Genomic DNA, 144,179 nt, shown 5'->3' on the forward strand with positions numbered 1-144,179 from the left:
TCGTGGCCAAATAACAGAGTTCATTGTTGCTAAGGGGCAAAGAGGACAGAAGTAGGAGGTGGTGTGGACAGGAACAAGAACAGGAAGACTGTTCAGTCCATGCAGAGAACTAAGAGTTTTCCATAGGCAGCGAGGAGCTTGTTGAATGCTCTTTCAGCAGACAGAGGTATGCCCCGGTTGCCTTTGATGTGAGCTGAAGACAGGAGGCACGTTGTGAAGGCAGGAAGCAAGGACGTCTGTTAGCAGAGGCGGCTGGTGCTGCAAGCTGTCCACCAGTAGCCATTCTCTTGTCTTACATAGGGACGGAATTTCTACCTGGACATCAGGCTGCCCAGCGTGAAGACTACATTTCCCAGCCATTTCCTTGCAGTGAGGTGAGGCCCTGTGACTAATCCTGCCCAATGGTATGTGAGTTTAAATTACACATGAGACTTCTGCATTCCGCCTTAAAGGAAAGAACCGTGCCCTCCCATTTCCCATCTCTCCCTTCCTCCTTCCTGGAATGCGGGCGTGATGGTGAGCCATCTTGGACCATGCAGATAAGATCAGCACCTATAGGTGCTGGAGCAACACGATAGAAGAAATCTGAGCCCCTGAGCAGGGGAAGGGGGCCCCAGACCAGCCTGGGTGATCATGTGACTGAGAAAAATGCTTCTGCTTTATGTGTTGTGCCACTGCTACTGTGGGTCTCTGTTACATGCCGTCAAACCTCTGTCATGACAAATGCACGAGGAGCTGCAGCCCAGACTGAAGGAGATGGTCTGAGATGGGGGCAGAGGGAAGGGACCAGAGCCAACAGACTTGAGAGGAGTCTTTGGACTGAGTCACGGGAAGCAGGAGAGGAGGAAAGGAGCTGCCATTCGCGCCCTCTGTGTGCTTTTGCTCCCAGACGAGGTGGAGAGTGAGATCACTGAAAAAGGAGAATATGGGAGACGTTCAATGACTTTCAAACACTTTCAGTTCATCTGTTCATTCATTCAAAGCCTTTTCACTGAACACAAGAATTTGTATAAGGAACAAAGGATTTGTAAAAAGGTATTCCTTCGCAACAGAGTCAGGTTTATATTTGTTGTTGTTGTTGTTGTTTTTTAAATGGGCATCTCAACAGTAAAGGAGTGACATACAGAACTCTCCAGACAATGCATCGATGAGTTGGACCCTACATTGCTACAGCTGTTAACAGGCAATCATCTACCACCACATCACCAAATCGTCTGGACAAAAAAAACAAATATGTTACTGAGGACCGTGAGAAAGAAGGTACCTACTAAAAAGGGCTCCTGGTGGCCTGCTGGACTCCTGCTGGCTACAGGGGATTTCTCACTAAAACTACACTTCAGGGAGGAGCCTGCACTGAACTACCTGTCTCTGCACAGAACTCCCTGTGTTTCCGCCAAGTGAGCCAGCCCTTGTAAAGGAGTTACTGGAATCCTATTTTCACCAATAGGACTGAGGCTTTCCCCGTCCAATCGGAGCGGTGCAGCTATGTCAGCCATCATCATTTTCGCTGGTATGTCAAAGCAGCTCCATTCTGACAAATCAGAAAGTCCCTTTTGGATCAAAGCGAGAAGCTATGGAGTCCTCTTTTGCATGAGGACAGACCCATCAGGAATCTGGGGTGGAGACGGCTGTCTGTACAAGTCAGCGCCGCTCTGGCTCCTCGAGCGAACTTGTCCTTTTCGCAGAAGACTGAAGACTGCATTTCCCCGGCTAAGCTGAGACACTGGAGACGTCTCCCCCGAAGACGCATCCAGAGGAAGAGCAGAGCAGACCGGCACAGGACAGAGCACATCTATCTGGAGAGGCCCCTGGCCAGGATCCTCCCGGCTGCCTCGAAGCCAGCTGTTTTCAGAGCCCTGCTGTGTCAGAGCTGAGCTGTTTTGCACCGAACAAAGTTTTCTTCTTTAGTGCTGCTCAAATGGGGGATTCCTGTTGGCCCTGAGTTGGTGCCAATGACCGTCAGCTGACAGTGTGTACACCCCGCACATCGTAAAACACAGCCCTGTTTAAATAGTCTCTGCATGATTTCACTGCAGACTTCTTTTTGGGCGATTTGGCCTCCCACACAGGCAGTTTAAAGAATCACCCTACATGAGATTCTAGACTTCCTGAGAATAGCTCTGCCCATGTTGGTTAAAAATTCACAGTGTATCTATAAATTGGGTGAGTCGCTTAACATTCCTGTCAACATCCATAGATGTTAGGCTGCCCCCAACAAATTCTAAAATACGTTCCTTAAACATAAAATACACTGGGCAGAAGATAAATAAGACTATTTACTTTAAGTGTCTTAACGGATCACAGGGGTCGTGTCCATTCCAGCTGGCCTGTGTCCCCCGAGTTTCCCTCAAAGTTCTCTGCTGTAGGTCAGAGGAAGACATTTTCAGCTAAGGAAAATGAAGGAAGGCATTGGCCTAATTCACTGGCATTCAGTGCAGCTCACCAGGTTATTTTTTGAACACCTACTATGTGCCAGATCCTGTCCTAGGCTTTTGGGGGTGCAGAAGTAAGTAAGCTACAGTGTTGCTCTGATACAGATGCAGCAAAGAAGCAAGAGGCCTGGAAAGGGAGGGGAAGTCCTCGAGGCCGGGCTCCAAGCACCCTTGCTAAGTATGCCCACGTTTGCACTGGACTTTGGAAAGGAGGACAGGCTGGACCTGCTGAGGAGGCCCGTTGGACATTCCAGGCAGAGGGCACCGGCTTCTGCCGGCGTCGGGAGAAGAGTACAGAGCCAGTGGAGTGGGTTCTGGGCTGCGCAAGAGAAATGTGGAAGGGCTAAATGGTGTCTTCCAAATTCACAGGTGGAAGTCCTAACCCCTAACCCCACTCCCCCCCCCAGAACCTCAGAATGTGCCGGTATTTGGAGACAGGGTCTTTAAAGAGGTAATTAAGTTCTGTGAGGTCGTTAGGGTGGGCTCTACTCCAATATGACCGGTGTCCTCAAGGGGACTGCGACACAGACATGCACAGAGGAAGGACAAGTGGAGACCCAGAGAGGAGAAGACAACCATCTCCAAGCCAAGGAGAGAGTCCTTAGAAGATGGACCCCTACTGACACCTTCATCTTGGACTTCCAGCCTCCAGAATCGTGAGGAAACATTTCAGTGGGCGCTCCCCGTGCCCACGTTAGCCCTGCCAAAACCACATTGTCGTGTCCGTAGCGAAGGAGACCGAGGCTCACAGAGGATAAGTAACTTGCCCAAAGCCACACATCTACAAGCAGCAGAAAGAAGAACAGAACAGTGGCGTCACGCTGCACATATTCTTATCGGTTTATTTCTCCTTAGTGACATTTTCCTGGACACTCCTCATCCCACTGGAAATCTGACCACGTTGACTGAGGTTTCCCACCTATGCCGGGAAAGTCTACGTTAAGGCAAAACCTGTCTGAGAACTAATAGTGGAGAAAGTTAAAACCAACCATAGCATATTAGAACCGACCAACCAAGAAAGCCAAACGCCAGAACATGTTCCATGGATCCTGGGAAGGCGACCCTGGCCCACCACGTGAATCCTCCGGGGAGAACTGTCTCATCTCCGCAGACCCCAGCAACGACGGGGAGCTGAGCCAGGGGGCCGACCCCTCCCCGTCCCCGAGGCCCACAGAACACAGGGATGACGGAGTTAGCGCTCGCCTCACTGTCCATCTAAACGGGGGAAAGAGTTTGGTGTGGGTCATAGCAACACTCAGGGAACAGTGGCCATGATTTCTAAAATCTGGAAGATAAAAACTGAGTTCTAGTCTCGTTTTTAATGTAGAGACTATCCAACTCATCCTTTACAATTATTTTTCAGAATTATATGGGTGACGTTGGAAGACTGGAAGTCTACACCCAGTGGGGGCCGTTGAGGAGCCAGCATTGTTCAAAGAGAAAGAAAATACTTGTTACCTTTTTAGAAGCTTATTGTCTGGTAGGGGAAACCATTTTTTTTTATCTTCAGAAAAAGAAAAATTAGGAAGAAAAAAAGACAGGAGTATGCTTAAAACAGCCTGCAAGTTATTTTTTAAGCAATTGAATACGCTTTGATGTGAAAACACTTTGTCCATTTTGAAGCACTGTGACAGGGTAAGTTTTTGTCATTGTTCATTGAGCAAAGACTGAGCTGTTTTGTGTGTCAGGCACTGTTCGGAGATTATTCACAATAAATGCATGCAAGTTAGCGAGGCGGAGTTCAAACTGAGTCCGTGGTTGCCTGGGAGACGTAGAAGCAAGGACTGACCCCCAAGGTTGGCAGGGTAGCCCCCCTCACACTATCACAGGCTTTTTGGATACCACCTCGGCTCCGGGACACCATGGAGAGTTTGAAATTCAGGCCTGTGGCTGGAATCCCAAGTCCCCCGTTTATTCGTTATTTGACCTAGTTAAGGAAAGCAAAGGTCATTGGTAATAACACGTTTTGAAGGGTCCCTGGCTGCTTCTCGACAATACGTGTAAAGTGTAAAGTACCTGGCCCACAGGCAGGGCACTATAAATGGAAACTTTTATCATGCTTCAGAGCCCTGTTGGTGTCCTAGAGCTTCTGTAACAAAGTACCACAAACTGGGTAGCTTCAAACAACAGAAATGTATTTCTCACGGCCCTGGAGGCTTGAAAGTGCAAGCGGGGCTGATTCTTCCTGAGCGCTGGGAGAGCAAATGTGGCCCATGACTCTCTCCCGGCCCTTGGTGGTGCCTGGCTTGTAGGAGCGCCGCTCCAGTCTCTGCCTCTGTCTTCAAGTGGCATTCTCCCCCGAGCCTCTGCATCTGCACATGGCCGTCTTCCCTCTGCGTCTGTCCCTTCTTCTTGTAAGGACACCAGTCTTATTGGGCTAAGGGGACACCTTACTCTAATGTGACTTAACCAATTACATCTATAATGACCCTGTTTCCAAATAAGGTCACAGTCTGAGGCCCTGAGAGTTAGTACTTGAACATACATTGTTTGGTGGGAGGGGGCGGGGGTAAAGGGGGTGAGGGTGGACACATTTCAGCCCATAATGGGAACTTAAGGTCAGCTTCTCATCCCATGTGATCACAAGCCAGCCGAGTGACCTCGAATGGGGTACTACTCCCTCTGAGCCTCAGTGTCTTCATTTATACAATGGAGACAGTGCCCACATTATCGAACTGCCCTAAGATTGAGAGAGACTGTAACGGAGTGCTTTGTGACCTGTCGAGCACTGTGTAATTTAAATGACCCATACACCTTTCTCTGGTATATTTCTCTGGATGTCTATTCTAATGCCAGCAGCCAGCTCCCACCGCAGCTAAGAAGCATCGGATGCACCACAGCTCCTAGCTTGCTTTCCACAATCCCAAATAGGACATGTTATTAAGCATTCATTCTCTTAACTCTAAGTGAACTAAATTATGCCTGCAAATGATTGGGCCTAGCAATTGAGTTAGCTCGCCATTTCCACATCGTCCCCAGTGCTAACTTAATGCAATGTGACAGCTCTTTCCTGTAACGCGTTCTCGCAATGTGATTTTTTTATTGAGAGGGAAACGTTCATCTTAACCAGGCTCAGCTCAGTTTCTGCCTGGCTCACCTGTTCCTTGTGTTGGCGTGATGTCGGGGAATGGAGTCTCATTTAATACCCCTCCCTAAAAGAGAAGTAGACAGCCAATCTGCTGGCAGGGGGGTGGTGGGGGGTGTCATATTCTGAATCTTAAGCCAAACATAGATTGTTTCCAGAATTGTTACATTAAATTGTTCGTGGGTAACAGTGAATCTGATAGGAAAAAAGAACAAGCATTGCCTATGCCTGAATTTTCTTACACATCAAAGATACTGAAAGTCAGAGTGACGGTGATTGGCGGTGATATACCACAGCCACGAGATAAGGCCGCTTTGGTCTTTTCTCTGGTCTCAGTGGAGTTCCCAGCACTGACAGGGCAGGTGCACATACGGGTTATCAGCTGAGGTCCACTCTAAACACTCAGACAAGCAACGGGGCCCGCGAGAAGGATGCGGTTGAGTATGAGGAGTGGGAAGACTCAAGCCTCCCTCAAGGCACATCCTGAAGACTCTTTCCTGACCAGGGCCTGCTCCCTGTTATTAATGCAAGAAAAGAGGAAGACACATAGCTGTGCCCGCCACACCCAGCACCCCGAGGGTGGCCAGTGCCACATGCCACCTGACTGGTGACCAGTCCAGGCCAGCCATTCACACTCCAGCCCTGTTCCTTGCGTGCACTCGGTCACCCTCCCAGCCGCGCTGTTGTCGCGAGCTCCAGAGCCCTAGCCTCGTCGCCCCTTCTAGCCCACCCCTGGTCCCCTGGGTTCCACGTGTCAATATGTTTTCCACATTCGGACCTTTGAAGAGGGGTTTTTAAAGGCTCAAATGTTGATGGGACTCACCCAGTTTGGACAGCCCGGTCAAGTTCCCCCTCACCATCCTATTGGCCTCCCACCGAGTGCTGTCAGAACTGAGATTGCTCCCATCAGAGAGTGTCGCCCCCAACTAGCTCATGTCCTTTAAAAATGCTATCCTTTTCCAAACTCTACTCTAAGCTAGGTGGAGCTGATGTTCAAAATATTTAACAACGGGTACGGGGTATGGGCACCAACCAATCAGAACGGATTCCCACAGCAAACAGCCTTCACACAAGGGCTGGTGCGTGCCCACTGACGATGGAGCCCAAAGGGAGGATGAGGGAACCTGGGTCTGTGTTGACCGGTAGCGTTTCTTCCATCGTGAGCCCCGGTGTGCTTCAAGAGTCCCACGACTGCCCCCAGTAAGGCAGCTCGACCGCCCGCATCCGTCCAAGGGGGGGAAGCCTCCTCTATGTGGAAACAAGGTACATCCTGCCTGTATTTCTGTTTCTGTATTTTTTTGTGTGGTTTCAGGGTTGTCAGATTACTTTTGACAGTTAGGTGGTATCTTTCCATAAACAAACATCTCCACGCCTGCCTAGAAACTTCACCAACTGTATTTTTCTGAAACAACTTTCCTACAAAAGGACACACCCTTTCCGCGATGCCATCCTACCGCGAACTATGAAGAAGGTCCGAGGAGACCATCACTCTGAACGGGGGTTTCTTCTACGTGTGAGGGTCAGGGGGGACGACAAATTGTTCTCACAAATTGTCCTCTTTTACCGCCCCCAGTGGGGCGGTGCCTACTGTTCTCTTCCTCTCCAAATAGGACAGACAGATTGGCATCAGAGGGAGAAACCACATCGAACCAAGATTCCCAAGTAGAAATTCTATTTCAGCAAGCAAAGTAAGAAGTCCCATTCAGACACCAGCCATTTCTGGGAAATAATAGCCCACCCCTGGAGGTGTTTGGGAGCCCAAAGTAGTGCCAAAACCAGCGAGCAATTAATCTCAGGGAAAGCTCTTCTTCAACTGTCTCCATTATAGGCTAAATATACCCTAAGTATACTTGAAGTATAGACATGCTATCTATTCCTCGCCCTCCCCGGGGGGGCCAGTGTAAGGCCAGGATCAGCTCAGCGCTGGCACTCGGCGTTGAGAGAGAGCACTGACAACCTTAGCTCATCACAGCCCGCACCTGCGGACCAGTCCAGACTGCATATTTAAAAAAAAAAAATGAATTTCTCTTCCTTCAAAAAGAATCCATACATTTCTTGAACATTTTTTTCACTATTGAGTTGGTATAGCAAAATATGTTTTAATTAGGGCATAAGATTTGATGCAAAACTGCAGTTATAAACCTCCCTGTTTTACCATAAGGTTTTACCCCTTTTGAAGCTTGGGACTGAAATACATACCTACGTATTTAGTCAAAGTTGTCAAATAACCCAAAAGATCATGGGGTATGCCAATGGAGAGAGAATTATCACTGGGACCCTAGGGTGAAATGGCCTTATCAGAGGCCGAGGGCCTTTCTCGTTTGATTTGGCACTTGGCGGGCATCTCTGGCGTGTGATAAGACCAACCCGATGGGATCAGTTAAAGGATGACCCATGTGGGATTGGGTAAAGCCTGACAAGTCTTCCTTCCGCTCCTGCTCAGCTTTGTCCATCTCCACAGCAACGTTCAGCATTCACTGGCACCTGGCTATTTTCAAGCAGCCCAGTTCTCAACCTGAGAAGCTCCCGGCCTTACAAACCAGCATAAATAACCTCTCAGGACACCCAGACTCCCAGCCCAGCTCTCCACTCTCCCTGCTGTAGCTGGGCCTCTCCAAGGCCAGCATGTTACCCAGCCTAGGTCCAAACCAAACCTGACCGGAGGAAGTGAATGGTTGAGCTGCTTCCATTCTTCCCTCTGGTTCCTTCCAACCCCAGAGCCTAACTGAGAGGCTCAGCCTCAGGTTTGCTGCCTGTAGACTGATGGGAATGTAATGCCCACCCATGGGGGCTGGGATACCATCCTGTGCCTGCAAGCACCCTGGCTGCCAGCCCAGACTATGGGCCCCAGGACTGATTGATCCCTGGGCTCCCACATGTTCCCAGGGGCCGAGGTCACAACCTCTTGTGGCCCATTCTAGTAACAGGGCAATCAGGGGTCCTGTACCTTTGTGTATCCAAACCCAAACGACTGTTATGTGACCCCTGGTCATTGAACTGGATTTCTGCTTTGTACCCTGTGGTCCGGCATCTGTTCTGATCCCCCAGTCTGACTCTCCAGATTGGCTGTGCTGTTTTCCGAGCTCGCAACAGACAGCAGCTCTGGCCCTAACCAATGACAACCAAGCCAGGGCTGTGCAACCCAACATGGGCGCCCTCCGCCAGGAAGCCGATCTTTCTCCCAGCACTCCCTTGGAGCAGACCCAGATCTAGAGCAGACCCCCCCTCCATTGCATGCCTTTCCTGACTTTCCCCATCGCGGCAAGATGAGGAGACCTCACCCCTAGGATGAAGAGCCCCCATGTGTTCACATTCCAGTATAATTCTGCTTCAACTTGACCGCCATGTCTAGCAGGCCATGACCTCCTTGAAGGCAGGGCACAAGTTTTTACCATTTCCGTGCAACCTTAGTGCAAATATGGTGCCTAGCGCAGAGAAGAAACAAAACACATGGCAACCAAAAGAATTTTGGATGGATGACCAAGAAAGTGAATGAGCTTTCTTATTAATAATAACCAGCCCACTGGGGCTTCTCAGTATTTCCCAAATGTTCAAGAACTAGATCCAGTTTTATGATGAGAGCTTCTCAGCAAACCTGAGCAGCTCCGGCCTCCTAGCTGAACTTCAGTTGTGGGGACCCGTTGCCAGACTTAGTGCCCTGGAATCTCCCCCCCAACCCCCAGCAATGCTGTGGATGGCAGGCTGTCCAGAGCACCACCCCACCCCAGCTGGCCACCCACTCCACTTTGACCATGTCTCACAGAAAACTAAGTGTTTGGTCACATGAACATATTCTGACATGTAACACAACACCCCTTTAGTGATGGTATAAACTGGTACCAGCTTTAGACTGGCATCGACACGAGTCTCCTTAAATAAAATTCCAACTGCAACGGACTAGTGTCTCAGAAACAACAAAGTTCACAGGCTACGGAAGGGAAGAAGAGCAGGGAGGGGCGTTTTATAGTATATCCAAATGACAAGCGCCCAGCCCCTTTAAAAATCTTAATCGCCGAGCACCAACTGGCATCTCACTGTGACACAGGCAAGTGTTACAGTCCTCTGCGTCGTCTGTCCCAGCACCTCATGAGAGTAAACCGATAAACAATCAAGGGCCTCGGTTCAGGAGCACCCGTTCCGCTGGGGGAAGATTTGGGGGATTACCAGGGCCAAGGTACCGGACCCCACTAGGCGGGACTTTCCAGAACAGTCCTGATTTCAAACGTTTCGTCCTTAAAAAATACTTCAGCAGTTACTTATCCAAAGTGCATCTCCTGCATCAGCTCTCACACATAGGAGTCCGTGTGTCTTCCTTTGAAGGTTAGGAAAGAGCGATGCCCATTGATAAATCCCAGGACAGAGGTCCTCTAACTCGGGCTGGCCTTCTGTAGCTAGAGCTGCACACTCTGTGCAGAGTCCCTCACTAGATAAATCAGAAGGGAGCTTCTCAGGCTTTTCTGAGAATTCTCAGTCTGCTGACCACACGCACGCCCCGGCAGGAGTGGGGAGAAGACTAAAGCACAAGGCACTAAGGAGCACCCACATCGGCTAACGGTGGGCAGAGGACATAGGCCCTGGGACACGTCTCATCCAAGGGGTGAGAAACTAGAAGAGACTCTGAGCATCGGGCGACTGTGCCGCCAACCACTCCAGTGGGGCTGCCTGCTGGGGCGACTGAAAGCCTCTTCCGGATGAATTGAGAACACACTCTTGCAAGTGCGAGGTGCTCGACTACCTCACGAGATGCATCCACAAGTTTCTAAATCGGGTTCCGCAGGCCCCCAGAGCTCACTCGGAGTACCACGTGGGAGGATGAGACTCCTCTGGCTTCCTTCACTGACCACTCAAAGTCCTTGCCCTTGGCATCATTTGAGTTAGCAGAGTCTATCTTTCTTAGTCACGAATTTGATACATTTATCCTGCTGGGTCTGAGGGCTGTACCCTTTATTTTTTGAGGTGCTCCTTTCAGCGCTGCAATTTTCCCTAATGCATGCGGCTGCCTCAGGGCCAGACGAGAGACCATCATCCTTCCAACCATTTTGTTGGCGTTTGCCCTGCTGGTAGGGTTGCGCCTGCATTGACCACCTACAAATTCTTCAGCCCCCCACTCACCACAGAGCTAGCACATCTCTGACCTTAGCATTCAGCAGTTACCACAGGTTTTGAGTAGCTGTCAAAGACATCTATCCCCCCATCCATTGTCTTGTGGCCACAGTGCAATGGATAGATGGCATCTGTCCTCAGGGGGTTTGGGGGGACGGGGAACCAGAAGCTTGCTACATGTCCCCCAAACAACAAATCCAATCTTCTAATGAATGGGAAGCTCACACGGCTCCCTGCATGCCTCTGCCCAGACCATGCCTTTTGACATAAGCTCAGTCACATCCCAGTATTTCCATCATCTCTTGGGTAACCTGGACAGTACCTTACAGAATTCCTAAACACCTTCTTGTGTGAAAATTGGGACCCACAGGTTGGCATCAAGACATCCACAAAAACACTGAAATTGTATGCAATGTTTTTCTTTCTTTTTTTTTTCTTTCTGTAAAAATGACCTGTAATTTTCATGCGCTCTCATAGGGATTAACAACCCAAGCAATATAAAGTATATTCCAGTCAAGTAGGAGTTTACCCTCTGGCTCTCCATAGAAAATGGAAAATAAACCATTTTCCTGTGCCAAAACTGGAAAGCTGCCGGCAGAAACTTTGGCGGCGGAGGGCGGGGGCGGTGGTGGTAACCAAGACCATAACTTCATAGCCGTCCAGGTCTGTCAACCTCCACTCACAGGTACGTAGCCCATCTTTCCCTGGGTACTGCGGAGTCTGACTCAAGTCCCAGCTTACTTCCCACACGATTTTGTAATCCAGCTTGAAGTCCCCGAGCACATCACTGGCAAAGCGACATGGACACCATTGCCAGCGTGGGTGCCTACTTCTACGAGGAAGGCATGATCCAGAATCGTAGTTTCTGGGGGTCTCCCTTTCCCTACTGCATGAATCCAGGAGCCGTCTGCTGTGATCTGCCAGTAAGAGGACACCCAGAGGTTGGGGAGGGGCTGCCTGCCTTGTCCCTGAACATTTAAATGCAACTAAGTGCACCTGTGCATTTCTCCGCAGAGTGCGTGTGCGAGACCATTGCAAGCAAGAGTGCGCCACTACTGGTTCCTCGGGGCCACTCTGCTGGTTGTCCTGCCGAGCTCTGACTGGCTGCACATTTTTCTCTTAGTCCTCTGGTTCTTGATTTCAGTGGGGATCCAACTGCATCACCTTCTCTGGCTCAATGATATGTTCAGCTCTTGCTTTACACGTGGCTTTACTCAGCTCTGGCCCCTGGAAAGAATACTCTAACACTCTGGACGCAGAGAGCTTCTCCTGCACAGTGCAGCTAGAACCCCTCCCTTCCCACCTCCCATCTCCCCAGATCTGCCTGGAAAGCTTGCTGGGAGGGCTGTCATAGGTATAAGTTTTTCAGATGCTTGGACTATGGCGGGGGGAAGAAGGGCATTTCAATCACCCAGCCTGTCAATTCACCCACATTTTGCTATTTGAAGTGTCCCAAAGCAAAGACACTGAATAGTGTATCGAAGCATTGTTGTTCTCCCTTATTAACCCTGATGGAAAGTGGAGCCCTGGGCCCCGCGGGGCAGATGTCCCGATGCTTCCTTGCCATCTTGAATGAAGCAGTAGCCGGGGAAGGTCTTCCTCTTCCCTGCGGGCTGGACCTCACCCTGACAGTTACTTCCTTCCCACGTGGCCTTGCTGGTTCAGGAAGGCTGGGGGCGGGGGCTCGCTGTCAGTCATGTTCTGGCTTGCAGAGCCCCACAGTCCCATGACCACAGCCCATTGTTCACACAGAGCAACAGGGATGCCATCCCTGGCCTGGCCTGGCCTGCGTATCTCTGCAAGCGCCTTACAGCTGGCCTTTTCCTTCTGGGAACCATCCCAGACCAGATCCATCTACACGTGCGTTCCCAGATTAACAATGAATTAGACACAGCAATGAAGTTTTGGGTTGAGTGCCATGTGACCCTCGGTCACAGGGTTTACCCACCCCAGTTACCCTGTTTGGGCCCAGGTATCCTGTTCCCCCAGGGAGGCAGACATCTGAACGGGAGGGCACCGAGGGTCCTGCCATCAGCTCCTCTCAGCGCCCCCAACTCTGTCCCTCCGCTCCTCTTCTGGGGACCACCCTGCCACCACCCGCTGTCCCCTCCTCTCTCTAGCCCCTTTGGCTCAGTGCTCTTCTCCTTTTCTTTGCCCTGTCATCTTCTTCAGCCAAATCCAGCATTGATCCAGAAAGTTTGGGCAGGAACATGGGGTTGATGCTGGGTAAGGGAAAGGAAAATATGAGGGATTGTGCACCCTAACTCTTCATCCCACTGCCGGAAACATGGGCACTCCGGGATTTTATGGAAAGGAGGAGGCAGAGATCTATGTAAAATAAATCAAGTCTGCCGAGCTGATCGCATCCTCACCTTTAGACCATGGCCTTGGCCACCTTGCACTCACCAGGAGAGTTGGGGGCCATCTGTTTTGTTGCTTTGCCAGGGAAGCAGAAAGGGGGAGAGAAGTGACCATCTAGAGCCACAGGACACGAGGTTGCAGCCTGGTCGTGTAAATCTGAGCCACTGAGCTGTGGGTACCCAGATTCAACTTGCGTGGGAGGACCAGCGCTCACCCCAGAGCCCTCCGGGCCGCTCACAGCCCCGGGGGTCCCCAGAGGTGCTGACACATGAGTCCTAAAGGAGTCACCTGAATCAAAACTTACACAGACTGAGTTGATGCAGCCCTTTCCCAGGACCTGGCTTGGGGCTCAGTGCTTCAACACCGTGTGGTGGGGAAGCTGGGCCCCAAAAAGCCAGGAGTCCGCTCCCAGACAGAGCCCCTCCTCAGCCAGACGCCATTAGAAATCCCGGCGGCCTCTGCCAGGCCCCGCTGCTAGACGATTTCTCTACTCCTTGTAAACCTGAACAGCTGCGCCTGCCCCTGTCAAACCCAGCAATCACTAAACACCTCCTGCATGAGAACATTGTGGGGTAGCCTGTGCAGTGTGGCTGCAAAGGGGGAGTTTAATAAAAACTGGGACTTTTAATGGACCATGGGAAGGACTAAACAAGTGGCACAGCAACATCCTTAAAACAGTCGGTCTCATCTGTGAGCAGCTTGCAGCTTCACCCATGGACTTGCTTCTCCGGAAAGGAAATAATATACACTAAGTTCAATGAACTGATTTTGAAAACAAATGGCGCACACAATATTTGCCTCAAAATCAGGTGTGGGGGGAGGTGCGGAAATCTTCCACTTGGCCCTGAATTTGATTTTGAGCCCTTGCTGTTGCCGATGGAATCGAGTCGACAAAGGTTCTGTGCTCGCTCAGAGGCCCTGTTCGTCGATTCTGCACCATGAAAGGACACCCGTGGCCACTCTCAACTTGGGTCTTCCCCCGGGCGACCGTGGCAATCTTCCGGCGAGAATGATCGTTGCCTCTAAAAACTGCACGACTCACTAAACTTCATAAGGGTTTGCATCACTCTGTTTGGGCGGCAAAGTGAGCAGCCCATTTACGCCGAGGGTGGGGAGGGGAAGAAGGACGTGACTGGGAGTGCTCGGTTATGAAGTAGTAAGTAAAGCAAGGCTACTTGAGAGGCGAGCTGCCCCCAGACACAGAGGCAGACAAGGCGGCGAAGAAGAAAAGCGAAGCCAAACCCATTCCGGGGCCCTTCCTCCCCTCCTTCCCTCAGTGAAGAGTTATTGTCAGCCAGGTCTTGCCCAGACAGAGCACACACTCTATGTGAGAAGACATTTCAACCACTAACGACAGACCGCGGGAAGTGAGGGCCCGGGCACAGGGCGGCACGAGGGTGGTACAACCTGAGGCCTGAACAATGTTAAAAAAAAAAAAAGAGCTGTAACTCCAAAAGCGTTGTTTCCAAGTCCATTTTTCTCTTTGTTAGGGACTCGCCCAAGGTCATGTTGAACTGAAGTCTTAAGATCATCAATTCACAAAATTTCCCAAGTAGCACATCCGCCACCCAGCGCCTCTCCCAGGGCAAAGGCAGTGAATCCAGCAGAGAACCCAACACCAGGAGTGTCCAGGCCCCTCCGGTAGGGGCGGAGCTGGGGGCTGGGTGCACACTCCTCCAGCCCCCACGCGCGTTTCACTCCCTCGTGCTCATTCTCAGCATTGGCAGAAGGCAAAACGTTCTGTTTAAAACAGCGGGGACGGCAGTTGCCTCTGCCTTCTGGGGACGTGCGTGATCCAGCTCCCTGCGGGTGGTTTTTCTGTTGAGGTATCCATTTGCTGGGCCTCTTGGGATGTGAGAAGTGAAACCCAAGAGAGATAAATTGTTTCACTTAATAAAGCAACCCAAATTCTGGAGCTGTCTGCAGATGGCCGGGCCCTTGGAAGGGATGGGGAGGTAGTCCAGTTAGGAGCAATGCGGGGCCTGGGGAGGGACGTGGCCTGTGAAAAAGCCCCAGAGCCCGGGAGGGCCCGGGAATTGTGTTTCCTAGTCTACGCGGTGCGAAACGCTACTAACCCCGAACTTCCTATCCCCAACAGGAATGGCCAGGTTTCATTCTGGGGTGACAGGGCAATACAAGAAGAGCCTGAAGAAGCCAGGGAAGATGAAAGAGGGGATTGCAACCTGGAAAATGGAGAAAGGGAAGAACTAGGGAAACCCAAAGCTTTCGGGAAAATCCTTGGATGTATCGGAGAGGGCCCTGGTGTGGGAACTCCAGCCAGGCAGTCTGGTTACTAAGGGTGAGAGCCCGGACCCGGAAAGACAGCAAGACAACAGGGCTCCAGTTACAAAGGAACGAGAGCCGGCGACGACTACTAGTCCGCGTTCCCCCAGCTCGCCTCCCCCCAGACCTTCTCCATCGCCTTCGCGCCCCCTTGTCTGCGTCCACGGAGTCAGTTGCCCTCAAGCTCAGCCCGAGGCCTGCCCCTGTTTACTCTGTTCCTCTAATGCGGAGTCTCTCTCACTGTCGCTGTCACGAGCAATTGTTCTTGCACCTTTTCCTGCCCAGACATTCTCCCTCTCGCTTCTCTGGAACATCCCCACGGAGATCCCGTGCCTAACTCTCTGGCCCACGAGGAGAGTCGCCCTCCCCCTTCCCTTTGTTCCCTCGTACCACTTTCTGAATAACCAATCAGAACCAGAGCAGGGGACCTTGCAAAGCTTCCCTGTGCAATGCCACGTGATTCGAAAGACGTTCATTTCTGGGAAGGCTGTGTCTTCCCCCAAAGTTGCTCACCGGGTGAAAATCCAGAAGGAATGACCCTTTATGAAATGTCTAATGCAACTTTCTTTAATAGCGTCTAGGGCAGCGTTGACCATCCATCCTTGTCATTCTAGGGCTCTGTCCCCTAAATGTTTGACAGGCACGAGGCCACCGAAGGACTGCACAGAATGGCCAAGGCTAAAAAGTCACCGATTCAAGTCAGCTTTTATTACTCATCCGCAGGAAACAGGTACTACTTTTACTTCTGAAGTCTTAGTACAGATTCCGCCCCCTCCCCCAGCAACCTACCACAGCTATTTCTGAATTAGTTCCCTAAGGCTGTCCCTTCTAAATATTCTGCTCCATCTAAGCAGGAGACCCCCCCCGCCCCGCCCCCAGCTCCCACGAGGCTCAGGGCAGAAAAGACAGTCAGGGCGAGCGCCGGGTAAAATCCAGCTCTCCCAGCCCCGTCACCTGGCACGTGACTTTTACTTCCCCAGTCAAAACACACAAGCAGCATAAGGGGATTCAAAATGAACACGTCCTGGCGTCAGGTAAACTGGGACTCTGTCACTTACTAAGCGTGTTTACCTGGGGCCAGTCCATCTATCTTTCTCTGAGTGTCAGTTTCTGCATCTGTAAAGTGGAAATAATTGTTCTGCCTGGCAAAGTCCTTACAAGAAGTGTGTGAGACAATGTTTGTCACGTCCTGAGCTGAGTGGACCCTTGGTGAAGGTGGCTGCCCTTCCCCTCCACCTCTCTCCAGCTGACCAGACTGCTGCCCTGCATCCTCTGACATAAAGGGAGTTTCCTAAGTTTGGAACAGAGAGGGGTTGGGAACCAGCTTTGACTTTCTCGTCTTCAGAATGTCACACTCTACTCCATCCTTGGATACCCACCTAAGGAGATGACCGTAGGCCTCCAAATGCCCAACAGTTAATAACTGAGCTCATCTTCTAGCAATCGGAAGGTGTGGGTGTCAACCCTTCCCTAGCACCACGTTCTGTAGCACTCGGCGTTTCAACGGGCTCAAATGCCGTGGGAGCTCCCTGGCTTCACACCGCATGACGCTTCGTCTTTTTCAGCTGAGCTGGATACCTCTGCCTCCTCCCGGGAGGAGAGCACGTCAACCAAAACACCAGACCCTCTCACCACCGGACAGGAGGTCCCTGGCGGGCACACTGGGAATATAATTTTAGACCTTCGTGAAGCCCTAGGAAATCTAAGAGGTCATGACATTTGGGAGAGTGAAATTATCAACCCATTGGACCATAAGGAAGCCCGGACTGGGTTTTTTCTTAGGCAAACCTGTTACAAGTTAACATCCCCCCCGCTGGGAGGAACCGCTCTGTGCAGAGACCCATGCCCGAGCCAGTTCAATATGTATTTACTGAGCACCTGCTTTGCCTCGGGCCCAGAGGATATAAAAACAAATCAAACTAGTCCCCCGTCCTCAAGGAGTTCCTCGGCTCTTAGGGAACACACACACACATACACGAATAACGAGAACTGAAAGCGGCGTTAAGAAAGGCCTCCCAGAATGTCTGAGTTCCCCCATAAAAGGAGAAAAGGAGTTTTCTAGGGGCAGAATGGTGGACAAGGCAAGTAAGTACAAAAAAGCCCAACGAGTGAAACAACAGCGCACACTTGGAAGACGTGAGAACTTTCTTTCCTATCTCTAAAACCCAGGAGCTGCCAGGGAGACTGGGAAACCAAGCAGGGTCAAGGCCACGAGGCCAGCCCACAGCTGCACCCAGGAGCAGGGACTGGATCCCGTAGTGGATGGTGAATCACAGGGGAACAGAGACCGTTGGAGCTGCCCCTTGCCACTCGAGCAGCGGTGTGAAGAGTGAGCTAAGAGAGGAGCAGGAGCCGCCGTGCTTGCTGTGAGGTTCGGACGTCAGAAAGGGGAAACTGGAGAACAACGCCCCGAGGCATCTTGCTCGGTAACACTGATCCTGCAGTCTTCAGAAAGCAAAGTGAGGGTGGGCGTCTGTTTTGCCAACTACTCTTAACCTGGACAAGTTGCTCGAAGACGTGGGAAGCTGGGTAGACGATGTGTCTTCAGGCTAAAGCTTTGACTGGAGACGACTCCAAATTAATTTGGTTAAACTAACATCTAATAATTCAGATGCTGCCCACATTGTCCGGGTGAATATGTTATCCATCTGCTTGTATTTCAGCTCAACGTGAGTCCGAAGAAATCCACTGAGACAGCTCTTGCCTCAGTAGGTCGACAGGAGGGGGCGGTAGGGAGCGAGACCCAGCCTGGCCTCCCAGGTGTGCCTACAAAAAGTCACCTGTGAGATCAAAAGAATGAACCAGAGAAACAGGAAGCTCTCCATTTCCAAAGACTGCTACCTAATTGCATGTGTGTAGGGAAGAGTAGAGCTAGAGAGTGATTTCAGATGCACAGAATTATACAAATTGTACAAAATTGCACAGAATTGTACAAAAAGAATTGTACAACAAGAGTTGGGAAGTGCTCTCTGCTAAGAACTAGGGTGCAGCGGGGTGCAGGGGGTGCAGGGGGAAGCTTGAAAGAGAGAAGAACCGAGTGCCCGGCCCCCAGGAGAGGCCACCAGGGGAGGCTGGGTATGGAGGTAGGGAGCATTTTAATTGCAGAGGCCAATTTCTTTGCATCCCGCTGCTTTCACTTAAACGTGGAAAATTGATACTGACCAAAAAAAAAAAAAAAAAAATAGAGCGGGGTTTGTGCTTGTCAATACTTGGACAGTTGCAAGACAGAAAAGAATTTCCCTCTCCTTAAACCCAAAGGGCCTCCGGGTTCCTCTCTTCCTCCACCATCCACAGTGAATTTTCTGTACTCTCAACACGGATCCCCTCCCCTGTTTCAGAGGGAGGATAGAGGGCCTATCAATCCATCCAATATCTGACGATACATCCATCTCGTCAAGAGCTATTCCCCCGCTCCGCCTTCAGCAAGCACTGCCATGGGACTCAACTCGAGAAGTGTAGGCCCTTGGTTCCTGGCTCCTGTAATGGAGCTTCTGCTAGCAGGGCCTCCCAATGAATTGCCCCGTGCCCACCTTCCCCAAAGAAGGCAGAAACTCCTTATGTGTGGTCGCGTGTAGGTTTGTGTCTGGCAGGACATATAGGCACACACCATTGTTTCTATACCACCGGCAGCTTACGGGAAAGAGGCCCCCATATCCTCCTGCAGTTCCAGATATTTGGGTCCGTTGCACTGGGCACTACTATGGATACAGACTGAGAACCAGCTGCTACTGGGAACCCCAGGGAATCAGCGGCATGGCCTTCTCTGCTGGGACTTGCCGGTTTAGCGCTACCGGTGGTCCCTGGGTGATGGCACACCCCTGGGAAAAACTCTTCTTCCACAAACTGTTGCCCAAGGCGCTGACCACAATGTAAGAGACATGTCAAATTGTGCATTGCTCAAGTGGACACAAAGCAGTCTTGAGCATAAATGAAAATCAAGGAGAAAGAAAAACAAGGGGTGGGTGGGAGGCAGAGCCTCTGGCCCTCAGTCCCGTATTTCTGGATCGTCTCGACTCTCCCCCTCATCAGCTCACATTACGTCTGTGTTTCGGGTGTTACTTCCTTTCCAGCTCCTCACTGGCACCCTGTGAGTGCGCATTCAGCGTGATTGGAGACGACAGTTCGGGCCAAGAGAGCAAGTCTTTTTGAGGACAGAAGGAAACACACGATCCTAATTCCTCTTGTGGCCAGTCAGGACGGGTTCCAAGGGTTTTAAATCCATTTCCCCCTTTGTGATGTCACAGTGATCTATGAGGCGTTTAGGCAGCCTCTGTGAAGTTAGAGCAGAAGAAATGCATCCTAAAGCCTTTTTCTCAACTTAACGGGAAATCTGACTCGCCCGTGAAAAAGGGTTGTTCTTGGAGTGGGTATGCGCCCATATAGCCAAGTAGGCAAACAAACAGCAAATCAAGTGACTAAAGCACGTGAGGAATAATACCCACTGGGAGGCCCCCATTTGTGCAAGCTTCATGTGCTGGGAACTCTGGAAGGCTGCCCGGCTTGAGCGAGGATGGGCGGGATGATTTACAAGGGGAGGGAGAAAGAAGACTCCTGTTGGAGGAGGAAGCCGGCCAAGGATTTCTGCAGAGTCAGAGAAGCCAGTCCCCTAGATGTGAATGGGTCCAACTGGATGCAAGATTACTGTTGGCAAGCATCATGAAACACGGGGAGGCAGGGTGGAGCTATAGTGTGCACAGCCAGGTACTTTGAAATGTCTCCAATGGGAATCCAGCGGCCACGTTCACATGTTGGGTGGGGGAGGTTCATGGTATCAACTGTGCTCCGGGCAGGTTACCTGGCATATCTTCTGGACAGCTGAGCGGTCCCACACTTTCAGAATCAGCTACGGATCGTTAGCCAAGGCAACTAACGACAACAAGAGAGGGCAGTTCATTTTTGCAAACTGAGATCCTTCTTTTGCCTTCGGCTAGTTTCTCTCCCTACGCCATATTAGCTTATACAATATAGGCTTTGTGTATGAGTCCACTTGCTACTTCTAGGGGCAGATGGAAAGCAGGTCGAGACACCTGTGAATCTTGGGAACAAGAAAAGGTCTGGAGCCGCAAATCATCTTCAGAAATGACTGACGGAGGAAAGAGTGTGCAACTTTATATGCGCCGACACAGCAAGACACACAAAGATACAAGAAACCAAATTGCCATTTGTCATGTGATTTCCCAATGAACGGAAGTGAAATTTATTTAGTGAGCTTCCACGCTCCTGAATGGGACTTTTTTTGTTCTTGTTTGCTATTTTAATTAGACCCATAACTATAGTTACCCTCATTTCGTAGAGGATCTGAACTACATAGGGTTCGGCCATTAAAAATCATAGAGAAAAGGGTATTCATGAGTGTGACAAAATGCAATGCATTGCTCAATGTAAAAGCAGGCAAGAGGAGAGTATGGCAACATTTTTGTAAAAATGATAGAAATATTGCATGCAGGTATATTTATTTATAGATGGATCAGAGAGGGGGAGAGGCTAAATATAAATCTAAGTATCAAGGTACTTTACCATAGAAGTCACTGCAGGTGACTTTTTGTTGCTTTTTTCCCCTCTTAATACTACCCAGCTTTAATATTGAGCATGTATGTTTAAACTATTAAGGAATTTATTTCACTGCGTAGGAATTTGGGATGAGAGAAGGCCCAAGGGTTATCATTTTGATTAAAGGAGATTCCTGAGTCCCTAGCCCTGCTTTTTTGAAGCAATTTGGCCATAGGAAGGTGACAAGAATTCCCTACTTAAACCCTTTACAAGTCCTCCACTACTGCCAAGGAGGGCACTTTTTTGGGGGGGAGGTCTCTTTGAGAGGTTTCTGCAAATGATTAAACTCATCCAGAGAAAGAGGGAAAGCAAGCAATGGACACCCATGAAGTGAACACAGCTATTTTAAAAAGACAAATAATTCAAACTATTTTATCCAAGGCTTTTGTATACTTCCACACGCTCTCACTTAGTCACTCACATATAAGGACACTCTGTTTGGAGCTGCCAAAGTGAAGTGGGTTTCATGTAAATCATGGGTCCCCTGTCTCCTCACTTTCCCAATCATAAGCAGTTCCGGTTCAGGCGTCTCGCCACACTGCTCTGCAGCCCCGAAGCGAAGGGCTTCCTGGTGGGGGGCTGCCCTGTGTTCACCCCAGGTCACCACTAACCAAGGCCCTCGGGAGGAGACCACAGACAGGTCCTGCCAGCAGTCAGAACGTCATGGGCACACTAGTGCTATTTCTCCGGACGGCTTTCGTTCACCATTGTCCAATATGAGTCTGCTAATGTGTGTGATAGGAGTTATTAAAGCAGGCTTCTGTTTCTTTCCCATTCATTATCCTGAAAACCCGTTGGTAATTCCCCAGCAGCGGGCTGCATTGGGCATCTGTAAGTCTTAGGATGGAGACTAGAGTTATACATGTCGTTTTAGCCACATGTTTTTCTTTCCTAGAAAGGAGTGCCAGCCAAGTTCACAAATGACTACAGTAGGGAGGCAGACAGGGCCACTGGGCAGACGGGGAAAATTCCTGTAACGCCAGCACCTCTGACGGGGTTTCTCTTTGGCCGCCTTCGGCAGACTCTCAGTGGCCTCCATGTCTCTCTCTCGATTTAAAAACAGGAACAGCTTCCGGGGGCGTCCAACCCTGGCAGTCATAAATCAGATAGGGTAATGGATAAAAACAATATCTGAACTAATGGGCTTCTCTCTTCTATGCCATCTCAGCTGGGGCTTTTCAAACTTGAACGCATGCATGAACTACCTGGGGAATCTTGGTAAAATGTAGATCTTTAGGTCTGGGCTGGGACCTAGGATTTTCAAATTTCTAACAAGTTCCCACATGATGCTCGTGGCATGGCTAGCCCATAATCCATAGTTGGTCATCAGGGACCTTGCCCATCCCAGACCTTGGCGTCTTGTGGTTCCCATTGGTTGAGATAAATCATTAAATCCAATTTTCCTTGATGGTGATCCAAGATAGAGACAATTTAACCTGGTGGTAAAGGTCTCACTGCTGACCAGGACTTTTGTGACCCTGAATACTTGGCAAAATGTGGGAAGAATAGAGAAAAGCAAGGCACAAGAGAGACAGCAACTGACACACAGGAGGAGGATGTACCCAAGGTTGCTCGGGAAGCTAGAGGGCCAAAAATAAAACACAGCCACCCAGGAGCACAGGACAGTATTTGTCGAAGCCTCTCCCCGCAAAAAAAAAAAAAAAAAAAAACAGGCACCAAAACAATTTCAGAAACAGAACCAGAACAAAACTAAAAGAGCTTTTGATTTTCTTAACTGCTTTCTCTTGTGATCCAAAGTGTTGGGGAAAAGAGGAAGAACTCTCCAGAGGAACATGGGATCATACTGCCAGAGCCTCTGTGCGTCATTTCTGCTCCCCGAGGGCGGCAGCAAACCCGCAGCTAGGCGCCCTCTTGCATTCAACACTAGAGATGCCATCGTGCAAACAAATGAGCCACCCACAGGGCAGATTGATTCAACTGGCTACAGTAACGAGACTCTGTCATTCATAATTCCCCGTGGTTGACGATTACAGGACATACGTGAATTAAGTACGCCTAGGGAGATGTAGGGAGGCTACATCTACTTCCTAATGGAGCACTTACACCTGGATCTCCCTGAGTCTTTCAAGGATTCCCATTCATCCATGAGCGCCATTTGCACAAAATGGATAAGCGTGGCAGGTGTGCTCAGATGTCCCCACACCACAGCGCGTCAGTTTTAGAAGGGGTTGTCAACCCGGACTCTCGGATCCACAGAGGACTCTGAGGCCCACAGTGGCTTGTCCGAGTCCAAGTCCCAGGTAAGGTAGTATCTACTGTCTCAGAACGGGAGAGGTGTTCGTGGGAACATTGCCGAAGTTCCAAACACCCGGGATATATGGATTCCACTTGGCCCAAATTCCAAACTAATTTACAATTTGCATTCCCAATTTGCAAGCTTCAGGGAAAAGAGAAAAAAGGCTAAAGAGGGAAATTTTAGCAAAAACATATACTTCCTCTGCTACTTATAGAAAACCGCAGCGCCCTGAAAGAGGTGCCGAACCTTTGGATCCGGCTACAAATCACAGGCCCACGTTCGGAGGCGAGGAGGAGGGGCGGAGTGCAGACCAAGGGCCCAACAACATGGTAGGTAAGGAGCTGATGTCTGACACCTGCATCAAAGATTGTACTTTCACTGGAAGGGTGTTCTATTATTGTCCCACGCTTCCTTCGCCAGAAGCAAAACCTTGGACCTGCCCACCTAGGCAAGAATCTAAGAATTAAAGTAGAGGAATGGATTCTCGTCTACGCAAGGTCTGTAACTTCCTATAACTGTCAGAGGGATCTTTTAAAAAGTTACTCGGCGTCATAAATGGAAGAGATGAGAGAAAGACTCGGACTGGGAATCCACAAATGCTAGGGAAAGAAAACAGTTTGGATGCCTGCACCTCCACTCTCAGAGATGTCTTGGGGAAGTGGATTTCTCCATCAAGATGCAGAGAAATGTGTTTACAGGACCGGCTTGAAGAAAAACCAACATCGATAAAATCTGCTGGAAAGGTTTGCACCGGGTCCAACAGCGAGCCTTTTCTATGGACTTGGCCGATCCCTAAAACGGCACCGCTTTCGAAATGTTAAATTCCAGTTCTTGGCCACCATTGTCCATTATCCTTCCAATGCTTCCCAGGCCTTATACCTGGCCCTTCAGACTCACTGATTCTATACTCCTTCACCCTCCACCCTCTCCCACCCCTCCCAAACCTCCCACGTTCGCCTTCTTGCTCTGGAAGTGCTAATAGACTTACAGAGAATCCCTTTCCCAACATTGACATTGGCCTAGCCCCTTCTCTTCCAGCCCCGCCGACACCCACAGCCAGCCTTGGGTCGACCCAAACTTTCCATCCCAACTGTGCTCGTACTTGTATGCTGCTGGGAGCTGCTTCAGAAAGACACCAGGCAGGGTCTTCAGACTCTCCTGGAATCTCAGGGTCCCATAGCATAACCACGCTCTCCCACCGCCCACCCAGAGCTAGTCCGCACCTTCACCACTCCTACTTCACCCCTCATCGCATTCCCAACTTCCCGCCCTGGGCAGACGGGCATTCTGGCCTCCCCGCCTTCAACGAGGGACACAGAGCCCTCAAAACAGTCAGGCACAGAGCCCCTATGCCAATGACAATATCCCAGTCTGCATCCACCTTCACTCCATCTCCTTCAGAGTATGAGATCTAATCTCCAGTGCCAGGCATTCTCACCACCGGTGCTCTGCATTTATCCCCGCTCCCCTCTTCCCGGCCCGAGATGCTGTCCTACCCCGGGGCTTTCTCCCTCGCCCGTGTTCTCAACCTCTCTCATCAGGTTGCCTTTGTACAGCTTTAAAATGCACCCCAGTGTGTGCCCCACTTGTGGAGAAAGTAAAGGTCTCCACTGATATACCGCCCACCTTCTCGTGCACCTGCACCCTCTCCCCCGCCAAGCCGGTCTAAGAAACTAACTGCGCTGGCTCCCTTCGCTGCCTCCTTTGGCTCACTCACTGCACCGATCTTCTCTCTCCTCCGCTGCTGAAAAATGCCCTGGCAGCCCTGGCTGGTGTGGCTCAGTGGATCGAGTGCCAGCCTGTGAACCAAAGCGTCCCATTTAGATTCCCAGTCAGGGCACATGCCTGGGTTGTGGGCCAGGTCCCCAGTGAGAGCTGTGCAAGTGGCAAACACACATTGATGTTCCCCACCCTCTCTTTCCCTCTCCTCTCCCCTCTCCATAAAAAATAAATACATAAAATATTTTTTAATGCTCTGGCAAAGGTTCAGTGACCTAAACAGCAAACCCAGGCTCAAGAGACACCTTTCAGACCTTGTGTGAATGCTCTACCAATCCTTTTACGAAAATCCTGGGCTGTCGCCTAGCCCTGGCTCTGGCTTCTGGGACCCCAGTCTTTTGTTCCTCTCCCCCAGCCCTGTTCTGCTAACTTCTGTTGGCTTCACTCTTTTCCTTTGGCAGGACCCAATGTTCTAGTCTTCTCATGCTACATGCTCAGGTAAGAGGCCTCTTACCCACACTCCCGGCCTCATCTCATACATGGAGGACCCAGAGGAAGAAGTCCTTTTCTGACCATCTCCTTGTCCAAGCTTTCTAAAGAATCCATAGGCACCTCACTTTCTGAGTCATTCTCCCTTTCCCACACCTTCCAAGTCACAAAGACAGAAAGAGGCCCACTCAGTCTTGGTGCCTTCCTATAGGAAAGTCTCCTTTAAGGTAAAAAAAGCTGAAGACTCGAGAGAGGAAGAAAGTCTCCACAAAATCAGGAAAGAATGGGATTATTGAGGGCAAAGTAGAGGGCTTAGCTCTGGAAATAACAGCTGTTCTTCCGAGAAAGACAACTTAGTGTGTATTGAGTGCCTATGGGCGCCAGCAAGTACCGAGCCCTTGGCGTACGGAGTAGCTCAGTGTATACGAACAATAACCGTGTGAGATCAGGGGTATCATTCCTGTTCTTCAGAAGAGGAAGTACATGTCAAACAAGGTTAATTCATGTGCTCAAAGCCACAAAGCTACTAAGTGCCCAAGTCAAAACCCAGTCTGAAACCAGCACTCTCCAAAGTTATTGTCTCTATCGTGTGAGAGAAATAAAACAAAGATCTTGGAGACAAAGGAAATGGCCACGTGGGGAGAAGGGAAATTGAAAAGTCCAACAAGCTTCTGAATGTGAATATGAACAGAAAGGAAAAGAAATGCCACAACCTTTAATAAACTCAAAAGCTTGGTGTAAGGTATTTCCTTATTGTCTTCCCATCACCCACCCAATCCCTTTATCCATAAAATCCAATAATCGTCTGGCTCAATAGTATTTCCCTTCTGACTGGTGTTTTTAAAATGTTTATGTTAACTCATTTGCCGTCTTTTCCTTGGCATTGTATTGAATTTTGAGTGGAAGATTAAGGAGGGAATGGAGATTCTTCATACCTCCATCTGATTTTTGACTGTCTTTCCTCTTCCCCCCTCGCCCTCCCTCTCCCACCATCTGTGGGACAATGGCCTTCTGCACACTTTGTGGTGTTTTAGCTCCTGGCAGCCAGCCCGGGCATTCAGCACCCGCAACAGATACTCTCTGGGACACTTGGACACATTTTCTTGAGGCTTAATCCTGGTCAGTCCCTTTCATCCCCAACACTGTCATTTTAAAATAAAAAATTCAACCACTCCTAGAATTTGATTGGGGTCTTCTGGAAGGATGGGGGGAGGGATGGAGTAAGAAATCCATATATTTGTTTCCTGGGATTTTTCTAACAACTATCATTTTCTACCACCAAGAAAGTGATCCATCCCTCTTCCGCTTAGCTTGGGAAACAGACTGTGAAGACCAGCAAGAACCGCACTGGATGGCTGGGGCCTGGCCCAGCCGTGTGTGCGGTGAGCATGTGCACGCATACTGTGGGCTAAGGGCACTGTCTTTCAGGTTGCTTCCCCCCGGGGGAATTAAAAAACAATAGGCCAGCCCTGGCTGGCGTAGCTCAGTGGATTGAGTGCGAGCTGCGAACCAAAGTGTCGCAGGTTTGATTCCCAGTCAGGGCACATGCCTGGGTTGCAGGCCACGGCCCCCAGCAACCGCACATTGATGTTTTTTTCTCTCTCTCTCTTTCTCCCTCCCTTCCCTCTCTAAAAATAAATTTAAAAAATTTTAAATCTTAAAAAAAAGCAATAGGCCAGATACTCTCCTTAAATATTATGGTAAGAAGAGGAAGATGATTCTAATGATATCAAAATCGTAGTATCAGTCCAATTACTTCGAATTGACTTCTAAATCTGGCTTCAGGTCACTGCTCAATAAACATCTCTGCAGTGCAAGAGTAGTTCAAAACATGTCTGAAGGATGCTGTGTGTTGATGTTCTACCTTTTTTCTCTTTGTCTAATAGATGCCTCCAACTAGACCTCAAGATGTTGAAGATAATGCAGGACGAAAACAATGGTCCTTTTCTCCCCCCAGGCCCTGGTCAGCCAGAAGTTGCCTTAAAAAAAAAATCCACATTTGTGCCAACTCCTCAAGCAGCTTTCCCCTCAAGCTTGTCTTAGGGAACAGGCCGCATGTTCCCCTGGAAAACTTTAACCCAAACTCATCAGGAAATGTACACTGAAAGATGGAGCAAACCCCACAAAAACAGCATTAGAGAGGAAAAGCTGATGAGAGAAATTCGGTCTTAACGTTGAGCTTCAAGGTGTCATCAGACCCGCTTCTCACAGGGAGAAGCTGCTGCTGTGCCTCCGGCGGGGAGGCGAGTGTTGAAAGGAACAGCCCAAAGGACAGTTTAACTGAACGGAACTTCCAGGCAGGCAGGGTGCCGCTGCAACCCCCAAATCCCGGGGGAGGGGCTCTGAGCGGGGCTTCAGGCTTTGATTGCTCTCGCACTCCAAGTGAACACATGACTCTCATCCCGGAGTCACTGGTCTGGTCTCGTGCTCGTCTTCCACTTGACAATAATCCATTTAGTATATTTCTGCGCCCCAGCTGAGCCTGGTGGACACAGCAGAAAGCCAATGAACATGGAAGGAAGGAAAGAAGGGAGGGAGGGAGGGGAGGGGAGAAGATCACTGGAAAGCCTATATACAGAGACTGGTGAGCCAAGACCTTAAAATGGGCAACAGGACCTGTCTCAAGTAGACAGTTGAAAGACCCAGAAAATTTGGTGGAAGTTATGAAAAACTGAGTGAGCTCAGCTCAGTGGAGAAGAGATCCAAACTGCCCCAGTGGCTAAGACAAAAAGGGAACACTGAGGATGGGAACGGAGAACAGGGCACCCTATTCTTTGTTCCCCTGAGGGCCAGCGTCAGAAGACTGGGCGGAGCCTGACAACAGGTGTTCCCTAAAAGCACATCCAATGAATGGGAAGTTCATCTCTAAGGCACTTTCCAGCTCCGACATTACGGGCCCCTGCCTTTTAGGATTTCCTGGGACAGGCAAGTCCCTCCAACCTGCTGCTTGAGCCTGGCAAAACAGGACTGCAAGTTAGAGGATAGAGGCAGAAACCAAAGCTTGACCTTGGGAAGAAACCTCACCGTCCCCGCATAGGAGGCTCCCTGTCCTGCTAACCAAGCTGATGTCTTCTCCAAGAAAGCCCATTCCTGCTCCCTGATGACAGCAGACACTGTCGAAACAAGATTCAGAATCTGCCCCCGATCACCCAGTCACTTGATGCTCTACACCACACAACTCACTGCGTGTTTTCCCCACACTGGGGCGGGGGCACCCTCCACAACCTAATTGTACTAAGAGGAGGGCTAGCTCTCCACCTCAGGCCTAGGTCCACTCGTCTCCCATTCTCTTCTGTTCTCACTAGTGGAGGAGTCCAGCCTGGTTGGCCTCACCTAACGATTAAGGGGCGGTTCGGGGCCTTACGCAGAAGGCGTGCAGGCCACAGTGGGGGGAATTAATGAGTTTTTGTCTGTATTTATGAAGGGACAGTCAAAGTGGAAGGAAGAGTGGGTGGGGGGAGAAAAGGAGGGAGGCCAGGAGAGCAGGAGGGAGGGAAGGAAAGGAGGAGGGAGTCGTGTATATAGATACAGATGAGAACCGAAATGCTCCGCAAACGCTGTCTGAAGTCCACAGCTCAAACACAACAGGACATTTTGTTGACTTAGTTTCTCGGAAAGAAGGCATTGAATCCAAGTTCTAAACAACTAGCTTTGGAGCTCAGCGCTGCTATTTTGTAGTTGCCTGAAGAAGTTCCTTTAACGGGATGGTCAGATGTGGAAACTCTCACTTTCCTGCGTGGGAAGACCGGCAGCACTCCGTAAACCCACGGTGCTATTCCCTCTGTGGTTCTGGCTTTGCCTTCCCAGGCAAAGATTTCATTAGACCCTCCTCTGAGGTCTCACCCTTGTCCCCCAACTTTCAGTGCACCCCTCCCCCTCCACAGCCCGGAGGATGAAGTCCAAATTCCTCAACATGGTATTTAAGGCTGCCCCACACCCACCTGGGCCCGTCCATTCCAACAGCACCCCATGGTTCATAGATCCTTGAACCCACTCCGACCTGGGCCTCTGCTTTTGTTCGTGGTTCTACTCTGTCTTGAGCCCTCACCTAACCCCCATCACCAGGCCAGCTGCTACTCAGGCCTCTTCCTAAAGCCTGCCATGACCTCTGCCTGCTCCCCCCTACCCCCCGCCAGGTGGCTGATGTGACCCCCTACCCTGGGCACGCCTCTTTCATTGCACTGGCCACATTCTAAGACATTCATCCGTTTGGTGAGTTTCACCTGCACCGGATAGATAATGAGATCCTTTAGGAAGAATCTGAGCTCCGCCGTTGAGCGCCACGCCTGGTACACAGTAGACATTCAGTGAGTGTTTGCTGAGCGAAGGGTGCATGAATGAAAGGTGATTTCTCCCCGCACTTGAAACCCAGGTGTCCTTTAGAAGACTGAAAACTACATTTGAAGCCACTGTGTGTGTTGCTCCCTCCCTTCAACCTCTCAATGGATGCGTATTTTGTGCCTTTGTCTCCTTGTACCCTCTCATTTCTGTTTTATTCCCCTTTGTCACTTTAATGGCATGCCGGCTCAGTGCGAACATTGGCAGCAGCCCGGAGCCCTCGCCCAGCCACGCAGGGCCCCTAGTGGGCGCTGGGAAGAGGGTCACTTCAGGGCACCCTCGGGATGATCTGAGAGAAATGTGAGGGGATGGATCCCCACGGGGCCACTGGGGGCGGGGCCAGGGGACTATCGCTTTGTGCTTGTTGCTACAATTCTAACCCCCATCATAGCAGGCGATGTCCCCACATGGTTTTGTCGCATTCAGAACAACTGGACTAAGATGACTCCCGAGGAAGGGTCTGGGACTCACGGAAGTACGACGACTGATGGAAACGGCAGCAGGAGCCTGCACCCACCGGCAATGCAGGGCTCTGGGTGCCCGGGAGAGCCCAGGGCCACCTGCTGCTTGACAGCAGTGATGGCAGAGATGACAACTGTGGGGACAAGAAAAGGAACCCACGTTTTATTGAAAATATTCAGTAGTGGCAGGCGGGGAAGATTTTCCTGTCCCACATGGACCCGGGAAATAGGGGCGTCTGAGGGCTCTGCCCAGCCTGGGGGCACGGGGGCAGGGTCTGCACGTGGTAGGAGGACGGAATGCAGTACTACAGCCTTTCATAACCCTGCCAGAAAAGGGCGCAGGCCTGCCTGAGCCTAAAGTCAGGCCAGTTCTGCATCGTGGCACCTACCACCCCAGCTCCCCTTCCCCTGTATCTCAGATGAACACGGTCTTAGAACCTTGTCTCACACCAACCGGTACCACAAATGACCTTTGCAAGGTCCGAATGGCACAAAGCCCAAACAGCGGAGGCAGAGGATTCCTGGTGTGCATATCGGTTCTACTTACCCAGCTGGGAGCCTGTTGGCGTCCTGGCGACCATTTCCTTCCACCAACAAAGCTTTTGTAGGCGGCCGATGCCACGAGAGGCAGAGCAGGGAGAATCCCCGAGATAAGAAACTCTCAGCAGCTGCTGGGAAGTCCCCGCAGTCCCTGCCAGGGGGCCAGCCTGCTGCAAGCCACTGAGGCTCCGGACCAGCCGTTGCCTCCTCCCCAGTAACAATAACATGAGGTCGAGAAGAGCTAGACCCGTCGGGGGCCAGGCCCTCCTGCCTGGCCCGGCAATTCTGATACCAACCCCAGGTTCGGCTGACTGCCGTCTGGAAGCCAATAATCAAGAGACAGAGGCTAGTGGAAGGAAAAAGCAGTTTATTCAAGAGCTGGCAGCTTGAGAAGATGGTGGACTCTCATCACAAAGACCTTCTTAACATTTAGACACAGTCAGGGGGGTTTATAAGGGGGGAGGAGGAAGGGGAAAAACACAACAAAGAAACCAAAGGAAGGGGTGGAGGGTTCTCCACTGAGGGAACTACACCCAAGCCAACAGTCTGTTTAGACAACTGATTGAAGGTCAACAAATGAGCCAGAGCCAGAAAGATTGAAGGTCGAGTCCGCTTCTTTTGAAGTTAGTTCCTAGAATTCTTAACTAATGCGTGACTTTAGACAAAGAGGCTGTTTGCTTCACAGGTCATCAATGACAGAAACGATGACAAAAGAGCGGTGGGGTGGGTTTCAAGCGTAGCCACCGGAAGGAAGACATCAGTGTGCAATTGACCACATAGTGTACATAAGCAGTGGCTAAGGCTCTCTTTAGGGACACAGCTATGGATACGAATCCCATCTCCTTTACTCCGGCAAGTAAATAAACAAACTCTCAACAGCCATGCCTTTTTCTTCAACACAGTACCCCAAGAGGTAAACCCCTTGAGATCAGCAACAATTTCAGGCCAGAAAGCTGAGTCAGCGCTCAGGTTAGAGCTGTCTGTAATATCACTAAAGAAGGTCAGAAACTCCCCTACTGGTCCCAAAAATGTGTCAGGCCGTCCAGGATAGGTACAAGGGTATCATGGACAGGACAAGGTGGGGTCTTCACCTCCTTCTCTACACATCTGTTTAGTAAACCCTCCCCCGATATCTCTATGTATTTCTCCCTATGCCGTAGCCATGAACAAAATTGTTCACCTCCCCATCAACAGAAGGGAGCTGTTTGTGCAGAGGTGCAAAGCCTGACACATTCCTTGGGCATGGCACGCAATTTAGTGCCCCAACACTGCTTCGAGATGTATCACATTGAAGCCAAGTAATCTCCAATGTATGGTGCCAAATCTACAAAGGCCCCCTGGTCAGAGTCAAGTGCAATTCGCGCCCGATTTCAGATACTGATAGCTGATTTGCTTTGTCTTCAGCATTCAGTCGGGCCCTTGAAGGAGCTGGTCCCATGAATGGTGGGGGTCCTCTCGTGCCCCAGCCACCTTTTCTTTCTCTTGTGGCATGCTGAACCCCAGGGCTGGGGAGTGGGGACATTCTCCCAGAGCCCACTCTGTAAACTGAGCCCACTGCCTCCTAGAAGGCACCTTCCTGATCCTTCGGCTTGGTTCCTTTGGGCTCCTTTTCACGGCCTCAAGCTACCTCCACTTGCCTTAGACTGTTTCTGAGATCGTTTTCCCGAAACTTCTCATCTGCCAGGGGCTTGACCTTCCTCAGGCCCCAGGCCGCCTTTAGCTTCCTGGCATGCCTCTGTGCCTAGGACAGGGTGCAGGCATCTATGGCTCCCACTTGCTCTGCTCACATCCAGTACACTGGCTTCACACACACACACACACACACACACACACACACACACACACACACACACACACACCCCTTATGCCCACACCATCACACAGTCTGTCCCCTCCCCTTTACGAAGTCCACGCCCACCTGGGCAGCGAGCCTCCGGTCCAGCTCCCCCAGGCCCTCCCCACAGGCGTTGCCTCACCCCGTGTGGCCACTTCCTTTTGTTCTTCTTTCATTCTTGTTTGTTCTGTTTTTATTTTTTCCAGAATGAATAACTTCTTTTGCCTCTTCGTGTCTGGAAGATGCCTCTGGCTGTGTCCCACATCTTTTCTTTCCCCTTTGCCAACTTTCATTATTCAGGGGAGCATTACCCAAGTATTCAGGCTTTTAAGAAAATGACAAGTCAGTCTATTTCTGCTTTCTCCTGAGTCTCAGCTTTCTTTTGACTGAATTGGGGAGGGGGGTGTTTGCGCATAGGACAAACTGGGGAAAGGAAAAAGGAAAATTTAAGGAGAGAGAACTTTTTCTATTGCAACATACTCATGTGGCCTCTTTCGTCACAGGCCGTCAACTTCCGGTGGGGGCTCTTTCCTCCAGGGGCTGCTCGGAGGCCTGGGAAGGAGAGGGGGAGAGAGAAGGGGGAGGCAGGGTGCTTCCCAGTTCCCTTCCTTGAGGCACGCAGGCCTAGTTTCTGAGATGAGTCCTCCCTTGTGTTGGCCGGTCAGCGGTCCTGGATCCCAGATCCCACAATGCAGAGCTAGTGACGGGACGCAGCAAAGGGACGAGTGTAAACTATGGGGGAAGGCGGACTGGGGTGCATCTGGAGTCCAGTTCGATGACCCGGTTTGGCCAGGGAGCTGACGGGTTCCCTCTCGCCCCACAGGGAGCCCCCAATTCTTCCGTCCTCCCCTCTCCTCTTTTCCTGAGGGAGGAAGTGAACCCCACTCAGCCCCACCTGCACACTGGCCGAGGCAGGAATGGGACAGAAAGCAAGAGCTCAGCCAGCCCAAGGCAATGCTTGGGTACGAAGTGTTTCTAGAATAGAAGTCAGCTAGAAATCAGAGAGAATACTGATCTTCCGTCCCTGTCTAGGAAACAAGAGGATAAGGATTCAAACCAAGAACCATTTAGAACAGAAAAAAAAAAAAAAAGGTCGGGTGTACAAGAAATGGTGAAACTTTACTTTCTATAAATCAATATCATTGTAGTTTCAAGACCCCTGACGGAATGTGGGGGGATGTGGGAAATCCTACTGCGGTGAATGGTTTGGGCAGGAACCCTGGGGCCGTGTCCCTGTCCACAGTGCCCCTTCAGGCAGGGCTGGCTCATGGTGCAATCTCTTCTCTTCAGGGGCCACACACAGCACCGCCCCCCCCAGCCCCCCGCAATCTGTGTGGGTCCTGGGCTTCTCTCTGCTCTGTCTCCAGCCCAAGGAAACACCTTGAGACTCAGGGAAGCTTTTCCCCCATCTGTGTGCTCTAGGCAACTATGCTTCCTATGAAACGAAATCCTTCCGTGGGCCCGGCTTTTGCAACAAGAAGGCAGCGATACCCTTGCCATTATATTCCTTTCTTGAGAAAATGAAGTCAAAACCCGGGATTTCCTTGATGGGAGACAAGAGGGAGGGGGAAACACAGGGAAAGGAGGAAGCTAACATACCGCATGGTCTCCTTCACACTTGCCTTCAGAAGGAGTTACAATTTCTGTTGTAATCGGTGACTGGTAGAGCTTATCTTCTGTTCATCTTCTGAGTTTTGCTTAGACTTTGTGATTTATTTGTCGTTTTAAAGCATCTCTCCCTCATTGGAAAAAGTTTTACAACAAAGTAATCCCAAGTGAGAGTTTATTTGTGGTATCCTCAACAGGAACAGATCAACCCTAGATACTATTATGCAGAATTATGCTCGAGAGCCGCCCAGCTTCCTCACTCCGTATGTTCTTTTCAGATGTTGCCTCTTACAGGAAGCCTGCTTTGACTGTCAAGGTGCACCCCAAGCCTCGTGCTCTCTGAATGTGTTACATTCTTGTGATAACTCCTTGTACTTTTGAACAGAATCCCATACAGTCCTGCTATTGTTCTTCCTCTAACCAGACTGCAGGATTTCACCTCCCAGAACACATGGCACTGGGCTGCCTAACTACACAACAAGAGATCCTTGAGGGCAGGGACCATGGCTTTGCTATCCCCATGTCACACTCCAAGGGCCTCACGCGGAGTAGGGGCCCATAAGTGTTTGTGAAATGAATGGATGGATGGATGGATGGATGGACTGTACAGCCTTAATGAATGGCCATCACCATTAGCTACTTCTCCTTCCCCCATAATAATAATTCAGTGGAGAAATTGTTTCAGATTCATATTCACTTAGGGATATACTAGAGGGGCCCATTACTTTTTTTTTCGTATGGCGTCAGACAACCAGAGAACAAAGTGTTCTTCAATGCGCACGCCGATGTTCTTTGTAAAATGTGGAAAGGCACCAGCCATAAATTATGCTAGCATTATGCATAGTTCTATTTCTGACATTTGCAGCTAATGTTGTTGATGCTGGATGTCAGGGTTCTTCAAGGTTCTTCAAGCAAATTTTTATTTTACTGAAGTCTTGCCCTTGATCTTTGTCTCGGGTGTTTGCAAATAATTCAAAGGAGCTGTTGATGTAGGCAGTTTACAGATAAAAACACAGATGACTACACTGGAAAATACTTCAGAGTTATCATATTCCAGTGAGGAAAATGGCTTATTAATCCTTGATGATTTCAAGTAACGAATGATGACCTGCTATGTGCCGATAAAAGTGTATCTTTCAGATAGTGAAAGATTTTAAATACTTTTTGAATTTGAAACTGTGAGTCATTTTGGTACTTTTGATTTTTAGATGTTTACATTGTATTTTTCAATTTATTCCTAAGAACAAGTCACCAAAAATGTGAAACATTTGCCATAAAGGCAATGGATGGGTATTGAATTATTGCAGCTCCTGCAGCCATGTATGCACTAGCATTATTAACACTGGGGTAGTTTTGTACTAAGGGTGTTCCCACCACTCTGGTTTCTGGGGTTGATGTAAGTTCAGAGAAGTAATCAGGTTCAAGTTGCCATTGGGGTCAGTGTCCTGCCTCTAGAGAGCTTCCAAGAGACTTCCTATTTGCCAGGACCACTACCCTTTGCCCTGGGATCCCCTCACACAGTGCAACCTTTTAGCTCCCTTCCAGCTCACTGAGATTTGTAGTCTCTTCCTCTGCTCCTATTCTCAGCAGAGGTCCTTTACTTGATCTATGCTCTCAGATTGGCTACTTATCCAACAAATATCCTTGAGCTCCTACCATGTCCCAGGCCCATGAAAACAATGAGAGAAAGAGAGTTCTCCCTGGGAGTTCTCAATATGGAGAAGATGGGCAGTTACCAAAATGGAGTGACTGTTGCTACCAGCGCGTCATGGGAAGACTAGCTAATCCACTCCTGGATGGGCAGGGAGGCTTCTGGAAAGCTGATCCCCATGCAGTGGTGGCCAAGAAATAGAGGACCTGTGAGAGCCCTCTGAGATTCTCAGGGATACCTAGAGGGGAATTTGGGGAGCTAGAACCCCCCCCCCAGAGCAGCTGGGCAGGGCCAGAGAAATATTGCTTTATGGCTGTTGCCAGATCCATGCCTACAAGTCTAATCAGGAAGTCCTTTCCAAGAAAAATATATTTAGGTGCTTTTGAGTTCTCTAAGAAATGCAAGTTCATATACTATAATTTTGGGAAACCCTTTAATGTTCACAAAAGTGTGTCATATGACCTTACCCCTGTTCTCTGAGTGACTAATGCCACTCAGTTCTAAATGCTGTCCACTCATGAGAGAGTGAGAGTGAAAAAGGCAAATAATGTCTTAGTATTATTCTCAAAAGTGTTTTGACCTCATGGATCCCATGAGAGAGTCTCAGGGACCTACCAGGGTCACTGGACCATATTTTGAGAACTACTAACCTCAAATATAGTCTTAACATGAATTCTGAAAATGCACCTGGGTTCCTAGGGAAGGGATTCTGTGACCGGTGAGGAGTGGTGGCACATTTGCCACATATTCAACATCCCCACAAAAGCGTAACCTCATATTTCCTTAAGCTCATAGACCTTCAAACTGTCTATAGCAAGGACATTGGTTTTAAAATAAATACTCCCTTACCTACACATCTAAATGAGAGCTATTCTTCAGAATAGTCATCTCTAGAGGTTGGTTATTTCAACAGCTATCACTGTTGGAGTTCTTTGTATACCAAAAGTACAAATCGAACTAATTGCTTTGTAGAAAAACTTGGTTTTTGACCAAGATGATACTGAGGAGTTGAATAAATTACTTATTCCACCAAATGACTCCAAGTCATGAAATGACCCCAAATGACCTCCAATGCATGAAAAAATTAAATCTGCCTTGAAGGATGCAAATGTGCTACTAAAATTATTCCAAATGGTATTAAAATTATTCTACCAATGACTTGAGTATGTGTATGGTGTTCGTTGCTGTGCTCAGTGCTGAGAATGGAAAGGCCTAATTCCTGCCCTGAGAAGTTTACGATCTGCATCAAACAGACAAGGAAGCCAGCAGTCGAAATCCAACTGCAGCAAGTCAACTATACCAACTACAGCAACTGCAGCCAGTGCTTTCGTTGAGGGAGCTCCAGCCTGCTGAAGGCGGGGCTAACTTTCTCTGGGAGGATGGGAGGAGTGAGCCCTGGAGAAGGACTTCCATGAGTCAGGTGACTTCCATGAGTCAGGTGGTCGTGGAACGGGAGAAGGTGGCACATCTATGAGGAGGGCTTTCCAAAGAGGCAGCACGTGTGAAGACATAGGAGAGGAGGGCACAGGCCATCGGGACAGCTGGCAGCTGATTCAGAAACGGTGGCGGCAGAAGCTGGTGCACAGTGAGGCAGAAGCGCGCCCAGGCCCGATAGACCAGAACTGCCAGGTTTTATCCTAAAGGCCAAAGAGACCCATGACCAATTTGCATTTTAGAAAGATCCCTTAGAGCCCCTGCCATGTGCCATGCACTGTACCAGGTCCCTAAAAACAATACAAATGTAAGCCAGATCTGTCTCTGCCCAGCCCATGACTGGGAGTCACGTGGGGTGAGGTTCTTGGCTTTGACTACCACATTAGGCCACTTGACCTTGCTCAGTCCCACAGCCAGCATGCCTCTCTCACAGATAAGGAGGGAGAGATGGCCAGGGCAAGTCAGAAAGGACCACATCACCTGGACTGGAAGAATGCTCCAAGCACACGCCCCAGGTGGCTCCATGAGCTAGCGAAACACGGAGGTTTGGAGCTGACTCGCTTGGACTGGAAGTTTCTTATTCCCTCTAAGCCTCAAAGTCTTCACCTACAAAATGAAGAACCCCAACTTGTTTCATTGGGGAGACTCACTGGTATGTCTGTAAACTACCTAGCGCAATACCTGGTGCATAATAGGTGCTCAAAAATCATGGGTGTTTTTTCTCTCTGACTCATTATTTCAAGCCCATGGCCAGTGGACAAATGGCAAGGGCAAAATCAAATATGGCTTGGACATGTGGGCACTGGAGGAGTTGTTCACTTCATACTGGAAGACCTGTCACGATGTCTAAATTTAGTGTTTCACCTAGATGATGGGACATCATGCTGCCCAACCTCCAGGAGCATGCAATCAGGATCAGATAAAACTGTGTGGGTGAAAGCAACAACACCACTGAGTTGTTCTAAGATGCTCTTCTTGGGTTGCAGTGCAGTGGGGTCCTCCACCCCCCAGACCACGAATCTGCCCCAGTGAACACATGTGTGAGTGCCCGGCCACGCAAGGAGCCTGTCCCCACAGGATGGGACCTGTGGTCCTGAGCGTGCATTCCAACCCAGCCACTATCAACCACACTGGGTCCCGCAAAAGAAAGGAAAACAGGAAAGACGTCAGGTTGGATCTTCCAGAAGGTCTTTGTTGCGATTTTCTCCATTATTGAAAAAAAAAATTACATCATCAAATAAAGACAGTAGCAGCACAGCTTCTTGAAATGTTACAAAGCAAGTTCGCTTTTGTCCTTTTCCTAAGAACATTATGCATTATGAAATTCCCTCTTCCCCCCACCCCCACATTATTTTCTGTAAAATGCCTTTTTTTTTAAAGCACCATGAAATCCTACAGAGAGAAAAAAATAGGTAAAACACCTCCACACGTGGGTTTAGTGTCGTCGTTGTCACTGGGTTCCCTGCCTGTGATGCTGGGACAGGGAAAGAGGCCTGAGACTGGCATATGGGTTGGCTTGCATATGTCTTCCGGGCACCGCACGCCTTCTCCCTCCATGCTCGGCGCCCTGGAGGAAAAGGAGAGGCCCTCCAACTTCCTTCTGCAGCACGGGTCTGCTGTGTGGACAGAGTGGGAATCCTCCAAAGGGTTTTTTATTTTTTAAAATGCACAGGGAACTATTTGAGATGTGTCTCTTAAGAACTGAGAAGAGAGAGTAGATTCCAAATCTCTTAGGCACCTGTGAAAATGATAATCACGTGCAGTGAAACCAGAGACACCTCTGATTCCTCCTCGATGCCACTGCACTGATGTCACATGACTGAGGAGCCTTCCTGGAAGGGCTGAGGTTGACCTGGGGAGTGGACAGGTTGGTGAAGTGAGAGGCAGCTGGTTTACGGTGCAAGGACAGAGTACAGGGCTTTCTCGGCAGCCATGCCATTGGCCACTACTCGAGAGTCTCCTTGTGCAGAATTAACAGCACCCACAATGCCAAGTGAAAGTCTCCTTTGTTTCAGAGGGTTACGATGTTTTACTTATTTAAGGCCATGACTGACTAGCTCTTACATTATGCCACCAAAAAACTCCCTCTGCTCACACAGCCACGGCTTTGCACACAGTTGCATCACAACAGGGAGGAAGAACAGCCCCCACTGGAAACAGGAGCGGGTTCAGAAAGCCAAGACATGACTGCAGCACTGGCTCTTTCTTCCCTCTCCCTTCAGAGGGTCTTTGCAGGCTTGTGCTTCCCTACACCTTTCCTGGGTTCACGGTGCCCACTGGATGGTCCACGTTGTGACCGCCCCCAGCGAGTAAAAACCGGCCCTACCCAAATTCTGCCCACACTCTCACTTATTTCCCAAACCAAGCACACAGAGAGTGGAGCAACACTGACTCAGCCAGGAAGTGACATCATCTCCGAGGAAGGCAAGGGGGCATTTGCTAACGTCTAGCACAACTAGGACTTTCAACACGGAAGGTTCCCCAAAGAACCCAAAGCGGCTATTTCCTGGGAGTGTGCCTGCGTGTGCACGTGTGTGTGTGTGTGAGTGAGAGACATCTATAGTAAATGAACTCATGAAGTAATCAAAGGGAACCTTTACTTCAATTGACTGCAAATAGCAACAGCTTAAAATTCTTCAAATAGTCTTAACACTATGCAGAAAATGCCCGCACGGCATGAGCCTTCCGGGCGACAGTGTGCCGTAGGAGAGGACAGGCTGGGCGTACACAGGGCACGGTCCTAATTTGGACACCAGGTTTCCAACTACATCTGGCCTCCATCAATCACCCAGAACACAAATCCCAAAGAACAGGAGACTAAGCTCTCGCCTTAGCCGAAAATGAGGGAGCCCATTAGTCAGTATCCACAAATCCAGCTAATAAACGTTCCTAATAAGTTTGATTAAGTCATAGGCCAGAAATGTCGGTCAGAGAACTGCAACCCTAAAAGGACCTTGATGATTCTCTTTGCTCAACTCCTGTGATGTGCCGAGGAACTAACAAAGATGTAGGCAGGGGGCAGCGGGGCCCACAATCACAGGCTGATAATCCCAGTTGCCCTCACTGGAAGCCGGGGACACCCCTGCCTACACACATATTCAGGCCTGACCCCCAAAGTGACCAATTCCTGGAGTCCCAATTGGGTTGCGACTGGGTAGGGAGCTATACAGTCTCTTCAAATTATCCCTTGACTCTCGCCAATGACCTTCCAGATTTGTTTTGGAAGAAACATTCAGGACCTAAGTACCAGGCGAAGCAAAAGACACCGCCCACTAAAGACGCCGAACATGTGCCCTTTCTGTGTGCAAAGACAGCAGGTCTGTTCCCCGGGGGTGGAGCAGGGCGCGGAGTGCAGGCTGAAGGGCAGGACTGTGTGTGCACGGGCCCTGAGACTTCACGGCAGCCTTGTCTCACCCACATGTTTTCTACACGCTATTCGGCCCCTTCTTTAAAAAGTAACACGCAAGCAACTTCAAAATAGCTGGCCACTCCCCGAACCGTCACTTGTACACCTGAAGAGGAGTCCGGCCTCCGCTTCCCTCTCAGCTTCTCTTTTGGAGATTACATTACAGTCTGTCAACCACTTTGCCCACCCACGAAGCGATCACTCCCCATAGGGGGAGGGGTCTTCTTTGGTTTTATTCACCAGGGCCTTGGGCTCGTCTGTCCTCGGGGAGAGGGTTACGTATATTGGAGACCTCCCCACTCTCGGTCAGGGGCCATTTCCAATCCCGTCACATCACTGTGATTTAACTCAGCTGGGGAGGCGTCCGCGCCCACACCGTCGTCACCTGTTCCGCTTGGTAGAGTGTGTGGCTTCGTGCTCGGAACTGTTTTATTCCTGCTGTACGCAGAGTTCCCGCAAGGTAAGCAAGTAAAGTGCAAAAGAGTGCTTTCGGAGGGCATTTTTAACAGTACGGAAAGGGTGCCACACACAGTATTTCCCCAAAGCAAAACCCAAACCAGAAAAGCGTACAGTAAGTGTCTGCAAGACGGAAACACCGTGGGCCCGTTTACACAAAGACCTTGTTCCCCCGCGGTAGTAGAGATCTTCTCCCATCTCTGTCGGCTGTGTCCATGGAACTAGAAAGACACACGTGTACACAGACAAACACATACACACTCACAAGGGCGCACGACATGGACACTGTAGCAAAGGCGAGAGCAAACTTTGGTCAGCCAGGTTGGGAATACCAGCTCTACCACTTCCTTGCTGGGTGCCACTGGGTAAGCCACTTAGCCCCCCTGAGCCCCCTGGTCCTCATCTGGGCACGGGGTTTGCAAACACTTCCCACGGAGTGTTGCTGTGAGGTTTCAGTGAGCTCACGTCCATAAAGTGCCTGCTCTGGCGCGGGAAGCCTCTTTGCCAGGTTTGTCTGTCGGGTCTAGAGTTTGAACATCCTACTGGAAAGAAGGTACCAAGCGACAGAGGGTGGAAACCCAAATGAATGAGATCCACAGACAGTGTGATCGGGAGGCTTTTAACTTGACGGACTAAGAGAGAAAGGCCCAATTATCTACCAATTTCTTAAAACACAGTTCTTCAGGCTGCAATGGCCCCAGAGCGAGAACCACTGTCCGCACCTGGGCAAACGTCGTGTCTCGAGTGGGTGTTCATGGATTTGTGGACACGGGACATCACCAGTGAGCCGCAGCTCCTGCCCCGTGGAGGTATCAGCCCAAACCTACCTCGGACAGCAAGGGTCTCCTCAAAGTTGATTCTTGTTGGGCTCCTTCCCCAAAACAATGCCAGACCTTTAATTCGAGCCCAAAAGTTTGGGGGTGGGGGTGGGGGCGGGGGCAGGCTGCTGCCTGTGCTCCAGGCAAGGGAGAGCTGTGCCTTTGGGGGAAACGGTCAGAAGTCTCCCATGGTACCAGCGGTCGAGGGTGTGGTGGGTACCATTTTCCCTGGGAGCCTCTGCCAGCCCTCTGACCTTGTGACAGGCCCGCTTGTGCGTCGGTCATATGACACGCCCTAAGCGTGGCACTGAGCATCGAAGGCCCATAAAGAGCAGCTCTCTGCTGTGGCCAGAGCAACCTGCTTCCGTGTGGGGCCCAAACAGCTCAGGTTGAACCGGCACAAGGACGAGCCAATTATGAAAAAGGCTGCGAGGCTCACGCAGGGTGGTTGGCCTAGTGCGTATTTTTCCCTTTCTGATAAAAACCCACTTGAAATCCTCCTCTCAGAATTTACGACGAGCCACTCCCCCACTTTCTTTCCCTGGTGTTCCAACCTCATGGAGAAATTGCAGTCACCACGTGTGGGTTAGTGTCTGACTTGAAACCATCACGTGGGTGTTGCCACTGGTGTTGCAACAGCAGGTAACAGATAAAGCAACGAGCGAGGAAAAGGAACGCTTTCGAAATAAAGGAACGCCCAAACGTAAAAGTAAAATATTTGAAATACTTCTTTTCAGAATTATTTTTTCAATGGCAATTAATGGCACTTAAGCTGCAAGCAATTAAAACAATTCAGTCCTCTCGTACAAGAGTTGGTTGAGGGATTCATTTTCCTTTTGTTTGGAGATAGCAAGATTGGCTCTTGTAACTGTGTCTACCCTAAGACACCCAAAGGGACAAAAAGCCCTGAGATGGAATGATGCCATGGTCCTCCTTGGTATGTCTCAGACATGCAGGATGTCTATTTTTGTAAAAAATTTGGGATCCGTTAGAACAGCAAGCCGCTGGCATCATGCAAGGCAAGAGTTTTGGTATTTTCCCCCCTCTTATCAAAACAAGTTATAACTGGAGTTCCACTAGAAAAGGGAACGGGAACATTTCAAAACCAGTTCATTTTCACCATTGCACCCACTGAGGAAAATGCATGATTTTTGCCCGTAACCATGCAGCTGTTGAGGCTGAGGTTTCACCCATGCGTGCAAGATCGTTTGGGCCACCTACCCCTGCGAGAAAGACCAGATTCAGGAGGCTTCTGTCCTTGGTTGAGGTGATATCCACAGTGAGATGCTTGTGACTATTTTGTTTTCTGTTGAAATGAGGAAAGCAACTGCACCTTTTCATATGTGTGCTCTGATCTGCTTCCAACCAATCCCAGGTGCTCTCGGGTCCCCCGGACATGAGAAAGGCTAGGTATGCCCTGAATAGTTTGAATCAGAATTCAAGCTCAGAGCCACCCGCCAAAACGCCAACTCAAACCCTAGTACAGCTACCAGCTCACCCCCCATCCAGGCCCCTTCTGTGTGTGCAGAGGTCACTAACGGTAGGTTCAGGAAGTGAGCTTCCATGTAAAAGACACACCTGTTCCTTTCAGAAGGCTGGTCTGAGGAATAGCTGCCCTTTCCCGTGTGCCGTCCGGGCCAGGGCGGCGCTGCACCGGGGTACAGCATCACCCCTGCCCCCCACCCCCGGCAACGCGCCCTTGACATTTGCAGCCATGACCTCCAATGGATGCAAACGCTCCCTGGGTGTCCTGCTGTCGCTATGGGAAGCGAAGTCCTTGTTCTTTGATTCCTTTTGGCGGAGCAAGCTTTCTCAGTCCTCTATGGCACAGTGAAATATATTCTTCAATGCTATGTAATTCTGGACTAAGGAGAAGTCTGTTTAAGGCACGTGTCTCAGGGTGAATATTAAAAAAAAAAAAAAAAAACACAACGTTTCATCAAGTCCAGTGTCCGGACATTTAAATTCTGTCTTCAAATAATACGTTGCTCTCGTTTTCCCTGTCTTTGGTGTCCGTGGGGACCATTCCGTTCTCCAGCCCCGCCGGCTGCTGGACGCACTCAGTCAATATGGCAGTGCTGGAGTGGTCCGAGTTGCACATCTTTTCCGTCTCCGCCTCTTTCTTCTCCTCGTCCAGGGAGTAATTCCGGAAGGTCTTGTAGATTTTCTGAACGTCCTCGGGCAGGGTCTTCTTGAGGTCCTTGTTTTTCCTCTTGGTGAGTTTGGAGGAGGACCCGAACTTGTTGACGATGTTGTCCTCGGAGGCCCCCTGCCCGTGCTTGTTCAGCTGCTCCGCCCCTTTCAGGCGCAGGTTGTTGGGCCGGTTGTTGATGCTCTCCTGGGACGAGGCCTTGAAGCGGCCGGCGTCCAGCGCGGCGAAGACGGAGCGCTTCTCCGGGGACAGCATGTCGAGCGAGTGCGCCCTCTGGTCCAGGCCCAGGCGCCGGCGCTCCATGCTGCGGATGGTGGCCGCCCGCTGCAGCTTGTCGTGGATCTCCACGCTGAGCCGGCGCCGCGTCTCCCGGAACTCGGCCGTCACGTTGGCCTTCCACTCGGCCGCGTGGGCCTTGATTTCACCCACCTGGCAGGGCACGGGAGAGAGCAAGAGCACACTGAGAAACTCCTCCCTGCGCGGGATGCCCAGTGCCCACTGCCCTAGTGCGTCCCGAGGGGAAGGCCGGCTCGGGGTCACCTGGAGCACAAGCCCCGGGCGAGGGGTGAAACTGCTGCCTCTGGCCTGGTCTCTCCCGCCCCCTAAACGCCCAGCTCAGACTGGCTCCTGACTGATGAGGCTCAGGGAGGCACAGGCGCTGGAGAACCAAGGGAAGCTTGAGTTTGGAGCTGGGGACTGGGGAAAAATTGCATGGAACTCCAGGGGAGAGAGCGGTGGTCTGAGTTGGACAGGCGTGTAGAGTCCCAGTGATGTGCCCGTTCCCTTTTTAGCAGCACGGCCTCATTCCTCGGACATTACAGGGGCATCATGTCTAGCTGATGGGGTTTTTCGTGTCGTGTGAGATACAGACACGCACCCAGCTCAGTCCTGGGCACCAAGCAGATATTCAGAGGCTCCTTTGCCCATTTCCTCTCCTCCCATTGCCTCTATCTGGGTAGGGTGACCAACCTGTCCCAGTTAGCCTGGGACTGTCCTGGTTTTAAAAGGGAAAGTCCTGTGTCTTAGGTACCCCCTCCATCCTAGGAAAACTGGGACTCCTGGTCCTCCTGTGTCTGGGCCATGCTGTGGTCTTGTGCTATCAGGCTTATTGTGGCTTAAGGAGACCCTCCAGAGCACCTGGTAACCAAACTGTCCTGGTCAGGTGCAGGAAGGAGGCGTGCTCAGAGTGAAGGTTATCAAATCTCTGGGTTGTTACTCACTTGGACAAATAGTACAAGTCCCATGCTTTCCTGTACACAGGAGGAACTCAGAATTTTGCATTGAGGAAAGTCAATATTTATGTTGTTACTTTCTTTGGTGAGAGCTGATTTTCCGCGGGTCAGTTAGCTACCCGGGGAGTCAGACTGCATGGAGACTGCATTGCCAGTGTTTTTGTATGCCGGGAAAAGTAACACTGTGCCCAGCACTGAGATGGCAGATTTCTCCACTCAGCAACTTTCTCCTGGCCCGTCTATGGAGAATCACTGTATTCTGGGACATGAGCAGGTGCTCTTAAAGAGGCTGCTCCTCTTTTTATTTCGTGGTGGGGTTTTTTAATCCCCTTTCCTTTTTTTTTTTTAACCTTTCACCCCCCTTCCCTTGCCTCCTACTTTCTTCTTTTCCTCTCTTCCTAGAGGAACCACGTGGAGTTTATTTTTTTAAATTCACAAAGAATCTACCTTTCCTTCCTAGGCCTTCCTTGCCTTGCCTTTGCGTGGGTTTTCATGCATGTTTACAAGTGGGAGTAAAGGCTGCCTGCTCCTGGGGTATAATTATCTCTACATATCAGGCGACCAGGAGAGAATACAGGTGAAAGGGACCCCTTGAGTTCATTTCCCACGGCTGGCCACTGCTCCGTGACTTCAGTCTCATATGGAATCAAGAAAGATTTCATGTGCATTTCCATCCAGACCGCGTGACCTGAAGGACAGGCGTGCTTCCTCCAACACTTTATGAAAAGTCAGCACTTTTCTAAGCCTCCCCCACACATTTTGGGAAAAGGGGCAATCACACACCTCCCTTAAACATGGTCTACCTCTGTTGAGTATTTCTATATTTTTCTTTTCCTTTTCATTCCATTTGTAAAACTAAGTTGTTTACTCGTCTTTCCAGGATCTGTGGGCTGGTGAGTCACCAGATTTTCTCACCTGCCCAAAAGGACTCGAGAATAACTGCGATCCCATTGCATTTGGCTTTTAGGTACCGAGTCCAAACACGGAAGCCTGTGAGCCCCCCTCTTCACAGGAAGCATTCTGGCCCCCGGAATATATAGAGATGGGAAATTGTTGACACGAGTCCATCTGACCTCAGGAACATGTGTAGAATCTGGAAGGGGTCCTACCTCTTCCTTTGTCTTTTTGGACAGAACCCGTAGCCAATCTCCGATCATACTGAGGACAGCCGCAAAGTAGGCAAGGCCAACAAGGATCCAAAACCACACTAGGGGCTTATACCACTCCCGGTAATTGATGCCAGCATTTCCCCCTGAAAACAACCAAATGTTACTTTAAGCAGGATCTAGCATATGGTCTTTGCAGAGCAGACATATTCCGGTCCGTGTAGTGGAAACGTCACCCCATCACTATCTAACATTCGGCCATTAATTCTGCTATAAACAAGACATGCTGGGGGTTGGAAGTCAAGGAAGAGACATGCCCCATCCCTAAAGGAGCCTGGCCTGGCTTCTTTAGACGCTTAACCACTAACCGCAGGGCCCGTGACAAAAATATATCAGTGACCAACCTGAGCTACCTGGTCTCCACCTGAGGTTGGCAATGAATGGCTTGAGCTAGAGGACAACGGATTGGGCCCAGCTGTCAATTTTTCCTTAAAACTTCTTTAAATTGAATAAAAATAAATACCATTAAGTCATCCCAAGTGGTCTGGAATTCGTGGGACCGTTTCCTTCCCGAGCGCACATGCATTTACTAAGAGCTGAGTGTAAAATTAGACTTAATGGCTTTCCTGAGACTTTGAGCCGAGTCACAGTGATTGAATGCTAACTGAGTGCTGGTGTGTACATGATGCTAATCCAGAGGGTCAATTAGACTGAGTAATGGGAACCACAGGACCACGCTGGAGTGAAAAGGGACCTTCAAGGCCCGCCCGTCCAATCCCTGTATTATAAATAGGGTTACAGGAAAAAAAAAATCCATCAAACCAAATTGGCCCGTTGCCTGATTGCATTGACTGGCTGTTTCGTTGAAAGGACCAGTTATTTATTCCAAACAATTAAGCCTATTTATTCGAGCCTTCCTGCAGGCACAGCCAAAGGTACATGCAAAGCAGTATCCAAGCCCAGCACCCTCTCCCTAAGAAGTGGGGACATGCCATGAAGTAACTCTGTGAGACCTGCCGCCCAACGAACCAGGCAGGGGGCTGTTTCTAAGACAACCGACATGAGCAACGGATCGGCAATTACGCCATTATATGATGACTGACGACTAGGCCTTCCCACTGGGCCCTGCCTGCAACCTCACCCAGCACCACTGAGTCCACACTGCAAACCTAGGGGACCCGTGCTGTGCCTACTTCCCAAAGGGGGCTGGGCAGGCGCTGTGGCCTGTATCTCTTCTCAGTGCACCTGAATCCACTTTAAAATAAAATTCAATTACAGTTCACTTTCAGTATTATTTTGTATTGGTTTCAAGCGTAAGGCTTCGTGGTTAGACAATCATAGACTGTACCAAGTGTTCCCCCAGATACCCAGTGCCCATCTGGCAGCACGCAGTAATATTATCACAATATTACTGCCTATGCTCCCTAGGCTGCCCTTCACGTCCCAGCGACTATTTTGTAAGTACTGATTTGTACTTCTTAATCCTTTCACCTCTGTCTCCCAGGCCCCCAACCCTCTTCCAGTCTGGCAACTCACTTTTCAATGCAGCCCACGAGGTCTCAACAGCTACCGCCATTTCTTAACATTAGAGTTCCAAACATTGCTAAAGGGCCGCATGGCAAGCCCCCTTGGTTTGGTTTAGCTGCCTTTGTTTTCTCCCTTTGGGCAACTCTCCTCCGCAGCTTTCTCTGCGATGCTACTGGAGTTCCCTCAATGTTAAGTGGCTTTTGAGGTCCATTTCGTCTCTGTGCTCGGCCAGAGAACTCTGCAACTTCGTCCTTGGGGCTGAGAGCCAATACTGACCCCAGCCAGTCACCGTCACCCAACAAAGGTTGTCACTAGGGGGCGCTAGCGACCAACACATTAATCACCCCACCCCTGCCTCTGCCTTCAACAGCTGCTAGCCCAGAATTCAAAGCTTTCCGAGAGCTCCCAGCCAGAGCTGTGAAAGGCTATAATGGTGTTCACTGTCCTAAAGTGAGTCAGCTACCAAATAAACCAGCACTGCACCTGGTGTGGGGATTGGCGTGTTCCAGTTACACTTCCAGTAGAGTTGCTACTGTGTTAAATCACAGCCATCATCAACTCTCGTTAATACACCTTTTTGAACGATTGGGTACCCTGCCCTGTCACCCTTAGGGTGCTGCCAAAAAAGCTGTGGTAAACTTCCAGTCACTTAAGGTATGCATTCCTCAGACCAGCCTGTGCAAGGCTGGAAGCTGGAGAAGGGCCTGGTCTAACTGCAGTCAGCACTGGGAATGGTAAGAGATCCCTGTCTGAAGACCTCAGGACAAAGGAAAACCCGCTCTGTGGTCAGCGGTGAGCGCGGGAATTACAACAGCACTGCGCCTGTGACTGCGGAGGCCACGCCCTCACTGGGGAAGTGAAGATAAGGCCCAGTGCTGGTGTGGGCTAAGTGCTCACAGCCCGTGTGCCTAATACGGATAAAATAGAAGTCACAGTCATTGTGAGTGTCCTATTCCTGGGGCTGTGCTACTTGTGCCCCAGATTGACAGATTACCAGATTGAATTGAGCCATGTTACGGAGCAGGGGTGTTTACAAGTGTCCTCTAACAGGCAGGCCCCCGAGGAGCCCAGGGGTGGCGCAGAGCGCTCTGAGGCACCACGTAGCAGTGCAGATCACGGGGAGCTGTGGGGCGGGGGCGGGGGGGGAGACTTAAAGATGCTTGTGAAAGGGTTCTAGGCTCCAGCTGCTGTTACCGCCTTCACTGGAACCTCAGCCGAGCTGTACCACAGACCAGCTCCAGACGCTGCTAAGGGATTAGCTGGACGACCGTCCCTCTTACTTTTCTCAGTCTCTCTGTGCTTCTCTCCAGAGCTTCAGGCCCCTGATCGGGTGGCACCAGGTGACTCGTGCCCCAAGGTGAGTGGCTGCCCAGTGGTTGAACGCTGTGCATAAAGGAAGGCCGGTGGGTCCCCGGCTTTTTATAAACAGTGTGTTGTCACCTCAACTTTGCAATTCTTAGTATTGAATCAATAAGAAGGAAGAAAAAATTAAAATGGCTATTTCTACACAGCGGACAGCAATCTTCACCTGTCTGGTTGGAACAGCCACAGGGCCACTGTGCTGGCTGGCTGTGCCATAGAATTAATGAGGGGGCACTCGCACCTTGTGACGAGCCTCCATCATCCCCTCCAAAATCTCCTGTTCGCCAGATTCCCAGGGACCAGGTCCCTGTCCTCACGTGCAGTGTACCCCCACAGAGAGGCCAAGGCATGCCCACGATCAGGTGCCAGAGGAAGGGCAGCTGGCCCTGGGGAGTGCAGGCTGCAAACGTTCAGGCTGCTGCCTAACTAGGAACTGTCAAGGCCACACACACCAGACGTTCTGAACTTAGGATGGAGGTGTTGGATCAAAGCACCCCTTGGAGTGAAAAAGGATCCACAGACAGTCTGACTCCCGGAAACTCCCCCATCAGGAAGGAGAAGGGTGGCCTCCTCTTCCTGTTCCTGCCTCCCTCTCTCACTCTGGGAAAGCGGTACACGCAAGAAGCCAGAACTCAGACCTCTCCCAGCTCCCTGTCCCTAGGTGAAAGTGATATGGTTTTCTTTTGCTTCCATTAACCCAGCCCACTGGTTCTTCTTTTCAAAATGAAGGCTACTGCTTCCACACCCATTCACGCAGAATCCCCTGTGCTATATTCCCTTAGGGGGCGGTTCTCTGCTCCCCGTTGTCAAGTGAGTCCTAAGCCTCACGGGCATGCCCAGGATGACTTTTTCGGGGACAATGGCCCTTGCCTCGGTGGCAGCAGGGAGCTTATGCTGCAGATCACTGAGGCTAAACTCTGTGTTTATGTCTCCAGAGTTTCACATTTGCCACTTGCTAATACAGCCTTTATCAATTGATTCAAGGAGCCTTAATATAATTGAGAAGTCCAGAATGCAATGAGACATTCATTTCACTCATGCATAATTCATAGGACGATAAGGATGGTAAGCATCCTGGGGAGGGTGAGGCTGGCTTTCCTCACACAGCGGAAGCCTGAGGCTGTTTAGATCTCAGAGGACCACGGGCTAGAAATGAGCCCGTGCACAGCGGTAGGGACGCTGAGCCTTTTCCATTCACTTCCCCCACAACTCATTTTCTCATGGTTTGGAAAAGCACTGCAAACAAAATATTCCCACCACCCGCAGGGACCCTGGCGACTGCGGGGCCCCGGGGTGCTGCTTACCTGCCACAAAATCACCAAAGCCCACCGTGGTGAGAGTGACCACCACAAAGTAAATGGACTCCAAGGCTGTCCACCCCTCGATGTATTTGAAAATGACGGCGGGGATTGTCACAAACACAATGCAGCCAGCCAGGATGAACAGGATGGTTGAGATGACCCGGATCTTGGTCTGACTCACTTGCTTTTTCTGGGAATAGCAGAGGAGAAACACAAATCAGCTTCATCGCCCCGGATCCAGAAGGCAGAGATACAGAAGAAAATGTATCATGTCGGTGGCTTTCTTTATTGAATCTATCGGGGTGACATTGGTTAATAAAATTGGACAGGATTCAGGTGAACAGTTCTAGAATACATCGTCTGTGCACTGTATTGTGTGTTCACCACCCCAAAGGGCCTCCTTCCATCACCATTTTCCCTCCTTTACCCTCCACTACCTCCCCCCAAACCCTCATCCCTTTGGTCACCATCACACCATTGTCTGTGTCTATGAGTTTGTTGGTTGGTTTTTTGCTTAATCCACCCTTTTCCACCCAGCCCCCCAATACTGCTCCTCTCTGACCGCTGTCAGTCTGTTCCCTGTATCAGTCTGCTTCTAGTCTGTTTGTTAGTCACTCTCACCATTTGCGACAGCGTGGACGGACCTGGAGAGCATTGCGCTCGATGAAATAAGCCAGTCAGAGAAGGACAAGCACCCTATGATGCCCCTCGCATGTGGAATCGAATGAACAAAATTGTCAGTGACTTTTAACCTCTCTTTGGTCACGGTCAGGCAGCTCTGTGAGAATCGGATGGAAGCCGTGGACCCGCCCCTAGAAACATTCACATCCAGGTGTTCTCAGGTGTCCCGGGGGCGCCCAGGCCCCGTGAAGCCTGTTTACGGACCCCACTGAGCTCGTGCCTCAACTGTCCTCTGCGCGGCTCCACAGCCACAGCCCACGTGCTGGTCCCACCTCCCCCACTAGTGCAAACGTGAATTCCCAAGAAGGGCCTGTGGCGCCTGGGTGGGGAGCTCTTTGCACAGGCCCGGAGACGGAGCTCTGCCTAGTTAGGTGCCTTTGCATCACAGGGAATCGGCTGGGGGAGAAAAATGGCTGGCCTGAAGCAGGCCAGAATGTTTGTCTGAAAGGAAAAACCATGGCCACCCCCATCCACATCTGTGACAGACTCTAGGCAAGCATAGGCGAGGTGTCTCCTCACCTCCCTCCCCCAGCTGAGGTTGGGCATCGCTGCCCACTTTTAAACACGCGCTTCTGGGCTGGTGCTGCGGTCATCTGCGTGGGGGCTGCGTCACCCACAGGGGCCAGGACAGGAGTTGCGGTCGGAATGACAGGGCCACTGTCTGAAAGGGGCAGTAGGCGTGTCGGCTCACATCGGTTGACGAAGGAGTCGCCAGTGAAGAGGTAAAAAGGCACTCGGAGGGGGGACTGCACTGGTGTTGGGGTAGAGAAATCACACCAATGGAGGCGAGAGGGGGACAGGAAGCCCCACTGGTGCCCCCTTGAGTGCACCCCCGACGACCTCGGCGTTGCCTCCAAGATGAACAAGCCTTACGGACTCAACGCTCCCAGGATCGGCACTGGAGACCGTCTTCAGGAGGCCCTAGTTCCGTAACCTCAGCAAACGACATACTCTCGTACGTGTGTCTTTAACGCCAGAGTGCACGGGCCTGTCCACTGCCGCCTGGATTGATTTTCTGCAGAAGTGCGCCACAGGTAGGGCAGTCGGTGCAGGAAGTCCTCACCACGTGATCTATTTTGTAGTCACGGCCACCTGGTGACTCGGAAAGCAGACGACCTCGGAGCGCAGACAGACCTTTGCGTCCATAAACCTCATTTACAGACGCAAACACAGAAGCCAAAAGGGGTTCAGGGACTTGCAGAAAATGATGCTGCTAATTAAGGGCAGGGCTGAGAATAGAATTCTGATGTGGTTAAGTCTCAGCCTGGGGAGTAATGAAAGAAGCCCCAGAAAGAGCTTTTCAAGTAATTCAACAATTCCCCAGCTCAGACGATGTTGGCTGCGTTCTCCCCGAACGAGAGAAACCAGACCGACTTCCATGAGGAAGAGGCCACGCTGTCTCCCCTATGGGGACAACGACTGACAATAAAAAACCATCACTGGACGATCTGTCCCGAAGCCTCAGTCGCGGCAGTGACACCTGGACCAGGTCGCCAAGGACGGACTCCTAAGGTCGGCCCGTGGCCCAACCATGGAAATGACCGGTCTCAGAGGCCGGAAGTTTGACTCCGGTCCTGTTTCTCTTCTTCCCACCCCCCTCGTCCTCCCTGATTTGGGGGGAGAAACATCGATGCTGCCTCTTCACTGGAAAGCCCCAGGACAAGGGCTGGAAGGGGACGGAGCTGCCCTCCCGGTGACCACACCTCAGAACCAGGCAGGCCCACCTGACGGGGCTCCTGAGTCCCAGGTAGAGTCAGGGTGGCCAAATGGAGAGGGCCACCAAGTGGGAGCGGTTGGAGTGGGGCATGTGTGTGTGCACGCATGTGCATCAGCACGATCCACGCTCCAGGTCCCTGATCAGCGTATCCCCTCAGCGCACGCAGGAAACGCTCAGAAACGGCCGCCGTCCTGCTTTACGAAAGGGAGTCATGTACTCTCACTCCCAAGAGGACCGTCGGTATATAAAGGGAAAATGGAAAAACAGTTCAATCCGTGAGCTTACATGGTCCTGCCCATCTCCTCAGAAAAGCCATCTGAAAACAAAAGGTATTTTACTGGTATTTTTGAAACTGCATATGAAATACCATTTTTCCCATAAGTAAAAGTATCCCAGTAAGATAGACTACCTGAGAACCAGAGGGAATGTGTTACCCGTTCCACGAGTTTCCACACTGGATATTACAGGAGGACTTTGGGGGGCAGCTGAACCCCTGTCAGAATCCAGGGCCTTAGTCACTATGAGCCTAGACTTGCATGCAGACACGTGCAAAACTCCAGGGCCCGAACGCAGACCTCCCCAGACCACCCAGCTAATCTGATTCCCGGCCGTGAGAACATCATTCCCCACCCCATCTATAAATCGTCCTCCTCGAACACACAGTGAAATTGAAGTGAATTAAATGAGACACTCGTCCAGTCACAAGTTAGGAGGCGAAGGCAACTATGCACAGGATGAGGCTGAGGGTGCTGAAGGGGCGTAGCAAGTCCTGGAGGTGGGGTGGGGGGGGGGTGCTGCAGACACTCTCAGGCTCTCCGGGGCGGGGCGGGGGGGGGACGGGACAGGGGGTAGCCAGAGGGAAGGTGGCCCAGGACAGGAGGTGTTTGGTGGCAGAGAGGGCAGGTGTGACAAAGCCCAGATCCTGGTGTCTTCATTGCATCATCTGTCGGAGAGTTTCTCGGCAAGGTAAACCGCAGCACTGCCCACTGCCCATGCCGACCAGTGTGTCCCTGGGCTGCTTCCTCCAGGCACCTTGGGGTGATGAAGCTCAGGGAGGGCTTGGGGAATCCAGTCCCTGGGGACGTGTGTGTGTGTGTGTGTGTGTGTGTGCATGTGTGTGTGTGAAATGTGAATACCCATGCTTCACTATGAAAGGAAGAGGTATGAGGTGTAAGGTGTTATCAACATCTGTTGTTCTGGATACTCACGGTTTTTGCTGCCATTTAGATATTTTTTTTTAAAGTTGCCTTAATTGAACTGTAGCTTTCAAAATATAATCACAAACTATCTTATACTTTATCTGGTGATCTTTGGGCATTTCTTAGCCTCATTAGCCACACAACTAGTCAGTTCCACTCTAAAATGGTGTTTACGGGCCTGGGGTTCAGAGGCAGACTGAGTGCCTGAGACACATTCCGTCCCCTCCGAGAAAGAGCTGAGTGACCATGGGCTAGGGTCTCAACTCCTCTGTGCATCTGCTTCCTCCTCTACGAAGTGGAGAGGAAAGAACCCACCTCACAGGACTGGTTGGAAGATTACATCGGGGTGTCAAAGCTCGGTACCTGCTACGTGCTCAATGATTGTTCATGACCATTTTTGATGTAAAAGCTCGAATGTTTCCTTAGATGCAGACTGAAGCCCCAGACTAAAGCCACCCTTGGCTGTTGGGGAGTGCTCCCTCGAGGCTGACTTGCGATCGATCATCTTTGTTTAGCTTCAGGAGGTCCCTGTCGGTTGCCCCTCCCTGGATTCATTGTCGCATATAACTACCTCATTTTCGATAAGAGAGAAGTCTTCACTGGTTCTTCTACGCTGACTCGAGATCGAGTTATCAGACCGTTTTAGGTCACAATCCCGAAAGCTTTTTTTTATGTGTCTTTCAATTAATTTCCCCCCAGCTCTCGATCGTCCTGAAAACGGCCAAGAATCGCAGATAATGTGTGCGATGCCAGGAACCAGCGGCAGAGGGACCCTGAGAGCTGCTGCTGGGCTCTCCTCGCCCCGCCCCCTGCCCCCTGCCCCTCCCCACAACCACCAGCACCACCGCCGCCGCCACCAGTTAGAGTCAAGCTCTGTTTCCACGGTGGGGTTGCTAGGCGAAATCTCATTGCTTATTTACCAGTAAGCACAGCAGCTAGCAAAAAGCTTTCGGAGAGCCCAGATCTGACTTGAGCTACTGTGTTCTTGAACTGGGAAAACTGTGATCCCAGAAAAGGTGGTTTGATTCAGTATTTGGGCAGGAGTGATAGCAGCGTTGTGCATATATCTGTCCAAATCTGTCCACTTTGTTGATTGTAATAGATAATGTTTTCTTCCCTTCTCCTTGTGCGAATAGTATTATGCGACACTATTTCTTGTGTCTGATGCATACTAACTGTAGGAATTTTGGAAGAACTCAAAACCTACCTCCTGTAGAGTTCATTTAATTGTCAAAGTTATATGTGTGATTATTTCAAAGGGTGAAATAAGCTTCATAGACAGGAGCAGGTGGGGCAGCGCGGGGGGCTCTCCTCTGACAAAAGGACGTACGCGCTGACGATTCTGGAATGCGGACATGTCGCAGACCCCAGGGGGCCAAGCCGCATGTCCCGTTCTCATTGAGCACAACGCCCTGCCTGTGGTCGTGGACTTCCACCACCTTCTTTCAGAGAGCAAGTATCTTCTATTCATCTGCGGGCTGTTTTGTTACTTGATTTTTACCCCCTCTCCAATGGTCATTTCTTTTTTCACTTTTATGTGCTTTCTTAGCATTCTAAGAATAGCAACCCAAATGGTTGTGTCTGACGGAGAAATTAGGTATTTGTTGTGGTATCTGGCCAAGACACTGGGGACTTTTTATAATAATAAAGATACTGCAACAATGATCCTGGGACAGGAGGCGGGCGTGAGGAGCTCCCATTACGTTTCAGTTTAGTTTCATTGAAATGCAGACATATCACCATGGCAATACGATCGAACTGAGAATAATTTCTCATAATGGAAAGACAGTAGGAACTGCCTCACAAAAGAATGGGTTTTATCTTCGCATGTTATGATGTTTTCTACAAAGACTTTTTTTAATATTCTCAACATCACAACAAATACTCATGCAGTACCATATAAACTATGAGAAGACTTTTTAAATACCATTAGCCTATAATCTCCATGGCAGAGATACTGTAAACACACATTAGCGAGAATCGTGCAGTGAAATCTCCATGGAGACCATGGAAAATGTCCTTCTCAAAAGCTGAATACACAAATGGATTATAACTACACACAAAAAAATAATAAAGTTATAGCTGGCCTCCGCCTCTGAGCCCCGCTGTGGCATCTCACGGATTATTGGCCAACTCGGTATTTTGCTGGCATCACCACGCAAAGTTTTTGAAAAAGCTTTTCATGTATAAAATTAAATTGGTTTTATCACTGAAATGCCAGGGTTGGTGCACCTGGGGTGGGAAACAATTCAATCCACGAACAATAAAAATTCTCAGCTCCTCTACTCCAGGAACCCCTCAGTTAAAGTCTTTGAAAATTTTCTGTTCTAAAAGTCAGCGACTCTTTACATTTGAAAATAATGCTCTACTTGAAACACAAGATTTTGCACTCAAAACTCCACCAATCACTTCAGCACATAATTATGAAGAACCTTTTATATGTCAGGGCTGTTCTAATTGCAAGGTACATATACCCGTTCAAACACTTCATTTATTGATTTTAGAGAGAAGGGAAGGGAGGGAGAAAAAGGAGGAGAGAAACTTCGATGTGAAAGAGAAACATCGATGGGTTCCCTCTCACAGGTGCCCTGACCAGGGACTGAACCCATGAATCAGGCATGTGCCCTGACTGGGAATTGAACTAGTGGCCTTTCACTTTGCAGGACGATGCCAAACCAACTGAGCCACGCCAGTCAGGGCAAGGTACACACCATTTTTTTTTAAACAAAAAAAGAGAAGTTCCCTTGTCATGCACACAAAGCTTGGTGGGCAGGGGCAGGGGGAACGTCTGAGTGGTGTTGGGCTGAAACCCATCGTGCAGTGCTCTCCACGGCGCCCAGCCCTGGTCCAGGCACTAAAGGCCCGGTGAGTGCCCAGTGACATAGCCCTGATTGAAAACATCCCCTGGGAGAGAAGGAAGGGGCATTCTTGCAGCTCTGGTATGTAGAATACATACGTGTGTTAAGGGCAAGGGATGAGCCTTGGAACTTTGGCAGCTAAGCCTTCAGAAAATGTATCACATAAGCAACCCTCTGAACCCCCTTCTTTGCTTGGATGCAAGACTGAGACCTCCGCCTAGTGCAGAAGCTGATGGGTGCCCACTGCTCACGTCCTCAGCCTCCCCACCGCAGGGACGCAAGCATGCCACCCAGGCTCCCCCAACCGTGGGGACATAAGTCAGGCCTACACCAGACAGCAGTGAGGCAGATGTGATGGAACTGGTCTTGGAGTAGTCATCTGGTGGTTTTCCGTGTGCTTTCTTCTACCCGTGTCCTCTCTCTCCGGTATCCCAAGGACTGTTTCTAAGTGGGGGTAGAGATTCTCAGAGGCACACCTGCAGAACCAGTTTCCTGGCCCCTGCTGGGAGACAGAGAGGAGGCAGGAAAGCCACTCCTCCTGGGCAGAAAGGAAGGAAGTGTGGAAGGAACTGCATCTTAGGGTCTTCCTTCCAAGTAGGACCAGCAGAACCTCCAGCCTAGAGGACCAGAGGCTTAAGAAGGAAGGATTAGATGCTGAGCTCTGTTCGTGTGAGCACCAACTGCTTCACCACCTGTGCATGGCCCACCTCTTTGAAGTCCCGGATCCGCCCAGGTCTCGGGAACAGAGAGTAAGAGACTTGGACACTGAGCGGGGTGAGGACCTGGAGGGAGGACCGTTCCCCCGAATCAAGCTAGAACTGAACAGCACCAGGTAGTAGGTTTCATGGAGGTGGGGGAGGTGGCAGGAAGAAGTGGACATGCCATGGGTGATCTAAAGAAGCAGGGACCGTGTGGAATCCATTCCAGGGCTGGTGGCCAAGTAGTGGCATTATATTCCTTTCCTAGGGGCAGTCACAAGGGTGGTGCTAACAGCTACACCCAGGGCCCAGAATCAGTGGGGTCAGCGGGGCCAGCAGCCTCGGCGCCAGGCACACACAGCAGCGGCTTCATCTAAGACCAGTCTGTGGCACGATTTGGGTCATTGTTCTTAGCTGGATTCTTTCCAAGTCAGGGTCTCCAATAATCCCAATGGTAACTGTCCAATATCCTCCTTTAAAAGCTTTCTTTTCTGCTTAAACCCCCATAGTTGGTTGCTCTTGATTCCGCTAAGCTGCCTACCCACAACTGTGTCTCCTGGAGGTCAGGGTAAGTTGAATTCAGACCCTTGGAGGCAGGTCAGGGTCATGGCCACAGAGTGACTGGCCAGAAATTCAGCTCCACGATCAGCTAGAACTGTAATCAGATCTGACTAACTGCTTTAACTGTCTCTGATATTTCTAAAGCTTTGGGTGTGGGGGGCGGGGGGAATGTCTTATCAAAAACTGACAGCTTGCTTTGGCTGTGATGTGGAAGGGGCTGGACCCATTGCTGGGGTGGGCATGGCAGGGACAGCAGTGCCAGCCTCCTGTCCTGGGGGCCAGCAGGGCCGCAGCGAACACCGACAGAGGCAGAGGGCTCCGCCACCTGCAGAAGGGGATCAGCAGCACTGCCCAGAGAAGCCGGTGGTTAGAGTGGAGGTTGGCGGTCCAGTGGAGGTGACAGGGAACACAGGCTGTGGCCAGGACAGATGCGGGTGACACCCCTCCAAATACTAGAGGACAGGGGACCTCGGAGAGGAGAGCCAGAGAAAGGCCTGTCACAGGGTCAGGGGAGCAGCAGGTATGTGGGCTAAAAATAGATGCAAAGAGAAAAGATTTCAAGGTACAATTATTAACATGTTCATGGTGGATCACTTTGGATGATGGATCTCTTTGGATGATGGACTTCCGTGAGATTTTGTTTCATTGTACTCTCCTGGGTTTTTCGGAGTCCCTTCAGTGACCGTGTATTCTCTTTGTAATCTTTGTGAAAAGAGAAAAGGAGAAGGAGGAGGCGTGGGAGAGAACGCAAAGCAGAGGAATAGTGAGGAAAAGGGAGAAAGAGAAAAACTACGACCATGCTCACAGACCCCACATGGTTCCCTCGAGAAATAGCACAGCACCCTTGAAAATCATCCAATCCGCCTTCCTTTCTTTGGGAAAGGGATGACAACCATGCCCTTGAGGGAAAGCTAGAAGAAGGAGAGTAGATACTCCCCACGGTAAAGTAAGAGAGACGGGCCTGTCTGAGCCTTCGGAATCCCAGGGACCTCTGCCAAGGTGGTGGTGGGAGCCAGGACGAAGCCCTGGTCCAATTCAGTCACTGTACCCTGCTCGTTGCCCAATCCACCTCCTCTGCCCACAGAACTCTGCAACCTCCGCCCGAGCGAAAGCACTGGGGGCCCTGCTGTTGCCTTCCCTCTCCGTCTGTGCATAATGCCAGTGGTTTCTGCACCTCACTCTCTGAAGGGACTGGATCGCTTACGGGTGCCCCAATACAGCACCATTCCGCGCTTCTGTGCCTTTCTAAAGGCTGTCCCGTCTGCTTGTCAAACTCCTGTTTGTTCCTCACAACAGGAAACACAACATCGCCTCCTGCAGGAAGCCCTCCAACCTTCTGGTGAGAGTCACGGCATCCTCCACCCTACTGTCTTTAGGCCCCGCGTGTTCTCCTCTCAAAGGACCCACTCATCCTGAATTGCCGTGTCTACCTGTGAGCGTGTCTCCCCGCCTTTGTATCCTGCGTGCCCTGTGTGGTGCATTTTTCCACACCTGCTCCCTCTTTTTTAGCACCTAGAGCAAACGTGAGAGTAATTGGTTAAGGCAAACCATTTGATGAAGAAAATAAAATCATTCATCCAGCAAGAGCTAAGCCGTCAGGATTTTATAATGTGGAAAACTGTAAGAGCACACAGGCCGGAGAGGCACCGGGACAGACAGACACGCATGCGCATCACAACCTGTATTTGTTGGATTGAATATTAACACCACAGGAACCGAGTTAAGGGGAGAGTGTTGACTATTTGAAGATGGTCATTGACACAAGAATAGAAATTACATATGCGTATTTCGGAAAGTTACACTGGAGCTCCTGAAAGTTGTCTTTTTTTTTTTCATAACTGCATTTAGATTATAAACCCCTGGGAAGTGACTGGTACATCTGTGAGGATGTTTGTGGTTGTCACACAATTGAAGGGACACTCTTGGCAAGTAGTGGCCAGGGGCATTGCCTACAAGGCAAGAATTAGTGTCACAAATCAGCACATTATCCCAAATTTTGCATGAGTTTTAATGTCCCAACAAAAACAATTTATGTTTACAATTACCCAAGCTGAGACCTCCCTTTTACATATAAATACACACACACACACATTACTTTTTCGCTCTTTCAATATAGGCTGAATTTTACAAGGATATGACTCCAATGTAAATTGCAAGGGGGCTGAATTTTGAGTAGTTGCCAAAAATGGCTCTCCATTTTCATAAACCAGCTCACTGACAGGCAAATCCCTGGTGGCATCTCATTCACTGATACGACGCACTTGAACCCGCGTGCGTTTGGAGCTACAACATTCCACATATAGATGCAAAAGTCCCAGTGCTTCAGTACGTCCCCTGGGGTTTCATGACCAAGCACCTATTCCCGAACCATGTATTATTTATTCTAAACGACCTTCCTTCTATTTCTCCTGCATATTGTAGCTAGAACATAATGTCGAATTTTTCAAAGGTAGATGTGTAGGCATGTTGCACTATCTAATATAAAATTCACTTCAAGGTGGTAAAAGAGCATTAATAAGTATTTGCTATAAAGGGGTGTTGGTATTACAGGGCTGAGAACCGCTAGATAAAATTAAACTGGGCATTGCATTTACGGAGCTTCTGGAAGTTTGGTTGTTTTCTCTTTTTATGATCCTGTTCAGAAGTCTATGGAATTACACTTGCAGGTATCACCTGATGAGGTGAGGGACCTGGTGCGGAGAAGGACCACACGCAATAATCATCATCAGGGGACAGCTCCCCTACTAAAAAGCTCTTTCATCAAAATAATTGCATTTTAGAGGTTAAGACTGTTTTGCTTCCCATTGACATTTATTTGCATTCAATACTATTTTAGATTTCAAAGACCTTTTCTACATCAACATATACGAGGTCATATCCAGCAATGCTCATTCATTCATTCATTCACCAGGTCTGGGTGCCATTCACCAGGTCCCTGTACTGGAGATGGTGCTCACCAGGCAGACAGGGCCCACCCCCACAGAGCTTTTAGGCTGATGGGCACAGCAGGCGTCTGACACATAACTCCAATCAGAGAGGTGAATGGTATTCTGGGGGTGAACAGGGTGCTGACCTCAGTGAGGAGTCAGAAAACCTCCCTGAGGGGCTGACACTCACCCCGAGAGCAGGAGGAGGGTGAGGACTGTCGGAAGCCCCGTGACTATCACGTGCAGAAGTCTGGAAGTGGAAGGGCATGGCACGCTCAGTGCAAACACACAGGCCCCTTGAATTTGCCCCGAGGAAACAGATTCCTCCCCAATTATGACCCTCCGGCATCTTACTCCAAGAAAGGATGCTAACTGCTAAAAACGTAAATTTTCAGTCAATATGAACTTTCCACAAAATCTGGTTAGTGGGTTCATTTTTTTTTGTTTCTCCGATGATAAGAGAGAACTGAATTCAAGACACTTTTAGAAATGCTATTACAACTGAACACATGGGATCATTTTTTTTAAATGAGAAAGATGAAAAGCAACATGCCCATTTTCTAGGAAGGGAAGCATCTCTTCAAACCCTCAAGCTCCCCAGGAGAAGCGCCCAGAAGCAGGTGTCACTTGTTTACGTGACCATCTGGACAGTCCTCTCCCTTCTCTCCTGGGAAGGAGAGGCTCACAGAGCTCCACAGGACAGGTGGCAGAGAAACACACCTAGTAGAAACACAGAACCCAAGGGCTGAGGACGATTGAGCCTTTCTTGAAGAGGAGCAGAGCAAGAAGCAAAGAGCAAGGGGGGGAAAGCCGAAGAGAAAGTGGTAATAACACTGCAAGAACACCATATGGCCTCTATATGTCATGCATTTCATTGTGAGTGTTGATATTTGCTTTCTTGCGAGCTTTGCTGCCAACGCTGTTACAGTAACTCAGTCAAATTCACTTCTTAAAAAATCTCAAAGAAGCTTTTGGTATTCTAACCTTAAAATCATACATAGATTCCTTTCCTTTTATAAACTGTATATATATATATATATATATATATATATATATATATATATATATATGCCTGTTTCTAACTCTTCAAACTAAACTGCAAAGCAGTGTTAAATTAGAAGGAAAAGTCCTGATAACTGATAGGACACGCCCAGCACATGGGTTTGTACCAACTCAGCAGTTAAAGGGGACCTGGGAGGGGGTACGGACAGGCAGACAGACAAATATCAATAATAACAATGTAACACGAGTCCTTTAAACCATTCCCCAAGCTCACATAGAATGATTTTTTTAATTATTTTATTGATGTTCAATAACAGTTGTCTCTATTTTCCCCCCACCACTCACCACCCCCCACCCCAGGCATCCCCACCTTCCTCCCCTGCTTCCACCCTACCTTGGTTTTGTCCATGTGTCCTTTATAGTTGTTCCTGAAAACCCTTCCCCCCTTCCCCCCATTATCCCCTCCCACCTCCCCTCTGGTTACTGTCAGAATGTTTGTCATTTCAGTGTCCCTGGTAATATTTTGCTTGCTTGTTTGTTTTGTTGATTAGGTTCCAGTTAAAGGTGAGATCATATGGTATTTATCCATCACCGCCTGGCTTATTTTACTTAGCATAATGCTGATGGTTGATGTTTACAGTGAAATTCATTTCTGCCGAGGAATGGAAGAAACTAACCCAGGGGACATTGCTCCGTCTAACTGGCACCCACGTGGCAAGAATGCGGCATCTAAACACAAGCACAGCGAAACTCTCTTTCCAGGGTCCCTTTTGACAGTGGAGGACCAGCTAGCTTTGGGGAAGAAAGTCTGGGAACACACTGATGTTTTATAAAAGTATGAACTCTGTGTCCATGGGGGAAACTGGCTCATGTGTTCAAGACCTAGTCAGAGCACCCACAAGCATGTAGCTAAAATAAATTCTTTCTCGTTCTCTGCTTTCCCTTTCACTAGAATCTATGTCTGAAGTAGAATATCGTGGTCCCATCTGCATAAACAGCTGCGGCCCATGTAGTACAGCCAGGGAAGCAGAGCACAACCTCCCCCTCCGCACAGACACAGGTACTCTCAGACCTTCTGTGTTCTTTTTGGCTGAGTTATGGCCAATGCAGCTTTTCCTCCTAGGGCGACGACTAGTGATGGGAATTGAGGCGCAGCCCCAAGCCCTACCACCCAGCAGGTAGGACTGACAAGCGTCAACAAGCGTCTCCTCTTCACTCGGGCTTGTTGGGGGTGCTCCACAGCCTATACACACTGGGGGTGTGGAAAGGAACCTAGTTCATCCCTCTCTCATCTCCAGTGAATCAACAACCAATTAAGCATTCACCAGACACCTCCAAAGCGCTTAGCACTAGGCAGAGAGATGGGAAAAGACATGGTGGCCCTCACCTTCAAGGCCCTCATGCTTTACTTAAAGAGAACACTCCACTCATCAGCAACAAGACAGGCGCATCAACGAAGATGGGTGTGATCAAACACACAAGCTGGAATTCGCAAGTCCCTCCTCCGAGCTTCCCTAGCTGACAGTGTGCCTGTCATAACGGTGTTTAAGATTCACTGAGTGCTGACGGTATGCTAGGCATTGCTCTCATGCATCAGCCAAGCACCGAAAGACGTGGCTACAGATTTTACCCGCATTTTTCAAACAAGGAAACTGAGGCGCAGCCTGGGGTCACATGGCTCAGGTACTGAAGCAGTGTGACCTCAGAGGCTGCCTGCCCCAGCCCCAGTCTCATCAGGGACATTGGTCTTTACACATGCCTATTTCCTGCTCAGGTGAAAAGACTGTCTTTTGTTTATTGCCCCGAATCCCACAGTGTTGCAATCACAGAAGGCGTTATTTGATAATTGCTTCTTAAATTGATCTGGGAAGAGGTGTGAAGGAGAAGTGATGAGAGTGAATCATTACGAGGTAAATAAAGGGACTGCGGAGCAGTGGCAAGGCGAGGTGGAAACAGATGTCCCCGGCATGCAGAGGCCCAAGGTGGCCTGGCGTCGGGCCGCCCTCCCTCCCAGGAGCTCTGCTGTGGGGCCAGAGCCGGGGAAGCAGCAGGATGGGGATGAGCAGAGGACACAGTTGGAGGTGAGAACAGGCGGCAGGTGCCAGAGGAAGGCAAAGCACAGAGCCCCACCTCTTGCTTTTGCCGCCAAGGTAACAGAGTAGCAGCCACTGGAGCAGCCAAAATTTAAGGAGCCATCAAAGAACAAAGTCAGCAGATGCTGTTTTGGGGACCCATAGACGTTGAAGAAGAAAAAACAAACAGAAAATAACAAGTGTCGGTGAGGCCGTGGAGAAAGTGGAGCCCTTGAGCATCGCTGGTGGAAACGGAAAATAGCGCAGCGCTGTGGAAGGCAGTATGGCAGCTCCCCCAAAAATTAAATATAGAACCGCCATATGGTCCAGCGATGCCACTTCTAGGTACAAGCCCAAAAGAACTGAAAGCTAGGACTTGCACAGGTGCTTGCGCACCCATGCTCACAGCAGCATGCTTCACAGCAGCCAAAAGGTGAAGCAACCCAGGTCCACCGACAGAGAAACGGACAAACGAAGCGCAGTGGATACGTGGAGTGGAATATCATTTAGCCTTAAAAAGGAAGGAAACTCTGACCTGCGCCACATCCCGAATGAGTCCTGAAGACATTACGCTAAGGGAAACAAGGCAGACACAAAGGGACACGCACACACTGTCTGGTCCCACTTGAGTGAAGCATCTAGAGCACTCACAGTCAGACAGACAGAAGGTAGGACAGAGACTGGGGGGGAACAGGAGGAGAACGAGAAGCTGTCACTTAATGGGCACAGACTGTCCGCCGGGGAAGATCAAAAAGCTCTGGAGGTGGAAGGTGATGACGTTGGCACAACAAGGTGAATGGACTCGATGCCACTGAACCATATATTTTAAAGCAGCTAAAATGTAAATTTTATGTTATGTATATTTTACCTCAATAAAAAAAAAAAAAAAACAGGCCCAAAGAAAAAGCTGAAGCAGGCTCTACAGTATCGCACCAGCCCCTGGGGCTGCCTTACAGGAGAACCTCTTTGAAGCTATGTGACTACAGCCAGGACAGAAATGCTCATTCCGTGGGCGCAAGAGCCCCCAAAACGACACGGAAACGGGGCTGATTTGGAAAGCCAGCGTTCTGCGCTGTCCCTTTGTACTCAGCTTTTCTGAGTATGGGAATCCTTTTTGAACATTAAGAAAGAAATCCCCCAAATCCCCACAGAATAATAGAGCCTTTGGTACCCACTGACTGTGAAAACCAATCAAGGAAAAAAGATACCATGAACTCAGAAATCACCTTTTAAAGTGAATTTAAGTGATGACAACCGCCGCAACATACATTTGGAAAAGGGCAGTACGTGTGTGGAGGAGACGTACTGTTTATTCTGTCTACCAGCAATGCTGGACGCACAAAAGGATCCTTGGACCCTTTGAAATGGCACTTACAGCCCCTGGGGACCCCCTCCCACAGAGGAGGACCCATAGCTCCGTCCTAACAAGACACTAAAACTCAGCAGTGCACTCCAAGACACCGTTCAAAACCATCAGGTCAGAAATGCTGTGATTCACAAATGCAGCTAACTCTTCTCGGAAAATAAGCAGCAAAGCACTTTTTCCCAGAAACACAAAGTGTGTTTCCTCTGACACGAAGGCACGTTCCCTAGGCTGGATTCAACTCGCGCGGCCCTTCCTTGTCCAAAGCCATCAGCGCCTGCCCAGCACCGGGACCACGCTATGCCTGGCCGGCTGGCATGCCCCCCCCCCCAGGGAGCTGTCTCTTTGAGGTAAAAGGTCCCCAAAACTTACATGCTTCTCAGTAATGATGTGTTCTAAACATTTTGCCTTTCCTGAAGTGAAAAGTTCTAAAAAGTTTTCTAGAGCTGCTTTTTATGAATAACGACTGACGCAAGAGCCGTTTAGAAACGTGCCACCCACGTGAGAAGCTGTGGATCGCACACCTGGCTCCGCGAAGGGCTGACTCAGTTCCACGAGGCCTCACGCATGTGTCAGGAACCCAGGTTTCTGGAAGCTACATCAGAATGGTTTATGACTTGCTTGGCTCACAAAAGCAGCATGAGGCTAGATGCAAAAGGAAAAAAGTTGGGGTTTTTTTTCCACATTCACAAATGTAATTATTTTTAAAGTAGAGTTCTATAAAAGGGCAAAGGGTTATTAGTCTATGAAATCAGTGTGCCTGGCAGACGACCCAAACTAGCCTGTGGACATGGGTGACGAGGGGTGAATATGGGAAACCATCCGTGTATTACGCTGATTTTATGATGCTTATAAAAAATGAGTGCCTGTAAAATCTTACATTAAATTAGCAACCCAAAAGTACCTGGAAGCTTTAGAAACAGGTCACCATGTAGGAGATCTAAAGCATCTCTGGACTTGCGGTGCCCCAACTTGCAAAGATATAAGAGGTTCGCGTTAATAAAACCCGTGGGATCATCTCTTCAAAGGGCACAGCCTAGCTGATGATGAACCCAAACGTACCCCAGAGACTGACCTCTACTGCACGCCAGTTCGAGAGGAACTTCCTCCACCCCTTTCCCGGAGTTTAGGACTGAGCTCAGTCCCCAGTGGGTGTGGGCACACGGAAACCCCAGGTGCTCGAACGCGCCGCACTGAAGTGCTAAGGGGGTCGGCGGAGCCCAGAAAAAGGAGTGCGCTTTCTGAGGGCAAGACGAGCCACCTCGGCTCCCCGCGGGCTCGGCTGTGAGCTGAGTCTCCTCTTACTGCGGGCACTGAGTGGGTTGTACGATGTGTACAGAGAGTAGAGAATAAGAGAGAATTTCGTCTGCCCAGCTACTTCTCCCCCAGAGGTGGGTCCAAACGAGTCAGCCATCGGGACAGTACCAGCCCCTGTTATAAGCCCCCCTTCCCATCCGTCACACGGTGGACGTGAGCAAGGAGGCATTTACATCCTAGACGAATCTCCCGGAGTAGAGAACACCGCGAAAGAGATGTCTGCTGACAGTGAGTCAGCACTGGGGAGGTAGGACAGGGGTGTAGAAAAGAATCGGAGGCTACGGTCCAATTCAAAGGATCAATAGATGAAATAAAGTTAGAAAACCCTCCGAAAGCACACGCAGGGCCAATATTAACTTTTTCTCAGCTAACCATCTTTACCTGTCCCCAGGCCACACTAACCTTTCACGAAGATTCTTCGGAACCACCTGATGCTACTACTCTGGCCTTACGAGAGAAAGAAGGGAGGAAGCATGGTGGGAAGACTCAGTGTATGCACGCACACTGGAGCGTGGAGATCCGGTCTGAAATCCTTGCTCTGTCCCTTATGGGCTCAGTGACCTTGGACAGGTCACCAAACCAGCGTGAACATCCTGATCTCATCAAATGAAGAAGGCAAAATATTCTTTTCAAGAGGGCTGTACAACTTACCCTAGGCAAAGCCCACAACCAGTGTCTGGCATAGAGTAAAACATCCAAACAGATTTGCATCTTATCACTAGACTTTGCGACTGAGGTGCCATAGTAATCCGTCTGACCTCAGTCAAATCCTATTGGAAAAGTGACAAATCCGGGCCTCCCTACAAAGGTCACTACATACAGAAGTTCACAAGTGACTTCCCAGAAGTTTAACAGATTCCCAGAAGTTACCTGTGATCAAAGTTTGCCGGAAAGAGAGAAACTGTTAAAGCTACCATAAAAACGTCTAAATGATAAACACCGTCCAGCAGTATTTTAAGCGGTTATATTTTAGGCAGAGTTTGATAGCTTTACTGTTTATAGAAAAGAGGGAAGATGCATTTTAAAGGCCATTAAGACCTACTACAGTGATCTCAGACGGCAATGGGAAACGCCGAAAGGATGCTGGCCAGGTATCAAAGATGAGCTGAGAAGGAGGCAGAATCATACCGAGTCAGCTAAAGTCGGGGCTGAGATTGTCTGCCTGCCGAAGAATAATGGCAGAACAATCTGTCTGGACATTTTCATTGAGTCAAGTCCCCAGGCACTTTCCCTTATTGGTGAAAAGTGATCTTATTCCCAGAGTATGACATCTCTAAAGCCCACTTCAAGGTCCCATGTGAGACAGGAGAGGTCTGAGCAGGAACGGCACTGGCCTTGAAGAACTGGTTAAGACCTTTGGTAGAGACACCAGAACCCATGTAGATTCAGCCAGCAGACCAGAGCATGACCCTCCGGACCTGTGGGGCAACCGACCCCTTCTATCCCAGCACGGTTGTGGTTATGCACCAGAATGATTTTGTCCTCGAGGGGACACTTAGTAATGACTGGAGACATTTTGGGTGGACATAACTGCAGGCCTGATGATACTTGGAGTAGATACTTGGTGAGTAGAGGACAAGGGATGCTTCAAAACACCCCACAGTCACAGGACAGTCGTTCAGCCTAACACGTCATTAGTGCTGAGGATGGGCCACCCTGCGTTAGAGGAAGGGAGAAAAGAAGGGACTGTCACAGACAAGCTGTGTCACGGGCTGCCAGTCAGAGATGCCATATAGTCTGTTCTGCGGATGTTATTTATGTGGTCCATTCCAAGTCCACGTCCAGACCTATCACTAAAGCTAGACGATGCCCTTGAACTAATTTAGAAAAGACTTGGTTGATAAAGGTTTAAAAATATTTGCCTTCTTTGCATTTTAAAACAATTACCTCCCACCCCCTCTAGTCCCTTAGGGAAAAATAAGGAAGCAATGGTTCAGGTTGAAGCCAGCGTCTCCGTTCTGATCAAAATAAACTCATATTCTCTGTGTAACATTAATCCCACTGAGTTGTTTCTCAGGAATTTTTAACAGGGGATGCACTGGGGCAGGCACGTTATAGAGGCAGACAGGTTCACATACACACATACACACACACACACACACACACTCTCTCTTGGGCACTCTCAGCTCCCACCTGGCTCCCCGCTACACCTGTTCGGGCCCAGTACTGATGCGCATAACTACTTCCTCAGTGAGCATTTCCGCTACTCTCAGAACTTAGAAGTTCTACCCGCACAGCTGAAAATAACACCCAGTTTCCAAAACAAGGATTTTTCTCTTCTTGAAATAATATAAATTTTTAAGGGAACCCTACTGCTGCTGGGAGCACGCTCAAAGAGTCCTTGTGAGAAGCAGACGCCTCCTGCCAAGGGGTTCCTCACATCTTTCCTTGACTCACGCCAGGCACATGGCAGAGGACTTCAGGAGTCCTTGGCTTGCACGGTCAGCCCCTTTCTGCAACCCAAAGTGATTGATTAGCCCACTAATTGAACTTCATTAGCAGATTGAGATTGTCATCACCTGGTCTAAGCATTTGGCAGGCTCCAAAGTCCCCGGATAAGCATGGCACTGATAAACCTAGGATAACATTGTTATTATCACATTGTTTGCGGGTAGTTTTTATCGCGTGCTCTACTACCAGTCAACGTAAAACGTATAAATACGTTTCCCACATGCAATGTGTTATTTGTCAGCTACACCCAGGGTCCTTTGCCTTCAAGGGAAATAAACATGTCTGTTGTATCCTTGGGGGGAAAAGGCCAAAGAAGAAAAATAAAGAGTGCCCCGTGGTTATAGAGCTAATATCAGAGATCCTGCTAATCAGTCAGATAAAAAGAGGCAGAGACCAAAGTCCAGCTCAGAGCGAGAAAATGGGATCCTGTCCAAAATCTGACCAGTTTTCCTGCCGCATCCTATCAAATGACAGTCGGCCTGGCCCAGCGAAAGAGCCAGTCCACAGCAGGGGAGTGAGAGGCTGCCCACTTCCAAAACCCACTTTGGAATCTGGGATCAGCCCTGCTTACTCCCAAATCAGTACCCTTCCTTGCTAACTGCCCAGATTTCCCCCTAGAAACCTAGGAAGAGTTCTTTTTACTTTATACTACATAAATATTTGTAAATCAACTGCAAGAATCGGTACGGTATATTCAAGACACCTACACTCCACAGTGGTTTCACGGTGTGGGTTAATACATCTGACTGCACGTATGTGTGACCCACCTGGAAGGGGTTAAGACAGGATTAGTGTTCGAGTCCAGGCTGTGCCCCCAACTCACTGCGTTGCACTGGGCACGTCACTGAACAGATGCCAGGCTCCGTTTCTCGGATGTGCAACGAGTCTCACCAAAGGAGTGTTCCCCAAAGAGTGATCTCTGGGCCTTGTATTCTAAATCCCAGAGATGCTTGTTGCCCTAGAGTGAGCCCAGGAACAGTCCCAAGGAATAAGCACATGAGATCACTATTTTCTCATCTCCTCCCCTTTCTGCAGATCAAACACATTCCAGGCCCCCTCTGCAGTTGGGTGGGTCTAGCCCATTGGCCTGGACTGGCTCAGGCCAGTGGGCTGTGACTGGAGGCCAAAGCTCTTAACAGCCGGTGTGCAATGCCCTGTTCTCCTCCCCCCACCCACACCCCTCAAAACCCCTAAAGCCCGGAGAGGTGCCTGGGCTGCAGCAAACCTGGCGGGGGTGAGAGTAAACTGGGGGTGTTTGTTACCAAAGAATAATCCACTGTCCCCTAACTGATTCGAGGATCCCAAAGGCCACCTGATTTATGTACGGCAAAGGGAGGAAGGATCACATCCCGGTAAGTGGCCTGTGTGGCTAACAGGAGATGACACCTGTGGCAGACGCTGGCCTTTGTTTACCCCAAATTCTTCTTCACTCACAGTGTTCTAAGTTAGCCCATCACAGCAATGAGGTCAGGCCCAGAATGTTACATAATAATGGATGTTGTTTTCAGTACCTGAATTTGTGATCCTTTGTTACACGCAGCAGAAAACTAATACAGCCGGGAAGTCCTCCCAACCTAGGGTGACGTGCTTACTAAGGCCCTCTGGCGTCAAAGCTAAAGCTACATTCTCTGGTGAGCTTATTAGCAATTAAGTTGACATTTTAATCTCCATATATGACTTCCATGTCTATTTCTTGACTAGTTCTGAGCTTCAGAGGGCAAAAGAGAGTTTACTCTCATTCACCCCATAAGAACCCCAACAGTCAGGCATTTCATGACTCGGTAGCCACAAGCATTTCTAAATAATACAGCTACCCTCAGCAACTCTTTAAAATGAGGCTCAGGTGTGGTCGAAGGACCCAAATCAATCATGTCACCTCAGAACACAGACACCTAAAAGGCTGATTTTATATTTTATCTTTACTCCATGAAAAATCCTCTCTTTCCCAAGAATGGGGGGGGGTGGGGGGGCGGGGGCGGATATGACAAAGGGAAAGACTTAACATTGAGCAGGTGAAAAAAATGAACCTTCCCCATGGGAACCAAAAATCACAACCCCCAATTTTGTTGGTTCATACAATTTTCATTTCTCAAACAATCACCTAAGAGTAACGGGCCTTTTAGATGTAGTTTAAATGAATGACAATGAGCTTGCAGATTTCCTATCAAGGCTACGTGCCACAAGCCAAACTGCTGTTTCTGTCTCCAGGAAGTGTGCTGATACGGCTCCTGGAACTCATCACCCCAGCTTCCCAACAGCGCCCCCCACTGGGCTGCAAATGCCTACGTGGTGTGCTGCCTATTCTGTGACATACCACCGTCCACTTCCTGGAAGACACCCCGTCTTCAGTGGCGTTGTAAAGAACTGAGTGGGCCATCAACATAAAAATGAAACATGAGATTTTTAAGGCTCTGTCCTAGGAACCTGTTGAATAACCCACTGAGAGGCAGCTTTCAGGGGAGGGAGGACAGCACTCTACTTGAAGTTCAAAATACATTAGGGGAAACTAAGTCACCAGATTTGGTAACAAATGTTGTCAAATGGGTGCCAGGTCTTCCCTCGTTTAGAATACAGTAACTCACTTTTATTTTTCATCAAGCGGAATTGCAAAGCTTGTCCAATCCTCTCTTTCTGCAAATGAAGACACTGTGATCCAGAGAGGCTACCTACGCCTGAAGTCCATTTGAATCCACCAGATTTCTTTTCCTCTAACTCAGGGGGCTAAAAGGGCTCCTCCGAGAACAGCTCTGGGGGACAGAGTTGCCATGCTTGGTTTAGAGAGACCTGAACCTCTGAGAAGCAGAGAGGCTGAGTTCTGGTGGTTTCCATGGTGACCACTGAGCCCAGGTGCATGCTCTAATGAGGCTGGCTGACCAGCCAGCACTTTGGGAGCAAAGGTTGTTGGACATTACAGAAAAACCCACATGCTGGACTGCTGCTCAGATGACATGTGAATGGGTGGCTAGCCTGCCAGCAAACACTTCGTTCAGGAGACAGACACACCGTAGCTCTGAGCGCTCCGTGCCTGGCCCCTTGCCAGCCTCTTTCCCATATGTTAATTATCCCCTTTTGCCAATGAGTAAACTGAGGCGGCTCATCCAGGATCACTGAGCTTCTAAAAGGCGGCTGTAGGCCGGCCGTGGCGCAGTTGTCACCCACTCTAACAAACTGAAACGGCGCTAACAGAATGGAACTGGGACTCTCTTGCACCTCCTAAAGAGAAGTTGAAGTCATGATGTCTGGTCTCAGAGGGAAAAGCAAGCTCCTATTTAGAGCTTACCACTGGTTTATCTTTCCCATCATTGCTAGTTTCAGAAAAAGATCTCCAATTGTCATTTTTAAGTATTAAGTCATTATGAGAAAAATTCCCTAAAGGAGGTTTGAAAGACTTGAAAATTAAGTCAATAATCATAAAGAGCAAAAATGACCTTGCACCAAAGCACGGCAAGTGTTCTGTTAAATCATACACCTGGGCGTGAGTTAACCGGGCCTGGGAACCCTGTCCAATCACATCTACCTCACGTGCTTGCCAGGGATGCCATCGTTAGTAATGGAATTGCTTGAGTTGAGATTTTTGTCCCTTGTTTAAAGATAAGTATTCTCAACAGGAGAGAAAAAAACCCACTAACACAACAGCAATCACTAGCACTGTAGTATGAATTAGTACTTCTGTGTACTATTGGTGGGAGGAGAAAGAGGGAGGGGCCACAAGGAATCAGATCCAAACACAAAGCAGTGACTAGAAAAAAATGGGCTCTGGAAGAGATTCTAGAACCCGGGATCATCCTAAAGACACTGCTTGCAAATAAAATGCAAGGAAGAAGTTCCAAAAACAAAATGGATGAATATATAGTTCTCTGTTGCAAATACACTGAGGAACCCATCTTCCACCTTGAAGAAGAAATAGAGTATACTTCACATCTTCAGAAAATCTGTGTTGGCAAATCCGTGCTTCACCCTCTGTGTTGTGATTCCAGAAATACCCCTGTACAGAAGGTAACTACCGAAGAGAAGAGTTTAGGCACAGTACCTGTGACTACCGTGAGCCAAAGACAAAATGTGACCATAACATTAGACTATCCTGTTAAAAGTGGCAATGATGTGATAACACCCTGATGATTCCCTCTGCATCCCGCCAGGCTAAAGCCAATCGGATCACGGAGGTTTGGGTTTACATAGAGGCGGTACTCACTCGAAAGACCTTCTCCACTCTTGCAATGCTTTTCCCAAAGATGGTTCCAAGTTGGTCTCCAATTCCAGCCAATAAGAAACCAAAGAGTGGAATTCCAAAGATGGCATATAAAATACAAAAGATTTTGCCTCCTTCAGTGCTTGGAGCAATATTCCCATACCCTGGTGAGAAATATTAAAAAGAGAGAGGGAGAGTGGTGAGGTGGCAGAGAAATCAGAGTAGGGAATGAAAGACTCCACAGACTCTTTAAAACGTTTCTGCATCCCCCCCGCCCAAGCACCACCACTGGATGAGCTTTAGGAAGTAGAACTTCATTTCAAAGGCCCATACAATTCAGAACACTGTTCCATTGCTGCCTTCCCTTTTCTCTTGTAAGTAGTTTTAAGGAGAACCAAGTTTCCTGGATCTAATGTATTTAGTTAGATTGCATTTCAGGAAATTTGCAGCCACCCATAATAACACTTCTAGTGGAAAATGGTACCATCCATTTCAGAAGCGCCCAGCATCCTGGGCCTGTCTGGTTTAGGAACACCCGTGCACCTGAAAAGGGGTCACCGTTTTCGGAAAAGAGCTCCTCCTTTAGAGCCTCCTCCCAAGGGGATCGGAAAAGAGCTCCTCCTTTAGAGCCTCCTCCCAAGGGCTGCCCCTCCACCAGCCAGACCGTGGCTGCCTCCAACATTTGCCCATGTAGGGTCCGGGGTGCTCTGCCTTTAAGGAGGCTCTGAGGTCAAGCACAAGTTCAGAAAGGCCCGGTGGATCACACAGCCCTCCCCCGGGAAGCCTGGAAACAGTCCAGAGTCGGGGAAGCAAGGCCACGCCCCGTCCCTACGTTCCTGCGTTCCCACACTGAGTGACGTTTACTCCTGCCTGGCACCCTCTGTAGGACCGGCCTGTCCCCGCCCACTTCTTGTATCTCAGGTTATCGACTACTGAATAAATGTTTGTTGGTGGAATTGATTTTTAAATACAAAAGAATCCTTTCATAGCCAGGTCTACTCGTATGTTTGTCAAATAGCGCTTTGAAAGCACCAACATCCGCATCCTCGAGAACTCTGCAATTACAACGTGACTTAGCACGGTGAACAGTGCCCTCACTCGATACGGATGGGACTGGCGACAGCAGTGGCGGAAGAAAATGGCTAATGGCATTGGCACAGTTTGTACAGAGATGCGAGTCCAAATTATTTGTCATTCATTTTTACAGCAGTGAGTGAGTGTCTAGTCACCTAACTGTCCTCCCACACCGGGGTAACTCAGGAGAGGGCCGTGTCTGCACCCATCAGTGGGTGGGTTGTTGGGTTCCTGGTCATCGGTGTGCTGGGGATGCCTCGCAGTGAAGAGCTGTGTTGGCGACCGACCGGTGCGTTGCCTGGTCTTTAGACATGAGAGGGGCCCACCTTCCCGCGCTGGCAGAGAACGCACTGTTGCTCTCTGCTCTTGCGTAATGAGTCACCTAGCTGTTTCCCCTTTCAGTTTTCCACTCGGAATCATTCAAACCTCTTATCACAAATTATCTAAATTACAGTTTCCATTTTATCCATGAGTGTCCAGGCAAACCTCCTGATTGATTGAATGCTGGGGGAAAAAGAAAAAAAGGCCTTGGAACTTTTTTCAGGAACTTAGACAAAATGCTTTTTTCTAAGCACGCCCTTCAACCCGATTTACATCAACATAGTCCTCTTTAAAGGGAATAAACGTGCCCATACAGCTTCACATTATGCTGGTTTATGGTGACTCTCAGAAACATTCTAGTAACTTCTGGAAACATTTAGGACTCTTGCTTGGCTGCCTCATAATTGCTGGATTAGCATCAGGGAATACAGGTTTTCTGTTCGTCTCATAACTCAGAAAGAAATAGACTGCAAAAAACAAGCAGGGGTGGAAACGGGAGGGGCGTGGGGAGGGCTGGGGGGGGTGGGCTGGGATGGGGGTAAAAGGCAGAAAACTGTACTCGAACAACAATTTAAATAAATAAATAATAAATAAATAAATACATAATCTGGGCTGGGGTTGGGGGGGGGGTGGGGGGGGGGAGAAATAGACTGCAGATACCAGCAAGCAAACTGAGGCTTTGAATCTGCTGCCTAGGCATCTTCTCAGCCCGGACAAGCGCTGCTCACCCTCCCTCCGGCTCTCAGAGAGGACCCGCCCCACCCCCTCCTGGGCTGGGGTGATTCCAGTGTCACCGAGGGGCATGAGAGGGAGGTGAGAACACAGAAGGTCCAGACCCAGTTCACCTCAGTCTATCCGGTTGTCCTCAGACTCACTTAGCCAACCCAAACCCTAGTGCTGGAGGGGTTCAAGGTCACTGCGGAAAAAGAACCAGTGAAGTGTAAAGTACTACACCAATGCAGACAAGAACGCTGAGATGAAATTAAAGCGACGGTCTTAGGTGAGGGCACTTACCTAAGTGAAGTCTTATTTAAATAAGTCTTTAAGCATATTTAAGGCCATCACTTCGTACCAGACCCAAAGTGGTCGTCATGCCTGAGTAATGCTGTATTTTGTGCACATGTGTGCATGCGTGTGAATTTTTGTCCCCTGCCTCTAATGGACAATTTGCAGAGATGGCTCCTGCTTTGACAGTCAAAGCCGTCACTCCAGAGAAATCCCAGAACTCACATTTGGGAAGTTTGCTCTGCAACAACAGGAGGGCCACACTCCTGCACTTTGGACTCTAGTTGTACCGGCCTGTTAGGCTGCCCAGCCTCGCCTTCCGGAATGCTGGGTAGAACCTTGAAGTGAGGTGTAAGGTTTGTACATAGGTTCTAGAACTAGGAATAACATAGATTCCTGTTCTGTTTCTTCTGCTTACTGACTCTCGGGTCTTGGGAAATCTACCTGACCTTCTGCCCCACTTTCCTCATCTGAGACGTAAGGCTATTAAAAACGCTCACCTTATAGGTTTTAGACATGAGAGGAGTTGCATGTAAAGAGTAAACACGTGTATGCAAAGCCCGACACAAAGTAAGCCTTCAGTAACTATTAGCAATTATCACCTGGCCCAGGGTTTTGTGTAGGAGGAAATCACTTCTGAGCAATATGTCTCCAGAAATAAAAAACTAAGCCCCAGGAGAAAACAGATGGTTGTTTACTACTTTCCCTCCGGAAACTCTGTCATCTTGCCACAGCCCCAGAACAAGGGACCAAGTGTCTGTACCTCAGTTTGGCTGGCTCAGTGACTTGGGTGGGCCCATGACTGGACTTGGGGTGCCGGTATCTCTTGGTGCTGCCAGGGGTGGTGAAGGCGGGGAAATGAGAGGGGACACACGGCCACAAGAGAAGCAATTGATCAGGCAGAACTAGCCCAGAAGATTGGAACTGGATTGAAGTAAAGCAAAAGACATCCAAGGAGCTAGTCCACTGACTGGTTCTCTGGTGACTTTCAAAGGAGACGGCCAGCCCAGCAAGGACGGTCTGTTACAAATGAGAAAGCCCAAGGCAGGGCTAAGCTCTGTTCATCCCCAGCTAGAAAACAGTCCCACACCTTTTATGAAGAGAGAGCTGATGTCTAAAGAGGATGTATGTCTGAGTAGCACACATATGATGCTCTCACTTGTTACGGACGTGCCAGAGTCAAATCTTTGCTGAACCATGTGCTGTGCATCCCTGGTACATGGTGAAGAGTGTGCATCCTGGAACCAGAATGTCTGTGCATACAGGGCTGGCTTCATGGATGTGCAATTTGTACAAACAGGACCCCCCATTTACAAGGGCCCCATGCTCTGTTTAACACTTAGCTGTTGCTATTTTAAGGTTCTTAATCATTTTTTAGCAAAGGACTATGTTTTCACTTTGCACTGAGACCCATGCATTATGAAGCTGGCCCTGCTGAAAGAAGTGAGGCTCCATTGCTTACTACCCGTGAGCTCTCGGGCGAGTTACTTAATGTCTGGGGACCTCAGTCTTCTCATCGGTACAATGTCACTAATGACAGTAATCACCTCAGGTGGTTAATGAGAGACGAAGATAAGGCCTGAGGACCACAGTACCTAGAATCAAGTGTGCACTCGCTAGATGTGACTGTCAGCCACAATGATCGTTATTTCCAAAACCATGGGTTAAGCTTCCAATTCAAGTGCTGGATGATTAGGAACAGCCGCCCAGGGCCCATGTTCCTTGGCAGGTACAACTCTCAAGTGAGGCCGCCAGGCAAGCAACACAGTTACCGACTACCATCTGGAACCTGACCACGGGCTCTCACTGATGTGGGCGGAGTCAGATGGCTCCATCCAAAAATGCCTCAAAGGCCAAAGTCCAATTGTATCCCAGAGCTGTCGGTAAGAATGCCGTCCTTTGTGGCCCTTCTGCAAGTGATGGTCCGCGAGAAAGTCTCTGCCCACAGGCGTGAGTGTCATGCCTCCAGCTCAGAAAAGCGAGTTGCTGGGGACCCACCAGCAGAGCCCACATTCAAGGGCAGGTGGGACTTGCTCACATCAGCATTAGTTACTGAGAAAGGGGGTCGGTGCAGGGCAACCCCAAGAAAGAACAGAACCCAGTCTTCCTTCTGGCAAGGTTCTCGGTTTGGAAAATGCTTGAATGCATTCATTCCCTTTGGCTATACACTTGTAAATCTTCCTGAATGTTGAGTACAAGCAAGAATGTTGAGTACAAGAAAAGCTTTTTTAAAAAAGAGGCTTTGATATCCTCAGATAAAAGGGCTGCTGCTTTTCTGAAACTGAGTAGGGCTGCTGCTTTTCAGAAAAGAATCTATTGTTCCTCAGATCTGTCTGTTGACATTCTAAGTCATGGACGTGTTTTCTGCGTATCTGCAAAGCACATAACCTCATGCAGTTCCTGACAATCTTTCTGGAAACAGTTTGGAGAGCCTTTTCAAGGCCCTTGATTTTTAACACAGCAGTCCCTTGGGGATCTTTCCAAGGAAACGACCAGAGAACTTCATGCGCAAAAGTTTTCATTGTGATGGTAAAAGAAGAAGCAGCTTCCGCCCCCAACAATAGAGAATTAAAGTGTGGATAGTAGATCCAGTGGAACCCCTCTGAGATCGTTTTTCAAAGAAGCTTGGTAACACAGGGCAATATTTACAGTATCATGTCGCAAATTACACGAACCCAAGCAAGCAGGCTAATGTCTGTGTATGTCACAAACAATGAAGAGACAGCGTCTCAGTGCCAGCTGTTCCGCTGCCTGACGCTTAAATTGTAGGAAATGTCTCAAGAAACACTGAAAGAATCAGTGGGTTCTGAGTTTTCTTATCAGCCTTTCTACCACATGGGATGAATGATGAAAAACCATCATTTCCACACGTCATTATTTTTACTAACATTGCACGACAGTTGGTCCTCTTTAGAATTCTCTGACTGTACGACTTTACACATACTCTCCACTCTGGAGTTAACATTTAGCCAGCTAAATGGTGGTCAACTTACAATACATTATTCTGCAATGTATTGAAAGAGACAAAAATAGTATTTTTCCCATTGAATTAAACAAGGACCCAATCTCTAGCACTAACACTGAGTCATGATACTGTAGTGGGTTTGCGGTTTGGGTTGGGTCTTATTTTTGTTTCTGCTTCATGCCTGTTCTGCAGTTGTTTCTTGGTCAACATCCACCTTCCTTCAGATTTTTGGGAAAGGTCCCCACCCCGTGCCTAAGTATGACACGGTGTCCTGCCTCCCGCTGTACAGGGGACACCTTCCCAAGCAGCCAGGACGCAAGCACATGGACACCCAGGCCCATTCCATAGGATGCTCTGCCTGAGACTTTAAATCCAGAGCAAGTGGCCCAAAGGAGGCAAGAGACGGCAGCTACAGCATCCAGCAAGGTCAGGCCCTGGCCATGGAGGTCACAGGGTACATACTGGCCCTCCATGATCTCTGACCCCTAAGTGTTTATTCATTAGAATTTCTTAGTGTTAGGAAACAGAAAAGCCAGTGCAGCTGGCTTAAGCAGAAAGGAAAATGCATTGAGCCCAGTAAATAGGAGATTTAACATTTATTTCTTAACACTTCATGGATAGCTCCATGCAAACCTCAAAGGGTGTGAACAGGACCCCCTTTATCACTCCCCTTTTTTTACTCTGCTTCTTTAATGTTAGCTGAATTCTAGGCAAAGCAACACATCAAAGGAAGAAAATGATTGGCAGGGTCCCGGGCCTATCATCTGTTTTTGGATTTACCTTCCATTAAGAAAGGAAGCCACTTCCTCCCAAGGTCAAGTAACAGCCCAGGAACTGAGGTTCTTACTGGGCTCACCCAGATCTCACGCCCGTCTCTTAACTAAGGACTGTGGCCACTCCAGTGCAAGATAATGAATTCTTAGGCTGGACGAGGTGATTCTTCCCCTGGGACCTGCCAAGTGTGGGGAGGAGGACCCCTGGGAAATGGTTATCAGAGTACGTAAACGGATGCCAGGCATCAGAAGCAAAGGACTACATGTTGTTTGAACAAACGCAAAGATTCTAGAATTAGGCTATTAAAAAAACAGATAATGTTACATATCAAATGTTTCTCATTAGGAGCACCATGCCTTAATCACAAATTGTCATGTGGGTCAATGAACACAGTTGTTCGATAACCAAGCCCCTGGGTTCCTACAGTTTGATACAGTAAGTACCATCAGAACTCATACCAGTGTAGCTACAGTGTGTTTCAGTGTGTCGTACACAACACCGATTTAGTCATTTTATAAAACAAGAAAATTCTGTTTATTTTCTGTTGTGGACTGTGAGGCTGTGGAGTAATAGGGCCCAATCTGGTCTCGAGTGTCTAAAAAGGCTTCTAGGCCCCAGATCCATGAACGCAATGCACACCCCTAATATTTGTAATCGTTGATCTTAACAGATATATCTGCAGATTTGCACGTGTGAACCTAGTCTGACATGTAATTAGATGAAACATCTTCCTAAAGAGGAATGACAATTCTCTTTCATTCCAAATGGTCTTATAGCCCCTAACTTTCTTGGTTGCACCAATGCAGAAACAACACAGGTCCTAAAGGTTAGGCCTAAAAACAAAAACAAAAACAAAAAAGGAGAGGGTGTGCCTCTAAAACAACACTTAGCCTCTGCAGCTTACACCAAGAAGCAGTTGACCACCAAAGACGTGCATCCCCCTAAGGAAGGCTTGCCCTCCGCCCCGCACTGAGCATGTGGTCAAGAAGGACAAGGGAGAGAGAAGCACCTGCCGGACGGCACAGCTGGCCTTCAGAGGGCAACAGATGGGAGAGTTCCTTCCCGACGTTAAAGAAGGAATCCTTCCGCCGTGAGGGCAGAGCCCCCCCCCCCCCATGCCTGTCCTTCATTGCTATGGACTGGGGACTGCTCTATGTCTTTCATTCTCTAAATGAACATTTTTACTGCCATGTGACTTCAGTATTGTATGGGAGTTGATAACTGTCAAACTTTTTCAGCAGAACTGGGAAAGGGATATAATTTAGAAATTCTACCATACAGGAAAAAAAATAAAGAGAAGAAATACAGAGAATGACAAAAGAGCCCATCGGTGGCAAATCTCAGAAAGAGCCGGCAAAAATCCAATTATAAAGGTGAGGGTCTCACCCTGGCTGGTGTGGCTCAGTTGGTTGGGGCATTGCCCTGTAAACCAAAAGACTGTGGGTTTAATTCCTGCTCAGGGTCCATGCCTAGGTTGTGGGTTCAGTTCCTGGGGCACGTACCAGAGGAAACCAATCTATGTTTCTCTCTCACATCGATGTTTCTCTCCCTCCCTTCCTCCTACCCCCCCAAAAAGTGAGGGTCTCATCTTGAACTTCAAAAAAAATCTTTGTTTGCACCAGGTATGGATATAAGTTGAAGAGGGGTAGCAGCAGAAACCCCTCTGAATTTAATCTAGTCCAAAAAAACAGACAAGGCAAGACTAATCGTGGAATAGCACAGATGGACCATATTTTTAGAAAGCGCCTGTGTTTCTTCGGCAGCAGGAAAAGACGCGAGTGCTGGGATGTGCTACCTGAAAAGCTACCTGCTTCCCCTGCTCTCCTCTCCCCAGCGCCATGGAAAATTCAGCAGATGGCTGATGCAGGAACATTCAGTTTGTTTGGTGTCAAGTATTTTAAAAAGAAACTGGCCCAGCATAAATATGAAGCTTCCATTTTTAAAAAATGTGAAAAAAAAAGCAGCAAAACTTACCACTGGATGAAAGACACTCAATGGAAAAATGTCACCCCAAGCAGACAAATGGTAACACACTATTGAAGTAATCATCTCTAAGAATCTTCACAGAGAAACCACAAGCAGAAATGCAAGAAATTGGTGGCGGGTGGGGTGGGGGGGTGGGGAATAGGGACCAAACAAGTAAAGATGAAATGGGAGCTAATGGAACTCAGGAAAGAAAAGGGAAGGAAAAAATTCCACTAATGATCACAAAATTTTAAAAAAAATTAGAAGAAACAGATGGCAGAATAGGCACTGTGAGGAACACACACACACACACACACACACACACATTCACAAATGGAATAGAGAGGATAAAATTACCAAAATGACAACCAAATCTGAAGAGTTAAAAAGGCATAGTGGGAAAAGGACAGACATAAAATACAGGCAAAGAAGTGATGATGTATGTGTAGTTGGAATTCCCAAAGGACAGAACTAAAACCATACAACAGAAAAAAGTGTTTGCCTATCAATGGAACCTAATCAACAAAAACAAGCGAGCAAAATAGAACGAGAGACATGGAAATAAAGAACAAACTGAGGGGAGGGGGGAGGGGGGAGGGGGATAACCAGAGAAAGAAGGGGAAGGGTCAAGTCAAGGACCGTGTATAAAGGACCCGTGGACCAGGACAACTGTGGGGGAGAGGATTGAATGTGGCAGGTGGGGGTGGGCAGGGCAGGGGAGAGCAATGGGGGAAAAATGGGGACAACTATAATTGCACAACAAGAAAAAAAAAATTTTAAAGACGACAGTCAGCAATTCTTCCCTGAAATCAATGAAACAAAACCTAGTAGTGGTATGAAAGATAAAGATAAAACCTTTTGGGTAGTTGAGCCAAAGATGAAGTCACTTATAAAAGGGAAAAATACGGGTCTGCCATCAGGTTTCTCTACAGCAGCATAAACATCCGAAGAGAGTGAAATAACACATACAAGACCCTTTAAAAACAGCCTGTGAGTCAAGGATTTCATTTCCAGCCAAACTGCCATTCAAGGGCAAAACTACCATTTTGAAGCGCACAAGAACTCAGGGAATATTGCTCCCATAAGCCGTGTTTAAGAGAACTATATGAAGATGAGTTTCAGCCAATCAGATGAAGAAAACCAGGGCAAAGGGACTCAGGATGAACACTAGCGATATTTAACTGAGAACTACAACTAAAACGCATGTGAGTACCAGGAGAACAGACCAGAATGAAAATGATGTACCCAATGTTACAGAACAACACAAAGAGTAATAGTTGAGAGTGGAAGACGGAAAGAAGGTGGGATGTTAAGTTCACTTTACAGGCAATAGCTGAGAGCCCAGTGTTGTCATCCAAAGCAGGCAAATCACCCAACAGAAGCAGAAGTGTATTTAATAACGTAAAAGTAAAAATTCAAAGGATGATGTCGAGAGGGAGATGTCATTGCCCATAATGGGGAAGTAATAGAGAGACTGCTTAAAGACTAGAGCACTAAGTTGTTATATACTATTATAATAATAAAGTGAACCCCTAAGACGAAAATACAGAACTCCCCAAGTATCAGGAAAAGGAGGAGGCATGCAAATATCGTAAGGGAAAAATTGCTGCGGGAAGGGAGTACAGATCACCCTCTATGGCGAGTTGTGAAGAGCATTTCCCTAGTCAAAACAAATGCAAATGCTCACTTTTGATCTAATCCAACTATGGTGGAGGGCAGGAGGATGGGAAGAGAGCCCTTCTCCAGCCGAGTGGATGAAAGAGAATGAATTCCTCATCTTAGCGCCACAGGAAGTCAGGACATGACCCCGCAACCGAGCGTTCACGAAGTGGCTGTACGCGGGTAGTATTTAGTCACGAAGATGAATATTGAAATAACCAAGCAAAAGAGAATACAGTGGTTACCCTGGGGACGTGAACAACTACTGGTTTTCATAAACGAACTTTCTAGAACATTCTGGTGATTTCCTATATAACTTTAAGAAAAAAACTACAATTTTAAAAAAGGAATTTGAGCACAACTGAGCAGTCTGAGCTCCACTGACCGACGCATTGTTTCATTTTTCACTCTACCCTTCTCATGAGGTCCTTGCAAACTAACAGCCCCTGCGTCTTCCAGTGTGAAAAACGAAGTTCTCCGTCTGCTTTGCCTTTGACTTAAAGCCACAACAACCACTGCAGTAACGTGGCCCTGTTTCTTAAGCTTCCTGGCAGCCCCGGGCTCTGCCACAGACTCCATGAGGGCCGAAGCCTGACTCGGCACCATGACCCGGAGGCCTGCAGAGGAAAGGAGAGCAGCGAGCAGATGGCTACCTATGGTGGTGATGACAGTCCCCGCGAAGAAGAAGGCACTGCCGAGGTCCCAGTGGCTGCTGTTGTTGGAGGAGTTCCCTATCGGGCTCACCCCCGCGTTGTCGGCGTCCAGGGCGTGCTGCAGAGAAAGGGAGAAAGCATGAGACCCGGTTTAAAAAGTTAAAAAGAATAATAATGATTTCCCTGCTCAAGAGCCTTCAGTGATCTACAGAGGACTGGTTACATAAATGAGGGCATAGTCACAAAGCAAAATGCTACACACCCACTGTAAGTGGGGGACAAAAACTAGTGTATACAGTGTGGTGCCATCTGTGCAGAGTTTGCAGCCACAGATTCATGCAGTGAAGCCCTGGGTTATACAAACTGCACACAAATCACTTCGCACGTACGTAGAAAGATGTCGGAAGGATTGCCACCCAAAGTGGCCATTCCTGGAAGACAGGGTTTCAGCTGCTTTTGACTCTTTTCTGTTTGGTTAGAATGTTTCACACCGAGCTTGTTCCAGGGGTACTGGAGGTAGGAGCTTGGGCTCCCGGGGCAGACTACCCTGGCTCTACCTGGTGTTAACCGCAGAACCCTGGGCAAGTTATTTTAACCTCTCTGAGCCCACATCTCCTGCCTTGAAAACCGGGAATAATGATACCTCCCCCCCCCCAGAGCCGTTGTGGATATTGAATGAGATGGTCCATGCAATGCATTTAGCTCAATGCCCCGCACTGGGTCAGCGTTGACCTGATCGCCAGTCTTGTGACTGTCATTTCACTGTCCCCCAACACAAAGACACATATTGCTCCTTTTTAAAATACGACTGACTCCTTGCTGCCTACTGGATTTAGAATTCCACACAACTTAAAATTCCCAAGAAATTGGCCATGTTGATGACTCACCCCCACCTCATCCTACTAAAGCCTCCAGCCCCAGCAGGACACTCCATGAGATGGTCCCTCACACTTCCGGACTTCTGACTTGCTCGTGCCCTCCCTAAAGTGACATTACTTTGGGGTCTAGACCAGCCCCACTTCTTTCGAGGGCATGCACAGAATAAGGTGAAATCTCTCAGCAGCCCTTCTGAGCTAGACCCTGCCAACCCCTTTCCGGCCAGAGGAGAGGGGAGGAGCAAAGAGATGAGCTGCAGGGAGGAAGGGACAGGTGGGAGTCTCAGGGGGAGGTGACAGACATAGGGCTACTTCTAGAACAACTAGAGACTCTGTCCCCCAGAATGGCCCCATGCGGAGCCATCAAGGCACAATTAAATACGGAAATGTGATTATATTTATCCTAAATCATGCCATTTAGGCTTTGTTAAAACAGACACTGTTGCCACAAATCAGATTACAAGTGAAAAAGTCAATAATCAATATATGTTGCCTGCATAAATCAGAGATATTTAAAACTCTCTAGGTGAGGGATCAGCAACCTTTCTGCATAAAGTACTAGATAATAAATACTTTAGGCTTTGTGGGGGAAGTGTGGTTTCTGTCGCATATTTTTGGTTCATTGCACAACCCTTTAAGTAGGCAAAGACCATTCGTAGCTCACGTGTTGCAGAAAACCAGGCTACAGGATGGATTTGGCAGACCCCTAGACAATTGACTGAACAAAAGGAGAAATTCTCTTTTGTTTAAGTCTTTAGAGGCTTCTTCCCTGCCTCTACGAACATGACATCTGTGCTGGCCACTGTTTCTGGCATAAACCCTGGCACCCCAGAATGTAAAATCCAGCTGCGCAGGCTGCGTACAGACTGTCTTTGCCCACGGTTTAGATCGACCTAACCGACAACAATCATTTATTCATCAGGGGCTCCGCTCCGCTCTGCTTTAGAGAAAAGATAGCTGGCGAGTCCTTTCGGCTAGCAAACGATCCATTTTCACTACGCTGTGAGCGCCATCACACCCAGCCACAGGCCTCGCTGGGGTTTCTCTCCCCATTATCGATTCAGCTCTGATGGGCCCACCTGGAAATAATACCCCCTGGACAACTCAAGGCCTCAGTCACGTAGGTGACCTCCAATCACAGCACCAATACCTAATATTTACAATGTCTACGATGCCGCACAGAGAGCTTGGTTTCAGCCAGGTCTCACCGGGCTGAGAATTGCAAAGAAGCATCCGCGGCAGGCCCAGCACTGCATGTAAAAACGCAGGTTTGCAGCCAGGGCAAACTGAGATGCTGATCTGTCTCATCGGAAAATCCAAAGTAAGATTCCTTTTCAAGGCTCGCTTTTTGGAATCATGTAATTTACAGATATTTAATGTTTACATAGGTAACCCTCCAGGAAAGTGTTTATCCATTGAAAGGAAACATTCGTTCAGTGCTTGCACTGAGCCAGGTACTATGGAAGTGTTATATCATTTTATCCTTTGCACAGCTTGCGGGTTACTCAATTTGATCCTTTCTACAACTTGCAAAAAAAAGGTAAAAGGACCCCCATCTTTGGTGGTAAGAAAGCAGCCTCGGGGAAGTTCAGTAACTTACCGCAGGTGACACAGCCAGGAAGCAGGGACGTCAGGATTCACACCCTGACTGGGTCAAAGCCGTGGTTTCGCCCTGCCCCCTACACAGGGTGCCCAGAGCTCACTGCTCCTGGCCCACACCCATGACTGCCTCTAGGGAGGACGGAAAAGGACGGCCATCGTCTGAGAATTTAGGCAGAAGGGACCACAGGGGACCAACTCTCATTAGACTGCTTCCTTGGAAGTGGAGGCACCAAACTTCATTTTGTCTCTTGGAACCGGAGAGAGCTTAACTGTGTTGCATTAAAAACTTAATTTAAAAACAAATGGATAAAAATTGGGAAAGGTTGATTTTATACCCTGAGAGGGAGGAAACCAAGAAAAGAGAGAGAAAGCCGTGAAAAACAAGGTCGGAAAAAGAGAGGATGGAGTGTCCACTGACACGCGGGAGATTCAAGGTGAGTTCCAGCAATGCCCAGGACTTTTGAAGAACACGTCCATCCGGTATCCAACTTTAACTTGCTTTATTATTATGTAAATTCTTCTCTTGATTCCCCCCAAATCTTCAGTAAAATGGGCTATCCACGCAAATGCCTTTGGGAAGTGGTTTTGTGGAAATGAAATATAAGGGCTGTTACGGCGCTAGGGGGCCAGAGTGTGATTTAGAACCAGAAGGAAGAAGGAAAAGGATAAGCCCTTCGACGAGTCACCGAGCTCTTGCTAAGGCTTTGGACAGCCCCCAGTCCCAGAAATGCGGTTTGCTGCCATCCAAATCTGATGAGTCAGAAACACTCCAACAAACCACCAGCGTTAACGTGAATCAGCAAACTCGTGTTACGTGCCTACAGGGAAAACGCAGTGCAAAAGACTGTATGCCCTTGAATTCATAGCATCATTTTTAATTCAGTAAGACTATTCCTCATTGAGTTCATAGTTCTAACTCGACCCTCCTAAAGTATTTTCTAATGATCTTGTTTGAACTCAAGAAAACATTTTAAAATTAAATGCATTGGCTTTTAAGTTTCTCTCTCTCCCTCTCTCTCTCTCCCTCTCTCTCTCTCTGCATTCAGGCTGCAAAAGTGAAGATAAGCCAGCCCATTAGAAATGTCTGAGCACAGCGACAGCAAAATGATATAACTGAGCTGTGTGCTGTTTGGCTTAAACATCAAACAAAACTCTCCCTCTCCCCCCATGCATCCTCCCCACCCCGCCCCGCCCCACCCCATGCATTAGAACCATCTGAAAGATATAAAGAGAACCTGCAGCCTCTCACAAGTGAGGCGTGTCTGAGGTTGACAGTGAAGGAAGAGAGAAGGGGCTATCGATCACTGCCCCCCACCCCCGCTGCCCCCCAGTGCTGCAATCCCATAAGGCAAGGCCTGGCAGAGTAAATCACTCTCTGGACGGCGTGCGATACCATCATGAGTGTTCACACTACACTGAGATGAATGACGACCCACAGGGGACCACTAACTGTCTGTGGCTTTTCTCCTATGATCTGTGTACTCGGCGAGATAATCTGTTTCCTTATGTGGCACCAAAAAGGAAGATGCGCAGTAATCACTCAGCTTGTCTGAGACGGGCCAAAGAATAACACCGATGGGCGCCATATGCGTGGACATCGACAGCTAGGGGGAGCATCTGATTGACGGCCCCATCTGACACACTTGCCGAGGGTAGAAGGGGGCTCTCCTCACACTCACGCGGGGACCACAAGGCATGCGCAACCCAGGACGCACGACCACTTCACGCATAGCCTACACCACTGGGGCGAAAGGAAAGGACCCCTCCTCAGAGGTCACAAAGGTGGCTCTGTGTTGACACTATACTTCGTCCCAGCCAGCAACAGGATTTGTGGAGTAGAAAATGAGCCAGGGCTTGAGGCAGGCTGACGGGGTGGGTGTGAAAGTGGCTTCCTAAATGCATTAATAGTGAGCAGACTTTCCGCCATTAGTGGACAGAAGAAGAGCCGCAGACCCCCTGAGGCAGGCAAAGGCCGCTGGCAGATCACGTGCACACCAACTCGAAGATGCCCCTAATGAGTCAGAGCCCCACAGCCTCCTCCCACCTCCTTACACGGCGGTGGTGGCCGGAGGGCTTCGGGAAGGAAGTGGAAAGATGGTGTTAATTTGTTTGCCACAGTTGCTTTTTATTTCTCCTGCTTCAGAAGTGCTTTACATATAAATATTTAACTGCAGCGAAAGTGAATGCGGTGGCGCTGGGGGAGGGGCAATTTCCCGTGCACATGCAAGGCCTCATCCTAACATTTCAAACCAGATTGCGAGGGGATCGGAGAGGAAACCTGGACCCACCCTCACAAGGCATTTCCGCGGCTGATTCCAAGAAGTCTTTGCTGTAGTGCAGAGAGGTGCAGTGTGTGAGCAACTCGTGTTTCTCCTGCCACAGAGAAATCACATGGATGAAAGGGCAGATGCTCAGCCCGTGCAAGTCACGCACCTTCCCTAAGCCTCAATTTCCTCATCTATAAAATGAGGGACCTTCCTTGCAGGGATTTTCTCCCACGTGTTTTTGATTTTGGACAATGCGCTTTACTATTTCATATATGATAATATTAATAATATTACAGGAATCTTTTCTGAGGGCTTAACTAGTACATGGGCTAACTCAGTTCACGCTTGTGGTGCCCCTTTGAGACGGGTATCGCTACCATCCCCAGGGGACACGGACTCGCACTAGTGCACACCTCCCCCACGTGCACGGGCCTAGTGCCCGGCCACACCAGCACGTGGATGGTGATGAACAGGAAGACCCCATCTGAAAATGCCAGGAAGGCAGCTTCTCTCCACCCCGTGTTCTTCTTTCTCCCCATCTTGGGCCGCGTTGGCCCAGCTTCCTGGCTCTGGGGAGAGTGGGCAGGCACCCACCCAGGCACCTCTGTGAGAGGTGGAGGGAGAAGGGAAAGAGGATCGATGCCCACGTGCCTTCACCTGGCACCCAGACAGATAGCCGGCAGCGGCCTGCGTGCAGCAGCCATCCTGTGGCCACACCACACTCACAAAAACCAGGCCGGGCCATAAAAAGGCCAAGAGAAAGGCACCGTCAGGGCCGTGGTGGCTATTACGATGGTGTTTATTTCCTGCTGTCCTAGTATCCAGTTATGAGCAAATATTAGCCTTTCCTTGGGGCCCCGGGGAACCAGGCAGCAGGCTTTCATCGGAACTTTACAGCCTAGTTACAAACCTAAAGCAAAGGCCAGCTGCGGAGAGGACAGGACAAATGGAAAATCCGTTTGGGGAGTAAGAGAGGGCGAAACCCAAGGTGAACTGGGCCGGCATCCAGAGCCGATGGTCTCGGACAAGTTCGCTTTCCTTGTTTCCACTAGTTCATTCTTTTGTGGGGCGGGGAGGGGGGGGCGGGGTGAAAGGTTCTAAAACTCAGTTCATCAGCACCTAGGTCAACACCCACGACTAATCTACCGAAACATCGTCACATGGGATCCAGGCCTGTTTGCAGGAGCTCGTTTGCCTTCTGAATTGTGCCTAACGATGTGGAATTAATGTCCTCTCTTGGACTACACGGAAGGATGGAACCAGAGAAACTTTCCAACCAGGAGGAAGGCATCACGTCTACTAAGGAAGCCAAGATGTATGTTCTGAGACCATCAATAAACTTTCAGGCTGTCACCTTTCATCTCTGTCGGGGCTCACCCTCTACAGACTCAATAACAACTTCGTCAAGAGATGTTGAAAAATCACCCCGGACCCGAGGAGCATGTGTGCTGTGTGCCCTGCTCTCTCTGCCCTCGCGATTGTTCCTATCAAAAATGAGTCTCTTCAATTTCTGGGGAAAAAAAATTTCTTTTGCTGGGCTAAAAAAGCAGTTACAAGAATTCTGATGCATTGCAGCGTGAGCTACATCAAAGATGACCATTCCTTCCATTGTCATTCCATGCACTGGAGAGAGTCTGAACTTTAAAAGATGATTAAAACCACAATTTTAAAAAAAAGAAGAAGATTCTTCTGCTACCTTGTTTTGGTCGTAGCTATTTACTTGAAAGCTTTCTCAGTCTTGAGCATTCGATATTAATCCCAAATTAATATTTCATTTTCTGGCACCCTTAGAGAAAGTCAGCACCTACAGTCACCACCTTCCTTTGATACTCACACAGTTTGCGGTGATACAGAGTGGAGACAATGCCAGGGACTTCAAAGAAAGTTCTAGAATTCTCATAAAGATAATCTTAGTTCAAAACACTTGCCATGTGCATTCTATCTTATTCATCCCTCACAAAAAAAAATTCCTGTACTAATAAATCCTAGTATTATTCTCACTTTCTAAATGAGTCGAAAGACACAGGAGTAACTTGCCCGCAGCCACAGTAGTGAGCAAGCAAGCGGCAGAGCGGGCTCCGGTGAAAAGTCCGCCCCGTCGGCTCTGGCCTTCTCCTGCCTCCCACAGAGGCCTGCCTCTCCAGCCTGCAAACGCTTCCTAAAGCTCACCTGTCATGTCACCTGCCTCCACCTGAACAAAAAGACAACAAAGAGAACTAGGAATTGGTACTTCGGGTCCTCATTTTTCAAAAAACAAAAGATTAAAACCTCATTCCCTCAGTAAAGTTAACCTGCATCAATCAGCAGGCTTTGCATCCTGTCTGCCCCTTTTCCACCGAGAACGAAGGAAAATATATGTCCCCCATATAAACTGGTGCAGACCTGACTCACAGCTCGTGGGCCCTGCTCTTAAAGGCACTGTATCGGCACAGCCACGACACCTGGTATGACGGCAAAGAGCCATGTCCCTCAATACCAGGGGTGGCAAACTCATCTTCACCGGGGGCTACATCAGCCTTGGGGCTGCCTTCCAAGGGCCGAATGTAATTTCAACTCCTTAACAGTTAAGCAGTTACATTTATACAGACCTAAAATGTTTTCGGCCCTTGGAAGGCAACCACGAGGCTGATGTGGCCCCCGGTGAGAATGAGTGTGCCACTCCTGCTCTAGAGGACAGCCAACCGATCACCAGTATACCCTGCGGCCTTGTCACAGGTGAATGGAGGTCCCTTTGAGGGTCCCACAGCGTGAGCCAGAGACTCCTCTCTGCGCACGGAAGCCTGAGTGTCTCCTTATCTTCCAGCACCGGCCGCACTGGGCCCTAACTAACCGCCCAGGCCAAATCGGTCCCCGCAGCCAGGTGCAGAGCCGTATGGTTAAAAAGGACAGATGCCGCAGCCCGTATCCAGACCCCAGTTTAACTTCTCACTTAAGCTTCGGCAAGTTATTTAGCGTCTCTGAGCATCTCTGTTCCTTGGCTGCTTACCCCTCCTCAGAGGATCCTTATGAAGATTAAATGACTTAAAATACAGAAAGCATTTAGAGCAGTGCCTGGCCACAGTCCGCCCCAGGTGGTGCCAGCTAGGGACACAGTGAATACTGGACTGGAAGCTTCTGGAGGGCAGGGAGTGGGCTTCTTGCACCTTTGTTATGTTCTGCTGATCACCAGAACCTCGCACAGCACCTGCGTCATGCCAGACGTTCAGTAAATATCAATTATCTAAAGGAATACATTGGATTATGAGCAATGAAAATAATTGTCTGAGCCACACACCATCAAAATCTTGCTAAAAGAGTCTTGCTTCACTTTAAATAAGGAGCAAACACGTGCACATTTGTGTATAAATGTGGACACAGTAGCATTCATTTCTGGGATTTTGTTTTATTTTTACCGTAGTTTTTTTTTTTGGAAACACTGAATTCTCATTTGCGAATTCATTTTTTCCAGTGACATGCCAATTTCCATTAGCTCTTTAATTGCTGGCTTAAAAGCTTTAGATCGTCCTCACTCAGCAGTGATGGAATCAACAACCCCAGGGATAAAAACAACAACAACAATAATAATAATAACAATGAAGTGGAGGCCTGGAGAGACAGGCCAGAGGCTGCAGGCCCAGCCTTGCACACACTGCACGATCTTCCTCGGCCCGTTGGCTGCCCTGGAAAAAGGGCAAGCCTCTGACTTCAGGACGACAGCTGCAGGGAGTCCCTTCCGCTCCTCAGAGCTGGGTCATTCCGCATAAAGAACCCAAACCTGTCCTCCCCAGAGGTCACCTGCTGCCTGGGCTGCGGCCTAAGCTTCCTGCATGAGCTCTACTAGGAAGAAGGGGCGGCCCAGGGCAGGGAAAGAAAAAGCTTCTCTGGCTCTGATCTCTGACTCATGGTAAGGATTTCCACAGGCGGACAGATGGGTGTCTCAGGGGCCCCCTCCCCCTTAAAATCCTTATATTCCTAAATATGTAAAGCTCTGGGGGCTGGAGACACCAAGGGAATCTGCCCCTGCGTAAGGAAAACAGAACAATGATTTGAAAGGGGTCTTTTTGACAACTGGAAGGGAAAGAAAGGTCTTCTATTGCACAAGAACAAAGTCATCTTCTCCTTGGTTTCTGGAAGGTTTTAAAGGAAGGGCTCTTGGTCTCCAAAACAGATTTAGAAGGTCCCATTTATTCATTTGCTCCTCAAACCTTACACATCTTCTTTGGGCCAGCCATTGGGCCGGGCATGAGGGATGTATCGATGGCAGATACAGACTCAGCCTGCAAGAGCTCACAATCGTGGGAAGGAGACAGAAGAGAAAAGTGATTATCCAACAGAGTCGAAAAAGCAGAGAGGCCGACGTGAGTGCCTGATGCTGCAGGGCCAAGCAGGGCCCCGCTGACCACCGAGGGTCCATGACGGCGTCCCCTGGACTTGAGTTTTGGCATATCTAAGGATAAACCACTTCCAAAATCCAGATCAGGACCCTTAGCAGAGCATCATAGTTGGCACTCCATAAATGTTTAGCTGTTCAATGAGTAAATCAATGAATCAATGACTTCAAACCAGCTCTTAACTGCCACTGCTACCCTTGAGGATGGTAGGAGGGACCAAAATGGCAATATACCGACTGATCAGATCAAGTCACCCAGCCACTCAAAACTTAGCCACAGCTTCACAGTGCTCTTAGGATACAACCCAACACCAGGCCTGGCACGGTTTGGGCCCTGCTTGTCTCCAGTCTAATCGCTTACCCAGTTCCCTGTGCTCACTGCTCTCTGACCCCCGTGGCTCCATTCTCTCGGTGCTTAGACAGCCCGGCTTCCTTCCGCTGCAGACCCTCGCTCAGCTCCCTCTCCTAGGGTCCCCATCCAGCTCAGTCGGTTCTGCTCAGGCGTTCTTCGTGCCCCAAGACTCTACCTCCCTCGCCTTTGCAGCACCCATCCCGGTGTTATTTACCCTTATGTGTGTGATTACATGCTTAAGGTTTGCCTCTGCCACTTCCTATCAGCAGGGTGACCGTGAAATTTATCTTTCAAACCAGGACAGTTTTGAGAAAGAGAGATATGCTATTAATTACTTCAGAATCACAAAAACTGGGATGTTTGGTCATTCCAGCTATAAGCTCCAAGAGGGCAGGGCCTATGTCTGGTTTTCATTCACACGATGCCCCCAGTACTTTATGTTGTTCCTGGCACACAGCAGGCAATCAATGTGTTTGTGGAATTAATGAATGAACAAGTGAGTGAGTGAGTGCGTGAGTGAGTGATTTGGAACTTGACAGAAGAACAGAACGGAAAAGGTCACAGCCTTGGGTCATGGCAATTAAGCAACACTTCCTGCTTCTAGAGAGCACGGTTAGGCAGCTCGTGATCTCTGGCCCTTCCCTTATCTGCAGAACAGTAGCCTCAGTCATGACGCCGACGACAAGGGTCTCTGCCCAGAATCACAGCATGGCACCCAGGCCTCTGCCCACATCTTAAAGGAAATCCTGCTCCACTAAAGTGTGGTGGAGTCGGGTCCAAAGAGCACAGCCAGGGAAGGAGTCAGTAGGTGAAAGGTCTGCAGTCCAGCACCCTGACCTGGCACGATTGCTCTCTGCAGGTTGGGAAGGTTGTAAATCCAGGAAGAAAGGAGGAGGGGCCCTGTGTCAGAAGGGAGCTTTCCCACCCTGTCATTTGAGTGGGTTTTCCCTTAGTCGGGAGGACTTTGTCTTGATACAATTGCACACTCCCCAGCCCTGCCGTGTCAAACCAAGGACAGAGAAAGACAGTGTGCACCCTGGAGTCAGGGAGATCCACGTCCTAGACACCTGGCCCCTGCAAACCGGGGCGGGAACGGTGGCAGCTACGTAGGGTAATGCAGAGGGGAAAAGAAGGCTCTGAAACAAGCATGTAAACTGCCCGGCCCCAAGCCTGCAGAATCAGTGCTGAAGAAACTGTGTCAAGTGGAATTCACCAAACCAGCTTGAGGCCCGAGTACTGAGCAAAGCACCTAAGACTCTGCTCATTGATTAGCAAAGGATAAAAATCCCTGAGAGCTCGCAAAATGAAAACCAGTGGCAAAGGTTCCATTCACCGCCACAAAAGGTCACACAGCAAGCCAAGGACAGGGAGGCATTGCAGGAGGGGAAGGGAACCAACCTCCCCCCAACCCCCCCAACCCCCGCCAACAAGGGATGCAAAGGATCATATTTCCGGGAAATCCCAGACCCAGCCCATGCAAGGTGGATGAAAGCTTCAGGCTTCCTTTGGACAAAGAAGCTGCAGAGAATAAAAGGTAACCCTTCTGAGGTCAAGAGGGTTCTGAGAGGTTAAGTAACTTTCCCGGGCACAGGCTGTATGCCAGCCTTCCGGGCAGTGAGGTGGCCTGCTCAGTCTGGGAGGATCACACAAAGCTGCCCCAGGATGCTTTCCAGTTGAAGAGCAATCCTTGCTGCTCTTGCTACATGTAGGCGCTTCCAACGCAATGTCCCCTGTCCCCCGGGGCGGGCGCCTCACCCAACACTGAACCCACCCCCATGAAGCACCTCTCCCTTCAACAGGGCTGTCACCTGCAGAAGCCACAGCCACGGGACCACAGGAGCCACACTGAAGACAGTCAATGTCCTCAAACATCTAGGAATTCACAGCCTGAAAAGCGACTACCACAGATCACCAGCCACACAGGCTCTGGCTCGCGTCCCACCCGTCGGCGAAGCCGCCTCGTGATCTTGAGGATTACAGAAGACGAATGCGCTTGCTGCTTTCTCCAAGGCTAGTCACGAAAGAAGTCTCTAAGACAAGTTTATTGGAGGCAGGGACATAAACAGTTGTGGCATGTGAACACATCGGACAAAGAAGTTCTCGGGCGGAGGGACTGCCAAACCAAGTGCCCTGAAACTGTGCCTTCAAACGCACAGTCAGTTTATTCTGTTCCACTGCCAAAGAAATGCAAGGACTCCAGGTCTGCTTATCAGTGTCTGTTCAATTCCCTGCACTTCACCTTGGGGAAGAAAGATGGAACGCGGACGGGGCAGGGGTGGGTAGGCAATAATGTTTCCTAAATGCCAACTATATGCCAGCGCTCTGTTAAGCACTTTATGTGGGTTGTCTCACTCACTCCTGACAATATTCCGAACAAGGGGAACTCTCTGGTCCCTTTATAGGAGGAGCCTGACACTCAGTGGGATGAGGGACCGGGTCTACCTGACTCTAATGCCCCTACTCCTTCCCCTCATTGACACCCCCTTCTATGAAAGTATAGCAGTCCACATCTGGAGTGCAGTAGTACCATGTCAGACAGCCGAGGCTTCCCTAATAATTTTTCCTTCTCCCTCCAGTCTTCCCCTTGGAGAAAAATCTTGGAGAAAAGGCCCAGATGCAGTGTCACCAATACCACGACACAGAGCGGCACAGCACAGGGGTGAGGCACCTAGGGAGGCTCAAATCCCAGCTCAACCCTTTACTGACTGTTACTTAACTCGGGTAAGCTGCTCAGCTTCTGAGAATCTATTTGCTCCTCATTCATAAACAGGGGTGATGATGACAGAACCCGCCCGCAGGCTTGTTGCAAGGGTTACGTGGGCTCAAGGACCGCAGCACTTAGAACAGAGCCCAGAGGAAAGTAAACAACCAATAAACGGTTGCTGCTTTTTCGTATGACAGCAGCTCCGCGGGACTTCCCTCTTAGAGTCATCTGCAGACGCCTTCACGTGTCTCAGGGGTGAGATTCTGGAGATGGATGGATCTCATGATCTCACGTATCCTCCGCGGGCTGAACTGCTGAGGCCCAGCTCGGGTTAAGTGGCTCGCCCCAGGGCACAAGCGAGAAGCTCCACAAGCCTCACTGCAGGATGATGAGTGGCAACCAGGCCCAGCGAACACAGGCCCTCTCCCTCTTGGAATCAACGGTCGCCATGTTGTTTGCGTGATCTGCTCATTGGGGAGCTGCCCGAGCTTTCGGGGTCCCCGAGGTCCTCCAAAACTGTGTCTCCGACCACATAGACAACAACCAGGAGGAACAGATCCACAGAGCCAGCTCCAGGGTCTACCACACAGATGAGGCCAAGCGTCTCCACCAAAGCTCGGGATAAAAATGATGGCCCAGGGGGCTGGGGCAAGCCTTGGGAATGGAATAGAAAACTGCTCTGTGGCTTCCCTGGGCTAAGGCCACAAAGACACGGCAGCGGAGAGTAAGCAGCCCAACCCAGCCCTCGGGGGAACCATTTCTGTGAAGAGGACTTTACACTTTAACAGCAGAAGCAAAATGAGTCAATTTGAATATTTAGCATTTGAAACCCCAAAGGGCATTTCAGGTGCCTTCTCCTCTTTGCTCTTAGCCTGAGTCCCAAGATGCACATCCTTTAGGGGCTTTCTGGTTCTGATTTTGTTTTGTTTTGTTTTCTGCTTTCCCTAACAGATAAACAGTAGCAGTCACGACTATTAAAAAGCAACCGAGTTTTTTTTGTTTACCCCTCAGGGCACCCTCACAGGCGAACACTACTGCTACAACCTCCGTATTGCAGAAGGGAAACTGAGTCCTAGGGCGACTCCCCAAGGCACAACACCCGCACACAGTAAGGAGATTTAACATGGGAAGGTCAACACCAGAGTCTGGGTGCTGACCTCCAGGCCACGCTGCCTGCGTCTGCCTGCATGGACGTGGATGTGGAGAACAGAGCAGGCGTTCCGAAACCTTTGCAGAAGGGGAATGAGTCATTTTCAAGTTTCCTTTGTCAGACTCTCTTGGAGGCAGCCCTGTCTCCATCTCTTAGCACCCCTCGTCTGTGAGGTTGCCATATTCCTCTAACTGGTTTTTCTTCCTCCAGGGCCTCCTCCTTCCCGCCCAACTTCCCCCTTAGGAGAGGAGTTACCTTTCCAACAGAAAACTTCCATCATGTCATTCATCACCTTGCTTCAGTCTTTCAGTGACGCCCCATCAGCCACAGCATAAAGCCCAAACTCCCCAGCAAGGCTTTCTGGGCACCTCCCATAGTCAGCCCCACCCCCCTCCCCAGCCTCCCTACCACCACGTCCCTTACATCTCAGCTCAAGCCACACGGGCCACTTGCTGATCCTTCACAGGGCCACCTGTGTCCTTGGGATGCCCTTCACCATGGCCTACTGAATGATCCCTTCCCATTCCTACATTTCTGTTCGAGGGTGTGGGCTACGAGTTCAGATGCTGCCCAAGAGTCAATCCTGAATCCTCCACTTACTGACCGGGTGACCTTCGGCATATAACTTCACCTCCCACTGCCTCAGTTTCTCCATCTGTAAATGGGTACAAAAGACCATCATCGTAGGAGATAAATAGCCACAAAATCTCCCCTGTTTGCCTCACTGGGGCTCCATTTCCCCCCCCCCCCCCCACCACATACTTCAAATAGCTCCATGCAATGAATTCTCATTATTAATTTACATGTCTCTTTCTCCAGCACTTCTCCTCCTATTGACACGTTAGACTGGATGTTCTTGGTGATGAGGAATGATGCCACACATTGTAGGATGTTTAACAGCATCCCTAGCCTCTGCCAACCGGACGTCTGCAGCATTTGCCCAGTTGGGACAACCAACAACGTCTGCAGATGTTATGGTCGGCTGGTCCGTGGACACAAACCCCCTTCCCATTAAGAACTCCTGCTTGAAAGTCTGAGTGACTTGAATGATAATATAAACAGCAGCAGCAATAGCTATCATTTTTTGAACAGGTACCAAGCGCAGTTCAAAGCTCTATGCATCAATGATAGAATTTAATCCTCTCAACGCCCTAAGGGTGGGGGATTTTAGGCACATTTCATTAATAAACTGGATCACAGAGAGGTGAGTAACTTGCTCGAGGTGTGTTTTAGTCTCTTTCCCATCCCCAACACCTGGTATGCCACTTGTTACAACAGGAGCTCCATAGCAATTTAAAAAAATAGGTGAATGAATGACTGCAAGAACAAATGAACAAATGGATGCATGAGATGGTTTCCTCCACTAGACCAGTCCATCTTTCTCCACCATTCGGGGACAAAGGCCTTCTGGTCTCCTTCAGAGCCCCATGGTACCCCCACAATGTAGTTTAACTCATCGCAAAATGCCTCCCCAGCTATGGCTCTTCTAAGCTATCTGGGCATTTCCTGGGAGTTATACTGTTCTGGATACTCTGTTCTTGTTATTAATAACATTAATCACACTCTCCAGCTTAGCTTCATGAGGAGTCACTCAATCCAGACAAAAGTCCTGGTATTACTGGATATATACCATCAATCTATTTTCTACCTATCGGTCACTCCTTTCAGACCTTGAAGAGATACAGTAATACTATTTCCTAGCTTAGAAAACACCACACAGAAAACCATCCCAAATACTGTGATTCTTATGAGCTCAGAGGAATAACATGAGGACTGCTGCCTGGTCTGTAAGTGTGGGCTTTTTCATCCTGTGAAGGGATCAGTGAACTGAAGGGCAAACGATAATGCTTGATTCTTGATCGACACGGGTTCAGCATTTAAACCTACTTAGCCCGCCAAAACTGGAGATAAACACAAGTCTAAATCCTCCAACCGCAGCAGACAGAGATCTTAAGGTACCCCAGGTTCAGGGCTGAGACACAGCGGGTATAGAGGGAAGAAACAGAGAAATGCTTCTGTTGCACAGCAAGGAACTCCAAAGGTTCTTGATGCTGCTAAAAGTCTAGGAAATGTCATACCTAAAGCACATGTTTAAGGAAGACTGGAGCTTATGCTGCAGTAAGACCTACTTAAGGCCTTGTAGACTCACCAGGCAAGGCAAGGTAGAATCAGACAGACCTTGCTTTGAATCCAGGCTCTGCCACATTGACAACTGGAAAGTTACTCAACCTCTTTCAGCATCACCTATAAAATGCCTATCTGATGTTATAATGTTCATCTGTGAAATGGGCATTATAATATGAACTTAGAAGGCTGTTGGAAAGATTAAATGGCATGATGGGTGTAAGGCACCTAACTCATAACAGGTGCCTAGTAAAACGTAGTTTTTCAAATTGTTATAAAAATGATCTTAAGGACACACACCTACACACCCCTGATTTTACAGACAAATGCCTCAGCTCAAACACTTGGATGGGTCTTAATGGCGGCACTGGAATCAGAACCTCTCCACTCCCCCATCCTGTCCTTCGTTCTGGCCTCTGAGCCCTTTCTTAAAGGAGAGAGCCAAAGACTTAAAACTGAAATAATAAACAAGTGCATGAATAACCTGATATCTCACGGCGTCACCAATGTTACAGATCTAGTTTGATATCTCATTCAGAAAGCACTTCTCTATTGGGTAGTACTTAAATGCAAAGCAATGCCTAGGCTATGTATGGAAGCGAAGATAAAACATAAACCATCTCCTCAAGATCTCACTGTCTAAGAATGGAAAATTCAAGCGTAAGAGTGGATGGACTCCATTCGGACCACCTTTTAGGTTATTATATGTATTGTAACTAAATAAAAGGGATCTTACCACATATCACAACAGCATGCCTAAGTGGAATCGCATTCTTGGTTAAAACTACTCTATAATTACTTCCTCCGTTCTTGACGGCATTCCAGGCCTAAGTCTGGCGCAGCGTCAGTCCGGCACTGTCATCACTACATTTGGTAGCATTGCTCATGAGAGGAAAAAAAGTTAAGACCATCCAAGAAAGAGTGATATGAAACACTGCCCTTGAATGTTAGCATTTAAAAGTTTTATTTTTCGTCCTGCCCAGTGTGGCTCAGTGGGTTGGGCGTCATCCTGCAAAGTGAAAGTCGCTGGTTTGATTCCTGGCCAGAGCACATAGGTTGCAGGTCTGGTCCCCAACTGGGGTGCATGCAAGAGGCAATCAGTCGATGTTTCTCTCCCTCTCTCTCTCCCTCCCTTCCTTCTAAAAATAAATAAATAAAAACTTTTTAAAGTTTTATTTTTAAAAACTATAGGGCATATATATAAATCATATTTATTCCCAGAGGGAAAAATATATATTTTTTATTTATAATCTTAGTCAAGTTAGATTATCAAAACTAATTTAAAAGAATACTATTTCTATGAAGGTGCCAGGTCACAAGTAGCCTCAGAATTCCGCTACCCGATCCGTGGCAACTTGAAATAGGTGAATAATAAGCCAGCCCAGACTTGAGAATCCTACAGCATTCTAGGTTGCGGCAGCCATTAGAATTTAATGCAGACAGTCCCAGAGCCGGAAGGAATCAAGGAAGCCATCTTTTCTATCCCTCTGCTTTCCAAATTTCAGAACCTCCAGAAAGACGAGACTCCTCCTTGCCTCTGTAAATGCCACCACCTTCCACCACAAACAACCCTTCCTGGTTCAGGAGGAGGGTGCGTGGACAGGAAATCAAACTGCAGCCTCTGAGGCAGCCATCCCCCCACACCTCCAGGGGGAAGCCTTCCAGCTGGGCTCCCAGCTGTTTCTGTTCCTCCTCCCAGGACTCAGTTCTCTCTCCACAGACTTCTCAAGCCTCTGATTTGTTCCCCTCCCATCACACCACCTCAGAGGACTCTGCCCTCCCGCAGCCCTTTGCAGCCCTGTTCACCTCTGCCCGGGCCACCTCCCCCCTCTGCTCTCCTTGCCTTGCTTCTCTGTGTAGCAGCCCAAGTTCTCTGCCTCCATTTTTTTATGGGCCATTTACCCTGGATATCTGGGTTACACAAGGACCATAGCACACAGCAAGTGTTCAAAAAGAGCAAGCTTGATTCTATTACTATTACAGCTATCCCCATTTTTTTGTCCCCATAAATCCACCAAAATGATTGATTGTCCCTAGTCACCACCGGCCTCCTCATCCCACATCCGGTGACCTTTTCCCTACTCCACCCTCCTTGACCTTGACAGGCTAACACATTCCAGCTTGTTTAAAATTCCTTCTTTCTTTGAACACATGCACCCCTGTGGTCATTGCAGCGCTATTTACAATCACCAAGATTTGGAAGCAGCCCAGGTGCCCATCCGGAGACGAGTGGATAATAATGCTGTGATACATTTACACAATGGTAAGATAAGAAGAAAATATTACCCTTTGCAGCAGCATGGATGGACCTGGAGACCATTATGCTAAGGGAAATAAGCCAGCCAGAAAAAGACCAATACCTTGTGATCTCACTCATATGTGGAATCTAATGAACAAACTGAACTAACAAGCAAAATAGAAACAGACTCATAGATGGAGAGCAGACTGACAGCTGTCAGAGGGGAGGGGTGCTATGGGGCTGGGTGAAAAAGGTGAGGAGATCAAGAAAAAAAACCTCATGAACGCAGACGATAGCATGGCGATGGGCAGAGGGAAGGGGGTGGGTGGAGGTAGGAGAGAATAAAGGGGGAATATGAGTGGTGATGGAAAGAGACTTGACTTGGAGCGATAAACACACAATACAATACACAGATGATACATTATAGACACTTATATCTGAAAGCTATATCATTTTATTAACCAATATCATCCCAATAAACGTCAATTGAAAATTTTTAATAAATAAATATTTTTTTCATTTTCAAAATAAAACTCCTTCTTTCTTTGGCTCCTGGGGCACGCTCGCACCCCCGTTGTCTCACACAGACTTCAGGACCAGGAAGTTAATCAGCGTACATCGGTGGACTTGAATTTGAAAATCCACAGCCCTTTCGCCCGCTGTTGCCTCTGGCCACCACACCCAAAAGTGGATGACGCAGATCACAGCCTGCTCCAACGTCAGGGCCATTGCGTATGTGGCGCTTCTGGCCCCCGTATCATCACATGCCTCACTCTCTGGCTTGTTTGAGGCCTCAGCTCAAATGTCACCTCCCCAGAGAGGTGGTCGCCAACCCGCAGGAGCACCATAACCAAAGGCAGATAATTCCAGAGCCAGAAAGACAACACCCATGCGATCCCCTGCCCCCACAGGTTGTCCTGGGGCCCACTCACTCCCTGCTCACCTGGATCAGCGTCTCCAGCTCCTGTGGGCTCACGCAGACATGATCCCGCAGGAATTCTGCCTTTTCCAAGGCGATGGTATTCTTCTGGCTGCTCTCAAAGGGCTGCTCCAACGCCCGGAAGACGAGACCACCGGTGACCAGGTAGACCACCACAACCACGAAGATGGCGACCACGGTTTTCCACTTCATGACGGTTTGCAGGCCCCCTTGGGAGGCGCCTTCCATCCTGGCTACCACCGTGGCGCGGGAGGAGATGGACAGGCGTGGGGCCGGGTAGTGCCCGTCAGTGGCGCCCTTGGGCTGACACACTGGGGGCGCGGCTGCAGGAACGGCCACTGAGAAACAGGGTGGGAGAGAGGGGGAAAGAGAGTTTGTTTATAAGTGCAGAACACAGAGCCGCTCAGAGACGAAGCACACGCACCCTCCTCCGGCCAGCAGTCCGGGGGGAACGTCAGAAGTGGTGCACCAAGGCTGTATGCAGGGACTGTGGTCCGCTCCCTATTTCAGTTCTGGGGAAAAAAAAAATTGGGCACCAGGAGTCCTAGTTTAAAACACAAAGTTATTCATTGAGTTTCAAATACTTATATTCTTCTTCTACAAGGGTCCCAGTTTGAAGCCAGGTCTCTGTTATCACTCCTCTTCCTTGTTGAAATAATATATAAGATACACAGCAAATGACCATATTGGAAAAACAGACATATTGTTCCACACGGAGAGGAAAGGAGCAAGAGTGACCCAGCTACTCTGTCCAAGTACTGAGGGCTAGGTGATACCAAAAAGCAGAGAGGAGGTGGACAAGCAGCAAGGTTAGAAGTCCCTGATGTCGAGGGCCGCGGTCATGAATCAAAGGAGAGAAGGGTGGGCTGGCTGCGAGGGGGGCACAGGGAAGAGGGTCTGGGCGTCCGGAGACTACTCACGGCGAAGCACAAGAAAGCTGGGCACCGTGAGAGAAGGAAGCAGTTAGCGATGTGTTATGCCAATTAACTTGGTTCCCTGGAAAAAAACAATGATAAGAACACGCCTCCTAAACACACCTCTCAACAAAAAATGTGATGACTCCGATGTGATCACGCCTGCTCTATTAGTAGTAAGATGTTTCTTCTACTTCCCTCCAATACGAAGCCATCGGAAAAGAAATTTCCCCTCGTTTGCAGCACACACGGAGTTCTCAAAGGGCCCTGGTCTCTGAGAGAGCAGTTTTGTTACCTGGAAATAAATGGGCGAAGCCGGAGTCTCTCCCGGAACGGTGGGAAGCGCAGGGGAGTGGTGTCCCCATGACAGTGTCCGGCATTTCCGAAAACGGCCGTGCCATTTTGATTTTGCTCTCCCTTTATTTTACGACCACTTATTATATAGCCTCTGCTGTGGTGCAGCCCAACCTTTGTGTAAACAAGGTATTAGGAGATGACCAACGTAATTACCTAAGCAGGGCAAACAGTCTCACTCCTGAGAGCTAAACTGCTCAATCTCCGCCTTGGGAAACTCAAAGTAAATAAAAGCGCAGGAATGTCACTCCTTGTTCAAAACACCGACGGCCCTGGCAACCTCTGGCCAGAGGGCTGGCCGCCTCTGGTAACGCAGGTCGGCGCACCAGCCTTTCCTCCCCGAGACTCAGAATAGGCTTTTCTCTTCGGAAACCAGCCTGAGCAATCAGCCTTTATTGAACATTATCCTAGCAAATAAAATCATCACATGGTACATTTCCTTCTAACCTACATGAACATAAAAACTCTCTGGGACCTGTGATTGAAAGATTTAAGAATTAGAATCAGCCCCCTGGGAATTACGTTCTTGCTCACGCTTCCCTGAAAATGCTACCTTGAAGTCCTTACTTGGCCTTGACTTTGAGAGGATGAGCCTCATCTAGGCTTTCTTCCAGCCTTGATCTCACTCGACCTCCCAGTTATTTTATCTCAATCCCTTCTGCTCTCATCATACCCAGGCCGCCAGCCCCATCCAGGCCATGCCTGGACCAATCCGGCAGCCTCCTGGGTCACCTCCCTGCTTCCACTGCCACCCACCTCCTGACCCATGAGAATGGGGTTACATAGCACTTCTGGAAGCTCCTCTCTCCTGCTCCTCCTGTGGTCTCCAGAATCATGTCCACCCCAAAGATGTCCGCATCCTCATCTCTGGGACCTGTGCCTGTATCACCTGACATGGCAAAAGGGACTTTGCAAATGTGATTCAGGGGAGGACCCAGAGATAGGGAGACTTCTCTGGGTTATCTAGGCGAGCTCAGTTAAGAGTCCTTAGAGGAAAGAGGCGAGAGGGCCAGAGGGAGAAAGAGATGCAAGGACAGAAACAGGTCAGAGTGAGTAGCCACAAGCTGAGGGATTGGGGCAGCCTCTAGAAGCTGGAAAGGCAAAAAAACAGATTCTCTCCTGGAGGCTCCAGAAGGATCCAGCCCTGCCTATCCCTTAATTTCCTCCCACAGAGGAAGATTTTGAACTTCTGACCTCCGAAAACACAAAACGATAAATCTGTGTTGTTTTAAGCAACCACGTATGCAGGGATTTGTTTCGGCAGCAACAGGAACGAACACACCCCCACGAACGTGTCTCCCTTGGCCCTCACCTAGCACACCGTGTTGTTCACAGAGCCTGTCTACCTGCCATCCGACTCAGAGCTCCAGGAGGGCAGGCACTGTGTCTGCCCCTCGCCTTTGCACCCCAGTGTCCTGCGCGGTGCCTGGCACGCAGTGGGAGGCCGGTCAATGATGGCTGATGAGATGAATGAAGAACGGAAGGAAGGAAGAGGATGTTGGCACATCCGGACCGTACATTCAGTGCAGATGCGTAGTGTTAAGTGCCAAACAACCTGACACTGCAGCAAGACTGAACAGCGGGCCCTCCGGCACAGCAGAGCGCCGTTCTCACCACCACACGCTCCTCGGCCAGTAGCCCCCTCCCCACCCTCATCTGCCTGGGCGACGCCCCCCCTGCCGTCCTGCTCAGTCTCAGCTCAGAGCTGCCTCCCCTGTGAGGTGGTCCTGGACTCTCCAGGCACACGTAGCACGTCCATCTCCCCACAAGCCCATAAACTCCTTGGAGTCAGGAAGCTCGTCTTTTAATCACCGGATTTGAATACCTTGGCACAATGCCTAGCATAAAGCAAATATTTGTTTTCTGTTGTTGTTATTGCTGATAATTCCTTCACACTATAAACAAAGCTCCAACGGAATCACCACGATCCGCCGCAACAAGCACTTATTTAGCACCAAACGGAGACAAGGACCTGCGGTGGTGGGGACACGTCACAGTCCCTCCCAGCTTGGGGGTGGGGGCAGTGACAGTCCACAGCGCCAGGTAACAACCCTCGGGATGGAGCCTCACTGGGTGATGATAGATGGAGGCCCTGAGCTTGGCGGCCAGTTGCAGCTGCGTCTCCGTCACCAACTCCTGCATCACGGGTGGGTCCAGGGCTTCGAGGACCCGAGGCCGGGCAGAACTGGGCTTGAGGAAGGTCTTTTCCAGCCAGTTCACGGTACCAGTTCGCTAAGAGACCGTCCTTGGGAACCGAGTTTGAACAGAATCTACCAATCCCTGAGTTTCCAAAGCATCAGGAGCAAAAACCACAGTTTCAGTCCCAAACCTATGAGTGTCTGGGTAACCTTGAAACTGCCACTTAGTATCTCCCTTTTCTTATCTGCAAAATATGAATAATGGACAACTTTTTTACCCCCACAGGGTTCTCAGGAGCAGCAGATGAGTTGCCCTGGTTACTCACTGGAGTATATTTGTAGATAACAAGAGTACTGGCAGGGACCTCAGAATACGACAAACCTTTTGTGCACTGGCCTAAAAATGGAGTTGCTTGTCTTAGCAAAGCAGATGGTGGCACATTTCATTGGCTGGAGAAGAATCTGGTTTGTGCCTTTTGCTTTAATGGGATACGTTTGCAAAGGGTGCTTTGATGAACCCATTCCTTCTCCTCAGAAACCACAGGTGCCCTCACTCTAACTCTCATTCAAACACAAAGTTGCCTGGGACCTGGGATGCCACAGGAGCTCTCTGTGCCTGAAGCCAGCAAAGAAGCCACATGGCCAGGTGATGGTGACCAAGGTGGTGGTGAAGGTAACGGGATGTCCCACCACTTACTGGGCACTTACTTTGTGCCTGTCAACCTACTAAACACTTTGCTTACATCATTGCATTTGGTCCTCACCACACGGCATCCCCACGCGGTGTGAGTCCAGGCCCTCCCAGAAGCTGACACCGAGAGTGGATTTTGTGCATGGATCTCAGTAAGCGAAACAACCGGCAGACTCACTGTGAGTGTGGCCCCGAGTAAAGGAGAGAGGGAGGGAAGGATGGACACAAGCATCCTAGACCAGGGGTCCCTGACCTCTGGGCCTCGGATCAGTACCGGTCTAGGCCTGTTAGGAACCGGGCTGCACAGCAGGAGGTGAGCTCGAATGGAATGAGACTGAATCCTCCCCAAACCATCCCCCTTACCCTAGTCTGTGGAAAAATTGTCTCCCACAAAACTGGCCCCTGGTGCCAAAAAGGTTGGGGACTGCTGTCCTAGACCACCTGCAGCCTGGGAAGGTTCAACATGGCCATCAAGGAGTTCTCGAGCCAAGGTCGCCCATCTGAGGAGCCCGGGATCTCCCAGGAAGACTCCGCCTTAGGGTCCCTGCTGCACCCAGTCATTGGTTGGGAGCAGCCCACGGGAAATACGGCCACGGGACAAGCCCACAGTGGATCCCACAGCAGCTGCCCCGGCTCTCGGTCCGTAACACTCCCTATGGCTGGAGGCCGGTGAGGTGCATGCCCGCTCACGGCCACCACACATCCCTACTTCACGGAGAAGGACACTGAGACCCAGAGAGGCTCCGTGAGGAAACCGAGGCCAAGCGGGCAGAGAGTGGGGGGCCAGGATTGAAATGACAGGAGTCTGACTTCCAAGCCGGCTCGCCTCTGGAGCATGGGAACAGAAGAACAGGAGACAAGGGCATTCCAGGTGGGAAAGGCCCTTGCACCCAAAACTCGGAAAGGCATCCATCTCAGACAGGCATGAAAACACTTCCCAGGCTATCAGACTGACTTTAGTGTCCTGGAGGTGACGGAGGGTTTTGCCACATAACGAACCCATGAAGGATGGGTCACGTGAGTAACAGCCCGCCCTGCTACGTGACTCCCACTGAGGCGACAGGGAAGGGTGAAAGACAACAAGCATCCCTCACAAACATTAGCCCATTCCGTCTTTTACCCTCGTGCGTAAAAGGTGTTTATGAGGGCGCAGGTGGAAATCTGCTTTTGCCTGGTTGAACAAGTTCCTAATAATCTCACATTATTCAGGACTTCCCGTGTCCTGTGCACTTCACCGTACCATCCAGTCATGTATTCAGTCAACAAACACTTGCATTTCCCAGGCACCATGCTTGGCCCTGGGGATATACAAGTGAATGAAACACCTCCCTGCCTTCAGAGTTATTGGAAGAGTTGACAAGGATCTTATCATGCGTGAACCTCATGTATTTTCACCAAAGGGCGGTGGTCATGATCTCCCTCCCCTTGACGGGAGAGAAACCGAGGCCCCACATGGTGACACTGACCAGCCTATCACAAGCTCATAAGCAATGCGGGTCCCTGGACCTGTCTTCAGACACTTAACCCCAAGTGCCTCCACTCGTCACACACCACGGGAAACAAACAGCACCCACAGGATTCAGGGTCTCCTGGTAACCTGGAATGCGGCCACTTCAGAGGCGCCATGGTCGCACAGCAACATGACTCTGCCTATTGACCCAGGCAAGTGCAACTGTGACTACAACGCACTGGCGAGCGGCAGAGAACACCTGCCCTCTCCTCCCACTGCCTCTCGGGCCTGGAATTCTTCCAGGGCCACGTGCACCAAAGCCCAGAGCTTCCACAGAGCCCCAAGGTCCGGCTGTGCCTGGAATCCCCAAGCGCTGCCCTGGGCACAGGCTGGGGGTGAGGGCGGGCGTCGGGAAGAGAAAAGGAGACAGGAAGCGTGGACTATCCCAGCCCCACCTGCCAGGGTTGTCACAGCAGCTGGTTTCAGCCATGGTCTGCCTCTGAGAAGAGCAGAAAGAGTGTCCCCCCACCCCTTTCCAGGCCTTGTTTGCCCATTTCCATGGGACAGCTGCTTTGTTTCCGGATGAAAAGGAGCAAGTTACCATGAAATTTCTGGGAGGCCAAGATAAGAAGAAACATGGTTGAAACGGGGGAGGGGGCGAGAGGGAGCTAAGAACAGGCTGCCCTTGACTCACATCTGTCCTCACTGTTCTTAGTTCAGACCTTGGTCGCTCACCTGAGCCACTGGGACAGCCTCCTTTGAATCCATCCTCCACGACGCAGCCTGGAGGCAATCTCTGAGGTGTAAGTCCAATCACATCCACACGGTACTTAAGCTCCTCTTCGGGCGCCTCAGAGATTCAGAGTAAGTGCTGGCCCCGTAGCTGGCACCAAGACTCTCTTCCAGAACCCAGCGCCTGCCTATCTCCCCAGCCTCTCCCGCTGCCACGCCCCCACATGCAACCTTCGCCCGGGCCAAACCCAGCAGCGCCAGGTCCCCGCATGCGGAGCCTGGAGGAGAGGCTTGCTTCCCAGATTCCTTTCTTCTCCCTACTCTTCATCTGGCCAACTCTTCTTTACACTTCAAACCTCACTTCGTATGTCACCACCTCCAAGAAGTCCTCCTTGACTGCCCACCTCCCCCTTAGGGTCAGATGCCTTCCCTCTACGATTTCTCTATGTCTCAGTATGGATCTTAGCATAGTGCTTATACCTGGGAGGCTCCTAGTTACAACTTGCTCCAGTCCTGAATTCATTCATGCATCCATACAGAAATCTGCCTTGAGCTGGCATTTATGATATCAAGTTCACACACCTGCCCAAAAGACAATGTAACTGCAGAGTTTATTGAGTCAAATGGTTATGAGCAGCCCTGGTCCTATTGTGTGTGTGTGTGTGTGTTTTTATTACACAGACAGACACCTTGAGTCAAGGTGTTAGATTCTCAAAAAGTCAATAGTCCAAGCTGAGCTCTTCACGGCTCCATCAATAGCTAGGGAGGATTGGGAAGGAGACCGAGAAGCAATTCACTTCACTGTGCTCCAGACACTCTGAGCTTTCTCGTCCTCAACACAATGACTGGAAGGTTCTGTTTTACTCATGGATACAAAATATTTGTTAGGTTAAAAAGAAAATCTATTGAATGGCATGAATCACCCTTGGTGAGTCACCTCGGTGGTGCCAAGCAGGCAGAATTTCCCTCTGGTCTGCCTTCCTGGGGTTCCTCCGCCTAGGACCAAACCACATAATTGGGATCTGAGGACCCCAAAAGCCGAAGCCCTGCCCCCACCCCGCAGTGTACTTCTATCCTGGGGAGCGTAAACAGGTTGCTGGTTCATTCGGAACTCAAAGGACCCGTGACTTCCTGATTCCCCCCAAAGCTCTTGTTGCATTTATAACCCAGGGGCATGGCACAAAATCAGGGTCTTTCGCCAGCCCGCAGGGCCCAGAGAAGGAGGCTCTGAAGACTAGGGCCACCACTCAGGCAGAAGCCGAAGAGATGAAGAAGAGGGGTCGGACACAAAGGCTATAAAACCAACATGCCCCAGTGGTGGGTGGAATGGGAGGGGTATGCAGAGGGTGGGGTCGGGGATGACACCTGGCCTCTGGCCTGGAAGAGCACGGTGTTCTCCAAGACAGAAAAGGCAGGAGGCTATCTCCTGTAGCGCATCCAGTGGAGACAGATACCCAGTAGACAATTGGCATAAGGGACTGGAATTGGGGGGTGGCGGGTGGGCAAGGGGGCGGGGCTGTGCGGAACTAGCCGGAACCTAGATTTGAGGGTGATGAGAACAGAAGTGCTATTGAGGCCACGGGGCTGCATGAATGAGTCCAGAAGGCGATGGAGAATGAGACGAGAGTAAAAGATGGTGCTCGAGGGGGCAGCATCCACAGAACAGCAGAGGGGAGACAGGCCCACAGGAGAGCCAGACCGTGGCGCCCTGGGCGTCAGAGATGGCAGCTCTCATTCCCCCCTCTGTTCGCAGCATCGTTCACAAGGCCTGGCCCGCGAGAGGCCCCAGCCTGTGTCTGCTGAACTGACCCCTGCCGTACACCATTATGTTGCTTCTCATTAATGGTTTAGACCATTTTCTCTCCCTGACTGCCAGGAAACTCTCTTCTAAAGACCCCTGTTCCAGAATGTCTGGACATTGCAGGTTACTCCTGACACCACGTGGGATGCTGTTATTGCTGCAATGAAACAGTCCCTCCCTCACCCACGCCAGCACGAAGAGCCTGCGACCTGACTTAGTCCTTATGCACGCCGAGGCAGTCAAAACAGCCCTGGCATTTCCCACTGGACGGCTCCTCTGTTGGAATCCAGGGCTGCCGACCTCGTGGTTCTCTCAACGGACTCTAGACTCACTCGTCTTGACTCCATGGGCAAGGCCTCAAGGTGCACAGCCACAGCTGGGGTTCCTCTGCCTTGTCCCAAAATGCTTCATCAGTAACACATTTTGTCCCCTGTCCCAAGTTTTTTCCTCCACAACGCAAATTAACCAGAGCATTTTTAAAAGGAAAGACATTGTTCCCTCCCTTTGGGATTAAAAATAATATAAGTGGCTGCAGTTCCCCAAAATATCCCCTTTACCCTGGAGCCAAGTGTGTTAAATCCTACTGTGAGGGCACACTCCTGTGAGGGAGAGGTCCCCCTTTCCCAGGTGGCTTGTCACAGCAGCCACCTCTCCTCACCGGGCTCCGTGCAGTGCACACCCCCAGCCAGGCCGGGGCAGGAGATCCTTCTCCAGTTCCAGACGTGCTCCTGCTTAAAACCCCTCCATCATCCCCATGGCTCCTGGCACGGCCTGCAGCGGGCCATGTGCTGAGGGCCCGGCTCATTCCTCCAGCCCCTCCTCACCCCCCAGTGCTTTCCTCCACCCCAACAAACTCCCATCCATATCAGCAGTCACCAACACAGACGTAGTCGTACCGATCTGACCTAAAGGATCCACAGTAGAAAGCAAAACAAAACAAAAGTGTGTTGACTCATTAGGGAGACAGATCCCATGACCAGGTGCATACCCCGTGCTGTGGCCTAACTCCCAAACCTCAGAAAATCCGTGCATTGCATCCCACCCAGTGATCGTGGCAGAAGCAGCTAAAGGTACTTCAATAAGTTCCATATTTTTTTAAAAGTTCATATTTATCGCAGCCTAAAGTACATCGAAGTGACAAGTGCACTGATGTTTCACAGTAATGGAAAAGGAGGCAGCATTTAGAAATGTAATGTGTCAGTCATCCACTTACTCAGCCAGGGATGCCAACTACGTGCCGGGAGCTGGACCGCCCCCTGCACTGTGTCCAGGCTGCCGAGCCACCGTCCACCAGGAAACCGAAGGCACCGATCTACCGAGAAGTGCAAGGCGGGCGCAGTCACTGGACGGAAGACCCCACGCAGCTTTGACGTCCCTCCGTGTAGCCTTGATCCCTCTCCTGCTCTCCACTTCCCCTGCCCTGACCCTGCCTTCCCTACGGCTCCCATCCCAGACCTTCCCCAAAACACCCCAGGACCCCCAGCTTCAGAACCGAAGGCTACCCCTACATGCTCAGCCTCATCGGGGAGCCTTCCTCCACCTTGTTCCCTGACCTCTGGGCTTCCCCTAGGATCCTGTCTGCTGCGTGTGGTGTTTGGCAGAGGTGGTTCAGTCTCCCTCACCCATGACATCAGGGCCACGCTGATCCGGAGAACCAATAGCCTACACTCAGCGTCAAAGCCCCTGTTTGCTTGAGACCCAAGCCCTCTGGCTCTTCCACTTCCCCCTTTTCCTCAAGGCTGTTGGCAGACCCGACTTCTCTCCCAGAGTCCCTGAAGCTTTCCATCCAGGTCCTGCTTCCCTCCTGGGTGACTTCAGGGTCCCACAGACAATCCATCCAAACCCTGCACTCCCATCGCCTCGATCGCACCGCCATTATCAGCATCTCCATCCCGCTTCAACCACTGGCACAGATCACACTCCTAAGGAGGTCCCCTGAGTAGATGCTGAAATGCACATTGGTTTGCAAGTGATTTATTTAGGAAGCACTTCCAGGAGAAGGCCACAAAGGAGTGGGGAAGCAGGGACGGGAAGGGCAGGAAACCAAGCAAGGGTGTAATTCCAGGTGAAGCCCCATCTCCACCTGAGCTCTTGCGGAGCTCTGTGGCGTAAGTTATGTCTTCGAGTTCATCCCACCTCAAGGCACAGGGACTAGACTTTCATTCTCGTACACAGTCTATCATTGGCTTCGGACACCCCTGGGGAATATAAACGCCCAGGACCAGCCTGGAAAGAGGTGCTGGCGGAACAAAAGAAGTCCTCTGACCATGGCCGTCAGTAGGCACTGCAGGGGGGAAGCGCACAGACTCTGAGGACAGGAGCACCGGTCCAGGAACACGATCTGCGCAGGCTGGGAACACCCATGGCATCCACTCCAACGGCATCCCTCCCCAGTGGCCGCATCGTCACAAGAAATGGCCCTGCCTCTGAAATACCCCACTTCTGACCTGGCCAATGTCTCCTTCCGGCTCTCACCCTCAGGTAGTCCCATTCTGTCCCATTCTGGCCTACCTTCTCGCCCTCTACCATGCCCTCCTACATGTTCCCTTTCTTCCTCCCCCACCCAGTTTAAATTCCATGCTCAACGCCGCACTCTTCAGCTAATAGACTCAACCCCCCTTTCCTCTGTCCCTTCCAGGAATCTACGTTATTCTCTCCTTCTGCTCAGGCTCCACCTCCAGGCTGCTGCACCTTCTGGAGCCACCGAACAGACTGGGGGATTGCTGCTACTCTCAACCCACAGCTTCTTCCTCAACTGCCCTGGATGCCACAGAGCAAGCCTGCCCTGTCTCCCTGCTCAGAGCCTGCAGTCAGGATAAATGTCACGAAGATGTTAAGGTGGATCTTACTACAACCTAGCCTCAATTCGTATAAGGAGATCCCTCTGCCACACATTTGCTTTACAAAAGAATCTTCTGCAGAAAGTGTTGAAACAGAAAGCTCTGTGTGCAGGTAAAATGGGCTCTGGTGAATAGCTATATAGTTTTCGGAACAAACGGTTGGTGCAGAAAGGTGTGTACGCTCCCTTTGCCCTTCTCCCAGGTGGCGTGTCCACGCCCCAGCACACTCAGCTCAGCAAGCGGCCTCAGCCTGCGTCATCTCACTCAGTGCTTCTGCTCGTTTCGTACTCGCTAAAACCTCCTACAAAAAAAAACTTAGATGGGGGAAATTTTTTTAGATGGTTCTTCCCACTCTGTGCCTATTAAGTCACAAAAATGAATGAGATCCGTCCAAGGAAGAAGACAGTTTCTACAAAATGCTCTGCAAAACAGCTTTGCCTTTCAGCATCACCCTCTGCATAAACTCCCTCCAAAACGGCTCCTCCGCTGCAGCACCCGGGCTGCTGACATCAGCAACTTTTCTGTGATTTGCTGCAAACGCAGCTCTGGGAGGCTGGCAGTGAGTGTGGGTGAGCACAGAGTTGAACTGAAAAGGGAAAAGATGACCCACATTATTCCTCGCGAGTCTGGGGACAGAACGACGCAAAAAACGTATAAGCCCATTTCTCTGAACGCTGGGAAGTGTTTTTGAAGCATTATCAATAGCTGTGCTGAGTGAAGTCTTCAAGGAGTCAACAGACTTACTGAAAAACTGGGGAAGTAAATTTCAAAAGGAGGGGTGGGAAGTTCCAATAAACCAGCTCGGTGTATTTCCGGCCACCTCTAGGTCTGGGGGACGAAACGGCATGTGACGAAGGTCAGAGTCAGTGCTGTCGGAGAAGTCCTACGGCGAACCAGCCCCCAGGGAATTTCCCAGGCCAGAGAGCTGCTGACTCCAAGCTAGATCCTCTACCTGAAACAACACTTCGCTGAACTTCCAAAATACCTGCAGTCCGTTCTCACTAGTAACTCCTCCTGCTAGAAGGTAAATTCCTCTGGAGTCCCCTCGAACGTGGTCCCTTTGCCCCGATCCCAGTGTACAGCCTACAGTAAAAGCTCAAGTAATGTTCACGGAATGGATTCAACCAGTGCTGGTCAAGTGCTTCAGGCGCCAGGGGACACAAAGGGGACGCAGCAGAACCCTGCTGTCCAAGAACTCAGCGTCGGGTGAATGGAGTGGGGGTGCCTCCGGAAAAGACCCAGCACTCAGAGACCTAGAGAATGCTTCCAAAATCTCAGAGAGCACACCAATCCTATGGATGACAAGGAAATCTGTCATGCTGCTATGCTGGCCCTTGAGCTGCTCCCCAAAAAACAGGTCGTAAAGCAAGGGTTTACAGTCACTCGTTTTCAAGGGCTAAGTCCCTCTTCTGTACTTGCCCCGCCCCCCAGATGCAAATCTGTTACCCGGGCGGACTCAGTGTGTGTGGGTTAGTCACAATTAGGTTGTCACCACAAGCATGTCCCCTTTCAAGGAACTGCCCAGCTATAAGATCCATGAGACATTATTTGAAAATCTCATTTGGTCAAAACCCAAATTAGATGTTGGATCCTGGCACAGAGTAGGGCTCAATCACTCGTGTACAATGCAAATATTACATTCAGCTTGCCATGTAAACAAACATCAACTGTGGATGCAAGATCCTTGTATGTAGCAAATCTTGGCTGGGGGGAAAGCACAAGAGAAAAAAAACATGTTCATAGATAGTTAAATCTAACCTTTGGGTTCTCAGGTTTTAACCAACAAATAGAATCTTCATTGAAAGCCCTAGCTAATAATTAATTAGTCACACGGTTCAGATTCAACCTGTACTTAATTGCTTTGAAATTGCCTCTGAACGGGGTCATTGGAAATACAGTCTTGTGGTTTTGTCTTCTCCACCTCATAGAACAAGGAGAAGGGAAGGCACAGGAATTGGTACGACCAATTAAAATAGCGAATGACTCCAATTGGCTGTCTTGGAACATGTGGGCATTTCCAAGGGCTTCCTGCCTCTTCAAGATTTTTTTATGGCCCCTCAGAAGCCTGCTGCCTTTAAGCGTCTATAACTGAAATGTCCAGAACTCATCAAAGCCATTTGGTCGAGAGCCACGGGGCTGTAATAGGTGTGTCATGGAGTAAGTACTGGGTCCCTCCAGCACAGCCACTAGTGCCACGTGACTTAGTCCCCTGAGAACTTCCCCGAGGCCCATTCTGTCGAGTCATACAGGTAGTATCACAGGTGCCAAGTAGTTTCTCATCATTCCAGTATCGCTGATTTTCTATCAAACCAGCTTTTGAGGAGTGCTTACTGCATGCCCAGCGCTCTGGGAGGTGCCCTAAAGGAATTTAATAGAAGCATTGACTATTCCCAGAAATAGCGTCCATCGAAGTTGGCTGCCTTATTGGCCCTGGCGGCTCCACTCAGAAGCAGAGAATGTGGTCGCTTTTACGGGGCAGTCTAGTTAGGGTAGGGTTGCAAGATTTGTGAGTGTGCTAAAATTCACAGACTATAAAACCCACCATCTTAACCATGTTCAAGTGCGAGATGCAATGTGTACTGCCAGACTCAGAAAAAATAAGTCAGATTAAAAAAAATTAGCATAAGTGTGTCCCATGCAATTTTTAGGCATCCTTTAAACTTTTTTTTTCTGAAATGCACATTTAATGGTGTCCACTGTGTTTTACCTGGCAACCCTAAACCAGGGAGACATGAGAAGCACAGCCATCAACCACCCGACACAGCCAGCCAACACGTCGGAAGTACTGCACAGGGTGACGCCACCCAGACTGCCCTTGGCAGGGTTTCCACTCCGTCCTCATTGCCAAGTCCGAGGGACTCCATCATGGGCACGTTTGACGTGGCCTCTCGGCAGCACTGCACACAGGAGGCTTTGCTCCTTCTGAGCACACTCCCACTTGTGGCCTCTGTGACACCAAACTCTCAGGACTTTCCTCCACTCTCTCTGGATGAGCCTTTGAAATCCACTCTGTGGATTCTTCATCCTAAAAATTCCTAAATAGTGAGCTTAGATTCTCTCCCTGAGTGATCACTTCCAGGGCCACGGTTTTAAATACCACTCACTTGCTGGTGACTCCCAGATCTTTATGTCCAGGGACACCGTGGGCAGAGTCCAGAAGAAAGAAACTCAGGAACCTGGGTGTTAAAGCCACAGGAGCTGCAGGTATGCTGCATCGCCGGGCTCCGACCCAGGTGCAACCCCAGGCCAACACTGCAGGTGAGAGCTCTGCTGGCTCGAGGGTTACGGGAATACAGGTGCCCCGGTCACCACGGCCATCGCCAGTGACATCTGGGCGGTTAATGAAGACCATCTCAAACTCATCCTCATGGACTGCATGGACGGCCAACCTTCCAAGGACACTGTGGGCTTTGGAATGCTCAAGGCCAAGGCCTGACCTTGGTGTCGTACCTAGAGATGCCAAATAAAGGCATCACAATGGTCATTGGTGGAAGTTGAGGTCAGAAAAGAAAGCTGACCATCGGGAAGGGCAGGGCCCCCTGGGAAAACCATCCTGGACTGTAGAAAAAGGGTGGGACTTTATTTTTCCCAGGAATAAACTTCAACTCTTGGAAAATAAAAGTCCCCTAGCCACCAGCTCAGTTTCTTTGGGATTCTTGACTATGTCTCAGACTTGGCCAGTCCAAATCATACTTGGTTGCTGACCCAGCCCCGAAAGAAGGCTCCTCTCACAGCATGGAGTTATCACCCACCCAGTAGGTTCAAGCCAGATGGCCGGACCCTGGGAGGCAGCTTAACCTGCCTATCCTCCTGCTGCTCCAAAGCAGACCTAGAAACGACCCTGCCCTCCGTCTCCCTGCCCCACCATCGCCATCACGTCTCCCCCAGACTTCAGCCATAGCCTCCTCACTGGTCTCCCCCGTCCCCTGCTCTTTCCCATCCACTCTCCACACAGAGGTCAGAACCATATTTTCAAAAGATATACCACTTTGCATTCTTCCTGGCTCAAGCCTTTCAGGCCGCCCCCCATCGCATCTCAAGTAAAATGCAAACCCCTTGCTGTGGCTCCTGAGGTGAGATAACCGAGCCCCAGGCCGGTTCTCCAACTTCACCTCCCAGCCCTCCGCGCACCCTGAGTCCCAGCCTGCGCTCAGCTCAGCTCTCACGGGCTCTTCTTCCTGCCTGACGGCCCTTCCCCGTTCTTCCCATGGCTGGCTCCTGCCCATCCTTTGGTCTCAGTTTAAATGTTTCCACCTCAGAGAAATCTCTCCTGACCATTCTAAGTTGCCCTTCCCCGTCATCCCTATCCTAGCAGGTACCATGATGGGAGTTCCTCCGTTAGCAAGTACTATGATGGGGATTATATTATTTGCTGGTTTACAGTTCGTTAGCCACTTCCCCAGTCCCTGCCCCACTGGACTCCTGGCTGCCTGAGGGCAGAGACTGGGCTCATGCGGCTCAGTCCTGCATACCCAGCGGCGCCAGCACATGGTAGGCATTTGATAAATACTTTGCACATGGTAGGGATTCAATAAATACTTTGAATAAATGGATGCAACCAAAGAAATAGAAGTTTATTGTGTAATAATTACAATATTATATAAAAAACTAATATAATTTTTTTTTACCTAAAAGGGGTCTTGGATATACTGTATTTTCGGACCATAAGACACACCTAGGTTTTAGAGGAGAAAAATAGGAAAAAAAACTTTTGAAGCAAAAAATGTGGTAAAATATTTAATAACATAAATAACATACTATTTCACCAATGTAAATGTAAACAGAACTCAACAGCAGCATTAACAACCATTATTCATCCCAAATTTGGGGGCGGGGGGGTGCATCTTATAGTCCGAAAAACGAGGTAAGCTGGTCCTCTAGCCCCTCAACCAGAGGGTGTAAGACACTCGCCCGAGGCGAGCACCGAGGCCAGAACACGAGCTCTGTGCAAGTCTAACCTCATAAAGCCCGTGCTCCATCCAGACGCCCTGCTGCTTTGACGCCTGTTACAAGACATTATCTGAAAAAACAGATCAAGCCACAGTTCCAAATCAACTCGAAATTTTAACTTGAGTCTCTCCATTTGGTATTAACGAATCACTCCATAATCCCAAATCTTAATCCTTGGGATTCAGGACTGAGTTTAGCCCAAGGGGAGCAGAGAGCAGGTAGCCACGCCCTGCAGCAAAGCCCACTGCATTCAATCTTACAAAGAGGAAATAAATGAGGTAAGAGAATGTCATCATAGTAAGAGACCTGAAAACCTTTCGAAAGGACCCCAGAATAAATAAGTCAAGGGTAAAAACTTTTTTTTTTTAAGAAAAAACCCAAAAGCAGAGGCTTAAAAGACACTTGCTTTGGCGGCATAGCCCAGAACAGATCAGCAAGCAGCCACCATTTAGCCACCGACACAGAGGGGAACCACCTCTGTCCCCAGGGTCCTCCACATAAGCATGATTGCACATCATCTCACACCAGCTCCTGCTTTATTCCTAGGCCCTCACCAAAGAGGCCGGAAGAAATGCCCTAAACTGAGAGCAAAGGAGGTGCAGGAAGGCACTGCCCTGAAAATGACAGCGTGTGATACCTTCTTCTCGCTGCCGTGAAGCCGACATCAAGCCCTCCCATGCTGAAGCAGCAGCACAGGCTGGACTCCATGGCCGCCCCACGGGACCACAGCTCCGGGAGCCTCCGTGCACAGCCCGCACACCCACGCACGGCAGCCCTGCCCGTCAGGGCCATCGCACTGCGATCTCCCTACCATCTGGCCATGAACTAGAAATGTCCTTGTGCAGAAAATTCGCATTTCCTCTCACCACAAGTGAATAATTGCTGGGTGCCTCTACCAAACTCTGCTGTCTGATAAAGGAGAGAGTAATTTTCACTCTTTCAGATGTTTTTAAATCTTTTTTAATCAAGAAAACATGATATGGAGAAGGAAACTGAAAACATAATCATGGTGTGAGCGCTCTCTTGGGGGCATGTTTGCACACAAAAGCAGTCCGGAAGCCTAAGACATAATAACATCGAAATCAAACTGCGGTTCTACAAAGTGAAATAAACCCTCTCTCCCTGCTCTGTGACTTTTAGTTTTCGGAACTTGTGCTGACACGGGCATTTGAAAGGGTATTTCCTCCAGCAGATGGTTGTGCAGGTTTTGCCAGCAGAAGAGACTTGAGCCAGAGACTGAGGTCTCGAGCCCGAACTTGGAGTAGTGACCGTGACCACACTTACAGACCAAATCCCTAAACCAAAAATATCCAGGAGTGGGGTGGCCTAGACCATGGGGGCTCAAACTTTTAGGTCAAAATCGACCCTCAAAGGAAAGGGTTCTATTCTACAAGTTTGAATTTTAAATGAAAGTTCACTTATATTAAATAAAATTCAAACTTTAAGTAAACATGATATGTAGGTACACACACAGATATAGATACAATGTAGATATGGGCAGGGACAGAGATCGAGAAAGAGAGAGAATTCATTCCACCTGACAGCTCAGCAATGGAAGAAGTCGGGAAGGGAAACTTAGGAGACTCGAGATCCAAATCAAACTGAACTTTCCTTCAAATGAAAGGGTTTTGTTCTACAAGTTCCCATTTTAAGTGGAAATTCCATTGAACTGAATAAAACCCAAAGGTTCTGTGGAAATTATGTCGATATAGATATAAAATTCCATTTGAAGGAAGGGTTTTGTTCTAAAAGGCTGAGTACCTCTGGTCAATGTCACACTGCTCTTGGATATTGGATATTGTGTTATTATAATCATAATATGTTAAATTAAAAATATAATATTACAATATATTCTACTAGAAATATATTAAATACTAAATATATTAATACATACTATATTGTATAATATGCTATGATATAATATAAATGTATATGATATAATAAATATAGTATAATACATATAATAGATCTAAAAGGCTATTTGGTTAGAATTTAGCGCAGGGGCTCACAGTGGTGTGAGCTTTGCCTCCCTCTCAGTACGTGCACTGGACTCAAGACCCCTTAGGACCCAGAAGGGGTTCATGCAACACACTTGGAAAGCACAAGTCTCGAGGAAAGAACACCTAAGAGAAAGTCCAGAACTTGGAGGCTGAGTCCCAGCTTTGCGTACACACTGTGGGAGCAGAGGACCTGGGGACAAATGCCAGCCTATGTCACTGACCCTCTTCACTAGTCTCTCCCTTATTGACAACATTGATGCAGTAATCCGCCCCCCTGGATTACATTGTAAATTAAATGATATAACGCTTGTAGAGTGTTTAGTACAGTGAATGGTTATAGTGAGTATTTAATCATTGCTAGCTGTAAAAATAATTAATTGATAAAGTCAACAGAGTAAGAAATCTATTTCTGAGCACTGAATGCAATGCTAATTGAATAAATTTCCATTAAACTCACTCAGTGTCTTGTTTTGACTAGTTTCAGTGTGGTTATCGTTAGGGATTGTCAATGGCCTTCTTCCTCTCCAGGGATGAGCTCATTGAAAGTCGCCTGTATTGGTCTTCACCTTTCAACTGGTTGACTTCTTGTGGCATCTCAATTTGCCCCCACGGCAATTAGTACAGGTCTTGCACAAAGTCAGGGTTCCATCAGCGTTTCTTAAATGAATGAGCGCTTACCAGTTGTAATGAGTCAACCTTTGAAATATCATACAAGTTAGGTCAAGAGCAGTCAAGTCCTTCGATAAAGAAAAGAGGCCCTGATTTCAAAGCACATTCAAAATTCAGAAGTAACCAGATGCTAAGCCAATCAGCCTCCAGGTCAAGCCTCACGACAGACTATGCATGTCCAAAACTGGCCACAATCTCACCGGTCCCACGTGTCTTCTCGCTCTGTGACTTGGCTGTTCCTCCCGTGAGAAGGTGAAATCTACGCTCCTTCTCACTGAGTCTGGACAGGCTGTGTCACTGAAGCAGAAGTGACACTATGTGATCTCCAAAGCTACCAAAAAGTCCACACCACTTCTTCTCTGGGGACACTCATGCTTGGAAGCTAGCTGTCATGCTGTGAGAAAGCCCAGATTAAGCCACGCGATCCCGGGGAGTGGTCATATGGAGGTGTTTCAGCTAACAGCCAAGCTAAGATCCCAGCTGAGAGCCAGCGTTCACTGCCCATCACACGAGCAAAGATGTCTCTAGCTGCGCCCAGCTGCCCCTACCCACCGCCTCACGAACATCCCCAGACTTCAGTCTTCCCGGGTGCAGCCCCAGACCTCCCTGCCGCGTCCTGCCCAAATCCCTGAACCACAGAATCTACGAGCACAATACAATGCCCGTTTTCCACCTGTGAGTTGGGGTGATTTGGTATACAGCAATAGGAACAGAAACAGCTGTTAATCTACATTATTCTAAAAGTGCTGATAAAATTGAATCATGGCAAAACCCGAGAACAGAAGCTGGGCATACTATATATCGATTAACAAACAAGCTGAATCAATATTCTAAAGTAACACTCTTATTATAATACATCTTACTATTCTATCTGCTGAGGTGTGCTATGCACAGCAAATATAATAATCACATGGAAATCACTATCATGTACTGAGTGCCTATTAAGTGCCAAGCACTATTCCAAGTACTTTATGGGTATTAACTCGTTTAAGTGTCATAACTCTATGAGGCAGACAGCAGTATTACCCCATTTGACAGATGGACAAACAAAGCACAGAAGGGCTAAATTAATTTGCCCATGAACACACCACTAGCAAAAGGCAGGGCTGGGATTTGAATCTAGCAATCTGGTTCCAGAGTGGGAAGTCTTATGCAGTGAACTGGGGGTATCCCTCAAGCGTTATGCCCTGTGAAACAGAAGATGTGGGAAGCAGCTAGCATAGCGAATACCACTTCCTTTCTCTCCGACCTTGACATTACGGTTCCTGAGGCAAAAGTTATGGCTCTCCAAAAGATGCTCTTGCTCATCTGACTGATGACTACTACATCTACATCCCTAGCCCTGGCCCTTATCCAGAACTTGGGGGTTTAACATCCACTCTGTATAGCCCCTTCAATGTCTATCTCGCTTCTCAAATTTAACCAGCACACGATTTAAAGGGACATCCTGTTTTCACTCATGGCATACCCCCCAAATCTGCCTCTTCCCAGACCTCTCCAGCTGTTATTAGTCAAGCTCTTCCCCTAGCAGTTCAGCCAAAAAATCCAGACTCCTTCGTGGCCCCACTCTGCACCACTGGCCGTGTAGGCCAACCCGGCCAACGGTCCTCCCTTCCAACTACATCCTGATGCCCACTGCTCCCCCAACCCCCACAGCCTTACTCCGAGCAGCCCCGCAGCATCCCACCCACCCAGCCAGCCCTTCTGCCCCTGCCCCTGCCCCCTCCCCTCCACCACACAGCAGCCAGGCGACTTCTTTCTAAAACGCAAATTCAACCCCGCCGCTTACTCCCTTGCTTCAACTGCTCCAGATAACCCCTCTATCTCGCCCCAAGGAGCAATCAAACTTCCTCCCTCAGTTCCCCGGGTTTCGGCCACCGCCTAGCTCTGCAGCTTCATTTCCCACCTCGACGCCTCCCGGCCACTCTGGTCCTCTAGTTTTTCCCAGGTTACCTCCCCGCTCTGGGAGTTCACATCTGCTCTGCCCTGGGGCGGGAACTTCCTTGCCCAGAGCCTCGCAGGGCAGCTCTTTCTTGATGTCACCCTAGTGGCTACTCTCCTCAGTGTTACGTGCTCAGAGAGGAGAGGCCTCCCTGCCTCCCCACGGCGCTCCAGAAGGCCAGTCTCCCCTGCAGTCACGATCTAGCCAGTCTAGCCGGCTGCCTGATTGTGTTCTTTACAGCTGAGGCTGTCTCAGGAGCTGAAGGTGTGCCCTGTATTTGCGTGTGTGTGTGTGTGTGTGTGTGTGTGTGTGTGTGTCCCCTCCAGTGGAATCTAAACTTCCCACCTGGAGCATAAGGTTGGGTCTGTTTGTTCTATGCTGCCTCCCAGCCCCTAGATTAGTGTCTGCTACACCATCGATGCCTAGTAAGTAGCTGCTGGGCAAAATGAATGAACTCCTCTACTGGTCCCCGGCAATCAGGAACTGGTCATCATTCATCTTTGTATCTTAAGTTCTGAGCCCAGTATCTATCCCAGAGCAAGGAGTGAAAGAAAGAAAAGAGAGGGGGTGGGAGGGAGAAAGAGAGAGAGAGAGAGACATATAGACAAACAGAGACAGAGACGGTGACAGAGAAAAAGGGAAGGAGAGAGAGAGGGAAGAAGGAAACAAGGCCATTGAATGTTTCTGATTTGTGATCTTACACAAGTAAAGTCTTACCGATATCCAGAAACTAAATCCTACATAGTGTGCATTTAATCAGTCACCGAGATTTTAAAATAACTGCTTTAAAAATAATTACTAGCTTAAAAAAATCAGGCTGTATGGATGCCCTAACTGTATCCTACACAGTTTAACAAGCATTTTTCTGTTAGCCAGCCTGTGAACCTGTCTAAAATGGCATGTCTCCTGGGCTCAGGGGTGTGACCAAAGGAGAGAAGGTCCGCTCAGGAAGGAGAGAGGGTGGGCTCAGGAAGAAACAGCAGGAAGGCAGGAACGCAGACCCCGCCCCAGCTCCTGCCCCACAGCAGGTCAGAACCCAGGAAGCCCCCACGTGTGGCCCCATGTGGGCTCAGCGCCAGGGAGGCGGCAACACTTTCTAGGTTCCCCAGCCCCACCCCGGAGTCTGCGCAGGCCCTCGTACCCTTCTCCGCCCTCGACTTGTCCCACCAGCATCGACCAGGCCCCAGGTGAGTTGACACCAGCAGCCGTGTTAGGTGTTAGTGTCGGCACAGCCACTCCGTCGGGAGGCCAACCTTCCCCTCGTCTTTGCCCTTCGTGTAAAATTTCCACTTCCACTGAAGGAAATTCTCTCAAACATCAAGAATAATGTGGCCTTTACTATTCAAACGATTCCCTCCAGACTCACCTGAATGTACCTTCTCTTTGCCCTTTAAAATCACCAGGTGGTTTCTTTGTTAATCACTAAAGAGCAGTTTCACTTCCTCTGCTATTCACCACCTACCTGGGCAGGAAGCAGGACCCCATTAGCGCGAAGACAAACAGTCCTAGACAGGGACCAGTTCCGCGGGATGATTAACGCACGCTGTTAGGTTCTGCTAAAGACATGGTAACAATTGCCCGAAGATCAGGGCCGTGATCTTGCAGCTTTGGACGGTGGTAACGGCTGGAGACAGGTAGCATTTGCCTCCCCTGGGAGCTCCGCCCACTGGCCCTGAGTCACAGCCACAGGGTGACCTGCTTTAAGGAAGCTGGTGAGCCTCTATTCACACACACTATTAGGAAGGGAGCTGAGACTTCGGCCAGGTAACTCACTCACAGTGCCTAGCACAGTACCTGGCATACAGGAAATCCTCAGTGACCGTCAGCTCCTCTGACGACCACTAGTATCACTACTGTCATTTATCTATTTTGGTATAGGCATTGTAGCTTATTTATGCTGTATGCCCAGCACTAAGCAGAGTGTGTCTGGCAATTCATTGGTGTGGCAGGTAGAATAATGGTCCCCTCAAGAGGTCCATGTCCTAATTCCTGCAACCTGTGACTATACCATTCTCCATGACAAAGGCACTTTGCACACATGACTAAGTGAAGCATGTTGATCACCCTGGATTATCTGAATGGGCCCGTGTAATCACAAGGGTCCTCACAAGAGGGAGGGGCGGGGGGGGCAGGAGGGCCAGAGGCAGGGAAGGGGCTGTGAAAATGCACGCGAAGATCTGCATGATGCAGCCAGGAGCCAACACTGTGGGCAGCTCCCGGCAGCTGGAAAAGGCCGGGAACGGATCCTCCCGGGAGCCCGCAGAAGGAATGCAGCCCCACCGACACTTCGATTTTAGCCCCGCAAAAGCCATGTTGGAAGTCTGACCTGCAGAATGATGTGTTAATAAGTCTGTGCTGTTTTGGGCCGTTCGTTTGCGGTCATTTGTTACAGCACCCACAGAACACCCACAGTACAGTTGGTGCCGAGCACTGTGTGTGCTTCATGTGCATTCCCGTCACGCCTCACGACAGTCCTGCACAGGGAGAGGTTCCACGCTTACCCCAGTTTTATGGATGGAGAAACTGAGGCCCAGGGATGTCAGGTAATTTTCCCTACATCTGTAATAACAGCAGGAATGGGACTGACCTCCAAAACAAGGAAGAATTGTGTGCAAAGAAGAAGACCTCTACAGCAAAACCTGCACGGAAAATTCTTACTGATTTTCCGACAAGGAACAAAGCCCGAAGCGAAAGGCCACAGAAAACGACAGAAGCATTCCTGCAGGCTGTGCCGTGGCCATTTTCAGAGCAGGAGGCAGATCTTTTCATTCACAAAAACGACACCTGTTAGGCAAGTCCGTGCTGCAGCACAGTGTTTGCGGGCAGCGTCCAGGTCCGTGTCCAGAGACTAGGGGCGGGCAGGCATTCACCTGGCTGAGCTGCGCGCTGAGCGCTGAGGTGTCCACTATCGAGGCCTGACGGGCCATCCTCTGCAGCCGAATCGGGCAGCTCTGGGTCAGTTTTCATTCCCATGTGACTCACACAGACAACTGTTTTCACCAAAATGTCACGAACAGGGCAAACACCGCTGCACCGTGACGAGCGGGGAACTCTCCTTGTCCTGGACCACGTGGCTGGCTTTCCCGGGAACAGTGGTTTTCACACTGGGCACAGGAGCCAGCCTGAGCACCGCCCATGTTCCCTGCCGTCCACCACGTGGCTCCGTGTCTGTCTGCTCCAGATGCTGGACTTCCCTGAGAGGTTTTCTCTGAAGAACGGGCTTCTCTGCCACCATGCAATGTCAAGTGAGGCTTTTCCTGTTGTCTCGGGGTTTGTACTAAGTTCCCAGAGCTGAAGACTGAGCATTTATTGCTACAGAAATTGCTAAGATGCAGTCTAACTGGTTCAGAATCCACCTCCAACCCACATAAGAGAATTCATTAGAAATTTCTTAAATAAAGTGTGTGTGTGTGTGTGTGTGTGTGTGTGTGTGTGTGGCATTGGTGAGCACTGCAGCAAAGGGGCAAAAAGAACATGCTCAGAGATCAGGGTGGCTGGCAGGAGAGAGTCCTGGCCTCTGTAACCCCAGCTGGGTGTCTGCTGAGCTGCAAACTCCATAGGTCTGCCTTGCACTGTCCCAGATAAGTACATGAGACATGTGTTAGAACTCAGGGCTGCTACATTAATTGCACAACTCCAGAATGAGTGCAAATGTGGCCCCCTGGAGTTGTGCAGTGAGACAGTCCTGGGAAAACCAGACATGGGGTCCCCAGAATTTGGCCTGCAATTGTTCCTGTGGACCAAGGGCACCAGGGGGTGACCTGTTTTTTCCTTTTTTGGCAGCACAGAGATGTGTCACGGTTTCTCTTGGGCCCAACAGCTTTGAAGATGGGGCGGGGGTCGGTAGCTTAGAGCCATCATAAAAAGGGCTCCTGCAAGACGTCTATCTACTTGAGTAATGAAAGCCCAGGGTGTACTCAGATCAGATGCTAGAGATTGGGAGTGGAAGGTTATAAGAGACCAGGGAGAGCCTCACTCGTGTCTGCAGCAGAAAGGCGTGGAGATCTTCACAAGAGTCTCCGAACCTCACCAAAGCTCTTGAAGGCCTGGGAGACACAGAATATTCCACGGCTAGAGAGACCCACAAAGGGCATCAGCTACGTGAAACATTTTTGCCTTCTCATCACCCCTCTGCCTGCCACCCGACTCTGGAGAAACCAGAAGCCACAAAGCAATCAGGGAAGGAGTTTGGACAGGAGAGAAAGAAGCAGCAAGGTCTCCCTTCCCACTGCCCGTCTGCGGCATCTCCGGCCAGGCCAGGCCTGCCAGGGAAGGAGAGCTTTGAAGAGGATGGGGGTTATTTGGGGTTAGATTGAACTGGACTTTTGAAAATAATTGGACTTGAAAATAATTATTTTAGTATCTACTTCTGTTTTGTTTTGTTTTAAAGGCATCCTGAAATGCTGTGGGATATTTCTGGGATACCATCCAGGGTTGGCCTAACAGAAAAAGTATGAAGGTAGCAGCTGAAGAGAAAATCATTTTCTGTTCACACTCCCAGTAAGTGCAGTCCCTTTAATAAGCCAGTAACACAGCTGGTTTTAAAAATTAAAATTGCAGCCCTGGCTGGCATAGCTCAGTGGATTGAGCGCGGGCTGCGAATCAAAAAAGTGTCGCAGGTTCGATTCCCAGTCAGGGCACATGCCTGGGTTGCAGGCCACGGCCCCCAGCAACCGCACATTGATGTTTCTCTCTCTCTTTCTCCCTCCCTTCCCTCTCTAAAAATAAATAAATAAAATCTTTTTAAAAAGTTATTTAAAAAAATTAAAATTGCTGTGACCATCTCCTTCTTTTTACAGGTTCATATGTCTGTGAGTTATGTCTCCAGACCTATCTTTGAAACTCCTCACTTCGATCTCCGACTGTCTAGTTGGCGCTTCCACTCGGATATCTGACAGGCTTTGCAAATTCCCTCGGAGTCACAATAGCACCGTTGACCAAAATAATGATAATAATTAAATCAAAGAAAAACCTTTAGTCTTCCTAGCTCAGAAGATTGGTACCGCCATTCTCCCAAGTTGTTCCACCTCAAAGTCATTATGAATGATCCTTTCCTACCCCTCTCAGCATGTATCCCGCCAGTAAATCCTGCGGATTCCATCTACAAAATGTCGCTCAAATCTGTCCATCCTTCTCCGTCTCAACTGCCACTCTCCTTATCCAAACCACTGTGATTCCTGGATTGGATTTCAGTGATCTCCCAGACAGTAACCCTGTTTCCACCTTCATCTGCCCTGACTCTCTAACCCTTCCTTTTGCTCAGCATCCGTGACCAGTCATGCTGTGGCAACAGCACGCAGATTTTGTTCAGGGAAACCACTCCAACCCCACTCCCAACCCCTGTAATTACAGGGCTGAAGCACGTGACCTAGGCTAAGCCAATCAGCACATACAATCCCACTCCCCACCATGACTGGTTAAAGGATGAGTATCTGACCTTAGACAGGCCAACCAGGACCGAGACGATTCAACTGCAAGAACTTGGTTTGAGTCTTAGAGAATTTAACCTTATTTTTCCTAAAGGATGAAGCTCTGGAACCATGGGCAGTTCTCCTAGAACCACCAGGACAGAACATGCCCAAGAACAGAACAATACAGAGGAGAAAAATTGAGAACTGAAGAATGGTCATAACTCTGTATGGTGTCAGGTGAGTACTACACTTGTCCAGGGGATAGTTTCACAAGTTATATCGATGTCTAACTGTTATGTGGTACACCTGAAACTATATAATATTGAATGTCAACTGTAATTGAAAAATAAAACAATTCAAAAAGCAAAAATCTAAAAATAAAGAAAAAAAGGAAGAAATACTCAGTCTTGGATGCATGGAGTCCCGAACCCCAGACTGGGCTGCATCCCACTTGGGCTGGGTTCTCTACCACCTGCAACAGAAATCATCCCAACAGATACATCAGCTGATCCAGTGACAACGTTTGTGTCCATAAGGCTCAGTTCTCCATTGATCCTTACATAGAAATGGCCTCATGATGCAAAAGCCCACAAGAGGTTCTGATGGCTCTTCGGGTCACCAATTTTAGAAGCAGTATTGCCATTAGGATCAGTTCCTGCTCTGAAAATTATCAGCTTTCTCTTTTCCCACCTAAACTTAACATGCAACTTCAAGGACACTGTCTTAGGCTTCCCTTCTTGGTGTATTACTAATATTGCCTTCAACCTTTAAAAATCACTTAAACACAGTCACCTATGACCCTTGTATAGGTTACAAATATCTCACTGTGCTTTCATTAGTATCCTAATTCAGAAATTCTCTGTTCAATGTATTTCATATATGTGTTACCCTGTCTGTTCTTATGTTGGAAACTCTAAAAGACAAGGAAAAAGCCTCTTTGTGAGACACCTCATGCAAGACAAGGAGTAGTTAGGGACTTAACAAATGCTTACCGATGACAAAGACAGTGGTGACAAGGGTGATATTGGTTGTGCTGCATCGTTAGGCAGACAACTACCCTGACCATTCATTGGAGATAGCTCCTCTGGATTAATAATAATGTCAACTTTGTGAGAAGAAATTAGAAATATACTTAGGTGAACAACTTAGAATCCTGCCACCGTTCCCAGATTTGAATAGCTACCTTCGACATTTGAAAGCTTGGACTCTTTCTTATAGTTTATAAAATTCGTCCTGTCTATTCGATAACCCTATGCAAAATAAAATAGTGATTTAAAATAATGAACCAAATATCTTTTAAATTTCCTTGAAATCTGCACAGGATCAAAATCTAAAAAGAATCCATTGATGGCAGAACATCCCTACAAATATTACAGACATAATTAAAATTATTCATCAGGTCCCAGCTATAAACTGTGAGCTCATCTCTGCAGCAAGGCCCTCCTGAGATCACGGGCTTTATTAAAATACGCATCACTGAGCTCTGGAATCTTAGAGACAATAGCACATCTGCTTGCTGGGGGCCTGACTGGAGTCAAGTACAAACTGTTGAACCTCAGCACTTAACTCACCAGGCTACCAGGTCCTTCCGTGGGCCCATGGGGCCCCCGCTCCCTCCCAATCTGGTCCACAGAAGGCACCTGGGCCACTGCACACAGGGAAGTCACTCAAGACACCAGTAGACTTCATTCTGTGGCCCTAATTTGGGATTGTGATGCTACTATGTGTACTTGTTCATGTACTGCCCTGACCCCGGTTGGCAGGGACCTCTCACAACTAGGCATGGAGTCATCACATGTCCTGAGACTTTGGGTGTCATGCAGCATGCTGGAAGTGGAGTGGACTTGGATGCTCTGTAAACCAAAGCTTGAATCCTGGTTCAAGCGCTTACTGACCGTACGATGCCGATCAAGTCCCTTACCCTCTCTGAGCCCAGTTTCACACACAGAATAAGGATAATAATGATGCTCCATAAATATCTACCTTGCAGGCTTACTATCTTAAAAATAGTGCATTTGATTCAAAACCACAATGAGATGGCCCCTCACACTGCCAGGATGGCTATTATCAAAAGGACAAGAGGCCACAAATGCTGGTGAGGATGTCGAGAAAAGGGAATCCGTGGGCACTGTTGGCGGAACATAAATTGGTACAGCCACTCTGGAAAAAACGTGCAGGTTTCCCAAGAAAGTAAAAACAGAACTGCCATAGGACCCAGTAACCCCACTTCTGAGTGTATATCCAGGCAAAGGGAAGCCAGTGTCCCGAAGAGACACCTCCACCCCCTCGTTCACTGCGGCATTGTTCACGACAGCCAAGATGTGGAGACACTTTAGTGTCCATCAACAGATGGGTGGATTGGAAAAATGATACGTAATAATATTCCACTGTGCGTGTGTGTGTAGTGAAATACTATTCAGCCTTAAAACAGAAGGAAATCCTGCCATTCACAACACCACGGACAAGCCAGGAGGACACTGCTAAGTGAAATAAGTCAGACAGGGCAAGACCAATACTTCATGGTATCCCATGTGTGGAAGCTGAGAAGGAGTTGAACCTATAGAAAGAAAGTAGAATGATGGTTTCCAGGGGCTGGGAGATGAAGGAAATAGGAAACAGGGAGAAGCTTTTGAAAGAATACAAACTTTCAGCTCTAAGATGAATGAGGTCTGAGGGTCTAATGAATAACATGGCGACCGTAGTTGATAACGCTGTGTTCTACAGTTGAAATTTGCTAAGAGAGTAGAATTTAAGTTTTCTCACAAAAGGTACCTAGGTGCAGTGATGGATGTGTTAATTCACTCGGTGGTGGGAATCCTTTCATCATGTGTATCAAATCATCACATTATACCCTTTAAGTACATTGCAATTTATTTGTCAGTTTTACTTCAGGGAAGCTGAAACTGACGGTGTGTCTGAAATGAACAATAGAAGCACTCTTGGTGAATGAATGTTGCTGTTAGCACTGTAACCTAGTTTTTCACTTCACCGTCATCGGGTAACACACGGACCCTGGCCTTCTAGCTCCCCCGCTGCAGCCCCACGTGCCCCTGCTGGTTCCTCCCACTCCGTCCTGATGTCTGGCAGAGTCACACCGCACTGAAGTCACATGACTGACCAAAGAGGGAGGGGAGAGGCAGAGACTTGAGGAGTCAGACCACTTGCTTTAACCACACGCTCTCTATCCACCTTCTAACCGTTCCCTCCTTAGCTGGACATCCTGACTGTGAACCCCGACATCTCTGGACCGACTCCAATGCCTGAAACTAGTGGCTAAACATCGGTACTCAGCTCCAAATGGGGCCACATGCCGGTCAAAGAATGGCACCAACCGTAGTGCTGTGCAAATATCTCCCATCAAATCTAGTATATCATCAGTTACATCCTGCATCACGATCTTCATGTAATTCGAAAAATTAATGGTTTAAAAAATACATGCCACTGGTAGTAAGACACAGTCTGATTTCAGAAGTGTTATATAAAGAAAGCAAGGCATCTTAGAATGAATGTAGTACACTAGAACATTTTTCTTGGAGGAACATTTAAAAGTACAAAACATGACTGTTACCCCTGTTTTCAAGAGTACTGCACAGAGCTTGGCAGATGGTCAATAAAATATTTGATAAATGAATACGTGTATGCATGAATGAATGCATCTCCTAACAGCCACATTATAATAAATTAACGTACTTCCTAACAGCGGCACTATGAGGTTCTATTATTTAAAAAGAAGATTTGGTGAAACAGGAAAATCATGCTACCACTTAAAGTTAAACACATCACTTCACCAAACCTTCCACTTCAGTTCACTTAAAAAATAAACTTCACTCCAAACAGTTTGTTGCCTCAGCAAAATGAAGACCTAGATACAGTGATAGACGGCAAACGTTTAGTGTCTCCCTAACAGCCTGCTTGAAGGTAGACACTACTGTGAAGTGTGCAGTACCCGGGACCATAAAACATAAGGTGCCTATTCAGACACATCTGGCAGCGTCCTCAGGGAGCACTTCCGGGCCCCATTAGCTAGCGCACAGCGCTGGCATCTTTGATAACAGGAATACAGGTCCACTGAACAGTGCCTTCTCCTTGCTTTTGTACCACTACACTGGCCACAGACTGCCTGGAACGCAACCAGTCCTTGCGTGGTGACGAGGATGAAGGTGAGTCACAGTCCTCAGAGAAGTTTCCATTAGAAGAATTCAGCATCTGCTTCCTGCCCGGAGCAGCAACCAAGAGTTGCTTCCCCCTATTTATTGCTCTTAAAATTAGTACATTCCATCCCAGGAGCTACAGAGATAGGCATTATATAAAATAGGTAACAAACATGACATAAAGATGGATTTTGGAGATTCATAAATTTAGAAGGTTCTCTGGGAAAACTTCTAGTGACAGGTGCCACCAGCATCAAAGGGCCACCACCTCGTTGCCCTGAATTAAGCCTAGACTTTTCTGTGTGTTGAGGGAGAACTGCACCCACAGCCACAGGAGCTCAGATCCTTTTCAGGTAAAAAAAAAAAAAAGCTTTGGAATAGAGGAATCCCATCCCTAAGCGTCCCTAAGCACAGGGAAAGTGCAGAGGAAATGACTGCTTTATGGATCAAAACGAGCCACTCAAATGACCTCTCACTGATGTCTGTGGACCAGTTTCCCGAGACGTGTCACCCTTGTACAGGTCAAGAGCCATGATGTCCATTTTCAGTGTGACCTAAATAACTCTAGAGCACAAAAGCCTGCACAGAAATGATACCGCTATTTATCCTTGTGGATGCTTAGAGACAAAATAAAAGGAATCAACCACCGACTCTGAACTGACTGCCTCTGTCCCTTCGCAGCAAAGAACTGTCTGCAGGATGCCTCCTCCCCACACCCACGTGCACGAGACCTGCAGTCCTTGTCTTCTCTCCCCTATGAGCCATGTTCCCACATTCTGTACCTCAAGGATGACACCGCTCTCCTCCTTGGAATTTAAGAGAAAGAGCTGGCTCCACCATGCCGGTGGCCAGTAGGTCCCCAGATCTCTGCACGGTCCCTCTAGTTAGACCTTTCTCCTTCACTCCCCCAATGGTCCCTCTAGCCCAGACCTCGGTGAGGACCTCATTATTTTCCCCCCAGAATACAGCAGTGTCTTCCTAACAATCTCTGACTCGCGGTTATCCCTCCCTCTGATTCCTATCTGTTGAGTTGTTGCACAAAGTACAGCCTGTCGCTTGTCATGGACTTCACTGGTTCCTGACCACCTAGCAAAATAATCCCGTGCTCAGCCTGGAGTCTAAGGTGCCCACAGACCCTACCCTTCCTTTTCACCTTCATCTCCCCGCATTCCCACAAGACACCTGGAGACTGGCTCTGCTCCCACACAGTTGCCTCGGTCTCCCTCTTCGGTGTCTTGTTGATGCCCTTCCCTCTGCTGGACCCCGTCCGTCCCTGCCCATTACATCAGCCCATCTGTCAACGTGCGTCCGAAATGCCATGTCTTCCAGAAAGCCTTTCTCGGCCCCCAAAACTGGCTAGGAAGCAAAGTGGATTCGAAGAGAGCTTACTCAGCCCCCGGCTCACTCGGCTCACCCAGCAGCTCACTCGGCTGCCCAGCGGACAGGGCTGACGTCAGAGGGCGTAATTGAAAGCTGTTCCACACAGCTGGGATTGGGTTCATCAAGCCTACGCCTCATTTTCTTATCAGTGTGCCACTCTCCCTGTTTGGGTCCAAACCATTAAGAGCAAAGATGGCCCAGTAGTTTGTACATACTAAGTAGCTGATAAAGGCAGGCAGAACCCATTTATTCGAATCCATCACAACCAGAGAGCTGGAATAGGTCCCTCGGTGATCTCGAAAGTGTAGCACAAGAACCACTATGGTGCACAAGATGGCATTAAGTGACACACAGATTAAACCTTGTTTAATGGCCATTGTTTATTTTAATGTGCCCTAGGAAAAATATAACTAGTACAGAATACCTATGGTCTCCTAGGTACGGCTGCATGTATTCAATTTTTCAAATAGGGGGATTAATGTAAAGAAAAGTGTTAAGTAAATAGTGGTAGACATTACTGCTTAAGGCAAAGTTAAATTTATTTAAGTTTTAAAAATGACATCAACTTATAGAAAAATATTGTTAATAGTGGTCGAGGTGATATTCAAATATGGCCAAAAATACGTAAAAGTGAAAGCGCCATAGCAAAGGCTGGAGTCAAGAAACTGGCCCTGCCCTGGCCAGATGGCTCAGTTGGTGGGAGCGCCATCCTACAGCAAAGGCTGTGGGTTCAATTTCCACTCAGAGCACATGCCTAGGTTGCAGGTTTGATCCCTGGTCGGGGGGCATATGGGAGGCAACCAGTTGATGTTTCTCTCTCACACAGATGTCTCTCTCTTTCTTTTCCCCACCCCCCCCACCCCCTTCCTCTGTCTCTGGAATCAATGAACATATCCTTGGGTGAGGATTAAAAAAAGAAAAGGGAAAGGAAAGAAAGAAACGTGGCCCAAACTAGTATTTCCAGTTTGAATCTGGTTTTCCTCCCAAATGTCCCATGCCCGCTGCAATATTAATCCCTTATCAATACTCCTTCATGTCACATCCAGTTTCAGGAGCCCCAAGAAGCTCCCCACACCCAGCCTATCTCACCGCCTCTACTGGCAGTTCTCTTTTCTCTAGTCCTCTTTTCCAAGCTCCCCTCCAATTCCTCAGGGGGGAGGGCCTCTGCTCTTTCTTCCCCTTGGCAAGTCTCACAAATGTCAAATGTGCACCACCTTGCCTGTGCTGAGAACATCGTCCACCCCCCTTTCCTCTCCACCTGTCCACCTGCATTCCTTCCCCTGAGTAACGGAAGCTCAAACCCATCACTTCTTCTATTTCTTATTCTAATCCATAACTTGTACTGCAGTCATCATCCATTACATTAATGGGTTTCACTTGTGACTCTGCATTCATTCACATGTACGTTTCGCCACCCCAGTTAGACTGTGAAGTGGGCAAGGGCAAAGACTATATCATTACCGTTGTGTGAAGTCCCAATCAGCCCGCAGGAGTGCTGAGGACACCAAAAGCACTGAGCGTATGTCTCATTACAGGATAAACCAAAACCAAGGCACCCAGAACACATCTAACACTGGGTGCTCTACTGCTCTGTCCAACGTGACCTTGGTTTAGGGCGTGCTCGCCCACCACAGCATCCAAGTGAGGCTCTTACTGCACTCATCCCAAGACTGAGTTTTAAGTGTTCTACCTGCATGAGGAATCGGGGTTTACCATTAGAATACATCCTCAGGATATTTTAATAAGGAAATCACTCAATCTGGGTTCACCCCTAACGCTTCCATAGAACTCAACTATCCCTTCAAAAGAATTTGATGGAGTCTAAAAGTCAAAAGGTTTTCGGCCTGAAAATTAATTTGGGTGATCATGGCTTTAAAACAAACAAGGAATCATCTATTCTTCATTATACTTCTCTTTCTCAATGTGTTAAGGGGTATTTCAGTGTTTCCATCATCATTTGAGAAAATACAGTCCAGTGGTTACAAACATAGACTTTGTATTCACTCAGACCAAAGTTAGACTCTCAACTTCAACATTAACCAGTTCCAAGACTTTGGGAAAATCTGCTTACTCACAAAACGAACATTAATTGCAAGCTACGGTACGTCAGGCCCTGCGCCAGAGCTCCGTAAGTCTCGTCCTTCTCTGTAAAACGGGAGTGATGACATTCCGTGCCACCAGAGACGTTGTCAGGGTTAAATGAGATAATCTATGCAAAAGGCCTGGCACTCTGCCAGGTTTGCAGGAACAAGAACATGTGACAATTGTTAGTTGTCACTATCATTATCATCATGGCCACCATCATCATTATCTTCAGCTTTTGTAGAGCATTTAAAGCTGCTCATTAAATTCCCCTTCTTAAAACTCTCTTCTCCCTTGACTTCATAGACATATGTTAGAATTTTCACTTTAATTTTTTTTAGTTTCATCTCATTAATTAATAAATAGAAATAAAGTGTTCAAGGAGCGATGGGTGCAATGCAGAGAACTCTAACAGTGTGCTGTGACAGAGGGTGACCTGCATGTGTGGGTGGCTGGGAAAGCATCCCTGAAGAGGTGACACTGGACTGAGATTTCAGAGATGAGGAAGAGCCTGTCACATGAAGATCCACACTAGAGCATCCTGGGAGGAGAAGACGGGTCCAGCAATGCACAGGCCCTAGGCTAAGGAAGGGCTTGATTTACTCAAGGGACAAGATTCATCTAGAGAGGGCTAGACTGTAGATGAGGTCTGGGGAGGAAGTCAGCAACAGCCGCCACAGGGCTTTGCAGGCAGCAACAGAAGCTTGGGGTTAATGCCAAGTGGAAAGGGACACTATTCGAGCATTCTACTCTGTGAGCATGACAGGAAATGATTTACACGTTTTAAAGATCATTTCGGCTACTCTGTGGGAACATATCATAGAGAGCAGGAGCAGAAGTAGGCACCAATAAAACCAAAAAATAGCCTATGCCAGCCATCCAGCCAAGACAATGCATCACTCCGGAGTGGTGGGGGCAGAAACAGACAGAAACAAATAGATCCTGGATGTGTTTTCGACCTCATACTGGATGTGACCTGCTGAGAAATGGATGTGAAACAGCAGGGGGCATGAAAGGAAGGACTCATGCATCATGCCTAGGTTTTTGTTTTAGCCACTGTAGAGATGGCGGTGCCGTTTGTTGAGGTGAGGAAATATCGGGGAGGAGCAGCTTAGGGATGGGAAGTCCACAGGCCTCTTTCGGGCTTTGGAGTTTGAGGGGCCGTTAGACATGTGAGTGGAAACATCAAGGAGGCAGGTGGACGTGCAAATCTGGAGAAATATGCTTGGCAGGTACTCAGGGCTGTGAGCACATAGGGGGGACCACAGACAGACAGGAGGACAGTGAGTATAGATACAAGTAGTCTGGCAGACTTGGGGGGATTGAGGGGATATTGGGGGAATGATGTTGTTGTGACCAGTTGCTTCCTTTTTTCAAGGATGTATGAAATATCTCTCGAAACTCTCCGTCCACTGTGAAGTCCACCCTGACTTGTACTCTCAAACCCTCCTTCACACACCCATAGAATTGTTCCTCTCTCTTCTCGAGGACGTATCCCATTTGTGTCACGGTTTTAATTCCCGGGCCATCAGAATGAAAACTCCTTAAGGGCAGAGAGCACTTAATTATCATCGCAGAATCCATCTCAGAGCCTGGCACACGTGTTTAACAAACACGCTGAATGGAAATGGAGTCCCACTGCGCTGGGGTAAAAGAAAGAGTCAACCCACATTATTCGCACATTCCGGATTTGCAAATTCTCCTGCTTGCTAAAACTGATCCATACCCTCAACATCAAGACTCGTGGCACTTTCACAGACATTTGCACATGTGTGCACAGCAGCAAAAAATTTGAGCCATTCAGCACGCACGTTCCCGAACAGGACGATGCACGGCCTCCTTTTGTGGGCTCTCGTACTGCAAGTGTCCTCTTCGTAGACTATTTAGTGCCATGTTTTTCACAGGCTTGCACTTTTTGTTGGTCATTTCACTATTTAAAAGGCACTACGCTTTGAGTGTAGTGCTGAAGTTCTGTCTAGTGTTCCTGAGTGCAAGGTTGTGCCTCCTTGCGGAGAAAATGCGTGTACTAGGTAAGTGCCATCAGGCTGGAGTTACAGTGCTATGGATGTCAGTTCAATGTTAAAGAATCAACACTACACATTGAATAACACTATACATGAAACAGAAACACACCGAAAACAAGGTTATGCAATGATCAGCAGGGGGAGACTTGCAGGAACCTACCCCTGTCACTCCCCTAGAAGCAATGGTTCGGCATTGGCTAATTCAGTAATTGCAGCTGCTTTACAGAACAATTACCGCAAATAACAAGAATCAACTGTACTTTATTTTGCCATCTTCTCAGAAGAGGAATTATGGAAACAATGGTTTGATGAGGCTGAGATGAGTCTCATCAAGCCTTAACCTCTCTTTTCATGCTTTGTGGATTACTCACCAGCACCAGGATTTGTGCTGAAAACGTCCTGGGGAGAAAGCTGCTGATTAACTGTAGACTGTATCCCCTGGGAACCATTAGCCTGCCTGGGAAGCATCGGGGACCTGGTACACTATCATCTCACTCAAAGCTGGCTGGCTGAGGAATCAGGGACAGAAGCAAGAGAAGGAGAAAGCTTTGCCATTTGCCTAATGTGGGTTCCACCAAAAGCGGATCCTAAGATAAGGACTTGAGTACAGTAGTTGTCTAGGAGGTGAAGAAAGAAAGCACCAGGAGGGAAGCGAAAAGAAAGACAGGGATTGGAAAGCAGCCGAGAAAACCAGTACAAGGCTCAGTATCTCAGCTATCACAGTAGGAGAGTGGGAGTGCCTCCTCTGGGGACACTGGGGTCCCATGCAGATGTATTCCTGAGTGCTCCCGCCCAGGCTGAGGGGCCTGGGGTGTTTATACACCGTCACCCATCAGTCATTGGTTGAGGGACACTCTTGGGGTGCACTGAGTCCCCTGCACTTTCTGCCTTCCGTGGGAGCAGCAAAGAAAAAGACCAAAAAAAAAAAAAAAGAGGCAAGTGTTGGCCATCAGAAGACATCCAGTTTTCACGAAGTGCAAGAGCCTAGGGATGTGAGCGGGCACGTCTGTGACATCGTACGGGGCGGACACTGAGAGCCACACAAACCGAGATGAGGAACAAGGCCGCTTCCAGGAGGAGTCTACAGAACAGGCGAGTCACAGCTTCCGAACGCCTGAGGCCTTCACGTTCTTGCAGCTAGTTAGCTCATTCAAAGACCACTTCTCATTCACTGTAAGTCAAAGGACAAACGGTCTCCTAGTGTTCCTAGAGGAATGTCGGGGTACATACTGCTGTTTACCTTCTTCTTTGGTAGAGGATGGAACGCTTACTGCGTTTTCAGTGATCAAACGGGGCTTTTCCCCTAGGATAGCATGAGGGAGAGCAGCAGGACGGAAGCAGGGACAGAAGATCACGGGGAATCCAGCACTTCTAGGACGGGCTGTGTCACCGTCACAGACAAGCTAGTTCCCTAATGAACGTCCAACAAGGACACACGTCCCTGCCCGAGAGCCAGCTGGGGCTAGGCCTTTCCCCTCCACGAACACCGATGCCCACCACCCCTGGTGCTGTCACGGCAACTGAGGAACGCACATTCCGTCTCCTGTCTCGGGAAAAGCCCTGGGGCTGGGAGAGGGGAGCTGTCGGGACACGTCACAGTGTTCAATTACAGTCTGCTCTGCTCCGGAAGCGAGGCAAGAGGGATGACATCTCCTCCATCACCGTGAGTGACCGGATTGCTGGGCATTGAACCCAGAAAGTATATTACTCCCTTCATTTTCATTTCTGTCACTTTCCCAGTCCATGTATGAACCCTTAAGAAACGGACAGAAGAACTAAACTAATCAACATAAGACGCAGAAGCTACCGTGTCGGTATGTGGCCATGGAACCGGATATCCTCCTCCGTGACGCGGATGGACTGTATCAGAGCCCCGTGAGGAGGGACTCCGGTGACGACAGCCATGGGGAGGGCCAGGCCACCCACACCCGTGGGACACACTCCCCTACTTAGTGATGGTGCTCAGCGGGATGCAGAGGCCCGGTCAGAGGCCAGCAAGGAGATGGGAAAAGAACGGCCTTGGAACCCCCCAGGCCTGGGTGCAAACCCCAGCTCGAGCACTTTCAAGTGGGATGGCTGTGAGCACGTACATACACGCTCTCACTCTGGGTTCCTCATCTCCCAAATGGACCTCGTACTACTGCCTGTCTCAGGGGACAGGCATTCGTCAAAGGCAGAGACGCGTGCTGCAACATGAGAGAACCTTCAAAGTATTATGCGAAGTGAAAGAAGCCAGTCACAGAAAGTCATGTTACGTATATGATTCCATCCATGTGCCATGAACAGAATAGATACAAACGTGGAGACAAAAGTAGGTGAGTGATTGCCTGGGCCTGGGAGGGAATGCGGCCGGGGGTGGGGCGGGGGGGCGGGGCGGAGCAGGGATTGACTGACTGCTAATGGGGTTTCTGGGGGGAGTGATGAAAATATCCCAAAGTCAGAAAGTGGTAACGGTTGCGTAATTCCGAACATAGCAAAAACCATTATTAAAACTGTAAATTTCAGATAGGAAAATGTTATATTAAGTAAATGATATCTTAATAATGCTTCCCTCTAAAAAAATTGAAAACCCATCTGGAGCCCTCGCTCTGTGCAGCCTCTTTGGAGTCCGTGAGCACGTAGGTAATGTGGCTAGACACGAGGCTCTTCACTGGGAGAACAGGCAAAGTGACCCCGGCTGCTGCGAAGAACAAATCCTGTCCCTCGCGTGTTCGGCGCCGAGGACTGTGCCTCATGCAGACTGTCAGTCAGTGGGTGTTGCCAGTAACATCGTCAGCATCATTGATCAGGCGCCGCCTACGGGCCAGGCGCTGTGCTCCGGTCTATGTGCACGTTGTCTCATTTAAGTCTCACAACCCCTAGGGGACGGGTACTGCGATCGTTTCTGGTTCCCGGGAGAGGACACAGGCACAGAGAGGTGAGTCAGCCCCTAAGACCAGCGGCTTGCGGGTGGCAAAGCAGGGGACAAACCTAAGCTCTGGCTTACCTACCCATCACACGCCTCTCATCCCCACGGTGGCATGGCCATGGTTACTGCCGTCAGCATCAGCAGGCAGGGTTCCCTCCATCGCTGGGACTGGTTTAAAATAGAGCAGACACCTTTGGCAGCTGCTGGCAGGATGGCTCCACACGTCTCTCCCAGCCACTCGGCTGAGAAACGTAGCAAGGAAAGTGTGTTCTCACCCCAACGGTGCCTCAAACCCCAGGGAATACTCTCCCAGCTCCCTGGCTTCCTAGCGGGCCACTCCGGCCACTCCGACCAGCTGCTGCCTCTTAAGCCCCTCGCGTGGTACGGGCTGACACCCGGGAGTCCCTGTCCCCCTCAGTCTGCCCCAGCTTCCCAGATGTGGCAAAGAGACTGCCAGGCTCACAGCCAACAGCAGCCCCAATTTCCCCCTATTCAGAAGACGTGTAAATTTAGACGCTTTGGAAATCCGTGCACCAGGAAGTTCCCATCTGCTGGAGAGAGAATTATAGCAGCTAACATTTGGGCCTCTTGCAATTCCTCAGACATTGATTTACATGTCATCGTCGACGGGGACACTCCAAGTCTCGTCACGCACGTCCCAGTGATCCGCGCACAAGCCGCACAGTCCTAATTAACAAAGCTTCTTAATAAAATCTCAATACAATTGAGGCCGTTCCGAGGCCTTCTTGGAAATCACTAAATTTTCTAACAGAATGCTGCTTGCCTTCCGCAGGATCAACCTTCATTTCCTCCTAAATTACGAAACTACACTTTTTTTTTTGCAGAGCACTGTAACATCAGAATGGCCTTGTTCTCATCCCCATTATCATGTTTTTTAAACTCCTTTACTGTGCCTGAAAGAGATTTCTCAAGTGCAGAGGAAGTTGACCCAAGCACCTGTAAGAAAGGCTGAGCTCTGGCTGGCCAGGTGGGACGTCTCCAGGGGGCAGGGACAGCGCTGTCCCTCCCTATGCCCCCAGGCCTGGGGCAGCAGCACCAGGCACAAAGCAGGCACTTGGTAAACGTTCCCTGAGTGGGCGAGTGGACAGCTTCTCCAAGAGGCTGAATACACACTCGCATCCATGCTTGTTACGGACTTACGGAGAACAAGAGCGATCTCAGGACCTACACGCTCTAGGCCAGGGGTGTCAAACTCATTTTTACCAGGGGCCATACCAGCTTTGCAGTTGCCTTCAAAGGGCCAAAGTAATTTAGGACTGTACAAATGTAACTACCCCTTAACCGTGAAGGAGTTGAAATGACATTCGGCCCTTTGAAGGCAAACGTGAGGCTGATGTGGTCCCCGGTGAAAATGAGTTTGCCGCCCCTGCTCTAGGCCCTAGTACAGCTAGAGCTTGTTGTTCGTTCTTCCCAAAGGAAGGGGGAGAGACAAACAGCACCTGTCAGCATTCCTAGGAGAGGCAACACTGAATGACGAAAGTTAGCAGATAAAGGCTCAGAGATGAGCTTTGTCCCCTCTGCTGTTTGCGCAAGTCACTTGACCTCTCTAGACTCTGGTGTTGTCCTTCGAGAAGCCTCAGAGGGCTTAGGTGTCTCAAGGTCCCTCGCAGTTTCTCACGTGGGTTCAGTGTCAACTGGACAACATTTGCACAAGGCAGTTTGCCTTCGGTGCCCTTCGCCTCCAGCGTGCACCTCTGCTCCCCCCTGCCCCCATCACACAACGGTACTGGCAGCAGGGGCCCTCGGTCTGTCCCCCGCACGGCGCCTCCCACTGCCTGTCCTCCATGCTCCTGACTTCTCCCTTCCCCACGTTGTCCCAGCCCCTTGGTAGGTTGGGTTCCATTCCCTCCCGGCCCAGCTCTCCATAGAAATTGGATTAATATGACTGTATCGATGGGTACTTGGGAGTTCATATGTTTTCCAGAGGAAATATGTTTGCATTTTAACTGCATGCATTCTGGAGAAGATGTTTTAATCCGTATCCCTATCGGCACATTGACCACGGTGGATCGTAACACGTGTGTATGTCCCTGTCTTGGTGGCTAGACTGTCATTTTTCTGCACATAAAACCTCAGTTCCTTTCGATATTTCCTTGTCTAGTGCCCAGCCCCATTTCTGTGGGCACTCGCTCAATTTAAAATGTTTATGGTATAAGCACAGGGATGAATGAGAGGCTGATGAACAGAGTAACTGGTAGGTTTTAGGCGCTCTGACAGTCAGGGAGGGAGCCACGTGGGTCAGCGGCAGACGGGGCTTCCTGGCTCCTCTAATCCCGCCCCCTGTGGCTGTCAGCTCCACCGGCCTTTAGAACTGAGTCTGAATGCAGACATCATTGCCTGACAAGCAGGCATTCACACTCCTATAGAGGCTGTGTTCTCCCCTGCCAGAGAAAGGGGCCGGCACGCCAGAGCCCCTCATTAATTCAGGCTCCAGGGATGCCTTCCGAGCTGAGGCTACTCAGCGAGCAGGAGGCCCCACGGTAGTCAAAGGAGAAATACCCCAATGTCACAATGCCGTCTGAGACACTCCAGAACAAAGTAATGGAGGGGCTGGAGGGGGTGCCGGCAATTTTTATGAGGCCCGTTATGCTGGACTCAGAGCTGAATGTTCCCAAAAGGCAGATGAAGTACAATAAAATGTGGGTGCAGCAGAGTTTTTGATTTATTGATGCGTTGACTCCAGGTATGTAAATTATTACAGAATCAAAAGCCATATAACAAAGCCAGGGAAAAGGTAACTCTAACAGAAATTGAAAATGCGGGGCCATTGCTTTAAAATACACCTTCCATTTACAGCCTGAAGTTTGCAACCAAAGACGTCGAGAAAAGCGATTTTCCTGTCTATTTTCCAAACATTTCTATGACTTCTACAAGAAAACTGAGTTCCCCGGCTGAGTCCTGCCCCACCGCCCGCCACCATGCCTGACACATGATAGGTCCTCCATAAGCATTTGCTGAAATAATCATTTGGTTTATGAGTGGTTTAAACAATTTCTCAAACACAAATCTGTGTCCTCTTCCTGCCTCAAACCATTCAGTGCCTCCCCACTATTCTCAGAAAAAAAAAAATTCCTCTTTAATGCCTACTCTACCTGCATAATCCCACCACCACCCACCTCCCCACCCCGACGCCACCCTAACAG

The 144,179-nt window shown here is 49.3% G+C and overlaps 1 protein-coding gene across 2 annotated transcripts; it reads right to left on the reverse strand.

Moving 5' to 3' along the window:
• Positions 1–38,384: 38,384 nt before the first annotated feature.
• Positions 38,385–108,970, reverse strand: KCNK10 (potassium two pore domain channel subfamily K member 10). Of its 2 annotated transcripts, none has more exons than XM_045821930.1 (7): positions 108,861–108,970; positions 102,582–102,916; positions 83,957–84,074; positions 73,544–73,704; positions 50,509–50,695; positions 46,319–46,461; positions 38,385–44,406 (listed from the first exon to the last, which is right to left on the reverse strand). In XM_045821930.1, exons 2-7 carry the CDS (start codon positions 102,804–102,806, stop codon positions 43,786–43,788), a joined length of 1,455 nt encoding a protein of 484 aa, XP_045677886.1. In that variant the 5' UTR covers positions 102,807–102,916; positions 108,861–108,970; the 3' UTR covers positions 38,385–43,785. The 2 variants fall into 2 exon arrangements, with proteins under 2 accessions (XP_045677886.1, XP_045677885.1); XM_045821929.1 differs by lacking the exon at positions 108,861–108,970 and adding an exon at positions 103,788–103,888.
• Positions 108,971–144,179: the final 35,209 nt, after the last annotated feature.

Source organism: Phyllostomus hastatus, unplaced genomic scaffold, assembly GCF_019186645.2.
Source record: "Phyllostomus hastatus isolate PE091 unplaced genomic scaffold, TTU_PhHast_1.1 phas_scaffold_501, whole genome shotgun sequence".
NCBI classification, from domain to species: Eukaryota; Metazoa; Chordata; class Mammalia; order Chiroptera; family Phyllostomidae; genus Phyllostomus; species Phyllostomus hastatus.

What these genes read in the sequence shown, in the direction of transcription:
- KCNK10 (XM_045821929.1), bottom strand. Translation starts at nt 103,872, where the DNA reads ATGCCGGACACTGTCATGGGGACACCACTCCCCTGCGCTTCCCACCGT. An exon ending in GACTGTCATCACCACCATAG is followed by an intron (nt 73,705 to 83,956) that starts GTAGCCATCTGC and finishes ATTTCTCACCAG; the next exon opens with GGTATGGGAATATTGCTCCA. An exon ending in CCAAAAAGACAAAGGAAGAG is followed by an intron (nt 44,407 to 46,318) that starts GTAGGACCCCTT and finishes GTGCCCTGCCAG; the next exon opens with GTGGGTGAAATCAAGGCCCA.